The sequence below is a fragment of the Falco peregrinus genome, chromosome 16 (genome assembly GCF_023634155.1).
Source record: "Falco peregrinus isolate bFalPer1 chromosome 16, bFalPer1.pri, whole genome shotgun sequence".
NCBI classification, from domain to species: Eukaryota; Metazoa; Chordata; class Aves; order Falconiformes; family Falconidae; genus Falco; species Falco peregrinus.
Genome location: NC_073736.1, coordinates 3,909,206 through 4,048,553, shown reverse-complemented (window position 1 = coordinate 4,048,553; position 139,348 = coordinate 3,909,206). Strand labels below are relative to the sequence as shown.

Sequence of the window (139,348 nt, the reverse complement as noted above, 5' to 3'; positions counted from 1 at the left end):
CTGAAAAGGCCTCACCAACAGAAATCCCATCTGCGCTGGTCTCTGGTGCTAGCAATTGCCATTTCATCACCAAGGCAGGAACAAAGGACAAGTTGTTTACGGGTACACATGTAAATTTGGTTGGGTACCTGAACAGCCCACCAACAATCTCCTCCAGATCAACACAGAGGCCTGATGAGGAGAACAGATTGCAAATACAATTTCAGGACCGTAACATACCACGATTCCCAAAGATGTATCTGCCCACAGACAGAAGACATGGAGGGCAAGAGCATTATCCCCTTGCATAATGTAAATTCAACAGGGAATGCTGACCCATGACTGGCTTGAGCAGACAACCCCTGTGAAGACTGCTTGGAGAGCAGGCAGATGAGCTCTCAAGGTGCTTCCCAGACCCCTAGTTCAGATTTTGCACTATTACTAGAAGAAAAAGACAATACGGAGGGTAGCTCCCCTACCGCAGAGTGCTTTTTGTTTACACTGGTGTTAAGACATCAACAATGTTAGATCCTGAACTGATGGTTCTGACTGAAGGCTTGGTGATGCCCAGCTGGAAATAAAGCAAGTCCTTCCTTCACGTGTCGGAGCTGCTGCTTGCCGTGTTCCAATAACCCCATTGATTTCTATCAGGAAGGGTGACACCACAAGGAGTGATAGTTTTCTAGTTTCTGATGGCTTTGGTTTCTGGCTGCCAGAAATCGGAGAGAACCAGCACATGGGAATTTGTGTACTGCTCTGTTTTCAAAGGAGTGTGTTCAGTTAAGGTGGGGCCCCCCAAGTTATTTTTAGCTCAGTACAAATAACGGAGCAGAAGGCTTTGACGTTTTTCCTGAACGAGTCCCAGGACCAAATTAAAAAATCTAGGCGATTTAAGCTCCGATCAGAAATTTTTATAACCTTTCACCTTGATTTGTGCTGGCTTTGGTGAGTTTGAGCACAGGCCGGTGATAGCAGTGGGAGGATCAGCAGGAAGAAATGCACGGGGTACGGTTGAGGTGAGCTACACCAATTGAGACCTCATTTTTATGTCCAAAATATGGGCTTTGTTCCTTCTCAGATCTGCTCTGCAAAGTTGCTGAACAGTAACTCTTGACTTCAAGGAAGTATTCCAATGCCTCAAAGGGCTGAGGGCTCGCTGTTGCCAAATTAGAGTAAACAAGCCAATTTCCACGTCCCTCGGAACTGCAAGCACGCTGATAATCACTCGGGAGAAAGTTTAAGTGGAGCTGGGCCTCAGCAGTAACAAAGCCAGGGCACGTTCTAGTTGGCACACCCAGATGGATGTTTACACTCACACCCACAGAGGCGCCAACCCCAATCTCCTTCCATTGCAATGACAGGCCCGACTTTGCAGGGCTTCCAAAGGCGTAACACCTCCTGCCCTGCAGAGGAATTTTACTCCCAGAAGGCTGAGAAGGTTTTCCGTAGGAATCTGCAGTTGAGAAAGGCGCTGTTTTCCATGTTTCAAATACGCAAAGTGAGACATCATTTACTGCTCACGTTCCATAAGCCACACACCATCTCTGTCAAAAGCTGGAAGAAAGGTACTGACTTGAGTGGACTTCTTATGGACTCACCAGGGTTGCTCGTCAGCGAGACAAGGGGTAGCTTTCCAGTTCCTCTTATTATATATTTCCAGGGTCTCTCATTTAAACCTCTTCTATGCCTCTCTACCATCAACCCAGCGAAACAAAGTACCTTCCTCCAGGGACAGCTCAGCTGACTGCACAGCCAAAGGTAAAGCTACTGTGGACATTAAGAAGCCTCCACGCTACCCCCCGTCTGAGCTCAAATCTCAAAAAAGCCAAAAATCTCCAGCTCAAACTAATAGACACATCTGCCAACAACTTCTTTTAATTTTTTGGAACTACTCTATAGATTATTTCATTGCCAAGAAAAAGAAGAGATATTTATGATGGTGACTGAAAAGCCTTGAAATTCCAATCAGATCCTCAGTGGTGTAAACTGGAGCTGCTCCAGTGAGTCAAGGGGACACTGCCAATTTACACAGGTTGAATCGGCTCTCTAGTTTTATCTGCCTGGCTCTCTAGCACACATGGACGTTTAAAGGTAGCTTATTGAGGTACTATATGAGTATCTGCCACTCTGTCCTCTGGAGTCATCCAGTTGGAAGAGAAATATAAGGGCGCAAATGCAGAAATAAACCCAGACATTTGTTCCTACCTTGAACTTAGAGGTAGCTGGTGTTGCAGCTTTGGCATGAAAGTGGGAATTGAAAGCTGGCCAGAGAGAGAACACCTGATGACACAGTGCCAGGCAGTTTCCTTGAAGGCACTGGGTCTGTCCTATAAACCAGGCATGGGCAGGAATCTTTAGTTTGTGACAGAGTGGTGAGTATTAAAAACAGGTACCACAGGGAGGTGTTTCAATAGGAGCACGGGGGAGTTCTAGAGGTATAAAACACATGTGCTTAACATTCAGCAGGTGCTTAGGTATATATAAAGTGCAGCTCAATGGATTTCCTAACTTCCCTGTCCTGAGGTTCTTCATGAATACAGTTTCCCCAGGTGGGTCTCATTGAGAATCAGGGCCTTATTTAACATCAGGGAGGTTCTTTTGATCTGTTAAGTCTCCTGGTTTCCATTATAACCGAGACATCTTTTTGAGAAGGTTAAGGAAATGTGTATTAAATAATAATGGCCTTTATTCTTACTCTTTGGAATTAAAAAAAGAAGTATACAGTCAACAGAAAAATATAGGTACATTATAGTAGCATGCAACTGAGGACCTTCCTGAAGGTCCAGAAGACTGTGGTATTAGCAACTACACACATCAGTAACTTTACTCATGGCAATAGTCTCCATTATCTTAAACTACTCACACTGGTAAAGTGACTCCATGATTGAAAGTGCTGCAGGATTGGGCCCAGTGTACTCAACAGCGCATTTTAAAAAATTTAAATGTATCTAATCCCTTAAAAAAAAAAAAGTAAACCAATTGTGACCTCCTGGCATCCTGTGAATTTAATGGGGAGTTTTGTCAGCACAAGGAACGATTCCTTTGTTAGATCAGAACATGCTGAATTTAATCTCAGAATGAATTTTTATGGCCAAGACATAACCCACCCTTGAAAAGAAAGAGAGTTTATAATGGGAAGGCTGACACAATCTGAATTATAGAGCTATAAATGACAGCACTTTAATCATTCGATTAAAGTGACCAATCACTTCCAACAAAGAGGTGCTTGAGCCAAAGCTATTGTAGCAGGTGGAAGGATCCTCCATTGACTTCAGAGGTCTTTGGATCAGGCCCAGATAATTTATGGATTTCAACTATTTTATATTCATTTCAATCCTTATTCCCCTAAATATTTAAACATGTGTTAAATAGTTATTGTTTGTGCAACCTGGAACTAATCTCAAGTTTCAGACTAGGCCTGGGTGTAACTATTTTGCCAACTGGTACTCAGATGAGCTAGATTAAAAAGGCTCTTACTTGAATTTGGTATTATATTTTACTTAGCTTTTTGATTTACCCCAATTGATTTAATGCATTTGTCACCTTTTGTTAAAGCACATATTGACACTGCAGTGCAGTGGTTTTAATTGTGTGGGTTTAAAAACCCCACAACTACCCTCTCCAGTTATTTGGGGTTTCATTTTCATTTTTTTTCATGTTTGGGGAAGAAGAAAAGACACAGGGAAGAAAAAAAAAAAGAGAAAATGGAAGGTTGAAAATGATTGGGTTTCAGGAAAAAAAATATTTTTGGCAATGAAATCAGGAAAAGAAGCAGGGGTTTTGAATAGTGAAGCTCACCAGCTAAGCCTGGGAAAAAAACTGAACTGAGCTCTGAAACTTTACCTTCCTTTAATTATACAGGTGACATTTCAGACATTTAGTCTGATTTTTTTGCATCTGCATATTGAAAACACGCTTTTAAAAATACTTTAAAAAATAGCTGCTACAGAACATTTATTTAGTGAAAAGTAAATCTTATAAAAATTCAATTGCAAAGTAGTTAAGGTATTTGAATTTTTTTTAAAGAAGAAGAATCCCAAGAAAGAAAGTATTTGATGGCTAATAATCTCATTTCAATATAATAGGACCTTTCTTTTGCAAAGAGCAAGACAGGTTAAAAGATATAATTATGACTTTGCAAACTCTCCCAAGTGCTACGAGATCATCTGACAGTTCTGATCCCGGGCTCAGCTCTCAAAGGGGAAAAGTCTTTGTCTAGTTAGAGAGTTAAAGAGACAGGATCCCTATTCCACCCTCTGCCTACATTGCAATTTAACTGTCAAAAAAATCCAAGCTGCAAAATTGTCTTATTCCAACACAGCGCAGGAAAAGAGAGAGAGGTTTGAAACTGACCTGTCAAAAGCACCCTGTTTAAAAATGTATAATATATTTTAAACATTTTTTTCCAGAGGTACTTAAAGGTTAAAGATGTGCCAAAGAAGTAGGATGGATTTTTTTCCCCCCTTCACTAAAGCTTTTTAAAACAATTAAAATAAAAAAAAAATCATTTCAAAATTAGGGATCATCAGTGTAAAAAATCCCCTGAAGATCAAAAGGAACACATTAGAATCACATTAATTCCGATTAAAAAAAAAAAAAGGAGAATAAATCCCCTTTTTCAATGGAAAGAGAAACTTCGAGGACATTTAAATAGTGTTTTCATTGTCAGAATTTACAAGAAGGTGGAGCAGAGTGTCTGGAAGAGACGAAGACCGAGGCAAGCACTGAGCCGTGAGGAAAGATAGAGGCTGCTGTTGACAGTCCGTCCTGGATATTCTTGGGCTGTTTAAAGCTTTGCTTTTTTTAATGTTTCAAAATAGTGAAAGAAGGAGGGGAAAATATTTTTCCCAAGTAACCAAACAAAAGAAGCCATTTCTTAAGGGGGGGTTTCCAAGGAGCCACAAACAAACAATTCCAAACCATTTTTTTACCAAATATAGATGGCAGACGGCTGGACACGACCAAAGGCTTTTACATAGTCCACCCGCTTGGCATTGTGCAGTACCACGAGCGCGTGACATTGCACCAAAGCAGATCCCATCTGTCAAGATTACAGCAGCAGTTCCCTCGCCCAAGAGCGCTTCAACAGGATCAGGCCCCGAAGCGTGTCAGCAAACGCCAGTGGGAGCCTGGAGGCTGCAGGAAGGTCAGGCTGGGATCTGTACACGAGCTGTGTGTTTATCTCTTAGAGCATGCGATGCATTCCCCTAAGCAGGGACCAGGGGCCAAATTTCCCTATTATCCATCATACTGCAAATCGGGAGTGAGCCCTGCATAAATCAGGAGTCAGTTCCTCCGAGACAACAGTTCCCCCATCTGATAGAAACCAAGTGAGAGTGTGTTCAGGTCTGTTCATCCAGCCCCAGCAAACACTACAACAAATTGGAGCAACTGTGAGGACTCTCGCACGAGCAGCCTCTTTGTAGCCTTCATTTGCTGCAGGGGGGCTTGTCATCCAAGGAGCCAGTTGGGGTTTCCTCCCTCCTAATCAGCAAATTGTAACCTGCTCCTTCCCAGATGTGGCTTGACTAATGGTCCTGCCGTATGTCTGGCGGGGGCACAGGCCAAGCTGTTTCACACACGTGATTGCACGGAGAGCCGAGGGACAGGCAGAGCCGTGGGTGAGAGATTTGTAGCTTTTGGACAGAAAAGTTGCAAGATAATGTCCTTCCCTATCCCTCTTTGGCATTTTAGATCTTTCCCATAAATGAGTCCTCTCCCAGATGCTTAGGTCCCAAACCCACCAAGAAAAATGGGACTCCCGTTTGGGCTCTGCCACTGGTCCTTCTAACCGAAGGCTGACAGGGAGGACTACCAGACTCTCTTGTCCTCCAAGTCACAAGCTAAAATCTTTCTAGGACTGAGAGCCAAAGGACGCTACCTCAAGGAGTTCCCCAAGTCACAGGAGGAGATCAAACCAGCCCTAACAGAATAGCACTTACAGACAGCCGGCATTGCATTGCCAGCACGGGGGCCATGCCGCTGGGCTGATGCCATAAAGTGCTTTGAAACATACATTTATTTAGATTTATACAAACACCAGGGCCATAGGCTCCAGGCATCCTTGGCCTACCAAATAAATACACCCAAAACGTTATCAGGACAGTCCAAGATAACATGGCACCAGCAAGATGAGTGGCATAAAAATCAACCTATCCCCCTCTACTCCCCCTGCCAAATTTCTTCCCTTTCCAGCCCTCTTCAACCTGTCATTTCCAGGTGGGTGAGAAAATAGATGAGCTTTGCGACAGCACTGAACATCACCGTCAGACACAAGGAATTTTGGAAGAGGGGTAAAGCAGCAGTTGTGTATTGGTACTTACCTTCAGTATTTTAATATAGATAAAGAAACTCTAGTAAATCAAACAAACAAAAAAGGGGATGGGGGACCTCCATTAAAGCATCCTTGCAAGCTGATTTGCATACCTCCTGCTGCATTAGAAGGTGTGTCAACACAGCCCTGTGTTTCCACAGGACCTGCAGGGTGACCAGGCTTTAAGTATTACTTGCTAAAAATTAAAGCCAAACTGGACTCCTGCCCTAGGAAACTCGCCAGATTTCTGCTCTTAAAGGAACGATAAGCCTTTGGGATGCTGCTTTACTGATTGTGCAAAAATCAGGGTCAAGTCTGGGATAAGAGCTCCTTATTAAATAGCTTCGATCCTGCTTCCCTTAAATCTGGAGGGAAGTCTTCCTTGAAGAGCAGGACCAGAACCCTGGTGTGCTCCTGACAGCCCAGACGGATTATATTAGGGCAAAGGGCTCTGCAGAAAGTGTTCCTTTCATCATGTTGCTCATCAGATGACAAGAAAGCCTTCCCCAGCCTTTCTATTAAGCTCTCTGGACCCAAATTCTCATCAGTTTGCCTCAGTGTTTCAAGAGATGAGGTGGTGCTGAGGTTTTCCTGGTGCAACCAAGAGTAGGATCTAGGTCTCCCTGGGAAATATCGTATGCTAAAGCTGGCTGCCTCACGCCAGTGGAAAGCTGCCATGATTCTGCCCATGTACGAACCAAAACTCATCTGCTTTGCATGTCTTCCTCTTAACCCAACCTGTCCTCCAGCTCATCTTTTCTAATTTGTGCTCAGTTGGGAAGGATTTGTGCCTTTGTGCCAGGGACAGTCTAGCTGCTTGCTTATAACAGCACCAAGAGGGCTGCAGGTGTCAAAAGGGAATTCCTGCAGTGAAAATCATGGAGGTAGCTCTGAGGAGACATGGACAGTGGAGAGTAAGACAGTGCAAGTGTCACCTGGTGAGAAAACAGTAGAGTGTGGCAAAGAGCCATGGAGCACAGATTCAACATGTATTAAGGCTGTAGCTACACGCAAAAGGGGAGAAGTGAGCAGGTGTAACCCCATGAAATTACCCAAGACCCATGCTTGGGTTTAGCATTTTCACCTCGTCACTTCCCTTCCTTCCCGTCGCTGCAGAAACCACCCACATCTGAACATCCCCAATGACCTATGCCAGCCGGCACCCTCTTACCAGGCAATTCAAACCAAAGGCCATGGTTAATACTAACAGCTTTGCCATTCCTCAAATAACGGAAATTTGCAAGTGGGTGCAGCTAGTGATGCTGGCTTTACACAGCAGAGCGTGACCCTACGGAAGCAGAGTACCTGTCCTCAGAGCAATGTCTCTCCATCAAACGATGATTTCAGCTGAGCTGCGAGCTGAGCTGCCTTCAGGCTGGGACAGGCTCAGGCGACGTCCCCACTCTGCAGTTGGTCCCCCCTCAGCGCACAGCACACGTTTCGGTTTGATTGATTTTGTAATTGCTCGTTTAATTGAACAGTTACAGCAACACTATCAGGAAAAGGTTTCAGGGCTGGGAAGGGAGGTGGGAGGGTGAGGGGGTGGAAGGGGAATTGGAGCTGGGGAAAGAGCAAAATGGGTTTTTCCCTTTCTCTTAAGATGAAAACAGAGAGAAGAAGAGGCAAGGAGATGAGTTCCCTTTAGCAGGCACTGAGGAGGAGGAGAGCCGAAAACAATAAATTACAAAAAGAGAAGAAGAAAAATGAGAAGTGGGTTGAAAAGTGTGGCAGGGCCGGAGGGTCCCAGGGACTGCTTAGCCTCTAACTGACATCCCCTTCCTGCGAGCTGTGAATGCTGCTGGCATGAGGAAAATGGGCCACAGAGAAGGAAAGCTGTGGGAGCTGGAAGGAGGCGAACAAGCAGGAGAAGGTGCCTGTGTGCCTAAATAAAAGGTGCAGGAGCAAGGTGGAGAGACAGGGAAAGATATACCTGTGTCAGAGAAACTGCAAAGACCTGAGAGCGTATGAAACCCAAACGGATGTGTACAGGGAAGTCTGCATTTCAAGCACAAGTAAGGGTGGTGTGTGTAACACACCGCTGAATGAGAGGTAAACCTCCAGGGAACGGGAAAATGGACAAGCAGGTATACACGGAAAAGCTGGAATATGCGAGTGTGAAGGGAGGGTGCACATATATGAGAGAGAAGTGAGAAAAATAGTGAGAGAGATGGATGGACACCTCCACAAAAGGAGATGAGTGCAAGAGAAGTTGGGAGACACGCTGGCTGGGTTTATTAGCAAGCCTGCTATTTATTGGGTATGCTCCGCCGTCATGCTGTGGTACGAGGTTGCCACTTCTTTGCAGATCTGGTGCCACACTGTTTTTCATGTCTGGAGCTGCGTGGGCACTACTTCCATGTCTCTCTGAACTTTCTGGAGCATTTTTACCTCCAGTCTGCATACACTGCCTAGGTGGGTTTCCCAAAGGGGTGAGCAGTCTCTAGTTCTTGGCACGGTGGGTGTTTACATCACTTTTCACAGCACATTTGTCTATACCTGTCTGAAGGGGTGGGCACAGGTATGTGTGTAAATCCACTGCACGCCCATCTGTGAGGTGGGCATAGCGCACCTCTGCCTCTGCTTTCGCAGGTCCAGATGTGGCAGCATCACTGTGTGCCCCTCCGTGGTATGCGTGTGTCAAAGGAGCATGTGCTTGTTGGGTGTGTGTCAGGAAAAGGACAGGAGAATCCAGACAGGGTCAGGGGGGAAGGTGCACACAGAGGCCATGGTGCAGCTCCACAGCAAAGCAGATCAGGTTTCAGGAGAGCCTGGAGCTGGGGCTGGAGGGGGACAGGAGGTGGGCTTTGCTGCCTGCATTCCCTGGCAGGCAGCACAAGGCAGGTTTAAAGAATATCCTTCCATTTAGGAGTTTGTTTATTATTCTTAACTAAGCAGCTCAGACAGGCAAGCCGGCAGCGCCATATCCACGCTGACTTCCCAGGAAGGCAGGGAAGGGAGGGACAGGAAGGCAGATTTCCAGACTAGGGGACAAAGGCATTTATGTACCGCTGGGCTAGGGAAGGGGCAAAGCCACTTTGCCAGCTATTTAGAGAGTGTGGAAGACACTCAGCTTTGGGATGTCAGAGTGGAGTCTGGGTGGGGTGCAACTGGAGTATGGCAAACAACATCATAGCTGACTCGCTGCTCCAAACCCCAGCAGCACCTTGGAGTTGGCTGCCCCTCTTACACTTGAGAACTCAGACTTTTGTCTGAAATTCCTCACAACTAGGAGCAGAGACTCAGCTGCGTGTTTTCTAGGGTGGAGGGAGAAGTGATCTCTTTGTCTCCTCTTAAAATCAGTTTACTCCATCAGGAGTCACAGGGTACCAGGGTATTTGTGGTAATAGAAATTCCCTTACCTTGCAAGGTCCAGGTGAGTCAACGCACACCTCCCAGCTCTGTGTTTTGGGCTGTCTGGCCCATCTAGCAAGTTTTCAGCTACTGGAGCAGTGACCAAGTACACAGTAACCTAGATAGAAAGGAGGGAAAATATTGGTGTGTCACAGGGACAGACCGCATAGGCCTGTGGGCTCCCCTGAAGCATAGGTGATGGAGAAGGGAAGAGTTCTGCACATTTACACATGGAGTGAAACGCGTGGGAGTATTTTCCTGCATACTGCTTGTGCATGCATGCCAGCTCAGCTAGACACTGTCCATATGTGCAAGGATACAACAGATGAGCATTTTTCAGCCAGCACCTTCCACATCTCTGGGCCCTAGTACGCAAAGGAGTGCTGCAAATCTAGGTGATGGGTCACGCATCTGCAGCAGGTGAGCACACACCAAACCGACCCCACGTATTGAACAGGAGAGTCAGCATCCTTGCGGCTCAGAGAGCAGGACTGCAAGGGAGGGACTATCTTTGCCATTCGCTGAGTGCCCATGTGTGTGCTCACACTGTCATGAAAATGAGGTCAAAGAAGGTCATTCAGTTCAACAGTATAAATCAAGGAGGAAAGTAGAGTGGAAGCCTGTGAACACTCGGGAGATCTCACCAGTGGGGGGTGGCCGGGGGAGCGGAGGAAGGGCTAATGAGACCGAGAATGCCACACACGGGTGAAGCAGAAAATAACGGTGAATGAAAGCAGCCAAACGGTGGCAGCCCAAACAGCAGGCAGGAAAGCCCAGCCTCGGGTCCTTTATCCTGCACTATAACCAACGCTTCGTGTTAACTCACAGGATTATTCTGCCAGAGCAGGCAGAAGGGCTCCACACCCTCCAGTCCCAACCTGCTGACAGGAAACCTTTCACTGGAAACTTGCTTGCATTCAGTGCAAAATGTCTCACTTCTGTTAGCAATTTGTTCCCCATCACAAGCATTCCTGGGGAAAATTTGGTGGGGGTAGGAAACGGGCCAGGAGGGCTGCATGCGGGGTGCTTCCACCTGGCGACCTGGTTAATAACACAATGGAGCAGACAGCCAGCCTTTCACCACCTCTCGCTCTCCTCCATGTCCCTCATTCTGCCTTTCACCACTTCCCCCTCCATTTCTCTCCTCTCTCCTCCCTTTTGCCAGCCTCCTCGTTCCCCTTCTCCGCTTTCCCTCTTCTTTCATCCCTTTATTTTTCCGCTGCTATGTGCTCTTGGACCTCATGCTCACTCCCCTGTGTGCAGGCCTCCCAAACTCATCACACCTGCACCCCACCACGCTCTTGGGTATGGCAGAGCTCAGCACTTTCTCCCTGCGCTTGATCTGAGCCTCCAAAATGCTTTTTGTGATCGGTCTTTCCCCAGCACACTCTGGACAGAAGTCTCCCTCTTCCCTTCCCCCCTCTCTTTCTCTCTCTCACATAATATTTTCCATATGAAGAAGCCTTCCCGAAGCCGCACACTGCCCTCTTGGCGAGTCTTAGGCGGGTTAGAGGAGACCCTGGGAGCCTTTAATCCTCTCTCTCTCACTTGCTTTCATCCTCAGCCACAGCTGGACGCCCCATTGATGTGGAACAGACCAAACACCAGGCCTCTCGCTAAGCTGCTGCTGTGGGGCCTCTTCTCCTTTAGAGCCGAGCTGAGCCCATGGCCCATGTCTTGCTTCCAGAGTGCCTGTCCCGTGCACCCAGCAGCTCCTGCACGCACGTGGTCGGTGCCCCTGGCCCCGGTTCTGCCTGCCTGCCTCCCCGCCATGCTTCTGCTCTCTCTGCTCACTAAAGCTGCTGTTGCCCTGAGCCATCGTCTACCACCTTATTCTAAGGGAAGCCCCCACCTTCTCCCTTACCCCAGCATGCCCCCTTCATCAGGATTATATAGCATCAGTTTCCCACTGCCTTGCATCCCTGCAGAGCATCAGGCCCACGAGGGTGAAGGACTGGTTTGTGGGGCTACGCTGAAGAAGCAACTGGTGGCGATGCCCCCAGGAAGGGCCTGGCAGGCTCCATCACCTGACAGATAAGGTCTTAAGGCTGCAGCCCACCTGCAGTTTTGAGAAATGGCTTTGGCTGCCTGTTCGAGATCTCTCTTCGGCCGCACTGCAGGGTGAGGCAAGGGTATACAGCTTCTCTAAAAACTTCGCAGCACGCGCAAGACAAGGCTCAGGTGGGCACCTGCCTCCCGGAGCCAGGGGAGACAGACAAATTGCCACGCCTGGGCGCCTGCCTGCAGCCGGTGGCGTGATGCCCTGGGTTTCGGTCACTGCGCAGCCCGCCAGCTGAGCGGAGCATCTCTTCTTCACGCAAAAGATGGGCAATATCGCGGAAGCACTGCGCAGGCCAGCCCGTCACTCGGTGCCGAGCTCCATCCAGGCAGCTCAGCGGCAGAGACGGGCCTTGGCTGCCGGAGCCCCCGGCTGCCCGCGAAGCCGCCCCCGCCGCCCCCGCCCCCCATTCCTGATCTTCCTCCGCCCTCTAGCGGCCGCGCGCCCCAGCCCTGCCCTGCGCACCCCACGGAGCAGCCCCGCCAGGTCCTCCCGTACCGCTCGGCAAGGGCCAAGCTGGTAAACCTAAAGCAGGGAAGTCTCTGTAAGGCCACTGACACTGCGAGAAGTGCCTAATCCGAAGAGGCTTCTGCGGGTTCCTCGGCAATGAGAGTAAATCCACGGGAAACAAGAATTTCTACGGAAGGCAACGGAGAAGCGCGCGGTTTCAGCCTCGACTGGATGCAAAGCTCCTAAGAAACTTCAGGAGGCTTTGGGGGCTCCGAGTAGAGAGGCAGAGAAGTGGTGGATTGATGAGAGAGTTCAGAGAAGGGGTGGTGGTGGTGGTGTGATCCAAGCTGTCAGAAACACAACCTAGGAGGGAAAATTAAAAGACATGGGGGTGGTTAGTCTGGAGTGGAAGACTGAAGGGAGGCATGGCAGGCGGCGTTGCATGCAAAGCAAGAGAAAGGGAATAATCTGTTCTCTGAATTCACAGTGGGTACAAAAGGGAGCAAGGTGCTTAAGTACCAGGGAGAGTCAGGTGTTAGAAGCAGCTTTCAAATAAGGATGCTGCAGCACTGGAATGGGTTACCAGGAGAATGCTGCAACCTAAACTAGTTAAACAGGGATCTTTAGAAATTACATTGAAAGAGCCGATCCTACTGTGTGTCACTGGGCTAGATTAAGCGATCTCCTGAGATAACATTAATCTTATTTTCTGTGATACTATAATTAAAAGCCATATTGATCCTCTGTCAGAGATGCAGCAAAAAGACCAACTTCATTACTTCCTTGCTGCTCCTTAGTGACCAATATGCTAGGTTCTGGACAGACATCTCTTCATGACGCGTCCTGCCCCAAAGAGCTTCTTTCCTCAAAGACAGGACCTCCAACGGACACGGCAAACACAGATGCTGTGGGAAAGGATAAGGCATTGCAACGCAGCACAGTTCGTGGTTCGGTTTGTAGGCAACCAGTTGCAGAAACTGAACTAATTGCAGACTCTTGGGATTTGTTCATAAGAGAACGAGTGCATTCCCCCTTCTTGTTACTGAGCATCAAGTGCCTGATGAGAGAGGGATTTGGGGACAAGACAATGCGAAGATATCTAGCACAAAATGATTAGCCAGAATGTATTGTTAATAAGCTCCTTATTCATATAATTGGAAATTATTTGCAGCCAGGGTGTCAGTACAGTCTTTCTGCACTGCTCTGATGGAGCGAGGCAGGTAGGTACTGGCCCAGGGGAGACCACTGCGAGAACATCTGCTGGCAGAGAGGAGGCAGAGGAATTTACTGCCATAATACTTCCTTACTGTCACTGCCTTGAAGGGCAGAGAAGGGCACAGGGATTTCAAGGGGAGGCAGAAGGGAATCTGCCAAGCCCCACTGACTACAGGCATGTTTCCCAGTCTGGCAAGCACAAGGTGTCTGGGGAACAGAGTGGAAGGACAGGCCTGCTCCCGTATCCTTAGAACGGCTAGAATGAAAGTAAGACCATGAAAGCACAGAGTCAAGGCAAATAAGACCTGCCACTGCTTACACTTCCCAAAGCAGCTGTTTGCAGTAGAGCCGGGTGTGCAAGATTCAAGAGTCCAACCCAGTGCTGCGGCAGCATCACTAAAGGGAGACTTTGGTTGTGGTTATGATGCACACATTGTAGCTTGATAATTGAATTGCAGGTTTCCACAGGTGGCTTTGCTCACCTTGAGGAGAACTGGCTTTACCCTGATTTGCAGGAGGCAAAGTTCCTCAGAGGCCGAGAGAAAGGAGGAGAAAAGCTACAGAAGCCATTCCCCATTCCCTCTGTGAGCTCTGCCCAGCAAGTGCACACATACAGGGATGTGGCATTGCACCACCCCATGTCTTTCTCCTCCCCTCCACTGTGGTTGAACCCAGGCCTGCAAAGCACCTGGGATCAGAATCAGTCACACTGAAGTTTATGTACCTCCAAAACCTGAATTTTCCCTCATTTCTTTGAGACCAAGGGCTGGCTGAATTTAATTATGATGCTAGTGCCAAGTGTCAAAGCGTCTTGAAGGAACAACACTGAAAGTGTGGCAAGATGAAGACTTAGGAAGAAGCTCCTGTTGATGCAACGGGGAGAAGAAAGCTTATCCTTGAATTCTGCATAATGCATCTGTGTCTTCCGAGCTGGCCAAGCTCTATCGATACAGACAATTCAATTATTTAAGTGCGAATTTAGATGTAAAACAGCCGCAAAGGATTTCTGTGCCAAGCCAAATGGTAAGCCACTAAGCTCAGCCACTTCCCAGGATAGAAGGGTACAGAGAGAACACATCTACGAACCCTCTGATCTGCCTTAGTGTTGCTCTTTCTCTTGGCCCAACACAGACATGGAGCATGTTTCCTGTTTCTGCTCTTCTGTTTTTCAGGGAAGAGAAGGGGTGAGGTGGTACAAGAGGCAAAGGGAGCTCAAGTACAGTGTTTCTCTTGCATTTTGCCTGAGGTCCTCTACAATGCATGATACTCCAGCACTCGGAAAAGAATCTTCTGAAAGTTTGTAGCACCAAAGCAAGTTTCTTTTCAGACAGAGAAATTCTCTGCACTGCTACAAAAGGAGATGGGCCAGCTCCAGTTCTTATTACCTGCAGATTCTGGCTTCTCCAGGTCCATAAGCCAAGTCATTTTGGGCACAGTTTCCTCTTCAAAAATGGGTGTGTGTCATGCAGACAACATGTCCCTTGGCATTGCCTGGTCTAGCTCCACCACTCCCTGAAAAGACCATGTGGTCACAGGCTCGAGGGACAACTGTCCTGGCCGCGATTCCTTCTCTGCATGTGTAATATTTAATAGAAATCACAGCTACTTAAGGACAGGCTAAATCTGTGTGAATCAAATAGGAAGGCCTTAAAGCATTTGTTTCATGGCTGTTAAATTCCTCTTAGGAGTGGATTATTAAGATGCAGAACGCCAGGTGCTGAGGCACACCAGGCTAAGTGCACAGAGCACCGCACCTTTGACACAGCACAAAAAGCAACTCTGAAGGGAAGGATTCCTCTGAAAGCTTCTGTCAAGGAAAAGGAGAGTCTTTGGGAGGCAGCAAGGAAGCAAACGTACATAAAAAGAGTTGCTAATAATTTTGGAACTGGGATCATCCAAATGACAGTAGCATAATACCACTTCAGCAGCCCCCAGGAATGACTAGCACAGATTTACTATCACACACGACTGACATCGTCTTCTGTTTCCTTACAAAACCTTTTATATCCTCAGTCTTTTGAAGCCTCTGCAGAGCCAGCTCAGGCCTGTTAACTATTCCATAGAGGGAATATAATTCCATATATATTTGTGCTCACTGTATCTCTAGACACAAAGCTTGCATAGCTATGAAAAGATCTGTCCCTGAGCACAGTACTAAGCTGTAACCAAAGCTGGAGAATCTCCTGATCTTTTGATGACCACAGTTTCCTGCCTGATCCCTCCCTTTCTCCTGAACACGCACACTGAACCCACCAGCCATCACAAGGACTTGTGCAGAACTACAGGGGAGCTGGCAGCAAGGCTCACACCACAATTTCTTCATTTTTTAAGGGACCGTTTCTGACTCATGCTCCAGCAGGTCAGACTAAAACCAGCGAATCCCCCAACACTACAATACAAAGAACAGTTTCTACAGCAGATCTTCACAGACAGTCAGCAACCTTTGGTTAAAAAAACCCTACATTTTAGTGCAAATTTGTGACTTTTAACCCAAAAATATATTTGCTTTCTGTGAAAGATCAATTTTTTTTAAAAAACTAAGTTTGTGTTATCCTTTACAATACAGTAAAAAATTAATTTGGAATAAGGAAAAGCCCCCATTTTCCTATTAGCAAAGCTGAGGGATGCCGAGATATAACATTTTTTCTCTCACACACTCCGAGACCAAGAATTCAAACAAAACGCTACTAAAATTTGTCACACTAGTTTCCTTTTTCTCCATTGTTGTAAAAAAAAGGACACGTTATTTTAAGGCTTACTTCAATTTTATGTTCTTTCCAATATTTTTGCAAGAGGCTTACCTTCCCCTCAAACCACAACCTGAGATAAGGCAGCCTAAGAATTTACTCAGCAACTCCTACCTTGCTAGATTCTTCCATGGAGTCTGAATAAGAGAACAACTGCCTCTACCAGAGGTTTTATATGAACTCATTTGATAATGGGCTGAGGCTGCTCAGCTGTGAACACTGATGAGTTTCTCCCAGCTTGTTGTGATGGTGGTAACAGGAAAGGAGAGATGGAGTGCTTCTATCTTAAAATTGCTACTCCACCTAAATCCAGCAGCTTCTTTGTGTCAGAATTTGGGACATTGTGGGAAAATAAGTTGCTATGCAAGAGGCAGAGAGAGAGCAGCCGGTGTGTGAGGTACACAGGACTGATGTCCCAGCTGAAGCCAGGGTCTGGATTTCAGCTGTGAAGACTATCCCATAGTAGATATGTCATTCATGGAAGATGTGTCATTGTGGCTCTTAGCTGGGATTTATACTGCTGTTCTTACGTCCTGCAGTGGTCTAATACCACTCTCCTATGGAGCTGAAAAGTATTCCTGTTTTATGTCCCTATAATATCCAGAACTACAATGCTACGAGGAAAGCCTGGTGCTGAAGGAAATATAAAGATAAATGTGGTATCTTGGGTCAGCACCGATTACCACCTATCAGTGTATCAAAACAAGGTTTATTCTGAGAAAAGCACTCCATGTGATGACATCCAGAAGGGAACAATTACTGTCACGACGCAGAAGCTGCAAGCTGAAGACTTAGGAGTGTACTGGTGTGCACACTGTAAATCTTCTCATTTTTTCCCAAATAATTGAGATTAAGCTGTCTGTTTCCAAGAATGAGTATTTCTTTCTAAGGAACATGTCGGGTATTTTGTAGATTTCTTCCTCCCTTTCTCTGCTTACCTTTTCAGTGTCTTGTTCTCAGGTTACTGAGGAATAGCCATAGTAGGTCAGACCAAAGGTCTCCAACACTGGCTGAAGGACATAATTAGGAAGGAGCATAAACCCAAGAGGAGCACGTAGAAACAGCTCTCCTGAATACTCTCCCAGCCTCCAGTGAATTTCTGGAGAATTATTTTTGTTATAATAGCAATGGCTAAATTCTTTTTTCTCTTGAGTTCATCTACTCATTCTGCTGACACATAAAAACTTTTGGTATTTGAACATCCTGTGGCAGTGAACTCCACACTTGATGCATGCATGGAGAATTTCCTTTTCTCCTAACTAGTGACTTCCTTCTTAGAGTAGAAAGTGAATTGTTGCTCCCGTTCTCTCTCCCCCTGCTATTCCTGATTTTATAGATGTTTTTAATATCACCCCTGTCACCTCCTTTCCAGGAAAAAAGTTGGTTTAGTAATTTCTTGTACATAAGGTGCCTCAGATCTTTCTCTGTCTTGGCTATTTTTCTCTGATTTCCAACTCAGCTGATGAATTCAGAGCAAAGTTTCCTGATGTTTCTGTTACAATAAGCTTTGCTTTGTTTGGGGATATGATTATATTATTCTAAACTTGCTTTAGGAAAGAATATTTTGGACATTATTTAGCATCCCAGTTCAATTCGACCTTCCTGTAGCTAAAATGCTTGTGAATTGGACTACGATATTGTGCTTATTCTAATGGTGGAAAACGGATGTAATTGGACATTTTGCCTGGGCCATACTAACCAGTGTGACCTTTTCCAGAAACCCAAGGATATGTAGCTAGGGAGATGCAGTCTCTGCTGAGTGCCCATATAACATGCAAGATTACAAGGCTGCGTGGAAAGCCTGGTGCAAAAAGACAGTTGGAAAAGAGTGTGCTGTCTTGGTCAGTACAGAAAAGATGAGCGATCAGTATGAGACTATAACACTCAGAGGAAGATACACTGCACCCAGAGCGGTGTTCTCAGCATCACCATGGAGAAGCTCACAGTTCAAGACACTGGGGAGTACTGGTGTGTTCTTTATCATGCCTCTCGCTTCTTCCAAATAAAGGAAATTAAGTTGTCTGTTTTCATAAGTGACTGGATTTTTTTTTTTTTTTAATTGGAGAAACTCCTTCCTCATTTTCCTTGCAGAGCAATTAACTTCCCAGGCTTGCTGCCTCACCTGCTCCACCTGTTCTCTGCTCTCTATACTCTGCAGTTCCTGTTACCTACTAGGCTGCTCCTGACTCCTAGTTCCCTCACCCTACCATCTCCCATTCCTGAATCGTATGGGGGAACCAAAAGGACATGCAGAGCCAGGAAGCTGTGTTTAGCTGTCCATTTTCACAGTAAGCCAAGATTCAGTCGTGTCAGGAGCTGCTTTGAATGGATTATTCCAATATTTGCATTGTTTCCCCTGTACTTAAAATCTCTTCAGTCATGTGGAGACATTACTGTGTAATGTGCAAAAGCCAAATGGTTCTGGTTTGATTTCTCCAGCTGGGCACTCTGGGGGTAGCCACTCTGTGCACGGCAGAGCACAGGGCGCAAGGGGACTGGCTGGGGTGGTGGTGGAGATGAGGGATCCCAAATGGCACAGCCCATGGGACAGTCCATGCAGACACAGCCCTGGGCTTATTGCCGCACTGACTTTGAGGTGACTTTTCAGCAAGGGCCTGGGCAGAGAATGCCTTGGGAGCCCAAAGAGAAGGGCTGGGCCAGGGCAAATGACCTGTTCCATCTCCCATGGCTCAGGACTGCCAAGCGAGTGCCCCAGTGCCACCCATCTGAGGGCAGAGCATAACGTGGCCAGGCGAGAGCAGCAAAGGGCCTTTGCCATCAGGATGGGGTGGGCCCTGCTCTCAGCCACTTCCCCAAATGCACTCTGAAATTATCTTAATTCAGTCTTGTAACAAAATGTAGTGAAGGATTTCCTCTTGAAGCAAGACGTTAGGCACTTCCTCTGGCAGTGCCACTGTGATGCAGAACTGTACACAAGGAAGATGCTTTTGCACAGGACACATAGAGCAGCCTCCAGCAATGCCCCTTCCCTGGGCCTGAGGACAGCCATGGAGCTGAGAGTCCTCCTGCTGCTGCTGCTCTGCTTCCCAGGTAAGAGAACGGCTGGGTATGCCTCAGGCTTCCCACACACTCAGGGGGAGGGGGACACCCTTCCCCACCTCCTGCCGCTTGGAGAGCTCCATAGCAGGGGGGAATCCCACACCAGCAGGACTCTTGAGCTGGGCAACTCGCTGCAGGGGTGGGAAGGGGCAGCCTGAATTCCCGCTACTGCACGTCTGGCTCCTCCATGCTCCCAGGACGTACCACCCCGGGAGCACAGAGCTGCAGCCTCTAAAGCAGCCTCGGTGCCTCCCCCAGTCAGCATTTCCCATCGTGCTGCCTGGTGCCACTTGGCTCCTCTGATCGAAGTCCTGGCTGAGGACAGAGTTGTCTGAGGGCACCTGCCTGCCTCCCCTGCCATCCCAGCAGAAAGCACAAAGCTTTCAGCATGTGGTATGTTGGGGAATCAAGGCAGCCCTGCACTTAGCACAGCCTCACACCTGTGAGTTGCTGGGCATCCTCCGAGGATACGGCATGGAGGAGCTGCAGGCTGCTGAAGGCGAGTTCAATCCCAGCCGTGGGTCGAGCATTTCATCCCCAGCACACACACTGCCCCGGGTCCTGCCCTCTGCCCCATCCCGCCAGCCGGTACAGGTGGTACCCGGCCTGAGGGGCACTGTGTGGGGAGGGGTTGGTCCCCATTTTGCCTGCAGTGAGGAGCAGTTACAATGGGGCTGGGCTGCTGGGACAGCTCCAAAGACCGCATCATGCACGGCTCCATTTAGGCTTGAAGGTCCAACACCTCTAGTACCTGCATGTTTGTGAGATTTAAAGCAAAGATACTGGATTTTAAATCACGGTCCTAGCTCAGATCTCAACACTGCACACCAGAAATCAACCTTCCCGTTTTCAAGCAGGAGAATTTAACAGGGAGAATGGTTCTTGGTTTTTGTAGTTCCCCCAGCCACGAGTGCCCATGGGGGAAGGTCAGAGGCAGAGCTTCCCTGCGTCCGTCGGGACACTGTGGGCAGCCCTGCGTCAGCCCCCCTCTCCCTCACACTACATCTGATATTTGCAGGTCTCCAAGCCCAAACACCTGATTCTGAGGAGAGGCGATGGGAGGGAAGCACTCTGTATATCCGATGTCCTTACACAGCAGGGGCTAACTACCAGCAGAAGAAAGTCTGGTGCCGTATGAGAGATGACATATGTGAGCCCTTAGTGGAGACGAATCACCCGTACCAAAAGGAGGTCACAAAGGGGAAGGTTAGAATAGAGGACAACCCCACGCACAAGACTGTGTCCATCACCATGACTAACCTCCAGGCAGAGGACTCAGGCATATACTCCTGTGCTTCTCGTTCCCGCAGTCACAATTACCTTCCACTAAAGACGATCTCACTGAGTGTTTTCAAGGGTGAGTACCTTTTTCCCCACACAAACCCACGTATTGTCAGAAAGCACCATCATTCCTTCCCCTGCTTTGTCCCCCCTCTCCCGCACAGCCGGGCAGCTCCCCCCGATCCCCACGGTCTCCCACCCTTCCCAGCTTCGCTCGCTGCCTTCCACGCTCATGCAGGCACAGTGTGCAGGAGCCCCACAGACCCGGCTGCCCCTGCAGACTCTCAGCTCTCTCTTGTCCTGCCCTAACCTCACCCCGGCCCTGAGGTGGATGCCCCTGTGGCCACTGCTTGTGCGTCAGTGACCACATTTGCTGTTTTGCAGAGTTGCACAGGTGGGAATTGGACAGTCTCTCTCTGCAGTGCTCCTACAGGACCTTTGGGTACAGCTTGGGGACAACAGTTTGGTGTCGTAAGGAAGGTCAGACTGGCTGTAAAGACCTGGTGAGGACAGATTCAACAGAGCATAACAGCAGAGCTCTGCAAGACAGAATATTGATCCAGGATGACACCCGCAAAAGGTCTGTCACCATCACCATGAAGAAGCTGCAGGCCCAGGACACTGGTGTGTACTGGTGTGCATTTGCCAGAGGCACTCATCTCACCCGGATAATGGAGGTCATGCTCCTTGTGTCCAAGAGTGAGTACCTGCTGGCAGCCAAGTGTGGATTTCGGCAGATTTCACCCCCACCTTCCCTGCTTGTTGTCCTTCCCATCCTGTGCCACACCATGGAGAAGGCCTGTGCTGCCACTGCACAGCTGACACCCATCTCTCCCTGTCTGTCTGGTGGACACGCTGGTGGCTGCCCAAGAGGTCTGTGGAGCCAAAGCTCAGGCCGGGCCCTGCGTGCTCTGCTCACAGCAGAGACTCAGGGGAGGTTCCCATGAGCTCCCACAAATGGGGCCGCTCGTCGCAACTGCTTCCCACAGGGCTGATCCAGCGGCGCCAGGAGCAGCTTCCCCAGCTCAGTGTTCGGCTCGCCCATGCTGGGCGCTGCCGCCGACCTCCCCGCTGCCACGCATTGCTTTTGCTCTGACACCGCAGCTGCCAGCCCTGCCCTGTCCTTGCCTCCCAGACCCTACGGGTTGAACACCTGGGAGCATGCGGCCCCTGGGGGAACCGAAGGAAGTGGACAGGACCTACCCAATTTCGCGACTCACCATCTGGGTCTAGTCCCCTTCTGCTCCTCATATCTGGAGGTAGAAGGACATCCAGGGAGCGTTCAGCCCACAGCAAGTATTCCAGTGATGGGGAAAGGGTGCCATCGTGCCTGCACTGGGATCTCACCAAATATGCTGGGTGTTTTCCAGGGACCCAACAATACACAGCCATGGAGTCAGGCAATATCTCTGTCCAGTGCCTGTACAGTGCCCCAGTCTACCGGGCTGTGAGCAAAGCCTGGTGCAAAGAGGGAGCGAGGACAGCATGTATCGTACTGGTGAACAGCTACGTTAAGCCCACAGGGTACCGCAGATTACTCCAGAAAGGCAGAGTCACGATCCAGGACGACAGCCAGCAGGGGATTGTCACCATTACCATGGAGAAGCTGCAGGCACAGGACTCCGGCATGTACTGGTGTGCACTTTATGAACCCAACGGTCTTTTCCGAATGGCAGAGGTTACGCTCAGTATTTCTGAGGGTGAGTACTGACCTGTAGAAAAACATGGTTAGTTGTAGGTTGCAGACTCACTTTCCTACTCTCTCCCTCTAGTCTCTGCACTGCCCAGCTTACACCACCTCCCACGTTACATCTGTGTTTGCCTGCCCAAACCCCACATCACTCTACCTTCTCACACTAACCGTGCTATGGAATAGCAGCAGGGATCAGAACTGAACCACGTGTGTGCGCCGTGTGGCTTCTCTTTTACCTGAGAGCAGCTTCAGTCATTTTTGTGGAGGTGTTTCTGTCACTAATTCTCATAATACAAGTTCTTCCCCTTTACAGCAACTCATCCCTTGGCTTTTAAAGACATTAAGATCTTCACGTGTGGTCGCCTTCACCTTTATACCCATATTTTAAAGATTTGTGACTTCTAGGTTTTATTTCAGCATAGTGTTTTAACAATATGTGATAACATTTAGGCACTGATTGTGGCAGACCAACACCACGCTGTAGCTTGTCTTTCAGGGGTGTGGCAGAGCAGCACCGAATGGATATGGCATTCCAGAAGATGACAGGGGACGGCATAATTCCCTAGGAGGAACTCCTATCGCATGGGACTGAATGCAGTCTCTAAGCGAGCAGGTTTCTGCACGCATAACCTCCTCTGGGTACTGAAACAGCCCCGGAAGCAATTTTTACAGCCAAGTCTTTCACAGGCAACGCTGTATGCTTAGTTCTCGCAAGCTTCGGTCTGCTTAAGCACAGAGTCATTAAGTACTTCATTGCTGCCTGAAGATCTTTGCCATAGCACATACCTGCTTGCACTTAGAGCACTTCCTTCTGCCATGCTTTGGGATGGGAACACACAGAGAGGGGGTCCTGCTGAGCTCCTTGCCCCTCCCTGCCAGGTTTTGATCCTTACATTGCTTTGCCTGGTGGCAGCAAGTCTTGATGGCACAGGTTACAGCCTGGGCAGCTTGCCTGTGCCAGGTGTCACAGCGGGTGTGGATTTATATCCATGGTAGCAATGGCCGGGAAGTTTCGCTGGTAAATGCAAAGCAGCCCAGTAGTGATTATTCTTGTCTTCATGTTTGTGATTGCAGTATTGGCTGGAACAACTTTGTCAGGTACTGCAGGCAGAAGTGAAACAACCCCTTCTGTCAACACCCCAGCATCAAGGTAAGCCCTAAGGAAAGTCTCTGATCTTGAACACAGACAAGAGTTTGCAATGTCTCGTCCACAAAACACCTGTCTCCCTGGCTGGGCATTCTGAAGACTCCTGCTTACAGAGGAATTAGATATGACAGGTGTCCTTGCCAAAGATGGCCTTTCCTCTTCCAGCTCCTGCTCAGGGTGTAATTACAAGCAGAAGCAGACTGGTAAAATCAAGCCACAGCTTTCTGGAATGTAGATGCCTATCTACTTTTTTTATCCTTATCTCTTTGGGCTGTGCTCTTTGCAGTAATAGAAACTCCCAGATACTGCCCCTAAGCCTTTCTGTCTCAATTTTGCTCACCCCTGCCCATGAATATTTAACAATGAAATAGTCCTTGGCTGCTATTTTATCCTTCTATTTCCATGCTGTTAAATGTAAAGGCTTTTCTTCCCCTTTGGACATCTGCTGTCATCAACACTACAGCAGCACTTTAAGAGTGCAATCATACATCAGCCCCAGTGTGCTAGGTGCAGCAAAACATGGGAGGAAAAGGCAGTACCTGCTCCAGCGAGCCTGGAATTGTGCTCTGAACTTTGAACAGTGGCTTGTTTTTAAAGCCTGAAGAGCGATTTAGGAAAAGCTCAGAAGGCACAGCCAGCTAGAAAAATCAAGACAGCATTGCTGCAGGAGAATCAGACCCTCCTTCCAAGTGCATAAAAGCTATTCCTGTTCCCTTTTTTTGGTCACTGTTTGTTTGGTAATGGGCTGTGCCAGCATCATGCAGTGCTACCCTATAACACTAGTAACTCCTTCGCTTTCCCGGCTTCAGCACAAATGAAAACACCTTCATTGTACTCTCTGGGATCCTGAGCATCCTGTTCATCCTGGCAGTCATCAGCTTGATAATACTGTGCATCAGGCGGCGCAAGCAGCTGAAGAAAAGAGGTATGTGGAGACTGGTGATGCTTCATGTTCCACTCTATACTAAACAGGGCCTTCTCTGGCCATCACTTTTCCACTCCAGGTGAGCTTATTCCCAGTTTACAGTGCCCTGGAGAAGACAAGGCAGGTGCAGCCTGGGAAGCCTCATGTCAGGCTCCTTGCTGTAATCTCCTCTCACAATAAGTCAAACCCATGTTCCTCCAGACTCTGCACAGGACACCTGCTCACATGTTAGAGAAGTAAAATGAGAGCAACGTGTTCACCACATTCAGAGTAGATGGGTCCCACTGGCACACACATTGCTTCTAGCACTGGGCAATACCACAGCCTTCCCCAAAACTCCTGAACCATAGGTAATGCCCAGGCATTTCATGGACTTCTCTACTTCTAAAACCTCTGATTTTGGCTCGTTCCAAAGGTAACAGGCAAGCAGAGGACACCTATGACAAACAAGAGGACACAGCACAGGTAAGGAAAACATTTTACTTCCCGTACAGTAACGAATTCCTTACCAATAGTCTGTGAGGAGCTGGCTGATCCCCCTGATGTGGACCTTGGTGCTCATTTTTGCTTGTGAGCAGGAGGGGAAACGGTATTTAATGTCACCGGAGAGAAGCTGGAGTTCCTAGCTGGAGAGAGAGAAGGGTCATTAATGTAAGGAAACTCCAGTAGGAAAAAACCACAGTGGAGCAAATTGGGGTGATCTCTTAGAATTTACTCAAAGACTAGAAAGCAAGGTTAGATGATGAGGTTGTAACCTGTATCAAGAAGAGGTGATGAAGGAAAAACTTTTCTGTTCTTTCACCTCTGTCACGACCGAAGGTCAGTTTTTACATGGCTTCTCCTTTCCTCCTGGGAAAGTCTTGTTCTTTTGATAACAGCTGTGGCCTGGCACTGAATCATGCTAACAAGTGTTTTCCCTTTCTTTTCATAGCCTGACAGCACGGAAAGAATGGAAAGTCCCAAGGATGACAGCAAAGACCTAAAATATGTTGCTATGAACTTTAGATCCCGACTCAACCCTGGGGATCCTCTCTACTGTAATGTTGAACCAAGTCAGGCTCACAGGAAACCCAAAGATGAAAATGTGGAATATGCTACCATTGCGTTCAAGTAGTTACCAATGAATGACAAAGGATGAAGCACAAAATCCCCAAACAATCCAGAAATGGGAGAAAAGAACTGGAAGACAAAGTGGGAATAGGGAATAGAAGCTGTGTGGATGGACACTGGGGAAAGATCTAAGTCTTTGCTGCTTTGTCTATGTTGCCTATGCATTTTAAGACCACCCTCCTATTAGAAGCCAGTAGAGAATTTTGCCACAAGTGTGCAGATTCTCTCAGGTCAGACAGAGGTGTTGCGTAATTCTCAGGATGCCTTGCACATTTGCTTTCTTCGATTCCATTAAAATGAAGACATTTGGAGAGGCAGGTGTGGAGGACTGACCATTTGGAAAAGAGCAGCATTTGTCTGAACATGGATGGGTTTGGTATTTCAACTATGTTCACTGGTAGAAACTTTATTCCACTCCTAAAGGTTCAGCTACTATGGCCAAGCAAACTCATTCCAGTGCTGGAGGGATAAAACTCTAACCTTGCCGTGACCAGGTTCATTTGCCAGGTAACGGTTGGGGGAAATGAGCACTGGGTTGTAAAAATAAGCAGAACCAGCACCTACGTGAAGGTAAATAGCTTGAGGGTCTATTGCAACATGATGATACGCTGGATTGCAAACTTTGTAAACTGAGATTGTGCTGGATGAATCTGAGCACCAGAAGGTCTTGTAGCTACGAAACAACAACAGTGCATATAAGTAATATGTACACATTTTGAGACTTAAAGCAAATTCCCTTATAACCTAAATTTATCAGGCTGCTTAGGCAAGGAGTAAGATGGCAAGAGGCTTTCAAACTAAAGCGAAATGTTTAGCTTTAGATCAAGAAACAGAGCGTGCATGCTGGTGTTTGGGGGTAAGAGGCAATGAGAGTGATGACACTGCTGAGTGCGTGTATAAGTATCCTTTTAAGAAGTGCAGAGGGTTGTGGGATGCATTCAGTGCAGCTGCTGTGGATTACGCTGGTGACGGTCTCCAGCACTGTATCCTCTAGACAATTATTTCCAAGCTTGAGGGCTGAATTTGCTCTCAGGGTCATCCACATCTTCAGCATATTTATGCAGTCTTTGAGGCCTGTACATTAAAAACCAGTATGAGGCAGCAGCTACGGGCATGGCTTCCCATGTGTAGCTTGTGCAGACTGCCCCATTCTTTCACGACCTCCGAATCAAAGACCCTTACTTTGTTCAACAGCTTCTGGCTGGCCTGTTGTCTTGCTCCCTCTGTTCCCCAAGAACACACAAACCAGCTGCTTAAACCAAGGCAGTGTGGAACCAAGACAAGTAGGAAGAACCAAAAATGGGTATTTCTGGAGAAAGGAAAGAAGGGTACAACATGTGGTGTTGCATTAGAGGAGTGGACAGAGCACTGGGACATTTTTGGACAAAATGTGCCTTGCTATGCTAGCTGCAAGGATGAGCCCTGAGACAGACGTGAGGAAAGTCTGTACAGACAGTGGCACAGAGCAAGAAACTGGTAGGCTGTGTGAAGAAGTTGCAGGAAGTATGACACACATAACAGAGGAAGAAGTATAAAGTTAGAGAGTTGGTCTCAGCATCAGATGATATAACAGAAGGGACACTATTGTAGTTAAGAGTGGATTATTTACGGATGTAAATGTCCGAGTAAGTCAGACATGCTTACTCATGTCAAACATATAAATACATTTATAGATCTCTAGTGCAGCTCTGATGCAGGTTGGCAATTTCCAAGAGCTGCCCCAGAAACACTAGACTGGCTGGGACCTCATCAAACCCTGCTATCCTGAATAATCACACCATAAACTACCAAACATGTTTTTCCAGTGCACTTGGTCACCTTCATTGTTATGAGGCATCTTTGCATCTCTGCAGGAATCACTATCCGGCCAGTCTCAGATGTAGCTCTGTTCCTTTGCAGCACTGTGTTGTACTTTTAGCAGCTCTTCCCAGCCTATTCGCACGTGCAGGTGGTTCTTTGTAAACTCTTTGGGAGACCAGTACAAACCAGCATGCCTACTTCCAGCACCTTTTTTTTTTTTTTTTGGCTACAACATAGAATCATAGAATCTTTTAGGTTTGAAAAGGCCTTTACAATCATCAAGTCTAACTGTTAACCCAGCACTACCAAGCCTACCACTAAACCGTGTCCCCAAGTGCCACATCTACATGCCTTTTAAATACCCCCAGGGATGGTGACTCCACCGCTTCCCTGAGCAGCCTGTTCCAATGGCTGACAACCCTTTCGGTGAAGAAATTTTTCCTAATATCCAGTCTAAACCTCCCCTGGCACAACCTGAGGCTGTTCCTCTCACCCTATCGCTTGTTACTGGGGAGAAGAGACCGAGACCCACCTCGCTACAACCTCCTTTCAGGGAGCTGTAGAGAGCGATAAGGTCTCCCCTGAGCCTCCTTTTCTCCAAGCTAAACAACCCCAGTTCCCTCAGCTGCTCCTCATAAGACTTGTGCTCTACACCCTTCATCATAGGATGCAGGCTTCTGTGGCTGCTTCTGAAGCCATAGACCAGAAACGCGTGTGCAGTTTCATGGGAGAGCTTACCAGAGCCTTGGAAAGTGATACCATTACTTCCATCTCTCTGCTGGAAATACTCCAAATGACATGCCTGCCACCTTCATTTAGCAGTCATGTGGCCACCAATATGAAATGAGTTTGCTGGGGCTCAGCTCAGTTTCTCCAAAAGACCAGAGACCCTGGCACTTTATTTAGCTGCGCCAAGCTCTGCAAACAAGTGGCAAATTAAAAAGGCCTGAACCACTCCTTATTCACAAGCCGGTCGCATCCAGTAGGTTTCTCTTCCTATGGCTGCAGCAGGGAAGCTGATGTGTTCTTTGAAATTTTCAGACTTGACATGTTTCGCTTGAAATGACAGAGAGAAAACAAAAATGGTTCATTCAGCTCAAGATTCCCCTAACTATTTACTATTCATTCAGTAAGTTACACTGGGTCAAACAGTGGAAGAGTAATAGTATAACACAATTGAGTGGAAGAGAGACACTTTCAGGGAGGCAGTTGCTTCTGATCAAAGAGAATTCAAATTTGTGCTCACTGGAGCAAGAATGAACAAAACCTGCAATCAGTAAGCCTCACACAGAATTTTTGGATACTGTAAGGTACCATTTTCTTAAACACTAATTACAGGAAAGAAAAAGAAGGCACATTTATGAATGGTTAGACCTGCAGGTTTATCCACCTGTTAAGAAGCAGATAAGCACACAAGTTAAGAAGCCGGGGTCTATTTGTACTTGCCTGGAAGGCTCTGGGTAAATAAATTCAAAAAAGAAAAAACAGCAACCCATCCACAGCCTGCCAGTTTGCTAATGCTGCAGTCCTAAACTGCTATTGAACTGATGAGGAACTACTGCATCAGTATGGCACTGATCGGCTCTAAATCAGTGCCCCCATCCCTTGATTTTATGTCCTTTCTGCTAGGTACCAAATAAAGATGTCTTTTTTTCTCATTTAAAGCACCTCACCGCTTCACTCAACACAGTGCTCTTGTCTTCCTGACTTCACGGACGGGAACGCTTCATGCAGAGGCTCTTCTAAATCTTCTTTCCCCTGAAAATAGCCCACAGGATTATGTCCTTACGCTCCTTTCACCCTCGTGATGCTGACTGAGCTACCTGCAGAGTCTTAATGAGAGCCGCCCTCTCCCTTTTGGCTTTCCAAAAATTCACCCCCTGCGAAGCCTGCTCTGGTGGACAGGCACCATAGCTGAGCTGAGAGGACTCCAGTACCACGGCTTCAGGCCATCACATGATGCTCTCTTTCAGGCTGTCTAGACTAAATTGTTGCTGTGAGTGGGCAATGCTGATGCCTGAATTTTCAGCCCACGAGAGAAATGCCTGTCCCTGGCGAATTGCTCAATATGCAGGACAAAAAAGATGCCAAGTTCCTGTGCTCATTCCTTCCGGCAGAGCAAGGAGGGGGGGGAAAGCAAGCTGCTCTTGGGCAAGAGCTCTTTTTACTTTTCTCCAGACTCCTCTCTTGTCCCTTTCTCTGCTCAACTGACATGGAGAAGCTCATGCACCTCATCTTCATGGTCTTCTTGTCAGGTAAGAAAGCGTACGTGACCTTGGGTTTCAGTTAACCGATAGGGTAAAGGATTGGTGCAGAGCTTGCTCTCTATCTGCACCTGTTAGGAGATCAGCGACAATGCCACAGGAAAAGACTGCATGGGTCTTGAAACCCAGTAGCTTTTTCTGGATGTAAAGGTATCTTTGATGTAGCATGCTATTCTTTGGAAGACCAATATAATACAAACACTTACTATGGATACTCTTACTGCCTGTCTGTACACTGTAAAGTCCATGCAGTGCAAGCAGAAGGAACCTGGAGCACTGCAGTCTGTTTGACACTCTATTCTTCCTCCCGAATTATATTGCAGGGATGTCAGACTCCTTCCTCAGAGTTTGCTCTTTTCCCCTTAATTAAACAAAGGGCCAGTGGTGATCCAAGCTCACAAAACAGTGGCGACAGAAGTCTTGTGTGCCTTTTCAGAGTGAAACGTGAAATTTCAAAATCCTATTTGTTTGCATTTGTAGGTCTTTGAATGTAAATCACAGCAGCTAGGGTTCAAGAGGAGAAAAATAGAACTCAGTGAAGGGGACACCTCTGAAATATTGGGCAATTAACTATTTTCAGCTTGAAAAGCAAAGTTCATCTGAAATGAGAAACAAGGCACAGGACCCAGCTGGTACTCCCAGCTGGCAGCCTTCTCTCTCCAGACACACTTTGCAGATCCCAGATAATTGCAGCAGTGCACAGAAAGGCAAGAGATTCAGGCTTTGGGCGCACAGAAACCTGTCTCAAAGATCTGAATGAGCCTGGAAAAAAAGTCTGCTATACTGTTTTCAGTAGCACACAACAAGGGAGGAGGAACACAAATAGTGTGATCTGTCAGCAGAATTAGTTGAAAAGATAATGACACAAGGTTTTCCACAGGGGCATCAGCAAATCTTTAAATGCCCCGATTCTGACCAAGAGATTTTTCACAATGCTGCTACTATTTAAAACAAAACTAAAAAACAAACCCCTGGGCCCATTCCAGGAACTCAACATGCAGAATGGGAGGCAAGGGGTGGTCCACAAGAGAAATAGGAGAGGGAGTTAAAATGTTCGGAGGGATTGCATAGGCAGGACTGGACTGGACATTCAGCGAGGTAAGCTTGACTGGAGCAACATATCAGGATAAGGACTTGTAGGTGGTGGGTTGGTGGGTACTTGGAGAGCATAGATCCATTTTTATGTCCTCTTCTAGTCAAGCTGAAAGATCTTCAGATTTTTTAGTTTGCAATTCGCTTAGAATGGTAGGAATTGTTTTTAAAAGTGTTATTTAGAGGCTCAGCCAGCACAAAGTCCTCACAACAGCCTATTTTTAAATTTATTTCTGTTTTGTAATTACTTATGGTTTCACTGAAGGCACCAGCCTCAGATTTTTTTCACTAGAAATAGAGATTTCCACAAATACCACACTGCACTTCTCTCTGGAAGTATTATTAGTTCACTGTCCCCTCTGCATTTGCCTGTCATACAGAGGAATGGAAATTAGAAATAAGGAACTAAGGCAAGAAAAAGGCCAAGCAGCCAAAGACCAGTTGTCAACATGATTAAAATTAGTAGGCTATTAAAAGATAGGGTAAAAAAAAAAAAAAGCTGAAACCCTGGGCTTTGAAATCAGGCATAGGATTAAGAAATAACCTCCTAAACAGCTAGCTGGACACTGGTTTGTAGATGTCACTGTGATTCTAGCACTTTCCAGGGCTGTGTTGCTTCTCTCTGGCTGTGTAAAGATCCTTAAAATGGGAATAAAGTTTATGGGCATTTACTGCAAATGATCTTTTCCACAGCAGAGGGTATTCCAGAGCCAAATCTGCATCTATGGACATATGTGGAAGTGTTGAGCTCAAGGCCAAACCCTGAGGCAAGCTGCCTTGCTGCAGCTGTATGCAAGTCAGCAGGCTGGACGTTGCAAAGCAGGGATGTTACAGCAAGGCTGGTCTAAGCAGAGTTACACAGAAACAATTTGTCATTATTGGGTCAAGCTATGTTTTTATGAGCTGCCTTGTAAAAAAAGCTTTTAAAAACCAAGCCAGCTTGCCTGATGCCAACTCAATCTACCTGAATGCCCAGCTTCGTGCCCCTCAGGACCAGAGGAAAATGCAAGTTTCTATTTAATTCCCTAATTATGCTGACAAACTGCTTCCCCTTACTGGGCAGGAGCCCAATGATTACAGAAAGTGTGATGAGGTCGATTTCCAGACTGCAATCCAGAGCAGCCACCATGGGGCCAGATGGGAAGGCAAGGACCAAAATTTCCTGAGCGTCAGAAAATCTGCAAATATTAATGAAGCTGACACCTCTTCCTTTCCTCAGTGACCCCCACAAGAACAGCTACCTGGCAAAAGCTGAGTAACACACCAGTCAGAGGGATCACTACAGATGTATTTCAAGAAAGTCTGAATCCAGACTCTGAATCTGAGCACACCGTGTCTTTCCTGGGGGAAGTGGGCAGGTGACAGCCCTACAATTGACAGCAGCCATCACTAGAATTGTAAAAGATGAAAATGACATTTAGCATAAACATAGTGGGAACGGACAGATATAAAAGAGACTTGGCTCACTGCTTTCTCCTCCTCTCCTAGCATCATGTGCTGTAGAGAACGTCACTGTGGTGTACGGAATGGAGGGGGGCACCATTTCTGTCAACTGCACCTATAACCCCTGGCAGCAACGGTGGAGAGAAAAGAGCTGGTGCAAGATGATCGATGAGACCGAGTGCCAACATGTGGTGAGTGCCCGACGCTTCTGGCTGCCATTCCTAAAGAACAGGAATGGCAACACCTCCATCAGTGACAATGTCCGTGAAGGGGTCCTGACGGTGACCATGAAGCGACTCAAGAAGCAGGATGCTGGGTTGTACCAGTGCAAAACTGAGTACCTGGGGGAAACAAACAGCTTAAGGAAGGTCCAAGTGGAAGTGTTGACAGGTATGTCTTGGGGCTGTGTGTTTTCATGAGTTTCTGAGTTCCTACTTAAATTTCACATGTGTCTGCAGATGCCAAGGCCTCACTTCAGTAAAAAATGACTTTTGTCTTACTCTGAGGAGGTACTGGGTTTCATTGCCTCTTTTTAGTTCCTGATTTACAGCAACATGACCTCACTGTTAACAGGACATCTAACATATGTCATCCCTTTATTGCTACCCAGATTAATTTTCTAGCATACAACCCAGTGCCCAATCTCATTTTGGTTATCTATGCCTAGCTGGGGCACTGGCGCTGGTGATACCAGTGAATATCACCCAGAAACATCTGCAGACTAAACTGTTCTGTTTCTATCAACAGCTGTCCCGGAGACCCAAATGCCAGAGGAGCCTCGTGCTGTGCAGAGCATCTCTGGGTAAGCCATAAAACTCCTCATACTGTGATCTTTAGTCTTCCTAGGACAAAGGCAGATTAGCACCAGCAAGCCCATTAGAAGTGGAGAGGAATACCACCACAGGCATATTCTCTACCTCCTCCTCATTTATGACAATTCCTAGAACTGCCGTGTGGTTTCTAAAGAGCAGCTTTCTCCTAATCCAGAAAACGCGGTGCTTCGGTGCCAAGCAAAACAACTCCTGCAGGTCATAATTTATCTGTATGTGAGATAACTTATTAGAGTTGTTCTAACCTCCCAGGCTCTGTTGTGCACAGGCAGGGACCGCCTGTTGCAGATGTTACCGTCTCCAACACAGTGTGCTACAAGAGTTTTATTAAGGGTTGAACGGTCCCCCTCACTGTTATATTTATGGTTCCCCACAGCGTCCCTCCTGAAGCTGATTTCACTGTCCTCTATATCATTGTGGGATTCCTGGTTACTAAGTTCATGGTGGCCGTGCTGATCTTTATCATTGGCAACAGTAGGAAGAACGGAGAAACCGAGCAGAAGAACCCACGCTTGAATGAGCAGCAGGTCCTCCCTTTCACCGGTCACTTTGCACATGATGGAATCAGCCCCTCCTGGGAGAGCACTGCTTAGAGCCAAACCAAAGGGAATCCACAGAGAAATGAACATCAAGCATTTGTGGGCAAAGCTTTGCCAGCTGCCATAAGAAAAGGATCACCTATTAAACACAGGTATCGATTAACCTGTCACTCCAGAGAAGGAATGTTACCATCTACAGCTTCTTCTCATTGGCACTGACCGACTTTTTCCAACACAACTGAACTGAAAAGATGCTGCCAGTAACACCTGAACCTAATGGAAGAGGATGGGATCGATGGCCAGAGGGAAAGGAGGAATATGAAGTCTTTCTGTCAAGAGATCCAGCACAAACTTATCTCTGTGCAGAGATGCTTCCCTAGGCATGGTACAGGTGAGAGCTCTGCTCAGTTTCCCCCTAGCTCGTTGCTAGGCCACAAAAAACTTTGCTGCTCTATACAGCTACTGGCAAATGCCTTGTTATAAAAAAAAACTACCGATAAAATGGTGGACATAAATAGAAGTTCAGGTAACACATTTCAACAACCATGTGTTGAGCAACTTACAAACACATCCGCATAATGTAAAAAAGACAGGGTTCTGTCTCAAATCTCCAAGAAACTTCTGATTCATTGAAGATCAGTGTTAAAGAACTAATAGCTTTTTCCAAGGTGTCCTACACATCGCTACAAAACACTCAAATGCTTCCCTCAAAAGCATGAGATCAGAACTAGACGGTTTGTATTGAAAGCTAATATTATTGGTCTAGAAATCAGCTTTTTAACTGAGATTCTGCTGTCAAAAGTCTGAAGTTTCTGACAGGTTTTTGGCAATGCAGTGCTCTGCTATCGTCTCCGGACACTGCCAGTAGCTGCATCATATCACCAGGCAGAGTTATTCCAGATACTCATCCCCGTATCGTTCCACCAGGCTCTGAACTGAGACACATCAACTTCGTGTCATCTCAGAGCAGTGCCAGGTGAGAGATTCTGTCTTTCCAATGTAATGAAGACTAGCTCCTAAAAACTGCCTTGGACAGGGCGGATCTTCAGTGAACAGCCACTGTGGGAAGGCATAAGGAATTGCAGAACATAACAGAAAGGGATGTGAAGTCTACATGCAGCTGTGAGCCTGCTTCCTCATATCTCAAATGACTTTGCAACAAAGAACGAATGTTTTCTCTGTATTTCTCCCTGTATTTTTTTCCACTCTCTCCAGGGGATGTTACCAACATGTGATCATTGCTCAGCACTCCCCGAAGTAAAAAGCTGCTTTTAGCTCTCCCAGGAAGACCCCAAATCCAAGGGCATTGACACTTCTTTCCCCAGCACCGCCTGCAAAGCTAAATAAAATCAAACTGGTTATCTGACTTGGTGTGGATTCATGATAAAGAGCTGCAGTACTCCAGATCACATCACTCAAGGAAGAGGTAACACCTGGAACATGCTGGTGCGTTTATAATGTAGAGAAATGCTCTGAGCCAGCTGGGCAGGTTGGCACATTCCGCCAGCTCCGCTTAGTACCGTGCAGAAACAGCAGCTCACATCCTGACACCGGATCAGGCCAGCCGTGGTTGTGCTCTATCTAAACTCATTTTCTCTGTTTCCAGAGGGTAAATTAGCCCATACGCAGTCACGCACCAGTGCAGCTGTATTAACACAAACCTAGCTTCAGTATTCCTGGACCGTACTGTGGTGCCCAGCTAGATGTGCTAAAAAACAAGGGAATCACAGCTTTAACCCGGAGATCTGGGTCCTAGTTCCAGTTTCAACTTGTTGAGAGACCTCAGGCAGGGCCATCCACTGCCTCTGCGATGGCACGGTGACGGCTCTCCACCACTACACAAGGGCTTAGGGGAACCAGAGATATAAAACTTGCATGTAAGCGCAAAGCAGCAGTCAGGATGAATACATCCAACTGAAAGCTGCTCTGTAATACATCAAGGTAGCACTAGAGACCAAAACCACCTACTTCTTTCCCAGCCACACAATCTGATTGCTAAATACGGCTATCTAGACAACAATATATTTAAAACAAAAAAGTAGACAGTAAACATTGTGCAGTCTTCCCACCCATGAATTAACATTAAGGTTGTGGTTAAAAGATGTTCTCAGCAGTTCCAGACTGGCATCATTCTAGGCAGCAGACCACTGCAAGTGACAGAGCAAGTTAGCTTCCTCTGCAACAGAGAATTCTCAGTGATAAAGCAGCTCTGGGATACATTTTTTTCCTCTAGGCCCTAAAAAACCTTCTTACTACAGGATGGGGAGCCTTCCAGCCCTGCTGCTCTTGCTGGCACTTCCAGGTATGGCTTAGACTCTTCTTTTCTCCTAGGAAAAGGGTGCGCCCTGCACTGTTACACGCATTGCACGCTAACTTGCTTGAGCACTTTTTATTTGGGCCATCTAAAGCCTGGCACAGAATGAGATTCCCTGAAGTCAATGAGGGGAGGAAATGTTCAGCCTGAAATTTCCCTATTTATATCAGCTGATGGGTTCTCATTTTGGTTTATAGTAGTTCTGTATTTGGTCCAGAAACTGAACTTCATGGTGGGACATTTGGCAATCATTGCCCTTCTGAGCGAGACCTTTCTCTCCTGCTATTGTGAAGTTCCCAGTCTGAAACCACCCAGCATATGGAGAAGAAAATCTGTTTCTTGCTCTCTCCTGATACATTATGGATCAGGCATTGCCGTAAGACAGGCTAGCTACTGTTTGCCTTCCTACTGCAAATAAATACTGAGTCCACAGAGAAGAACAATAGGAATAAAAATGAAAAAAGGGTAGTGGCACAAAGGCTAAGCATAGATGTTTATTTAGGCAAACCTGCAGGGTTAAATTACTCTTCTCAGAGTCCCAGCGGTATAATACTATGCTGTGACTAGTTGCAGCATCATTTTCTTCTTTCTTTGGAAGAATAATGCATGGCACGAGAGGACATGCAAGTGTTCCTGCATACAGAGGGAGACTCCTCCAGAGCTAACTGCTCATATGACATGCACAAGAATTTATGTGAGAAGACATTTTGGTGCAAGGAGCTGTCAGAAAAGTCTTGTCCAGTCTTAGCCTTGAGTTCCCCTTTAAAAGAAAGGATCAACCTTAACCATGCACCGCATCACTCAGTTGACCTGATAGACTTTGGACGTAGTAGGTTTTCTGTGATCATGACAGCACACCGAAGGTAGAACTCTGGCACGTATCCGTGTAGGGTGTGGGGTGATCTGAAGAATATTGTGCTGCAAAGGATACAGGTGATGGTTTCATTTGAGGGCGAGCTATGAGATCAACAGTGCACCAGGTGGGAGACAGCCAAAATAAATCAAGAATGACGTGTCATTTCCATTTTTGTTTCACAGCAAAAGATGGTAGCTAGAGATAGAGATCCCACTAGAGGTTATCAAAGACAGAGTAAAACTCTTGTTATATAGTTCAACATAGAACCACAATATGTATCTAGAGCTAGAAGTGGCCAGGAAGTTATTTTTGCCATATGAAATAAAAAAGTTTCAAAGGAAAAAAAAAATTGTATGGATTACCATAAAAAATTAACACAATTTTGTATGATTGTATCAATTAAAAAAAAATGGTTTTGGGACAGAAATATTCAAAGTCAGCTGATGAAATCCAAAAAACAAAACTTGCTTTTGCACAAAATTTTCCATTTTGTTAAAAGTGTTTTACAGTCACAGAAACCTTTCACAGAGCAAAGCTTTGATAATTCATGTAGAAGACCGGCGAGACAGTGCAACATCATCTTAAACTTGAACGTATGTACGAGGCATAAGAAATATGCTGAGGTAGCTTCATGTCCCAGCACCTGGGGAATTTGACAGCAATAACAACCCTGGAACCTGAGACAGCCCACGTTTGGGAAGGGCAGCAGGAATCCAAATTTCCCATTTGGCACCCCAGCTTCATCTCTAGTGACCACTCTCATCAGACTGGGGCTGCTTATTTCCTTGTCTTCTGCAAGTTCTCTTTGTGCTGATGTTAGCTTTGCTCCTTCGTTGGGTGAGATGTACCCCACCATGGGGACTGGTTTTTCCTGTCTTCTCCCTCTAATGAGTCACCACTCCGTTTTCTTCAGAGTTTGTAAGGCTATTTGCAAAAAAAGGGAACAACTTGTCCCTCCATTGCTCCTATTCTGTGATAGCCAACATCAGGAAATTTCCAACATTTTATTTGGTGCAAAATGGTGTCCTGAATTAGATGTCAACCTATTATCAGAGGTAACTCTGATCAAAGTATCATTAAAGTAGGAAGGACTGAAATGATGAATGACTTCTCGTGGAAAATGATTAGTGTGTGGCTGAAAAAGCTCCAACTTAATGACTCAGGAGAATATAATCTTGAGAGCCATATCCAGGGGAGAAACAAACTACTGAATAGGATCATGCTGGAAGTTTTGGGTGAGTTAATCAAAGAATTAATGATCTTCTAAAAGTCAGCAATTTCTTACTGCTCGACAAGAAAGATTACAGGTCAATGTTAAAGAGCTCTCTTCTAAGCCTGGAAATTTCCTGAGACACAGATAATTCCTGAATTTCTTTTTATTAAACAGATTTTTGATACACACTAATGGCATAAATAAATTGCAGCCAGTTGGTGGGGGAAGTCTGTCTTGGTTTCATTGACTAACAAATTTTTATATTTACATCAGCAGATGAAACAGACCTCAAGCAATCTGAATCATTCCCTGAATTTCTACCTGAGTTCCTCTTTTTGCCACAGCTCATTAGTAAACTTCTGCATTTGTTTTAACACTTTACTTCCTTTTCTGCTTTTTGCCAGCACAGGAGGCAGAAAACCAGAAGATAGTGAAAGCTATTCTTTCATTTTTATGACATGACTGAAAAATGTTTATGGGAAGTACATGACATCTTTCTTCTAAGATGCTTCCTTTCCAACAGCATTCAAGTGCCCAAATAAGCAATTCAGTTTTCATATCATTCTCTAAAATGGTACGAATTTTTATGGCTGACCTATACCTTCTACAACACTCGACTCCTGCAGGAGCTGTTCTTTCCCTTGGATCTGTTACAGGACCCAAACTTGTAAGGAAAGCAGAAACCAAATCTCATTTGCCCCTCTGCACATGATATTTGTGCAGAGTACATTGCACATTGTACATTGAGTAAGTAGATTTTCCAAGGCATCATGCAATCAAGTATCAAATAGTTTGCAAGAATGAAAACAGCACCAGAGGACCACAACCCAAAGGGAACAAAACGGGAATCACAGTATGTCTGTTCTTGCCCTACTAGCTACTTACTAGAACTCTTTGCCCGGGCCTACATTCAATGTTTTCGTTGAGATACCCTGATACCAGGTACTATCCAACAACCCCAAAAAACCTCCTAGCTCTTACCTGAGGAACTGGTTGATCCTATTCCTGTGATTCAGCTGCATTAACTAACTTTCTTTTACTCGTAAACAGCACAGGATTAATTTTCTTGTGCAACTTCACAATTTCATAGCTAACAAGCAAGCAGTAACTGGACCGTTCTACAAACTGGCAAAGCAGAATTTTTCAGCATGATAAGAAGTCACCAGGGATGGACTGATGTGGGAAAATCACCTGCTCTTGGTTTTGTTTTTTTTCAAGGGGAAAATTGGAAATGGGATGCAGATTTACACACCATTTCACTTCCCACTGAGAAGGGGGACGTTGCCAACCCCACAGATGACAGCAATAAGGATCAGAGGTAAAAACCAAAGACTCCCAGACTCTAAGCACAGCATTCTGGATGCACTGCAGGATTTGAGGTGTGGTGTGACAACTGAAGCATGTGCACACACACCCATACACACACAAAGAGGCTGCCCCTTCTCCCCTGCAGGGTTTGGTCCAACCTCCCCACCTCCCATGAAAGGGTAGCTGTAGAAGGTCCCTATTAGTTTCGGGAGCACTAAGTGAGGCTTCTACTGAAGATGCTCAGTTTGACCGTGTTCTTGACTTTCTACCCGGTTAAAAAAGGGACAACTATATGGGCCACGCAATGCTACAACGACTCTGCCTGTTGTACAAGCAGACCGGTGTAAGACCAATCCCAGCTAAACAACATAGCGTGTCAGATGAGAGTGATTACCAGACCTCATCAAAGACAGATCACGAGAAGGGCTACTGCATCCTGATGAGGGATGCCTTTGAACTCTGGTAGCGCTGCAAATGACTGCAGGAAGAGAATTCAAGCTCCTGAGTATTCCCCAGGCTTGCCAAGTGCCAAAGAAATATGCGGCTGGGATGGATCCTCTGTGGCTGTAGATGAGTACTGACCTCATGGAACCATGCTTGTTTAGAGACAGCAAGGGTAATATTCACGTGCTAAATTTTTATCCTGGAACCATAAGCCATTTTCAAACACATAAAATCCCCTCCCAAATTAACCTAGCCAACTTCTGGTGCTGTAAATAGTAATGGAGATATCATGCTTTTCCCTGCAGGACTCTCTATGGTCTCATAGTGCTGAGCTCCTTCCTGCCTACAACTGCTCTGATTGCTACTGTTATACTCCTTGTCACCATTTACATCAGAAGGAAAAGGGCAGGTAAAGCTCCCTAATCCTCTTGTCTAGTTTTCCTGCCCCTACAGCTTGCTGTCCCACCACACTGAATCTAAGGAAGGTCTGTTCGTAGTAATCATCGTCCAGGGAGGCAATGCAGCTGAGCTGAGAGTGAAATGCAAGATGCAAGTTAAATCGCAGGGATGGGGTAGTGGGGGGTAGTCATCTTTAAAATGAAAAGGTAAAGGTGTAGTTTTACACTCAAAGGAGATTCTGTCCACAGCAGGAAAAGGGACGGACTTTGGCGGACATCCTTCTTTCAGACAAGCAGCACTGCAGGTAAGACATCATCAGAAATCCAACATTCCTGCTGCTTTTTTTGATCTCTGTCATGCAGAGACTCTCACTCTGTGTTCACCTCTCAGAGGGATTATGAAGCACACAGTAGCATCCACTCCAGCCAGCACACCGAAGCTAGCTGTCTGTATTTGTTGATTGTCTGACATCTTGTTGCAAAGCAGACCCTAACTTGTTCAACTCATAGCCCTTCTGCATATTTTTGTTTATAGTACTCAGAAAAATAAATATAATAACAAATATATAATTTTAATAATTAACTGGCCTTGAATCTTCAGTACCACCGCCAAAGTTCCTGATCAAAGGAAATCTTTGGTAGTTGCAATTGCTCTAAATATTTAGTGTGTAACAGTTGCTGCACCTTTCTACCCAGTCCCTTAAATCCTAGGAAGCAGACTTTTGAGCAAGAGAAGTTTTCTGAACTTCTCTGAGCACACGTGCCCTTTTCCCATGTATCCCTCCCCTTTTTCCCAGTTTTATAATAGGAGAAAATATTTGTGGTTATAAATGAACTAAGACTAATATTCCGAAGCAAAAAATGCTGAATTTCTTTTTAACTTCTCATTCTTCATTGTTCCTCAGAGCCACAGAAGAAACAAAGCAAGCAGAATGCTAGAAGGGGAACTGAATGATGCTACAATATACGCTGTCATAAGGCACCAACCTCAGCCAAAGCCTGAAGACGTTATATATGTCAACATGCAGCCTTCACCACAAGTTTTCTTCCACGTTCAAGAACCACCAGGCAATTCAGTCTCCCCAGGGCCTGTGGAATATGCTACTGTTATCTTCAGAGCCACAACTCCACATTCTGGAACTGAAAAAAACAGGCCCACCTAAACAACGCAGTATGAAGCCTCGGGCTTATTCATAGAATTTTGCTGAACTGCACTTAGAAACAATTCATTTGTAACCAATTACTGAAGTTGGATGCATAGGGGGTGTGAGGCAGGAAGCAACTGAAAGGATGAGGCGCACGGATGCACAAACCTTCCCTGAAAAAAATAACTGCGCTTTTCCAATAGTACAGCAGCACAATTTAGCTATTGGTAAGCAAATCTAGTAGAAAGCTATGGTACATTTGCTTTTTCCAAATTGCTCTATTTTTAAACGACAGGCAACTATAAACCCAAATGCAGGAAACTAGTTCTCTCTGGTAGCAACTGATACAGTGCAAGTCAACAAAGGGCTGTGAGATATGGGAACATGATGCTTCCTTTCAGACTTTCTTCAACAGCTCGCTTAAATACTCATATATAAAATGTTAATTATTGCCCACTCTGATAAGATCCAAATCAGCAACGTGGTAAAGAATCTGCTTTAAACATATGAGTTGCTTCATGGACTTCAGAGAGACAAGTAATGCACTTGGCATGTTTTAGTAAACAAGGGTCTTGTTGAAAAATATTTGTCTACCTTATAGTATAAACCATCTTCAGCTTGAACACATGGGTATAGAATTTACACCCAAAGTTATTTATTTATACAAAAAAATAACTTTGTCTTTCACTGCCTTTGGTGCTTGTTGTTTCTTAATGCCACACAATACAGTACAAATCTAACATGACTTTATTTGAAATTACACACATTTTGATCAAACAACTGAATCCTGTTATCATGGTGATATGCACAAACACCCCATTATGGATCATGGATAAATCCCAGAGTTCATCTGACTGAGATTTTTGTCTTAATTCCGTGAGTTAGAGCCCAAGGATGCCTAATCTGATATAAAAATGGGTTTAGCTTTTTGGTATTAAGATTGCAAGAAGACTCCCCAACCTAGGAGCTGGGTGGCATGGGAGGAAAGGAATGCGAAAAGGCGGAGAATACACCCATCAACCTTATAAACTCCCTCCGCCTGTGAGTGCTTTTACAATTCTGAAGCATGGGGAATAGAGACAGATGGGAGAGAAGAAGGAAATTCTGTTGTCTGCTCTGATGTGGCTACATAATAGCAGACTTTTTGCCATTATATCTGAGATTATTTTGTCCCTCTATCACAAATTATTTAAAAACAAAGCTAGAAAACCCCCATAATAATAGCTAAAGAAATCAATTTCTGTCTTCCCAAACAGGTTTGCATGACTGTATTATTCACTTCCTGTCCCAGCTTCCCACTTCTGTTCTTGCATACTGTTATTTCCTTTTTTTCTCTCTTTTTTTTTTTCTTTTTTTCTTTTTTTTTTTCTCTCATTATTACTGCATTGACCACGTCTGGAAAGAATTAGTGACTGACACCCTTGTGCTTTGGGTCATTTTTGAGATGTCAAAGGCATTGGTGTGGAGACCATACACAACCAGAAAGGTTAACATAAGCCTCAATATACAAATGCAACACCTTATTTAGCCTGTTTGACTCTTTGAAAACACCTATTTGCATGCATAAATTCCTCATCTGGGTGGAACGGCATACACAGTGAAAGGTCTGGGGGCCTCAGATCCTAAAGTAATAGAAGTTAAATAACTAGCTTGATAGAGACACTGGGATACACTTCTGTCTGCCTACAAAGCTAAAGATAATCTGCTATCATATGATGAATTTGAGAGTGTTTCCAGGGATGTTTCTATGGATGGCATCAGTCCTCTGTCGTAAAAATGTAACTGCCTGATTTAAAATAAAAGACACAATAAACATTCTCAAATCTTTCTAAATTTGTAACATCTTACAGGTATTGTCCTCTATGCAAATGATGGAGATTTGCTAGTAACCCCAGCTGGCTACAACGGAAGAAGAATTATCATAAAACACAGTTTAGATTGGCACGTTTGATAGTTAAGTTTGGAAAGCATCAGCAGCCCATCCAATCTATTTCTGTTATGCTCAGCTGTGGAACCACATTCAGGAGTGGTCTAACTTACACGAGCGGCCTCTGGACATCTGGGACGTGACAAACCTGGCCATGTCTTCAGATAAGCCTGACAGACAGCTAGTTAGTGACCTAGTTCTATATTGGCTGTTGAATAGTGCTGTAGACCTGTATCTGGCTAATGTCTCACACATCCTCCCAGCTTATCTTTCATTTGATGGCAGCAGGAAACAAAGTTGTGGCATTTTAGGAACTGGGCATATCAGATTGGCAGGGCACAGCTGACACAATGTAAGAGGACAGGAGCATTTTCTAAGACTGAGGCTATTAGTCAATACATTCCATTCCAGTGCCTCCAGACATCTCCTCTGTCCTTCTACGGGATGTCTAGTTAAAAACTCACTCCGTATCTAAATATTCTTTGCAGCCTATGCTGAAATAGTTGTTTCTTCTTTGTCTCACTTCAAAAGCAGTAAACGCTAAAAGGACCGTTTCCATCTCTAATAAGGAGTAAATGAATATCCACACAACTAATGGCTGGGCACCTTCATCTGTTACCTGCTGTTCACTGCGAAACACTCTTGCCCTAAGGGCACTGTAAGAACAGAAAAAAATCATATAATAAATTATACTCTGAAGATTCTGCTAAAGTCATCATAGTACTATGCCACCTAAGTGCCTTCCGGTAGCAGTTTTGCAAACTGGGTAAAATTTGCCATATGCCTAAGCAGCCAGGGAGATTTGAGCAAAAGGCAGAGATGAAAAGGACAACGTCTTATTAGCCACTGTGGAAACCATCCAGTTCTGCTCCATGTCTTGAAACACCCACAAAAAGCGAAATGGGAAAGTCAACTGAATTTTGGATATACTGCAACTACAGAGACCAAGGCATCTTCTGCTAGACAAAATGAAGTTGACTCACTCGTACCTTCCCTCTTCCTCTGGAAGTCACTGAAACATGAGAATGTTTTTGGAACAAATGATTGTATCTAACCCCTCCAAGTACAAAGAATTAGCAAAGTGTTTCATGAAGAACCTGAAGAAAAAGAAAACTCAGCTTTCCAACCCTATTCACTTCACATTAGTAGTACATAATTTTATTAATTCTATTCACTTTAGAACATTTGTTCAATTGTTCTCAACTTCCTGCCTAGCAATTGCAAAATACTGATTACCACATAGGAAAACCAAGCAGTATGCGACAAGATCCTGGCAACTGTGACTAGCACAAGATTAGCAGATCAACTTCTCTCCGAAGTGAAGGATTACTTTAAATCAGTCTGCTCCTGTTCTTGTTAGGGAACTGAAAAGAATTTCAAATTAAGAATAAAGCAAAAAGCTGTAAAAAGCAGTATCTGAGTAGCTCTGTAATCAGGTAACTTACTATGGGCCCAAGGGCATTCCGTCTGGGCCCACAATGCCTGCTTACTCCCTTGGACCACTGCCCTTCATGCTCTTCTGCGTTCCTGAATCTTCAGCTGCGAGGTCCTCAAGGATTTATTCTGCTCTATTTGCCAAGAATCACACTTCCAGCATATCTGCATTTCACCACGATTGCAGAGCTGCCAGCAACGCAGTGACAGAAAACCAGGCCAGCTTTCTTCAGGACCCACGCTGACTGCCAGCCTGTGGCGGCTTCGCAGCACACAACGGAGCCCGAGCTAGGAGGCCAGATCCTGTACGTGTGGCGGGGGGGAAAGGGCATCTTCAGAAGGTATTTCCAAACAGCAGGATGTGACTGGATGCTCTGAACTGCCTGCTGGAGAAACTTGTATGTCACCTGTGGGGACACCATCCTATCCCGATTTTGACACTTAACACTGGCAGTATGGCGATGGCCCGTTATAAAGGGCATTAGAAGTACGCACCAATTTCCCATTAGAGCTCTGAGACCACCTCAGTGTAGCTAAATACAAACTCACCCAGTATTTCCAAGCGATTTTACAGCCAGTGTAAAGATGTCACTCGCAGCTGGCTCACTTAGAAAACACTATGAAGGGGTCTATTGCAGGAGAAAGAACGCAATAGTGTTTGGAGTAAAACTTGCCTTTTTTGTTCTGTTTGTTGGGAGCTAGTGACATCCATGTCTGTTTTCAAGCACTGCTAGCGGAGAGATGCTTTTGCATCAGCGAGGGCAAAACGAGACCCCCTGACCTGCAGTGTTCTTTCAAGAACATAGCATATAGCTACAAACGTGTGCAGTTCAGTGTGCCCCTGCTAAGAGTGCCTACCCCAGGAACACAGGAAAAAAAAAAAAAAAAATAGGCAGAACTTAGTATCTTGCTTTTTGATATGGCTGCTTTTAACCCAAAGAGCTTTGCAAACTGTAAACACACACAGGAACTGTTTCAACAATACTGTACATACAACTACCTGATACCATACAAAAGATTGCTGAACAGTGTAGAACCTCAGCCTTGATAAAAGTATTTACATTATTGTAGTGAATGTTTAAGTTACAATACTGCTGAGAGATCCCGAGCAGCACACGTGGAAGAAACAGCATGCCTGCGAGGGATTAGCAGGCAGACATGGAAACTGGCTCTCCCTTAAACCTTTCAAAGCCTGCCCAATCCTCTTAAGAGGAATACTCCCTTTTGTGCCAAAACACAAGGAATAAAGCTCTTTCTAAGGGTGTCCATTCAGTCATATTTGGCCAAAAAAAGATAACATGATACTTGGGAATCTGGGGACAAGAAAGATTCACCATCCTGGAAGGTAACCAAAAATATAAAGGAATGAATGTCTTACAAAGAAGAGAATTTGAGTGATGTGAAGTTGGATCTCTTAAACTTACGCAACTCTGGACAGATTCCATCGCTGCATCCATAGGGCACTCCCTGTGCTCCAGAGCAGCTTCTGCATCAGCACTGGATTCTTTTGCATGGCCCTTCCGGGCTAATTATTCAATTCAACAAATCCTGCAGCAAGCACGCAGAGACTGAAATGTCACCGAAGGATGCCGAGCATTATGCCGACAGATATCCAGAAGCTGGCTAGGCATGGATGGGACACAGTGCAACTACCAGGCGTGTTTCTCTTCATTATTAGAATGGTAAGTTTTTCTTTCAAGCGGTAACTGCAGTGCATCCTCTTTCCTCCCAGCCCAGACTTGCTGCACATTTTCCCCACACTCGAAGAACACACAGAAGCAATGCTGGCCAGCTTGGAGCAACTCTCCTTCCCTCCCCAGCTCAGTGAGGCCATCTCCCAACTTCAAGCGGGTCACAGCAGCTCCCCTGGACTCAGGGCTGAGAGGAAAGTCCTTCTTCCATCCTTCCTGCAGCCCCTCCTCAGGGCCCAAGCCAAAGCTGCTTCTCGGTTTATAATTTTTTATTAGCTGGATAGTGTACACAGTACTTACAATTGCATCTATTAAAGACCAAAATACACTTGAAAAAATGCATCATATAAAAAAAATTATAAACTTTTAACTATATACAAACTTTGCCTTAACGTTAATCTCAGTACCCTCCCACACCCATTCACAAATAAATGATTTTCTCCCCCCACTCCCCCCTTTTTAACATGCAAGGCCTTAAAGCCATTTAGCATCATTTGAGGACCATTTTCCACATCCCATTCTTTACACTCATATAAAACTGGTTTTTGATCGGTTCACCACTCCAGTGCTCTCTGGATCAATTGACCACATTTCTCCCCGAGCTGCTTCTTTTATCCTCATACACTCTTTCATGCACTCCTGAAGTGGAGTTTTTGCTCAAGTGTAGCCAATCCACAAAGAATTCTCATTTAATTACTAGAGAGGTTTGAACATGATGACATCTCCAATTTAACAAATTTACCCAGGAAAAGAAAGCAGACTTTTTTGGTAACATGTTGTTGACCGGTAACTCCAATCTCACCAAGCAAACACTACTTTTAGAAGTGATACACATAACCCAAAGCAAATGAAAAATATGACAGTAGCACTCAGGCTTTCACATCACTAAAGTATTAACGATAAAACTTCCTATATAACACAAATCCATAGGTCTTAATACACATTCTACAACAACAGATCAGAGAACCTATATATGAAGGGCTTATTGGGAGAAAAGTTCTAGCTGCTTTGAAGAAGTTTACAAGTTCTTTAAGAAAAGGATTACTCATTAAAAATAAAAACAACCAACCAAACCAAAAAACTATGTCAGAGCAATAATCTTGCTTCCCCAAGTTCCAGCTCTCAAGAGGGGGTTCTCCAGGACAGAGATTAGCTGTCAGTTGAAGACCAGAAATGGTATGGAGAGGCTGTCTTACTCCAGCACAGAAATATTCCTCCAGCCCATGAATACTCCACCGACAAAACGTACAGATGCTCTAAAAAAATATTTACAATAACGCTGCAAATTCTTTGTTATTCCTTCACTAAAAGAGAGCTACCTATTTCCTGAAATGGGTGACCTCACAAGAAATGCTAGATGAGAATTTCGTAGTCGCCAACTGAAGAAGTTAAGCACCGTGCTCTAACTGGCCAAGTATTTTAAGGCAGAAGCGACCAAAGGCACCAAAGATGCCATCAATGCAATGGAGGTAAACAAATGCCTTTTAAATCACTAGACTAAAAATCCTAATGTAAGATATACGAGCAGAGCGCTAGATTACTGATATAATTCAAAACAAAACTGAAAGAAAGATTTATTTGCATGTCAAGAACTAGGCCACCTCCTCCCATCACTGGTGTGTCAGTTTCCATCTCAGCTTCAGTTCACTACATCAGCTGTGGTAAAGGTAAGAACAAGGAACTAAAATTCAGAAAAATGAACCGAACTAAATTTAGAAAATCCAGCTGCCTAACTACAAATACCAAATCTGCATTTCTTCACTGTTCTTTAACAGGCTATGTTCCTCCACAGGTGGCTGACCTAAACATTGTCATCCTTAGTATCTGGACAAGCATACTCTTCCTCCAAGATTGCCTGCTGGAAACGTAGAATTTAATGTTTCTCCACATTTCTGCCCCCTCTTCTTGCATTCCTTCCCATCTTCTCATACTCTTAGGTCTAGTATTTTTCTTTTATGCAAAGTAAATAGTATATTCAAGGCTCTGCCCTTTTGTATCTTCCCGGTCTTCTACAACTTGCTAATTTGTCCTCCATTTTGTATTTAGTCATAATTGTGACTTAGTCACAGTGAACGGGAAAAACATAGAGGGGAGATAATATGGGTTGTATTTTTCAAGTTGCATTTACTTTTTTTTTTGTCACTTGAAAACAGAGTTCACTGAATTTAAACCAGTCTCGCCTGTCCTTGGCTGCTTTCCTCAAGAACATCTCACCCTCTGCAACTTCACCTATTCAGGTCCGTAATCACCTCCCTCAATGACAATGCCTGGCAGTTATTTCCAATCTCATGCTTAACTGCCACGATGCAGTTCTGGGTTTCAACTACAGAACACAAAAATTGGAGGAGAGAGGACTACAGCACACAGGTGATACACAGAGCATCTGTAAAACTCATTCAAGATGGCAGGAGACAGGCATGGAGAGATGCAAGTATCATCTGTTAAAATGCTTATGAACTACACCTTCCATCGCCAAATTTCAAATTAGTACAAACGGATCAAGCTTAAACTCTGTAATGAGCTACGGAATTATAGATAAAGATATGTTTTGTTGAGATACTCAGCCAGAAGTCATGAAAAAAATCCTTTTTTAAAAATGTAAGTACTCCTCCTTCATTAAGTACCACTTTTTTTTTTATTTAAAGAGGATAATCTATAAAAAGCCTCAAAGGTTCATCAGTATCTGCCTTCATTTGTTTAACAGTCCTTCAGTTACATCAGGATGAGCCGAGTTGAGTTGCCCTATGCTTCTGCTGTCATGAAACAATCCCTCACTGTGCAGAATGAGAGAATTGTAGAACTGATTTAGACCAGACATCAAGAAAAACCGTCACAGAGGCGGTCAAGTGCTATCACTATGAGATTGCAGATTTTGTGTGTCTTTTGGAGGAACCATGCACTGGACTGGCAGGTTAGAAGGAAGAGTAAAAAGAAAAAATCTCCTTTGGAAGAGATTCACTTACGTCTTAATCCCTTTTATACTAGCAACAACTCCTCTTCCAAAGCAACAACCACTGGCAATAAACAGACCAAAAAACACCCAGAGATTGCTTTTACTAATTAGATCCTTATCCCCACACATCACCCTCTCCCACCTTAATTCTTGGAACAGATACACAATATATCAAGTCCTGTAATAATCTTGAAATATTTCTATCATTGTCACTGGATGGCTGAACTTTTCCCAGAGAAGAGCTTGCTGTTTACATATTTTACAAGGTGGAACTTAAAAGAATCTCCCTTCAGTTTCTGCCAGTTCTGCCAGAAGTGCAGATGCAACAACAGGGAACAGTTCAGTTGATAATAAAATCCAAAGGTGTAAGGAATGGATGTAAATAACAAGTCTCTGCTGGGAAAACAAAGCACTGTCGCGTAGCCACGTCAGTGCTGGTCGCTATAAACTGGATTATGTCTCTGTAGAGAAGGGCCGTAACTCCAAGATGTCTTTGCTGGCCCTGCTTCAGCCTGCCAGAGTTATTGCTGATCACTGAGTCAGTGGCACACTCTCAGCCATGGCCAATCTTAATGCAAGAGGTGTTTAAAAGAAGAAAAAAAAAGGCATGAGCAGTCAGACTCTGAAATCCCTGTGCTGTATCAGAAGAGTGTACCGAGAAAGTCGTTAAGTCTCTATTTGTTGACTCAACTTCAGTTAAAATCTTGACCACACACTGAAAATGTGGTGCTTGTTCTGTAGAAAAGGATAGGCTGTGATATGGCGATTGTCCCACTGAAAGACTCACTTGATACACTGGAAAGGTAAGACAGACTTGCAGAAGGGACGGGAATTTTTTTCAGTTATTTTGATTTTCTTCAAGCAGTGGTTAGGAAACTCTGATCATCTGTGTCATTGCTTCTTCGTTGGCCTGAGTTGGATCCTACGGATACAAAATACGTACCATGTTGTAATTCAGCATTTTCCCGTAACAGCAGAGAGAATCACAGACACACAAGACTATCAAGAGGAGACACTCCTGCCACCTCCTTTGATGTCTAAACATGTCATATTTTTCCGGGGTTTTACAGGCCAGTGAAAGAGAATGGGATATATAGATCTTACTAGTTCCTAGTAATGAGTTGTTTCTGGTAATAGGGGAGACCAAGCACTGGTCTACTATTTGGGAAGGATTCTACTTCTGAGTAAGAAACAGTCTTTTGCTAAAGCCACAGGAATGCTTTAAAGCACTAATCAACAGCAGAATTTGCTAATTCTACTCTATTGTGTCCCTTCCTTTGAAAACCTGTCTTGCACTTTTTATGTAAATCAATATGCAGCTAAGAATCAGATAGCCACATTTTTTAATTTTCCATCAGATCTAAGATAAGGTGTATCTACTTTTAATTCATGTCCTTAAAAAATACTTCTGGTATGCAACCAGAAAGGCTGCAAAGACTGTATTTCTTAGGACAAATAAATACAAGCATTCTTTGTAAAACAATGTGAATATACTTCTATCAATATCACTATAATTACTCAAGGCAAATAGACACTTGCTTTCTACAAGAAGAGAGACAGAAGTTTTCTTTACAATGCCTGAAACAAATTCAAAGGAAGAAAATGACAAAGGTCAGCAGCCTAGCTCAAAAAGGAACAAATAAACAGGTACAAAGACACCTCTGAAGAACTGGAAGTGGCAGCTGTCCAAAGAACAGACAAAATTCTACTTACCTGCATATGAGGACTGTCTTTTTCCTTTGGTGAGAAGAAACGTCCACCTTCTCCCCGCTTCCTGGCCATGGCATGGCGATGCCGAGATTCATGCAAATATTTCTGCAACAATATGAAGGAAGTAATGAGAGACCAGCTTACTATTTCTAGTTCAGTATTTTCAGTAAGGCAAATTCCTGACCGCTAGAAAAGCCTACCCAGTCCCTATCCTTCCCTGAAGATAAATTGTTTACAGTAAATGCTCATTTGCAACACTGCTACACAGCTGTTCAACAATTAAGAGCACACAAAGGAAGCATGACTGCCACTAAGGGGCTTAAAAAAAATAATTCTGATGGGGCTTATGAACAACAATGATGACAACAAAAATAAATTAAAAAAACCTGAAGAACACTAGGATCCTAGTCCTCGTTTTCCAGCACAAGTGGTTTTTCTATGCCTTTCTCATAAAGCAACCCAGTATTAATCAGAGTTATTTTCTCACCCTTCTCTCTTTGGGAATTTTTCCCTCTGCTTCAAGCTTAGCACGTGCCTGCCTCCTCTTAAGGATCCGGTGATACTGCTTGGCGTTTACATAGAGGGGCTCTTCTTCCAGCATCTCTGCTCCAGGCAAAGGTATTCTCTGGATAGCCGGTACTGATCCAGCTCCAGGTACCATCTGTACAGAGAATACGTTTTTAGTACTTGTAGCTCAAAACACAAAGTGAATGCAAAAAAGTAATTAAAAAAAAAAAAAGAAAAGTTAAAATGGAAATTGTTTGGGTTTTTTCAGATAATGCACCCACTTAAATTAAAAGGAGTAATAAAGTTCTCAAACTGCAGAACAAATTTAAACAAATCAATTACTTATCAGTCGTGCTTGGGTTTTTTCCCCGATAATGGTAAAATTTCAATACAACATACGGTTCTACAACCATGTTACTGCTTCTTGTAAAATTAAGCATACAGGACATGCCCATTGCTTCCCTTTCTTTTTTGTTATCACTTATTTAATTTATATGATAATTTCAGAGCATTTCTTAAGCAAATATTACTTGTAGAGCTGCTGACATCTAGTGGGGACGAACAATGAAATACAAGTTAAAAGGCCTCACTACAAAGAAATCAGAATCGGCAGAAAAAGGCCTCTTATGAATCACAGAAACAAATACTAAGGGATCCTCAAGAAAAGCAACAGTTAATTCAATCCTTTTAAACCTCTGCTTATCAGTTAACAGCTTATTTTGAATTTCAGTTTCTAGATTTTTGAACTCGGTCTGCTGTGGTAGCAAGTACAGAATATATAGATCACAATAAGACACAGGCCATTAAAACTGAAAACTTACTGCGTTTAAACTAATGGTCAGTCTTCCCAGTAGCTACCATATTAAGGTGACATGAATCTCAGAGAACAGTCTGCGTACAGACATCTTAAACCTCAATCTTTAGAAATATCAATGGAAAGTTAAACATACCATAACCATTCCACCTGAATTGACAACATTTCCAGCAACCGGCAGCGTCACTGTGACAGTCCCTTGTCCACTACTAGTTGTATTGGTGTTGGCTCCTGTTTGGACAATTTGTGCTCCAGCCAAACTGGCTGCTGGAATGGTGATCATGCCTGTAACAGGGACTGTAACTTTAAGAAAATAAAACACAAAAGAACACACACACACACAAAAAACCAAAAAAACCAAAAACAAAACAAAAACACGCACACAAAAAGAAGGGAACACCATTAGTCCCACTTCTGTTTTTTATTCATTCATCCTTCCATAACAGGCAAAAAGATTCAGAAAAGCATTGCAAGTTATTAACTCCACCACCTGGTCCTCATACTTCCTATTTTTTGCATTTGTATCTGCACAGTAAACCTAGTGTCAGATAAGAGATCACGTACTCTCAGGTGCAAAAGCAAACATAAGCGTTTCTATTCTAACACAGAAATATTCTATTTCTATTCTTCTTGCCAAAGAAAAGAGCCATTTTTTAGTTTTCTGGGGCATGAACTGCAGACCAAATTCCTGTATAACAACATAAACATCTCTTCTTCCATTCACTATGCCAACAACTCGTATCACAGCACTCACAGCAGTACTAGCATTGCAACTCAATGTTTGACAATAATTACAAGATACAATACTATCAAAGATATTGAGAAGTTTTGACTCTTCACGCCAAAGCTCATACCTTGTTGGAGAATGGTTCCATCAGCGTTAACTGGCTGATAGACTATGGTCTGGCCTTCAGCTGCTTGTGCCACTTGCTGTCCTTGAACTGCTATTTGTTGCTGGGTCTAAACAAAAAAAAAAAAAAAAAAAAAAAAGAACACAGTAACTTTACAAATTGCTTATTTTTCAAAGTTTACAATTCCTGAATTAACACATGGCGCTTAAAGTGTTTCAGGCATCTATTTCTTTTGCTTTATTACCAGCATCAAGAAATAGGATGGAGCACAAACCAACTGTAGACAAAATACCTAAAGCACATAGAACATACTTTTTCTAACAGTGTAGTATTTAATACTGAAAGAAACAAGTTCTAGCTTTCCTGTCTCACTATGAACATGTTAAAGGAACAACTATTCTGCTTAGAAATTTGATTTTGGTCCTAAACAAAAACATCAGCAGAAAACCCAGGTATGACTAGACTACATCACAAGATGGCGCAAGTATGAAATTAGCAATACTTCATGTTTTCAACTTTCAACAAATAGACAAAAACAACCATGAACCAATAAAATACAGAAACACAATGGATAAAAAAACATGCAATCTATTTATTCTGCCCCAGAGTTATGTACAAAAACACTACAAAACCGTGAAATTTATTCTCAAGTTCTCCTCAATATTAATAATTCCTCTTTTTTTTTTTTTTTCTCCCCCTTTTTTACTTAACCGCATCTTAAGTCATTTGTTTCTCTTCCTGTTCCTCTCAAGAAAACCCTTTCATGCTGGTGCAGTTACCTGTGTCTGGCCAGCAGTAACTGCAGTCTGTGGCTGCTGTATAATGATCTGCTGGGTCTGGCCCTGCTGCCCCTGTACCTGCACAGCCTGCCCACCTTGAATCTGAATCTGACCTGGCTGGACCAACTGAATCTGTGGAAGAAAGAGTCAGAAAGGAACATTAACTATGCCTCTTATTTCTCCCTCCTTGGCCTCAGCATTACCAAATCATCTCTGAGGATGATTTACTGTTGCAAAGAAAAAGAAAGCACTGATTCTTCTCTTTTTCCATTTTAAAACGAAGATTTTAATCTTTTCCTCCCTGTGACACAGCAGTCACAACCATACAGAATAAACATAACATGCTGGTGTCATTATGCCCTAACAGTTCTCCACTGCTTACACAATAAAATGGTCAGAAGAAATAAATTTCTCACATCAAACTAAAATAGTAATACTCAGGTGAAAGAAAAATAAAAGAGGACTAAGATTTAAGATATCTGTAGAGTGTTAATTATCCAGCATACAGAGGTACTCCTGGATATATAAAAGTTGTCTTCAGCTTCGCAGAGAAGTCTTTCCACCAATATGGAACATTTGTTAGATTAAAAAAAGAGGAACTGGAATATGGTTTGAAGCTGGTTTTTAACCCAGTTACGGATTTTCCTCCAACAACCAGACTGTAAAGAACCTAACACAAAATATACTGGTTTTCTACAAAATAAATTTAAAAAAAAAAAACACTAAATAAACCTCTCAAAACACTGAAACATCACATGCCTTCCTGGACTGTGCTCAACCTGACCCCTAAATCCCATTCTCAAATCACTACAACACTTCCATTATGCCACTGTTAGAGTTTTTCCCTGTGCTTTTGAGGAACACACTTTGAGCACCTGTTTAAATTTTAAAACTGTCTTTTAGACAAATATTTCAAAATAATTACTTCTAACAGAATGCATCTTCTATACCTTCTACAGTATTACCTTCTGTGCAATGGACATGTTTAAATTCACCTTCACCCATCACATATTAGATGAACTCAAGCACAAGAGTTATTTTCAAGAAGCTTTCTTAAATAAATAAAATCCTCTTTCTGAGCCATAAATTGAGTAGGCACCAGATAACCAACTATACTGCAAGGGCCAGTTAAAATAAAAAATAAACAAACACAAAACCCCAAACCAACTCCAGCTGTATTTTAATGGACTTAATTTAAAAGGTTTGCCCCATCCCATAAAATACAAAAATCAGATACACAAACAAATTTCACTGCAAATTTCACGCAGCTCACTGCCAGATCCATTGCTGGAGAATGACCATCTCTGGCCAGTTTATTTTAAGAACACTGAGGCAAATGCACTATCTGACAAGGCGAAAACATCACAGTTCATTCTCTGCAATTTATCTTAAATAAAATGAGGGTTATCTCACCTGCTGCAATCCCTGTGTTCCAGAAACCGGGACTTGCATGATTGTCTGGCCCTGACCCCCAGGCACAGCCTGCACCATGATTGGCTGGCCAGTTGATGTGATCAGTTGACCTCCGCTTACTTGTACCATTAGTGGTTGACCCTGCACCTAGGAAATGGGAGAAAAAACCAAAAAGAACAATGAAAAAGTCTGGTGACATGAAGCCAGAAAGTGAAGTGGCCACCACATGAGGCTAAGTGCTTACCTATTTTAACGCAGTGACCAGAGAAACTGAGCAACAGTCACTAACCTGGGTTCATAATCAACATCAAATACCTTTAGTTTCTAAAACTTTCCATTATTAGCTACTGCACTTAGTATAAGGATCTTTTTCTGTTGCAGTCCAACCAAAATTTCCACGGCTAATTGCAGCAGAGTATGAAAAGCATGGCTAAACTTTCCAGACATAGTAACTACCTTTATGCACAGCCCAAGAGCAAAGCGTAATAAGAGAAACTTCATTATCCACACAATTATTCCTAATTTTTAACTGATGTTCCTAATGAGAAAGCTCTAAATAAGCTAATTCTGACTAAGAGATTCTGAGGTAGCTTCAACTCTCTCCAATTAAATGCTTTGAACATTTCCATTTCCTAACTGATATGTAGCATGTGACATTCTTATAGTGCCACTTAACCGTGAAAAGGTTCTCTGAATGTAACAACACAAAATGTAGTTCAGTAAGGAAGAGCGAAATAGAATGAGCAGCAGCTCCCTCTTGGCCCAACAAGGCTTACAGCAGACTTATAAATCTGGCATAAGAGTCTCGGTGCTCTTGAACCAGGTATGTCTCTGTCACTAGGAAAAAGGCCAATGAAAAGAAAATCAAGGGGGAAACCTCTCTGTTTTAACACTCTTACCCACTAAGCCCCCAAACTCCCCAAAATATATTTTTCAAAATACCACCATACCTCCATGGCTTAAATGTGAAATGAGTCTGATGAACTAGGTCATCACTTTACCACGCTCTAAGTTAGTTAGAAACAAGAGCAACACGTGATAAAAAAAATCACCAACTTCTTGGGGTTTTTTACTTCTACATTTCAAGACTACGCGCTAGCAAACGCTGACTCTTCAAGAACTGTAGAATACCAGGCTAAATATCAGTACAGATTTTCAGCACATACTGAACTACCTACAAAAACCTTCACTTTGCATAGTTCAAATTATAAGTTAGTGAATTATATGCTAACACATCCACAGAAACAACCACAGCTGCACCTCAGTGATCAACGCCCTGCATAGAATGTTATGACTCTACAGGTCACCCAACATCCTTGCAACACTGTGCTGTTCCTCAGCCTTGTAACTATCAAGTACAAAACCCTAACAAAAATGAGTAAGTACTTGTTTTGTATTACCACAGGGAGAGAGAGGGGGGGGTAAGCATGCTCATGTCAGCCACCGAGAAGCACAGTCAGCAGTACAATACCCAATTAGCAGAAAGAAAAATGATACATTCCAGGATTCTTGTTAATGCACTAGAACAAGCCAAAAAAAAAAAAAAGGGGGGGGGGGGGGCGGGGGATGGGGGGGACACGACACGCATATAATGATGACCAGGAGGCCACAGTGACCCAAGCAATTCAAGTCAGCCAGCTTTTCATATTTTAACTCTGAACATAAAAAATGCTGTGTTCAACTTGACACCTGGGCAAGACCATCCCAGCCTTTTAGAAAACCTCCTCCTCCGAAGACTTAAAAAACAAAGAAAACTAAAATACTGAGTGAAAAATGCACAACTAAGCTGCTGCAGCTATCCAGGATTTATTGACTCCTTTAAAAGCCTCCTATGTGAGCTAATGAAATTAAGTTTGCAAGACAGAAAATACTTCACATTGAAACAAATCAGCAAAAAACTTGCATTTCTTTCCAGTTTGTGATGCATTTACTGTTAGAGTACATACTTCTCCTGGGTTTCCCTGTGTTGTTCACATGTAAATAAGAGGCCAATATTGCCCTCTGGCGCCCCTTTTAATCACAGATGAAAAAGTTTCACTCTTCAAGCTCATGGGTCATCCACCACCTTTCTGTCTTTCATGTAGTGAAGACACAGAACTACTCACAGGATATAAGAAGTCTAATCTCCTTGAAACTAGAAGAAATCTCTGGATTGTATCGCTTGACTGTCACTTCCTCGTCTTGGTGGTTTTTTCCTTTTAAATCCCATTCCAACCTCTATTCACTTTCAGAATTACAGCAGCATGAATTCATGAATGCATCAGGGTGTCTGCCGTGCAGCTGAGTTCCAATGAAAAGCTATAATCCCCAGCACTTCACTGGAAACCCGACCGCTAGCGTAAAGCACAGCTACTACTGCTAACAAATTTTCCTGTTCCTATTTCAAACCCTGGAAAAAACACAGCATTAGATATGTGGCGATGGTGAGAGTCATGCAGTGCTCACAAACACAATTAGAGAGATCACCACTACCTGGAGGGTCTGGACTTGCTGGCCTGAGGCGGATGCCACCTGGGCCTCAGTCTGCAGCTGGACAGCAGTGACACCACCCTGCTGCTGGGAATAGGAACAGGAATAGCTTGAAACATGGAAATGCACAGCTCTGACAAGAGACGACGACACTTTGCTGGAAGAGGGTGAATTTAAATTTCATACACACTGCTCTTGGAACGTAAGGCACGTGAATACGTTTAGCAAACCTGAGAATGGAATACCAACAAAACTGCATGTGATACTGACAGGCTGCAATATCCTGAACAAAAATCGCTTACAAAGCACATGAAAGATTATTTCCTAGAATTTAAAATCTCATCTTCAGTGGTTTTGGACTGCTATCTTTCTGCTTAACATTTCCTTTCACTGCCCAGGTTTCTTACTGTGAAGAGGTTCCAGATTTTTGTCAGACTTACTAATTACAATAAAGGCTATAAATTCCTTTCTGCACAGAACAGCAGCACAGATGACTACAGTCTAAGCTTCATCTATGTCACCCCTGCATCAATGTCTTCCCACCACTGACCTTGAAGGACAATCTTGAGAGGTTGCAAGAGCAGTTAAATCTAGAAGCCTTTTCTATCTTTAGCCTCTTTAGTAAGAGTCCAAAAATAATCTGTGTTAGCATTTGGGAGATGAAGGACATCTCTCTACTAAAAGCTGTACTACAACAAGCCTGTTTAAAAAAAATATTTTACAAAAACATGTCATGTCAAATACATCAAGGCTTTAAGAGTGTGTACTAAAAAGGAAGCCAGTATGTTTTTACCTCCCTTTTACCTACAAAGTGTCAATAAACCCAAACGTATCTTTGGTTATCTGCTAGAAGCAGCTATTTTTGATAATTCTTAATATGTAATTTTTAAACCTCAAGAACAATCTTGTTCTGACTGAAAAAGTCAACTTTAGCTAAGTTCAATGGAAGAAGCTGGTCCCCACTATCACTCAAACAGGCTGATGACAAACCAAAGTATCTCTCACTGAAAATATAATCCAGTGGCTCGTTCATTTGCATGACAAAACTAAGAAACTCCTCTTGCCTTGAACTAGAACAAACATAAGATGCAACAAAAACTCAGCAGCAGCACAGCTCATCTGAAAATGCATTACTGTATCTGAATGTGTAAAGCTTAACAACAGAAAAATCTGTAAGCCCTTAAAAAAATGCAGCCCTACGCATCTGCATATTATAACATGAAGTAGAAACTTTCTGGAATGGATCAATTCATTCAAGGCTACACGTTTTGTTGCAAATCCTGTACTGTGTGTTTGTTTTGATGTACCTGTATTTCTAAAACAAATTATCTCAATAAATATTTCTTCTGAGAAAGCCGGAGAAAGCCTCTAGGGGCTTGAACAAAACCTATTTCAATTTGGGGAAGGAATCTACGTTGTTTCTTGTGGACAACTGACTATTTCTATTAATAGTCTGTTTCCTCCATTTTCAGAGAGGATTTTTTACCTTACTCATCTCACTACCAGTTTGCAAACTCCCTACTACACTGAAATTCGGTAACTTGTAGATCTGCATTTTTATTCATATTATAAAAAGTGTTTTTTTTAAAAAAAAACATATTTACTCTTGACTTCAAGTCAAGTCAGATCACTGATCTGGTGACAAAAGTCAGGTAAACACATACCCAGACAGTATCATGAAGCATCTTGCTGGTTCCATGAAACTCTGACAAGTACAGAAAGATTTGTAACTCGGCACTGGCAATGCAAGCTCACCCGTTATCACTTCCCATACCTGCTGCTGAATCTGTCCAGCCTGCACAACGATCTGCTCTGTGGAACTGTTACTATTCGCTGTGTACTGCTCCATAGTGCTTCAGTTCCAACACGGTAAAAGGCACACCTCAGTCTGTGTATCTGGCAAGGCAAGTTAAAAAGGCACATGATTATAGTCCTAAGGTTTGAAATTTGTATTATCTTACAGTAGCTGAAAAGCAAACCATCTGCTGACATTGAGGACAGAGCCACAGAGTAAGAGCCAGTTTAATCAAGGACATACCTCTTTCATAATGTTGAGTAACAAAACTAGAATTGTAATTTCAAGAACACCTAACGTGACTGAGAAACAAAAAGTATCTCAACCTCAATTCTGTCATTATCTTCAGTGAATCAAACAGTAGCCGTGAGCCTGTCTCTCTTGCTATTTTACCCCTGGAGTTTGCATAGTCTGGGCTACAGACAGTTGCCTACACCGCGTATTGGTGGAGGAGAGGGGTGTTATTGCTAAAAAACTTGACAAAATACAAAGTTTAGGTGTAAAACCAAACTATATTTCAAGAATTCAACACGGCTAAATGAAACTCTCTCTCCTTCCCCAACTACACAGCACCCCCTCCTCATAGCTCTTTCTCCTCTTACTTTCATATATTTTGAAAATAGCCAGCAGACTTCTTGCTGCCTCCACCCTTTAACTGCCTCTCATTCCTTGGACCCTTGCCTACACATACGAAGAACACACTGTTGAAATAAAGTACTCGGTTCCATTACCTCCTTTCTCCCTCACATTTCTCCTCGGTTGATCAACAAGGGAAGAACTCTTACTATTACTTTGAATGAAGTATTTCATTTACGCTATAATTGAACAAATACCTACTACGTTAGTGCAAAAGCAGCCTGTAACTTTAATAAAAGAAGTCTGAAGCAACAAAAAAACAGGATCCTTCAGTTTTCAAAGAAACACACAAAACATTTCGTCAAAAGCTTAACTGTAACAGTTGCTGTAGTTACTACTGTAATGACACCTCTCACACTTCCTGCTCTTTAAAACATTATTTGTACTTCAGTGTCTGGCATTTATCCTAAGAACACTTCAGTTTTTCAACTTACTCCTCACTGTGGCCTAAGAAGACATACAATCATTTCACATTTTGTTACTTTCTTGCTTGTTAATGCTAAATGTCACTTACCTGCAAACCCACCCAATTAACCAGTATGTATCACAACAGTCCAGAAGCATGTTCGTTACAGGGGACGTAATACTCAGCCGCAATAATGTAAGAACTTTCTCTGTCCCTATCAGATCTTTTGTTCAGAATAAGGACCTATGTGGTGATGCTAACCCTGGAGATCACAAAGATAATCTCAGCCACAGCACCGAAAGGCACTACACCTTACTGCATTTTTAACTCTATCCTTGGCTCACTTAGGAACAGTTTTTCACAGCCTGACAGACTAAAAGAAGATAAACATTCTTTCTGAAGATGATGCTGCCTTCCAAGGTTCCCATTTCGATTTTGCACTGTATGGTTTCTGCCCCAAATGCCTGGGGACCTGTCAGAAAACAGCTCCCACATTTCACTCTTCAGGGAAGTTATTTCAATAGCAAGCACAGGATGCCAGTAAACCAGTTGCCAGAAGTTCTCCAGCTTCCTTAACACCACAACCAATAATCAAGCACAGGCGTACCTCTACTAGGGAATGCTTCTTTACAGACCCCCACATCAGGCCCCTGTCTTGTTTATTTAAACTATTAACAGCATTGTGATCTTAACAATCTGCACCAGCTGTGGCTAGCCAAAGTTAGAAAAATTTACACCGGCTTGATCATGGTCCTCCAAGGGATTATTTCATTCCCTTCATTAAAACACAGCGCACTGGCGTTACTGTACCAAAGTTAAATTTTAAAGACCGGTGATCTGCTTTGATGGTATGCTCCTCCCATAGCTGATCTCACCAGCCAGCTCCGCCTCACTAGGCCCGTCTGGGCTGAAAATGACTTCATGTTCTAGTTCTGTCAGCATATATTCATATACGTACACACACACACACATATATATATGAGGCTATAGAAGCTATATCGAAAACCGTTCCCTCAGCAGATGAGCTATGCCGAGAACAACGTAGCGTGACAAACCGTGCTAGGACTTGAGCTAGCTCAAAAGCCTCATTATTAAATGTGTTGCATCCTGAAGCAACGTTACTAAACGGGCAGAAGTTTCTAGGGCAGACCCTGTCCACCTACCCGTGCGATCGCTGTCCTCTAAGGACACCAGCAGAGGACAGACACGCAGACGAAGCCAAAGACAGGATTTAACTAAAGAGCAGCACGGGCAGGCCACGCTCTTATCTCCCACTGCTGAGCAGAGTAAAACATCTGGTTCCCAGATTTTGTTTTCCAACCTCCTTATAACACATGCATGTCAGGGAGTTCACCCAGGGACGCTTTTATTTTGCTGCGGCAAGCCAGCCTCAAAGCTGGTCATTTTCTCGGCGGGCTGAGCAGGTGGAGCCCTGCCAGGAGGGAGGGGAAGGCCTGGCAGCCCCCCGCCCCGCAAAGGGCACTTTGTCCTGGCGGAGCAGCACGTGGCCGGCGACATTCGGCGCCCAGGTGCGCTGAGAGGAGGCGGGAGCGCCCCCCGCACCCCCGGGTGAGGGGAAGGGGGGGGCAGCGGCCTGCCCCACCTCCCACGGGCAAGGCGGGGGGGGGGGGGAAGGAGGAGGAGGAGGAGGAGCAGCCCGGGCTGCCCGCGGCCCATCTGTCAGCTGGGCCGGCGGGGAGGCTCACCCGCTCCGCTCCCCCCGCCCGGCCGGTGGAGGGCGGGGCCCTGCCGGCTCCCGTCCCAGCGGCCCCGCACGGGAGGCCTGTCCCCGCCGCGGAGGCCGGGCCCGCCGCGCGCCTCCCCTCCGCGGCCCAGGCCGCGCCCGCGCCTTCTCCTCCATCGCAGCCGCCCTCGGCCCCGCGCCAGCACCTCCCGGTACACCCCACCCGCCCCGGGCCCTCTCCTCCCGCGGTGCGGAGCCCCCGAGCCCTCTCCCCCCGGCCAGCCCCCCGCCCCCGGAGCGGCCGGGCCCCGTCCCCTCGCCTCCCCCAGTGCCCGGCCGGCCGGCCCCGGCCCTGCGAGCGGCCTCCTGACTGGTCACTCGGCCCCGCCAATCCCGGCGCTGGGGCCGGCGCTCGGGGGCTCCATATTGGCTGCTCGCACTCACCGTGCCTCGCTCCCCCGGTTCGGGTCCCGCGCTGATTGGCTCCGCTACCGGTCCCCGAAACCCAATCAGCGCCTCCACTCAGCCGCCGCGCAAAATGGCGCCCAACCCCGAACAAAGGCGAGAGAGGGGGCGGGCACGGGCGGCGCAGGCGCATGGCGGCGCCCGCCCCGGATGGCTCCGCCTCCCTCGCCGCGGCCCTCAGCGTCAGGCCCCGCCTACTTGCGGTTACTGCGCCTGCGCTTGGGGCCGGCGCCGCCAGCAACGCGCATGTGCAGGATGTGACCCCGCCCCTTTCTCCTCCTAATTCAGGCTCCGCCCCCCTCGTCCTACGCATGCGCCGGGGGGCTGCCCTGCGGAATGTTCTGGGCGAGTATCATAGAGAGGCCGTTCCTCCCGCCTGCCTAGAGAGGCGACCCAGGGCGGCCATTTTGCTGTGACGAGGAGGCCGCGGCGGCGGACCGGAGCGGGGCGTGGGTTGGCTGATGTGGGGAGCGCTGGGGAGGTTCTTCGTGGCGCAAGCCCAGGCCCAGCGGATCGTTCTTCGCACCGCGCCCGCGGGTGTGGCCGGCTGAGGGGTTTCCTGACGGGGCAGGGGTGATTTGGAGAAGGATGGAGGGCCTGTGGGTGCCGGTTGAGTGGTGACCCTGCTCTGGGGCCTCCTTGCGCCTGGCGGGCTGGAGCTGTGGGGCTGAAGTGGGAAAGCTTGTGCCATGCTGTTCAGGCGTTTGGGCCTCCTCCTTTGATGTTTTCAAGGGGTGTCTTGGCCATCCCAGCAGTCCCACAGAAAAAGCAGGTTTAGCTGTGCACCATGTGGCACGCTAGCTTCTTGCCTAGTTTGGGGTTCCTAATAACTCTGTTTTTCTCTCATCTTTCCAGCTGCAGGAGTCTTCACCATAGCCCACGTTACCATGGCCACCCACTTGTCCAAGGATCACGAGGAGAGAGTGCGTAGAAAATGCATTATGTCGGTTACCGCTGTGATGCATGTCTCTGTAAAGAGGCCCAATTACCTGACAGTTGGCCGTATACCATGTAGCTTTTTGGAGGAAAGTAGGTGATATTGCTAAGTTCTTGTGCTTTTGTGCTTATGTCAGTGATGGAGATGCTGCACAACAGCACAGAGCTTACCCGCTTAACTAAATGAGGATATCCAGCACTGACACGCTCTAGTATGCTGAAGGTGTGCGCTAATCCCGTTGTACTCTATGACAAAATTTTCCTTTTTAAGCATTGATTTTGTAAAAGTAACTACTGAGCTGCCGTGGGATACTCATAACTGATCTTGTAGGAAAGATTGTTAGCTGTATATTGGGTTGGTAATTCATGCCAGCTTGTGCAGTTGTGAGCTGAATCTTAATGCGTTACACTTCAGTGTACAGGCTTGTCAGATTCCCTGTTCTTTGAGTCTGCACTCTTAGCTCCGTTTTACTTACCCTTCTGTTTGTGTTGCTTTCCAGATCAAATGTGTTAAGGGGGACCTTTTCTCATGCCCCCAGACGGACGCATTGGCTCATTGCATCAGTGAGGACTGTCGCATGGGTGCAGGCATAGCTGTTCTTTTTAAGAAAAAGTTTGGAGGCGTACAAGAGCTGTTGGATCAACGTGAGTGATACACGTGGGGTGGACATGCAGGAGCTGAAGGGAAAACCTTGATTTCCAGCAGTAAGGGTATTCCAAGCTACTTGGGGTGCAGGGGGCATTATGCAGTGGAGTGTAGCTGTTTTAAAAATACCTTAATTTCTTCACTTCAGAAAAGAAGACTGGGGAGGTGGCAGTTCTCCGAAGAGACGACCGATACATTTACTACCTGGTAAGAGTGGGACATCACTCAGGCACTTCCTTGTAACTAAACTATATTAGATAGGATGAAGGGGGGTTTAATAGCCCTGGTTTTTCAGGGTATGTCCTTCTAAATAAGGGATGTGAGATGTATTACTCAAATATTGCTAGTTGAGGAGAAGCCAAGCTGTCTTGGGTATATATGTTTAAACTTTAAATGGGAAGAACTATGTGCTAAATTACACTATTTTAAGCTGTGAAACATACTTCTTTCCCCAAGGCGTCTTGTCTTCATGGTGGCAAGCCTGGGTGTGGAGTTTCAGAGCATAGTGGAATATGTTTTTTAAAAAAGAATGTGGTTTGCAGTGATCATGCTGGAGGCACAGCTGACCTTTTACATGTAACATGTATACTTAGATTACGAAGAAGAAAGTTTCTCACAAACCAACATATGAGACTATGCGAAAGAGTTTAGAAGCCATGAAAGCTCACTGTCTGAACAATGGAGTTACTGACATTTCCATGCCTAGGTAAGAAAACTAGTTACTGCAGTGTAAATACTGAGAGATGATCCCCTGCTGTGAAATAAGAGTTCCAAATATCCACTTCTATTCAACTCTTCTGTTCAATTGTGCAAATGAAATTTGCATTTCCCAATGCGTTTAAATGATAGCAAAACACAGGCTTGGTTGCTTCCTTATTTTAACTGCATTACGTTGGTTTATGGTGAGCTGAGTTAGTGCTACATAGAATTGTAGCTGCTTCAAGGGCTGGTTCATAGCATGCTCCAAAAGAGGCCATTACAGTTGTTTTGATGTCTTATTTTCCAGGATTGGATGTGGACTTGACCGCCTGGAATGGGATAAAGTTTCAGCAATACTTGGGGAAGTGTTTGAAGACACAGATATAAAGATCACAGTTTACACGCTGTGAGCGAAAGAGTTTAAAGAGAGCCCCATTTCCCTTTCTTTCAGGAGTGGAAACCTGTTAAAATGATTAGGGGGGAAACTGCATGCTGAGCACATTCTTTGTCTGAGCATAGCTCACTCTCGTATCGTCACTGGCAGTGGCTTTTATCAACAACAACAAAAAAGCTCCAGAGCAGCTAATTTGGGAGGTGGTGCTCAGGGAGGCTGCGAAGAGGGCAGGCAGTTGGTGGTGTGCTAACCCTACAGCAGTTCCCAGTCTACCCCCACAAGCCACCAGATGTCACTGGTCCTCCACAGAGCACCTGCCTGTGCTGGAGCTTCTACTTAGAGCTGACAGTTCCTGTGCAGAGTGAAATTGGAGCTGTCTGTTGCTTAGGTATTTGTTGGTTTGTAGTTATGGTTGATAATGATGAGCTGTGGAGCCCTGTCGCTTTTTTTTTTTTAAGTTTTGGAATGTTTATATCTGGCATACAGTTCACAGGATAATTGTTACAGGATTAAAAACTTAATTTCTACCTTCTGGCCATAAATACAATTTTCTGTTAGGAGATTGTACTCACTTAAGAATTAGGCTGTCAACATTAAATAAATTGCTCTTCAGTAATCTGCTGTCGGATCAGAGCACAGTCCTTTTGGAAAACATACCGATGTCTGTCTGTGTTGTGGCTATGTGCTAGAGGGGAAGCCACATTTTGAAGGCAAACACTCAAAAAAAACACCTTTTGGGTGCATTTTCTACTGTGTAATTGCTGTGGTTTTCAGAACTCAGTTTTCTGAGAATCCGCATGTTTGAATCCACACTGTCAAAAGTCTTAGCATGGAGTTTAAGGTTGATTTTTTCCTATTTCTTTTTTTAACTGCATTTGTAATTTAGCTGTTATACGTAGGTTGCTGTTTGATGTCACCAACAGCAGAAGCAAATCAGTAATATGGTTTATCAGATCGTTGGTAAACACTTGATTTTGGAAAGTTTGGTTCTGGTACCAAAGAAGTACTGTGTACTCTGCATTTCCTTTATGTTTGGTTTTTCCCACCCTCCCAAAGTAACAGATCTTTCGGACTTTGCGTACTGGATGGCCAGAAGAATGCCAGATGTACTGAATAAACCTAAAAGATGGGACATAACAGTTGAGAAATTTGTAGTATACCATAGGGTTCCTAATTGGTTTTCACTATTAATTGAATGGTAGAGTGTTTTCTGTTCTTAGCATTGTGGTTAGTCTGTATTGTGTGGTTTCTTTGCTGATGCAGCTCTGCAAATCCTGTTTGTGTCTTTAAGAGCTTCATATTATTTCCCTGTTTGTTGATCATCTTTTGTAAACTTGGTTTTGGTGGATAATTACTGTAGCTAAATACGCAACTGGAAAAAAAAATAAACTCGGTAAGATACACAGGAACATGGATTATTGAGCTAATCAGGAGTGGGCATCAAGACTGCTCAGTGATTTAGTCCTTACACTTTTTTTTTTTTTTTAATGTAGTGACAAAGAGATGAAACCCATAGTGGCTTCACAAAGGTGTTCTCACTGCTGCACGTTTTTTCAGCCTTGAAAATTTATGCCAAGAGTTTAGTGCAGTTGACTGAGGTAAGAGATGGGTGCAGTCAGCAGTTTTACATGTCTGCGTCTAGCATCCTTCCAGCTTGTGACAGTGCAGGAGAATCATAGGATCACCACAGATCGGGTTGAAAGGGACCTTAAAGATACGTAGTTCCCACCCCCTGCCACGGGCAGGGACATCTTTCACTAGACCATGTTTCTCCAAGCCCCATCCAGCTTGACCTTGAATGCTTCCAGGGATGGGGCACCCACAGCTTCTATGGGTGACCTGTTCCCAGTGCCTCGCCACCCTCATGATAAAGTATCTAACCTAAATCTACCCTCTTTCAGTTTAAAACAGTTACCCCTTGTCTTAACACTTCAGGCCCTATTAAAAAGTGTATCCCCATTTTTCTTACAAGCCCCATTTAAGCACTGGAAGGCTGGTAAAGGTTTCCTGGAGCCTTCTCCAAGCTGAACAACCCCAACCCTCAGCCCGTCCTTATAGGAGAGGTGCTCCAGCCCTCTGACCTTCTTCATGGCCTCTGGGGTTTCTCCGTCAGGTCCAGGAGAAACCAAGGAAGAACCGGTTGGAAGAACAAACCCTATCTGACTCAGTTTCTTAGCCAGTGTGTGTCCCCCATGACCCCTTACTTGGTCTGTGCCTAGTTTTAGGTGGAAAGTGATAGGCCCATATTTTCGTGTCTCCCACGCTTGTATGTACTCTTGAAATTTTTTTGGCATGTAGTAATTCTCTCTTCTCGTTATGCTGCGCTTTGCCTAGGAAATATTTCATATATGGCTGTCCCAGGATGTCTCACTTGTCAGATTAAATTTAGGACCTCTTGCAAGTAGAGGGGAAGGAGTAAACAGTGCTTGAGCTTTTGCAGTGACTTCCAATTTTATTTCACTTTGCCTTTCCCAATTTTATTATCACAAACATCATTGAACAAGGGAAGAAGGTATTTGATGTGTTTGAAATCAAGTACTTGGGGCTCTGTCATAATTCGGCATAGACCAGTTACCCCTAGTTTAATTCACAGCTCTGAGGACGACAAGAGGAAGAAGACTTTTTTTTTTTTTCTTATCTTAAATCCCTCTCTTCTTAATATTTATGAAGAATGTACTTTCTAAATGCATTTATCTAATTGCCAGCTTTGTTCTAAGGTATTTTCTGATAGAGGCATCCCAGTACTTGAGGCCTACAGTCTTCCTGTAGGTCCACTGCAATCCATTTCGTTCAAGACTTTAACCACACCGTACGTTGCTTTCTTTTTTTCGTATCGGCAGAGGCAGCATGGGTTTGTTTGGGGTGGGGGCCAGCGTAGGGGGAGGAATAAAACAAACCAAAAAAAATCCCAATCACCAAAGATCTGTTTTGTACGTGTATTTGTAGTCCATCAGGGCCTGGTGTTCCAGAAGTTGGTACTCCATCCTGCTGGAATCAAAGCTTGGAAAGTGGGAGTGTCCTAGATGTCCAAGTCTGTTGCATCTCTCTTCATAATCTTTTCTGAATTGGTCCTGGGGGAGGTAAAAGAGAGATGTGTTAGAACCTTTAAATGCTTTCATGTTTTATGGCTTAAATAGGTGACTTTTGTACTCCTTAAAAAATCAAAAAGGCAATTCTGCAATGATAACTGATTTCCTTTAGTGGTTGGTTGTTTTGGTTTTTTTTTCTAGAGGGCTAGACTTTGTGGGGTGGGGGAATCCCCTTTTCTCCACCTTCCTCTCACTGTTTCCGTGTGTGTTACAAATAACCATGCATGTGGGGAGCAATGATTGTTGCACCTAGTGACCCTGCTACCATTTTATTATTTATTCCTGGAGATGTTTACTTAGAGGAGAAAAAAACCCCAACTCTAAATCCCTTAATGTGTTTGCTGTGGAGGAGCCCACTGTAGCGTTATTACCCTTAAAGGGTAAGTTACTGCCAGGGGTTATTGTCTGTATTTGGGTACAGGCAAACCCTGCCAGGTACATAGGAGTGTAACAATAACTGAAGTTGGCTCTGGGTTACATCTTTAAGAACCTGAGGAAAAAAAAGAGGAGTCTGTAATACTAGTACAAGGAGGTACGTGACCAAGTGGAAATCCTCACTCACGTGAGCTTCAGTGTAAAATCTCGGCCAGCTTTTCCTCGTAATACTGGAAGTTCTCTTGAATGTCCTCCCATGGCACGAAAGCCTTTGCTTCCTCTCCTTCCTCCTGTTCCACAAAGTTCTGCCAGACATACTCAAAGTCTTGAGGCTTCATAATCCTCAGCTTGCAGCCAACTGACTTCATTTTTTTCAGGGCAGCCTGCATTTCTGGCTCTTCCCACATGAAGAGGCGCCCTACCATGATTGTCAGATGCAGGTTCTTGTTCTTCTTTAGGGTCTCGGTTATCCGATCAGCACAGGTCACACAGGGACTGGAGGAGACGTACCAAGTGATGTTGTAGCGGAGGCTTGATTCAAACTTTGGTAAAATTGTGTTAAAGAAAGCCATTTCTGCATGGGCGGCAGCGTGCTCATCTTCCAGGTAACCCCGAGAAGTCACTGACTCTTTGCCTTGGGTCTCGACAACATAACACAGGAAGGTTTTGTTCCTGCCTGAGCTGTATTCCACATTCCTGAACTGGAATTTGAAAAACATGGCTGGGAGGCGCTCCCTATAGAAAGTGGAGAGGAGAGAAGCATCTCAGAGGCTGACAATAAAGGGTTATAGCATTTGTTTAGTTCCTGCGTGTGATCTTGGACATCGTTGCATCTACGAAGGCTGCATTTCTCCATGTATTAAAAGGAGATGCCTTTTAACAGAAGGATAAGAATACATTAAAAATTCTAAGTTACTCAGCTAGTTTTGCTGTGTAGTGAGGCTTACAGGCCCGTTCTTACTACCTAGTCTTTTTCACTTCATTTTAACAAACTTGTACTGGGAATTTCAGGTATTGGCATTGAGGTATTTGAAGAGGAGCTTGCTTCTGAAACGTATTTGTTGAGACTATGATACTTGCTGTTGTTAAGGAGGGACAGCACCTGGCATTTTCCCAGTCTTAATGCACCTATAGCCTGAACTGTTCTGTTTTCTAGGCCATTAACATAGTTCTCTCAGGGTGGTGGTGCAATATTAATCTGCAGGACCTGTTGCCCTAAATTGTTAGGATGATGTCTAGCATCGCTAACTAATGTTTTACCCCCAGTGCTTTTGCAGTCTGGATTTCCTCTGAGTAGAGGCAAGCGTGACTGTCTAGTTGCAGTTTTCACGTGTTCTAGTTTTACTCTTCCAGTATCAGTTGAATACAAATATTCAGTAGGATTATGTTGTGATTTTAGTTTAATAAAATACCTGAGATCAAATCTAACTTTGCTATGAAAAAGTGTATTTCCTACTGAAGTTTGATAGCTGTCTCATAGATACTACTGATAAACTTCAGATATTTTTTAAAAAAAATTGTATCGCACTTCTTCCATTCTGGGTTTCTATAGAAGCATAATCCAAAGTGAATCATCACAGTGAGTAATGTGTTTGCAGTCCTCTTTTCACCCAGACAAGGTAGTCTGCTGTTATTTAGGGAAATTAATAGCAGTCCCTTAAAATACCATGTATAGCTTTTACGCATTGTTGAGTGAAGAGGTCAAAAAGGAAAGCTGTGTTGTCTCATAGTACCTGCTCCTTTCTTAGGAGTACCAGGCTTTCCTGATTGCCCCTTTAGCATCTAACTGTGGAGTACATCAGTACAAGGACTAGTACTTGAAGGATGTTAGGTGGAACGATGAAAAAGATACTGCTGACATCATGCCTTGTGACCCATGAAGTGCTACAAAGGACAGGAGTGAAGACTGCACAAAGCAGTCAAAGTGAAATAATGAACAGCAGTAGGACAGTATTTCATTTATTACACACTCGTAATCTTCTGGCATGTTGTACTCCTCTCATCTGAGCTTTAGGTGGACCTATAACCTTGATATTCCCAGTGAGGCAGTAATGAATCTTTGTAAAACAGTAAGTGTCTTATTCATCCCTGTCTCATCTATAGTCGGATTGTAATGTCAGGCCTCTCCAGGGGGTACACTGAGCAAAGGTCAGGAGAGATTCTCAGACTCTTGGAAAATTTAATTGGGGAGAGCAAAGAGGCTGCAGAAGTAAGTGGCAAAGCATCGTTCTGCTGAAAGGAAAGAACAATTTGTGATGCAACATCTCACAAGATGTCTCCGGAGGTGGTGGAAGTGAACAGTATGGGAAAGAGTGAAAAGAATCAAGATCAGTATATTATGCTTGTGTAGTAATGTGGGAACTACGAATGAAGGTGCTGTCAGATCACTAGTGGGAAATGCTAGTATGGGACACTGGAAGTGTGGGATGCTTGCAGGTCGGGGGCAGGGACTGTTGATGAAGAGCTGGATCTGATGTTTTTTAAAATTAGTGGAAGTGCAAAGGGTAAGGCTTTGCTAAGTCTGCAAGAAAAGCCCCAAACAGCATGATATTCTGTACAAATTGGAGGGATTGGAATGGGAATGTGAGCAGAAAGACCAGGAAATAGGCATTTAAGAGTTCTGCATGAAATACCTGGCTGCAAATACGTTATGTTCTGTAAGCAAATGGCTTTTTGCTTAGAAACAAATTGGAAATGGTGTGCTGTCTAGATACGTAACTCGGAGTAAATTACAGTGATCATCAGGCTGCTTTAGCTGTGTTATTTTATGGAAAATTGTATTTAAACATTTGAATGTTTAATTCTACTTACAAAGTTTCAGAAATTCCTCTCTGGTACGTGTGTTCCATACTTCATGCAGCCAGGAATTTTCTTGCTGCCAAAGTCCTGTGGCACTTCTGGCTTTTGAGAAAGCGAAAACAAAAGAACACCCTCTCTATTTAATTTTTTATGATACTGCTGTAGTATCTGGGGTGCATTTGGGCCTGCTACACAGATTGGCAGTAAAAGGACTGGAGTTACAGTTCCCACTTCTGTTTTGGATTTCCCAGCGCGTGATTTTACAGATGAACGACTTCACTTGGAATATCAGTGTACTGTACCAGCCAAGTGGTGTGAGAGTTGATGTGGTTGGGTTGGCACAGTTGTACTTTGTACTGCGAGAGGAAGTTCATTAGTCTTCTAAATGCAACAAGATGTATGAGTCAAAACAATTTTGTTCACAGAATTGCATCTGCCCTGGGAATATCTACTGTTGCTGTCAGTCAAGGACCACCGTAATTCTTTTCACATATCATTGATCCGTGACAGTGGAAGTTGAGAGTGCTAGTTCAGCTGTAGAAATTTTACTAGAAGCAGGTGTTGAGCTGCTTCTTAAACGATATAATTAAAGCCTTGTATTGTTCCATTCTACGTAGATGGGATCTGCACAAGAAGGGATTTAAACAACAGAAAAGCCCGTTTGGGAGCCTTCCATGCTATTAATGTTTTAGCTTGCGGTGTATTAATGAGGGATGAGAAGCAGTAGTGTGGATGCAGACTTTTATTTTGATTAATGAGCAAATGATTCATGGTGTTTGGGTATGATTTGGTCTGTGGTTCCCTAGTTTGCATTGAGAGTTAGCACAAGCCTAGGTAAGGGAAACTTGCACTGGCTTGCACAATTTCTAAACTACCTGGAAAGACTATTTCAGCTTCCTTTTCTTAGCATTTTGACTGCTGTTCCTTTACAGTAGATGACTTAAAGTTTTGTTAGAGCGAGTCTTATTTTATTTGAGATTAATTGTAAGGCTTTCACTGATTTTATTAAAGAGCATTATCAGATTCTAATTTAGCACGGTGCCGCTTATTCCCTGAACTCCTTTCTCTTGGTCTTTGAGACAAAAAATTTCACATGCTTCTGAGAACAGCGATTTTCCTGCTTTATATCCTAGATAATGAATGGTTCTTTGCTAATGATTTAATGATTCTTTAATTAACAATTTCTCTGAAGTCCAGCTACGTTGGGTCTGACATAAGCCACCCGTTGCCTCGTTTCAGAGCTAAGTTTGTAAGGCTACAATAAGTTGTTTTAAAATAACATCATATATTTAAATGTGGCACATCAGAGTCACATGGAAGTTCATTCCTGATTTAACTCTCCTGACCGCAGAGTGGTTACATCAGTGGTGGGATTGAGTCTGTTATGTTTTGATGAACTGTTTAAACAGCAGCAATCTGTTCCAGGATGCTTTGACTCAGAGGTTATTTAGACAGGCCTTCTAGATGGGTTTTATTGCTTATCATCTCAGCGTCTAAGATTATCTGGGATGTTCACCTAAATCTATCCTCCTAGCAACATGGCATATCCATCAGCTTAATAAGTTTCAGGTAAAGAATGTAAACAAAGCTAAGGGCATTTCCCAAGTCTGTAAGTAGCTGGCTGAGAGCTTGGAAAATTGGCTGATCGTGGATACACAGGCAAGCAATGGGCTGTGTGTGCTAGTTAGCAAGAATCTGCTTAATCCCATGTAAACCAGAGCAGGGAGGACGCTTTGGCACAAGTGTGAATTGTAAACTTCTGGCCTGACAGGGCTTAGCTGAGTCCTTGCTATGTGACTTCCCAGCAGTAGGGACCTGGGGAAGGTCTCTCTGGTCCTGCAAGTAACTGGAAAGCCCTGTAGCAAGTGGTTCAGTGGGGAGAGAGTGGGCAAGAACAAACCACGTGTACCTTAAGGGTGCATATATATTTAATTGCCGTATGCTGCATAATTTCACCTTTTGAATTACAGCGTGATTGGCAGATGACCCTCATAACTTATTGCAAAGTGAAGTATCAAAATTGTATGGTTTATTTGGGTAGATTAAAACTCTTTGCAAACAATTGAGCATCAAAATACATCCCTGAAACAGCTGTGTCATTAAGCCAACTTCTTTGGAAACTCAAGTTTAGCTTTGAATAGACTGTTTCTGAGTAAATGACTAATTCTTGGCAAGCCCATTTTCCCATGTTTGAATGACAGGTGGTGTACAAATGTTAATATTATCTCTATTTTACCCTTTATTTTTGTTCCAACATTAAGGAGAGATAATGCAAACAAAATGTGCCTAGGAGATGTGAGTTCTGTTCTTGTATTTTCTTGTAGTGGAAGCTTTACTGCTGTAACTTCTAAACATAAAAATTGTGTCATCTTGCCTGTGACTTTGCAATCTATTAAAATATGCAAATATCAGATATTTCAGTGACTAGGCTAATTACTTTTCTGTTGTTGTTTTTTCGTTGCAGTTAGTGAAGTTGGCTTGCTATTTCCCTCTCCAGTGAAGGCATTACAGTCATTGTAAGACTTGCAGATAAGTTTTATGTATATAGAAAGTTTAAAAATTGTTTACAGGCACTGAACTGTCATAATATTCTTAATAATCACCTGTTCCCGCAATGGGATGCAGGTGGTCGCATAGCTCACGGTGTATGGGGAAGGTGAAAGTTGAAATCCTCATCCTCCTCCTTCTCTGAAGGTCATCGTTAAAGGGTGATCTGTAGGGATTTTCTAAATGCCTCAAACCTAATTTATCGAAGGGCTTACCCTGGGGAGCAAAGTGTTTTGTCATCCATTAGGTCACATGGAGATGAAAAAGATAGAAACTTTGAGACAGAAACCTCAATCTGTAAGAATGGTACTGGACTGAGCAGAAGGTTTTGCTGAAATAGGGTAGGCTGGAGGAACAGAGCAGCTGCCCAGTGTGACACTGGCAGTATTGCATGTCAGGTAGGAGAAGAGAGTGAGAACTTCTAATGAGAGAATAAAACTACAGGATTATCTAAAAGATGCTGTAAACAAGTAGGACATAATCTTTAGATTTCAATATTTGTTCAGTGACTAATTTACTATGGTCTTAGGTGGTTTAAAGTGATAAAACACTGTCCTTTGACTTGCTCTTTGACAGCTATTCACAGATAAACGCATGCTGGGCTCATTGATTATAGAAAGCCTGTAACGATCAACTGTAACAGGAACCAAGGATTTGTCACTGCCAGAAGGAGCCTCATTTACACTCTGGGGAAAGTGTAAATAAATGTGTCTGCTTAATTGTCATGAAATGTACACAGATGGGGCTTATATTTATCCAGGATTGTGAGCCAAATGTTGACAAAAAAAGGGGTTAATATTCTTAAACAGAGTAATTACATTCCCAGTATTTTTCTTGTAAGCCAGACTCCCCAGAGCTATAAGGAACAGCTTGAAAACTTGGCTGTGTCATAAGATGCCCCTAATCCAAGGGCTAAAACTGAAATGCAATGTAATTGGATTTAAGTGCTTCCACAGTTGCAGTTATGTGTTTTCTCATAATTCACATAACTGACTTTATTGGCTGAAAATTTGTAAATAATTAGAAAAATTCTAACAGTGATCATAGTAGGTCAAGGCACAGTCTAAACTCACAGCGTACTTAATGAAAGTAAAAATTGCTGGATTTTTCTGTACCTCTTTCAGGGTCCTTTAGGATTTCTGCTTTACTTCCTCATTCTCACCTTAGCCAGCGTATTAGTAATAAACTAATAATCAGAGGAGACTTGGTCCCAGTTCCTACAGGAATTCACCAGATATTTATAAGCGTTTTCCAAATAATATTGTGATGGGGGTGGTATACTCGCATACCAGCAGCTCTGTCATCTCTCATCAGGTGTCTGAGTACTTTCATTTCAAAACCTTAGAACTCTTGTCTTGCTTGGAATCGGGGTATAGAACGTGAAAACCAGCTGGTACCAACTTAACATATGTAGATGCCATATCACAGACATTAACTTGTCCCCGCAAAAGCGTTACCCGAGGCTTCCTTGCATCACTTGCTGCTCTTACTTTAGTCCCTCTGCCCTGGTGCAGTTCCAGCTGTGCAGCTCACTCCTGAATCTCAGCAGGTTAACTTTTCCCGGTTTTACTCCTTTCTGTAAGCACGTCTTCCCTCGTGTTCTTGTTGTTGCCTTTCCGGAGCGGAAAGTCCTGTCAAATTCTGCAATGCCCATGTAATTTCAGCAAATAATTTAATTGCAGGATGACACTAAGAAATTATTTTTCATCCATGATTAGCATACCAATTCCTATCCAGGTTGAGTTTGGCTTAGCAAGGAAGTTTGAAGGTACTGCCCAATTCCTTAGCATTTCTAATTGCAAAGTTGAGTGCTGCAAGGCTGAAAAATCTAACTTCTTCATGGAGATTCATTTTAGTACATCTTAATTGTCTAGAAATTGTCACCGTATGTGTCATTGGTCCAGTGGCTTGTATAAACAATTTTTGGTGTCTTAGCTCCCTTCCTAGCAGAGGGATGTGCTTTTCTTAAAAAGATTTCTTAATTTTTTAATGTCTTGATTTCTTAATCAAGAAATCAATTAATTTCTTGATTTCTTAAAAGTCACTGCTTTAGCAGACGTGTATTATTTCCATGTTTGTGTATGACAGAGACCAAAGGCTGAGAACAGCCCCCTCCTCAAGAAGTTATTTTTTTCAGAGCAGACACGTTTTAAGGAGAAAATGTTTTTTTTTTCACCCCTGCACAGGAATGTAACCCAATTGTGTGAGATCAGACGTAGGTGCTGTCCTGCCTCATGCACTGTTTTCAGAAATGCCAGCCAAATTGTATTTCCAGAATCTTTCTTCCCAGTGACCGTGTCACAGGCAGATGGATTCCAAGTGGGATTTTAGGGTGTGTGGCCTGAGCTTTACATTTGAGCAGCTGGAAGAAACCGTAGTTTTGGTTTACACACTGGGAACACTGCCTCGGTGGCTGCTAAGGGAGACCAGAGGGAAGCATGACACAGGGCATCTTGCTGCTACTACTACTACTACAACAAACATTTTGAAATGTGTAGAGATAGGAGATTACAGAGGTTTTTTCCTAGTTGCAGCTGTCAGTTACGCCTGACAGTTCACCTTCCTAGTAGATCTCTGTTACATCTGCCTTTTGCAAAGGCCAGACTCGCTGGAAGAAAGGAGCTGCTTGCTGCTTTGCTGTCTTGAAAACTGCCTGTTGTTTTGGTGCCTTTCTGTGAGTTAGGCTTTTTTGGAAGTCAGGCTCCAGCTGTGGGTGTGGAGTGCTTGAAAATGTGGAATTTTAGCTCTCTTGAAAAATCTGTCCCTTAGGTCCATAAAGCAAATCAGCCATAGCAGGAGTATTTTTTCCTAATCCACAGACAGAGAAACTTTCAGACAAGAGCCATTGATCATCCCAAGAAATCAATATTCAGCGCTCATCAAGGGCCAGTACCTACCATCCCGATATCATCAGGCAAGTGATCCCTTTGCAGTCAGTGGGACTGCTCCCACTGTAAGGGAATCAGTCAACACTAAAGAAACAGACCTGCTTGTATAAAACAAAGATTTTTCTGCCTGGCTGGTGTGAATCCATCCTCCGTAAAGCTCATTGAAACTTCTAACAAAACTCCACAATAACAAAATCCGTACTTACACCATTTAAAAATATTCAGAAGTGCACTGGCTGAAGATGCCGTCTTTGATTACCCAACATAAGAGCTGAGACAGAGACCTTTGAACATCCCCACTTCACTCTCTTGCACCCTCGTATTTATATCCCAACCTCTTACCCTGTCACAATTTCAAATGGCGGCAGGTCTTCCCGCTTCAACTTCTTCTTCTTTTTTTCCTCGCCTTCTTCTGCATTGTCAGGCTCTCCATTCTGGGTGTTGCTGGGCTCCTCCTGCTTTTCTGCCATCTTCTTGAGTATGGGAGTATTAAGTTATGGCCACTGGGAAAAAGAAAGAGCGATTTCTGAGAGCTCTCGGGGAGAGGAGACAGCAGAGGGAGGAGGGAAAAACAGAGCTGGGAGTTCCTGCACTAGGCACAGTTGTCAGGAGCTAAATACGGAACAAAGCAGCAATGATAGAGGCTGGATGGGGTAGGATGACCCAGGGCTCTCAGATGTCGCCTCCTTCCCTTGCTTTCTCTAAGTCTTTTTAACAGTCCCTCTTGCTCCCCTTTTAATTTAAATCTGACAACTTCACTGTGGGCGGGTTAAGCGATAGATGGAAAATCTTGGAAGCATAGTACCTATTTATCCATTAGTGTGACAGCTGGCAAGATGCAGAGCTGGCAGCTTTTCCATTTATCTTCTTTTGCCAGTTTATTACATTGCTGACCTTGAAGGACCATTGTTTTGGCTTGGGCAAGGGGGGAAAGGGATAATCCCCATTTGGTTTGCTGAGAAATCCCCATTGTTGGTGGATTTGGCCTCATGTTGCATGCCAGCAGGAGTGCTCGGAGGAGCAGGAGACCTGCCTTTCCTTCCACCCTGCTCATCCGTGCAGGGACACAAAACGGGAGCTGAACAGGGTGAAATCTTGCTTGTTGAAGTTGCTGACAGAGTGTACTGGTGTAAAGGCAAGCCAGAACCTGCTCCCACATATTTTAAAGTCAGCTGTATAATTCACAGTGGGACACTGTTTCTGGTGCAGGGCAATTCCGAGTGCACGTACTGAGCATCTACCTGTTGTTCTGTTTTTGTTTTTTTTTTTCTTCTTTTTTTCACTGTTGCCTGAACGTTTGAAAGATGCCCAGCATACCAGGAGCGGTAACATGGCTAGGTAAGGGTAACCAGTTGAAAACTGCTGGGCTTAGTGATTCTTGCCGTATTTCTTAGTTTCTTTCATCTTTGCCACTGCAGAGGATGCAGATGTTGAATGAGTGATTGTGCTGGAGCCAAATAATCAGGCAGATGAGAGCCCGTGGTGGAGGTGTGATGAGAAGTGAAGTGTGTGGTTATGCTGGTTATAACTGGGACTGGTGTCAGCAGCGTGCTGAGGACAGGCTACTGGAGGCATTCTGCTAAGGTACTTATTGGGGTTTGCCTGGACTAGTGTGGGTGTGGAGTCTTTCATACAAAGAGAAGTGAGAAGGACTATAAAGATTTTATTGACACAAGTTTGGGATGTTTGGTTTGCTCGGCACTGTATCAACCAGATTTCTGAAAGAGGCTCTGCTATCTCAGAAGGATACTCGGGGGTAATGTAGCTTTCACATGAGCTCTTTTTAGAGTTTTATATGTTTGGGCTGGGGGAGTTCTCTTTTCCTTTTTTCTTTCAGGATTATGTGAAATTCTTCCAGTTGCTCACTGAATTTAAATGATGTAAAGTCTGTGTAAATCCCATGTGAGCCAAGCCTAATGAAAACCTGAGTATGATTTTTCTTGGAGACTAATCCTGCTATGCGATGAGGGCGAAAGTAAATGGAAAATGTGTAGCTGTGCAGAACTCATGTTTTAGCCAACGCATATTGGAAATCAAATCTCCAGTATCTTGGGGTCTGCACTTAGTTCACAACCCCGCATCATCAAGATTTGGATAAATATGAAATACTAAGCTAGATTTGATTGAGTGCTCAGTCTGTACTTAGTGGAAAGCCTGCTCCTAGTTTGGGGAGGATAAACCACATTCCATAGAAATCAAATAGGTGTGAATACCTGCTTTCAGGCCAAACTCAGTCTTTGTGATGTTGTTGTAGTCAGCTCTTTAGAGACTCTAGAGGGGTCTGCATTATCACAAAGTGAAATAAATTTTTGCCATGGGGCAGATAATTTATTATCATAGGCAATAAATAATATGTTATCATAGATAATTCATTCTGGCTACTCTCAAGCCCCCTTGTTAAGAGCAGCCTGCCTTTCTGTGCTACAGTATCTTTTGTAGCTTTTCATTAGTAACATCACTGAAATGCAGTTGTTCTGGGGACAGAGCATCCCACCCCCCACTTTACTCCCACACTGTTTGCTAGCGATGAGAAGTTGTTTATTTGATGACTGACACTGCTGGCATGGAGAGTATTGTGACAACAGCGGAATCAAGGATTTGACAAGTTCCAAGACATCCTATCCATGGAACACGGATCTTTCATTTTCATGATGCAGAATTTTATTTATCTTTAAGCTCAAAATACTTTTCCTGGAGGGCAGGTGTAGTGTTTTTCCTCTCGCATGGCAACTGTGCTCAAATTCCAAGTCCCCTGTCCAATTACTCTCACCTTTGACATTTCAGCCAGTATTTTTGGGGATGGGAATCCTCTCTTAATGAGTGACAGCTTGTTTCCTTCTTACCCTTACACTTAAAAGAAGCATTTCAGTCCCTCTGACCCACTTTTCTTTATTTTTGGAAGCTCTTGATGGCTAGGGTCCCATCCTTCTTGCAGCCTTTAGCTTTCACTGGCCTGGCCCCTCTGCAGGGTTCAGGGCTGAGCTCTAATCTAATCTCGGGAATGTGGCACTGAGACTCTACCTCAATCCAGCCCTCCCCCAGCTGCTTCGCCGCTCCATCTAGGGCAGTGCACTAAATAGTCATGATCCACCCTGTCGCAGCATCTGCCTGTGCCAAAAATATAAAAGGACACCACCGAGTCGCTGTCAATCTGACATTTTGCGTTAGAGCCATAGGAATGAAAGCTTTGATCAGTTTTGTTTGGTTGGTTTTTAGTGACCCGAGTTTCCCCCGAGGTGCGCACGTGTGTACAAGAGCTTGGTGCGTGGGCCTGATGACTGAAGCCAGTGACGGAAATTTTTTTTCCGTCAGCTAGTTCAGAGAAGGAGCTGGGACACGGGTGCTGAGAGGTGCCAGGGATGCGGTTAGCCTCTTGTGAGGACCTTCCAGTGGCACTTAGGTTAACTGAAGTCATTGCACTTGCCAACCAGCGTTTTTATCGAGGTTCCCCTCTCCCCACTGATTGGATGGCTTATTTAGTTGACTCTGAATTTCATGCTGCTCGGAGTGCCCTGCACGCTGGAATCGCTGTTCAGCTGCTGATGGGGCACAAGAGGTCCCCACGCATGTTGGGTCTTGCGCAGGGAGAATGTGACTCAGTCCGTTGTCTCTTCTTGTTCGCTCCCCCATGGCAAGAGCCAAACCTTCCAGCAGCACCTCGTGGCGTCTCCCCGCACCCAGCAGGCTGGACGCAGCCGGTAGCTGCAGACTTTTCCCTCGTAGGTAAAATTCTTCAGCAGCTGCACCTCGTGTGTGGGGAAACCTCCGAGGTGACCACAGCCCTGCACTGCAGCCACAGGATCGGCCATTGAGCCAATGCCATCTCAGTGGTGCAAGCCCAAGCTGTGGTGTCCTGCCCTGAGCCTGTTCTCCATCCTGTGGCAGATGTGTCCTGCAACATCTGGCGGTCTGTCTGTCTCTGTTTTAAAAGATCTGGCCTCACTGTGTCAGGGTATGGAGGGCAGAACGCCTGAGCAGACCTCGGTGAAGTGATGGGGAAGAGCAGTCCTCGGGGACGCCGAGTCGCAGTAAGATTTGAAGAGCTGTCTGCGTGGGAGCACCGCCAGCGAAGGCGGCTGCTAGCAAGGCAAGGCTGGGCTGACAACCTGTTCTGGGAGCAGCTTTCTAGCTTTGCTGAAGTATTCGATATTAAGATGTGATCCTGCATCCATCCGAGTCCGGAATAGTTTCTCTGCTGACTTTAGAGGCATCTCTGAACAATATGATGACTTTTTCACCCCATCCTAAATCGGTATCTCACAGAGAGAGTACCGTATTGCCTTCACCTGTCTCCCAGGCAGGTTGTCTGCTGTTCCTCTAATTGTCGCAGGAGTTACTTTCCTGAAGTTAAAATGGTTGGTTTCCTCTCCTCATCACACAGGGGCAGTAGAAGAGACCTGGCTGCGACAGTGCTTGCCAGGAAAAGGAGGCTTTTACTGCATTCTCGGGCTAAAGGAACATTTTTTGGATAGATGCAAGAGTGAAATAAGACACTGGCTGTGTGAGTCATGGCTCAGACGTGCTCTCTATTCCAAAGGGACAGCTGGTGGCACTAACAAAACATCTCCCTAGATACATTGTCTGGCAGCAATCCCCCTCCTGCTTTTTCCAGTTGTAACTACCGTTACGTGATAAATAAATAAACACACTGACAGTGATGTGCAGAGGCAGCTTTCCTTTTCTTGGCCCCTGTGGGTTCTCACCTGTCCCTCTCCTCCTGCTGCAGGACCATGCTGCCAAGATTTAAAAGAAGGGGCAGGAAACACTGGTGCAGACACTGCGGCGTCCCATGGGCTCGACCTGGCCAGTGCTCGCGTCCCTCTGGGCAGGGTGGTGGCTCCCCATGGAAGGCACTCCACCAGACCCGAAGCCAGCTGTGGTACCAGCAGAGATAAGCGATGCTCTCACCTCCTTGTCTGCCTTATCTTCACAGCTACAGCCTGGGCCTCCCTGGCTCCTGATCCCCAAGCTTCACACACCCATCACCATGTTGCTGTAGAGCTGGGAAAGAGTCTGTTTTGTTGGCAGTGTCCAATTAATTCAAAGCCCAACTGGAAGTTAATGACACCTCCAAGCAGCACAACCTCTTTCCTGCTGGGCTTCTGCTGCAGCTTTACTGGGAGCAGTTCAAGGGGAAGGTCAGCCCCAGCCATGCCGCAGGTGCTCAAAGTCACAAGAATTTATATTCTGCACCACCCCGTGCTAACGACGGGGCAGTGGGGTTAGCTGCTGGCCCATACTCGGCTCTCTGAAGTTTACATGCACACAGCAGCAAATCCTCTCTAGCATTAGACTGTATTTTAACATAGCTCCAGACATCAGCAAATCAATTAAAGTTCCTTACTGCTGAAGCCAAAGCGTTTTCTGGAACAGCTGGTAAATTATTGAATGAGACAAGGCTTAGGAAAAGACCGGACTGAAAGGCAGCGAGATTTTGTTTATGCACAAATATTGCGTATGCAGCAGCCGTGGATGTGCCCTTTGGGCTAAGATCAAGTGTAACGATCAGTTTAATTTCAAATAGGTCTTTCTGGAAAGACTGGCTGAAGTTTGAAGAGAGGGATCATAGTCAGACGTGGTGATCTGAGAGGTGGCCCTTCTCTAAATGCCACGACCCCATGAAAGCTGTCATGAATGCACAGCCTTTGTCTGAGTCACTGCTTGAATCACGTAGACCGCGACATGTCCTGTCGTGGGTTATGAATGTTCATGATGCTGGGTGGGACGTGGTATCCATTCCACAAGCTAATTTAGCTTTGGATTTCTAGCATCTCTTTGCTTTGGTTTTTTTTCCTCTTCCCTTTGCAACTCGGGGATGGATCCAGGCAAGGGCTGCATGGCCACGTGCTTCTTCCAGCCATCGTGTGACCGGGAGCACAAGCCCCGTTAGCCATCACTGATGGGAAACCAGGACCCCTCCAGCTCCACAAAGGCAGAGCCTGATTTTGGTCTGCACTGCACAGTATAACTAATACATTTTCTAGATGACTGACTTTGAAATGTCATTAAAGTTACTGTTGCGCAAGGGGGTTTAGTGTATCTGTTTAAATAGCAAATACACTAAATGATGCTTTAAATATTAATACAAGAGGGTGCTTTGCAGAATTTAACTTCGTCAATTGATTTCAAGCTATTATGTATATCATATGTAGGAACATCTGTTTTTGCTGCCTGCAAGAAAATGCAAGTAGCAAAGATAAGCTATTGGTGCACTTGTAGGTGGACTGGAAGGAAGAGGAACTGAAATGTAGACAAAAACATGTCAGCTAGTCACATCGGTTGGGAAAATGGGGAGGGCAAACATGAAAAGATCAAAAAATTACTCTTAATACCAGATTTTCCTTTAACTGAACAAAAAAAAAATGGAAGGAGGGGAAAGCCGACTAATTTACGAAAGCTGAGCAAATGTGCATCCATATCTTTAATTTAGACATGTTATTAAAACGTTGCAGGTTTGAACCAGATCTAGAGTCACTTGCCAACTTAAATGTGATTGAAGTAATACTTTTCCCCTTTCCAAAAGGCAGAGCTCACTGTAAAGGCTTGTTCCATCCCTCCTGGCTGCACTAGGTGGCTCTGCTCATCTCTGTTCCTGGTGGCTTTGCTGTGCTGACTTGGAAAGGACAGGCGTAATGATGTTCAGGTGCCCTAAATCATTCTTAAGTCCACTGAATTGAATCTGCAGCCCAGATATTAGCTTCTTTTTAGGAAGAAATAATTTATGTCTTCCTGTCCTTTAGCATGTGGCTTTCTAGAAGACACAGACGAGGCACCGCTGTAAATAAGCTCCGTGGTAACATACAGTTACATAAAGCCCTGAAATATATAGGATTTTTTTTTTATTTTTTTATTTTTGTTAAAGTAGCTTATGATTTTTCTAGTGCTGCTTGCAGTGCTCATGCTTTATAGTCCTGCTCCTGCTTACAGCCACGTCTATTCAATGGCCTGTTCTTATGCAGCTTTTACTCGGGAGATTATAGCAATATGCTTGCAGCAGCAGTCCTGCATAAAGGTGTCCTGTAGCTAGAAGGGAAAAATAATGAATGGGATCAAAATGACAGCACAAGATATATGACCAAATTTTCGAAAAGCACTACAAATTTCACCTGCTCTCAGCTACTGGTATTGGTTTCTCCTGGTCCCAGCTTTCAGTCACGCTGAGCACCCAGCTCTGCCATTGACGTGAGTTGGACCTGAGAATATTCAGCATCTCTAAAAACCGGGCTGGATGTGACTCAGGAGGGACCCCAAACCCAAGAATTAGCTTCCTTACCTTGAAGCTGTGGGTGAGGTATAAGGGAGGAGCCTGTCATGGGGATGCATCCCCAAACGAGCGTGTCTCTGCTCTGAAGGAACCTCTGGGATCTTTAGGCTCAAAACCCACACAGCCCATTTACTCCTAATGTGCAGCCAGGCACGAGTCTGGCTGTAAATCCCCTGCCCTCTGGAGCCAGAGCACAAGCCATGGACTCCAGAGCAGGTCCCTTGAGCTTTTGGGAAACCAAGTGCCAAACCAGTAAAACAAGAATAACTTGGATTTATTTATTCTCCAAACAAAAGTGGCTTGGTTTTATTAAAAGCAAATGCAATTTATGTTACAACCCCAGCTAAGCCCTCCTACCCCCAACCTTTGCAAGTGTACCCACGCACCTTAATCGACAGTCAGCTGCCAGAAAGAAGATCCACTTACCACTTTTCTTGACATATATTGCTTCTATCGATTAAAAATAATAGTAAGTATTCTTTGTGGAGAGCAGCATCTAAGGTTCAGATCTATCTAAGGCAGTGGCCAGAAAAAAGGATGGACAGGGGCTATCCATGCACCTCTTGTGTCTGGTTCTGTCTTGGCTTGGTCCCGTTTCTCTGGAACTACTTAATAATACTTAATATCTGCTTAATAATATTCAGGAATGAAAAGAGTCTGGGATGAGTTACCCATACTGCACCTGACAGACCTGGCATGGGGTTTTTTGCCAGTCATGTAATTACAACCTTCAAAGCAGTGTGAGCAAGCTCTTGAATTTTACAAAGGCTCTTGTGTTTCTGTACTTAAGAAAACATTTTAAGTGTTTTCTTCAAAGGCACTGTGTTAGTTTTTCTTTTCTGCTGAGGAATAGCACACAGAAGTGGAAAAGAGAAATTTCATCTTGGGAAAAGCATTTGCATTCTAATCATTGCTGCTTTATCTTGGAGCATGAAACTCAAGAAGTGTGATACTCCACAAATAGAAGTCAAAGTGCCCGGTCTCCTTTCACTAGCAGAACAAGACAGATTACTGCTTGCTCAGTAGCTGACAGATAAAAAGTTAATGGTATAAAGCACAAACCAGGTGATACATGAAAATGAAGCTACAGCACAAATAGCAAAAAATCAAGTAAGTTCTTAAAAATTGGTGTGCATGAGTGAAGGGCATTTTTGTTTGGTCCCAGAAGAGGTGATGGGACTTACCACATGTGTGAACAAGTTCTGCTCTCTGGGGGAATGGTAATAACAGTTTCGAGGGGTGTCCAGGATTGCTACTCTGAATTATGCTGCTGTCATGAGATCCTAATTTGGCTAATGGAATTTGACCTGATAGCATCAAGGTCACCATACAGCTGTAGCCCCCAAACCTCAGCAGTGCTGGAGAAAATGGTTCCCAGGTTAAGGATGGACGGTTACTTTAAAGGAGCACGTGGGTGTGTGATGCAAACCTTTCCTTTACACAGCTGCGATGAAGGTGGGAACAGGAGGCATGTTCTGATGCCTGTCCCAAAACCGAATCCCCCAAATCATCAGATCTTGGTTCACATCAGCATAGGTTAGCTTCACAAAATGCCTTCGTTTCTGTCCCGCTCTTATTCACTCTTTCCTGCTTTTTGCTCAGGGTTGTCCTTCCAGATGCGGATTGTGAGGCAGGTCGCCATGGCCAGCCAGCCCAGGTAAGGCACCATCAGCAGTGCTGCTATCTTGTTAATGCGGTACCAGGAGCACGTCGTGCCTATCGCCAGGACGTCCAAGCACAGGATGTCGATCAGTGCCTGGAGCAGAGAGAAGACGACTCAGGAGCTCACTCCTGGGAACGTGCAGCAGTCTTCCCCACACACAGCTAGAAACCATCCTACTAAAGGTGGTGAGATGGGATAGGAACGGGGCAGGTTTAGCACTGACAAGTTACCTTGAGTGGTCCTAAACCCCACGACCGTGGCTCCGAACTCTAATCAGCGAGATCTGAATGTATCACGCCAGCAGCCAAGACTAACGTTAATATTTTTTTGTTCATTATTGAGTTTTGCACATTAATACACTGTTTATGACGATCAGTGCCCCCTTCTGCTGCTGATGCCTATGCAGGCAGATCACAAACGTGCTTGTCTTAATATTGGTGACTATTATCACTTCACAAACTTTGTAAATGTACCTTTCATCCACAGGGTGACAAAATTCGGATGGAAGCATATATCCTGCTCTGTGCTTCCATCACCTGTGGGCCTTGGCACCTGAGGTAAGTGCTTTTTGAATATAGCACCAATTCAGCTGTGCCTCACCTTCCCGCATATCCTCCTTGTGGGCTCTGCCATCCACAGGGCGTTGTATTTGCTCGATAAGCCCCTCACCGCACCCCCCACCAGGGATGCTAGCTTTGCTGCTTGCTGGCGCCGGGTGTGACTCCCAGAGGGACTTATCTCTAACCCCAAATCCTTAACTAGGAGCTGCAGCAGCTGGGCTATTGACTCACTGATCTCCCACCCTGCGCTGGCGGGGCTGGCTATCTGCATGGCAAGAGCAGGGTGAGGGGTGGAAGGGACTGATACCATTGTCTAGACCAGGTGCAGCGTGTACCTGAGCAAAAGCTCTTCTTGCAGCTCTCTTTGCAATTGCACAATGCTAGTTAGAAAATCTCCAAGGAACCCCAAAACCCCTGTGGCAGGGACACCAGCAAACAAGATGAATGGATGGCCAGATACGTTACCATCTTCAGGTTATGTGCGCTGAAGAAGAGGGGAGGCCAAGCCCAGTTCAAGACCAGCTGAGCCCCGTAGAGGCCAAGCGGGACGAGGGCTTTGCTGCTGCAGCCACCCAGGTCATTCCATATCAGGTAGGAGGCATAGCTGTGAAGAGGGAAAGACATTAGTGTTTTGCAGTGAGTAAATCCCTAATACAGACAAAGTCTTTTCATGTGAGATTGTTTTGCAACAGGGATTTGCAGGACAGTCGCATTTGCACGACGGTTGCATCTGTCGCGTACCTGGGTGGCTTGTACGACCTCCCCAGGACATGGCTGGTTTTGGTACGTGGTTACAAAGCTGAGCACAGGCTGTGTCCCTGGCCAAAAGCATCGCCTGCAGTGGGAATCTGAGGCACTCGGCCCAGAGCATGGCTCGGGCTGTACTGCATCGGGTAGGAATAAGCGTACCTGGTGTGCCCTGCAGGTTCGGGTACGAGGGATATCCCAAAAGCAAATGAAAGAGTTTGCAACGACTGCTCTTCTGAGTGTCAGAAATGGCAAGGTGAGAGAGGGAGTAATATGCAAAACTTACCCCATGCCGGTGTACAGGACAGTCCAAGCAACAGGGAATATTTTGCGGGGTGGACACCATGAAGGCTTTTTCAGCTTCTCATACCAAACAGGTATTTCTTTTCGATTAATGAACCAGCCAAGGAAACCTCCAATGTGAGGCAGGACAGTAAAACCAGCAGTATAAGCCCACATCCTTCCTTGGTGGCTTGAAGTAGCCTTTTGCCTGCTGCGAGTTAAAAAATAATAATTGATTATCATTTTAAAAAGACATTTTTTCCTACTTTGATCTTTCAAGCTTTTTCTCTGATTGTCCATATTCCACTTCAGTCTCTAAAGCGAAATCTAAGTATTTAGCGTTGCATTCAGCTCTGCAGCTGGCTGCCCTCTGCCCATCTCCCAATCTCTGAAATAAAGGTAATTATTTCTATCACAGGTACATTTTTCCTGATCCACCCAGCAAAGTAGCTCCTCCCTGGTATTTCATGGCTTTTCATTTCAGTTTGTATTTCAGTATTTGTGTGGCAGGGTTCAGCTAAGGTGGTTGTATTCGTAGAAGACAAGACTGCAGTTACTTTTATCATTCCTCCCCCAAATGCCTAAGCCAGACAGCACACAAACTGTAACATACGTTCACGGAGGCTGTGCATCTCAGCAGAGCTGTTCTCTCCCCTCTGCATGCTATTCTCAATATGAAAACCCAGACAGATCATCCCGGGAAAACCCCATCCATTCTGACTCTGTCTAATTTTTCACCATGCCTTTATATTTTAAATGAGTCTACAACAAGACAGCATCCTTACAGCAGATTTTAATGAACCTTGTTGAACCCTCCCTGCAGCCCCAGCAGGCGGAGGTGGATTCTCACCTCTGCAAACAGGTAAGCTGAGGCACAACAGTAGCGTCTTAATTTCCTCATGGTCTTCCTCTTGCGTAAAAGGAAGGAACTTTCACTTTAATAATTACGTTATGCTTCCGCACAAGACAGCTGTGTTCAGGGTAACAGCTAGCATTTCATTCTCTGTCCCCTCTCTTCCCCTGCCGTTATTCTCTGTAGGGCTCGGAACCTGCCTGTCGTTTGTCCTCCTTCCTTTGGTCTCTATGTTTGCCTTCCCTGTTGATCCATTAAGGAATTAAACCCAAATTAGCATTCACCAGGGATAACGCAGAGGATTCACCAGGGGCACGGCAGTTTTGTGCTGTCAGCAGAAGTGCGCAGTGCACTTGGGCGAATGCGCTTGGCAAGGACTGGCTTTTAGCAGTGCAGGAAGAGAAGAGCAGGCACAGAACATTTCCTCGCCTCGGGAATGGCCCTGGCACTCCGAGCGCTGTTCAGAGACAGGGAGCACGAGGAAGGGACTGATCTGCACAGGCATCTCTGTTCGGGATTTTAATTCACAATTAACGCTTTGCTATATCCTATGCTAATTGTTATTATTATCATCGTGCTATGAAGCATTCATCTTTAGAAACGCATGGCAGCAGTACAAGCCAATTTACACGTCACTGAGGAACAAATACGGCAGACACCGTCTCTAACAATTCCTTTACCAGACAATTTATAGTGCTATTAAAGTGTCTACAGAACCAGAAAATCAACCGAACACTGAGCAAAAAATTAAAGCTGTTAGCCCTTGCTTTTAAAGTCTAAATAAAACAGCACCAGCTGAGTTCAGGTTCCTCTATAGTACTTTGGAAAAGTAATATGGGAAAAGTAGATTTTTCCCTCCTCCCAACCCCTTTGTAGTTGCCAGATTAACCTGATTGACTGCGGAAGCAACTGAGGGTTGAAAATAACACAACACTGTTATAAAACCTTATTTCTTCTTGCAGCTGTTAAGAACTTAACGGGGTAGGAGCTGTAAAGAACCTTACCGTCTCTTACTGCCTTCCTCTCCCTCGCAAAGGAAAAGGGTTGGACATCCAAGGCCAGCTTCTGCCTGCAGTGCGGGTGCTGCTATACAATGAAGAAATTGTTGGCTCAGTTTTACCTAAATAGCAGAAAAAAAAAAGGGTGTGTGTGCATGCCGGTGGCTGGATGAGATTACACAAGAGAGCCCACGCTGGGCGAGGATTTCAGGGGCTTTGGCGGTGGTTGAGCAAGGGGCGGAGGGCAGGACCCGCTTCTGGTCCAGGCACCGTCGAGATGGGACATCTGAGGCTCTTGGCTGGGGTTGAGGACCAGCATCTTGCGGAGGGTGGCAGAGGAGCACCCTTTCACCCGCCTGCGAGTGCTTTGGGCAGGCAAAAGTAAAAAATAAAGCGTGTTGCGGACAAATGAACAGGGTCATTTCTCACATGGACATCCCCGTTGCATAAGGGATCAGGTCCATAACAGCAGGATTTCCGTGCGTGTTCCATGGATGCAAGCTCTGCTGCTCTACCCCATGCGAGGATCTATCCCAGAGCGTGTCGGTGGCTGTGAGCAGGGCAGGAGGAGCCTGCTGGATGTGCGAGGGTATCCCTGCCGTGCCAGTCCCCCATGCGCTGTTTTACACAACAGTGATTAACCAGATGCTTTCGGTGGTCGCCCGCGCACTAGCCTTTTGGCTAAAATTCACTGGAAAACACTTGAATCTAAAATAAAGACGTTGCACAAGCATGTTCAATGAAAAAGAAAAAAGCTAGAAATCAATTTCCATCAGTAAGCTGTCTGCAAGGGATGGGAAATGAAACACTAATTTACTTCATTTATGGGTCATTACCTGAATTTCATGGCCAGAAGCAGAATTTCTGGCTCCTAGCAGAATGCAATATAACTGTTATAACACAGAATCAATGAGATCTTCTGTTTTATTGGGCTCAGAAGGAAATTATTTTTTGTGGGAGGAGGAAAGAAAGTAAAAAACGATGTAAAGGGACAGATTTTCAGCTAGCATAAATCAATGCACTGCTATTGCAGTGGTGTGTTTATACAGTGTAATTGCCACTTTGAAATAACAGATGCAGCACTCATTAATCAAGCTGTAGCCATCCGCGTATTCCTTCAGAGTCCGTTGCTATTTGCGATCGGAAACTTCTGTCGTGCAACGATGCGGCTACTATATGTGACTGGATGGTTTCCGTTGCAGTTGGCCACTTCTCGGCTGAAGCGGTCGTGGTGCAGATCGCTGGGTAGCAAAACCTTCCCCAGGCTTAGGCAACTTGGTCAGGAAGCAAACAATTCCACATTTTTTAGCTGGTAAGTATTTCTCTCCCCAGGCTTGAGCACAAACCCACGATTACCAGTTTGCTTGACATGTAGCAGTTGTATTCCCAGGCTGGTCTAGGGTGTAATAATGCTGGAAGAATTAAAAACTAAAGGACAAATCACGCGGATCTCGGTGAATCTGTGAAGCTGGGATGCTGCTGCGTGACTGGGGAATAGCAGGTGCAAAGAAGAAAAAAATAGCAGAGGTGATTACAGGCCTAAAAGTCAGGTATCGGTCCTAGACGAGCTTTAGAGCAAAGAAAGGGGTAAAAGTATGAAGGTTATGAAGGATGTGAAAGGATATGGAGGCGTGTGGATATAAGGGGATATGGAGATGTGTGGAAAAATGGGATAATACATAACAAATTTGCCCAAAGTGGATGACAGCAGGTGGACGCCATTGCCTGGGCAGGTGTCTGTGCCCTGGGCAAGAAGATACGGTCCCCCTGGCTTGTCTGAAGGCCAGAAGAGGCCCTGCTACGGGGTTCAGTAGGTGGTCATTGAGCTGAAGATGCTGGCAGATGGCAGCAGGGCTGCTGGGCAGCGGGAGGGGGGCAGAAAGGCAAGGACCAGGTCTGGGAAGTCTTGTGGCACCAGCCAGGGATCAGTACTGGGAGCCAGGGTGGTTTCAGATCTACTACAAGGACGTGCGTGGACACGGTGACAGAGCCAGGCGTGTGTGCGTGCCCCATCCTGCGTGTGAGCACACGCCGTGGGCTGGGGGGGGGCGAGTCCTGCAAGAATCCGGAAAGAGTTTCTCTATCACAATATTGGTTTTCCTCTGTTACCTCAGATTTATGTCTCAATATTTCTGGTTTGAATCATTTTACAGTAATACAAGATGAGGTAATACTACCTCTTGGTAAAATGTTTTCGATCCTGTGTCTTGGTATGCTTCGGATTATTCAAGTAATATTACTGCTGGGTTTTCGGACGGCTGCCATATCGCTGCAATGTGTTTTTGTGAAAAAAAAAAAAAAAAAAAGACATGGGGGAACTGAGTTACACAACTGTTTGTTTTCTTCTTCTTAGCAACCTTTGCACGTTGTCCCAAGAGGTTCTCAGTCTATGCAAGATTAATTGCCCAAATATAAAAGCCCTGTTAACCTGAATATATTATTGAAAAACAGCATATTTCAATCTGCCCTAGTTTTGAAAATAGAGATGCCGGGTCAGCTCCTGGCATAAATCTGCAGTGCTCCTCGGAAGCCAGCGGAGCTTCTCTGATTTACATAGGCAATAAACTCGTCCTGTGGCACTGAGGAGAGCGTGAGCATGCCCGCCGTGTGCCACAAAGGACACGGCCGTGGCCGAGGAGGAGCCTCCGTGGCCGTCACCTTCTCCTGAGCAACTCCAACGTGCCAGCCTCGACACTGCAGAATAAAACATTGCATTTCTCTCTCTGAAAAGCCATTTTTCAAAGATTAAAAATCCCCTAGTTTTATTTCTAATGAATAAAAGCTTGTCTTTTAAAAGTTTTCAGTTATGTTGAAATAAAAAATCTGGGTAATATGAAATGCTGTAGGAATTTCCAGCTGGTCAATTGGTTTTTTTCTGCCTGGGCTGAAGTGGCCCTGGGCTGGCCAGTGGCTCCCAGTCCCTCAGAACTTGGATGTGGATGGCTGAGTTGAACTTGAATTCAACTTGAAATTCAACCGCTTGAATTTCCACAATCTGTCCGCTAGAGGGGATTTTAAAACAGATCTTTTTGGGGAGTAAAGTCCAGTTTCCAGTGTGTTACCGGGTGCTGCCCGCAGGACACCGCTGCGTCTGGATGCGCCGGGGCACTGGCTCCGCTGTAAGGCGCAAGATGCTGTCTCGGTGCTGGCTGATGACAGCTAATTGCAGGAATAAATTCGGTTGGGAGGTGAAGAGCAGAAAAAAAACTCCTTAATTTTTTAGGGCTCAGCCTTTGATTTCCCTCTGCCCGCGGGGAGGACCGGGTGCACCCCAGCTGTGGGGCTCGCCTGGCTCCCCCGGGGCTGGGGTCTCTGCATCCCAGTGGTCAAGCTGGAAGCTCCGGCTGAGTTTTGAGGGAAATGTTGGATGTTGGACCTTGCCGTGGGGCTGGTTGGTTGTCAGCAGCAGGGCCGGTGAGGGCTGGCGTGCGGAACTGCCTGCAGGCGATAACCGCCGGGGGGAATGCTTTGCTCTTATCTGCACGCAGAAGTTGCACCTCAGTAGCCAAAAGAATAAATTTTAACGGACACGGTTCAACGCCTTCTTTCATGTTAGGAGTAGCTTAGTGTGGGGACAGGCAGATGATTGCAAGCAATTAGGTTATGCAGCTTAACAAATTACCGCTCTCTAGCTGAGCCTTTTTAATTAACCACATGCACAGACCCAGCCCAGCACTAACGTGACATAAAATATTTTGCCTTCAACTGCCGTGACCAGTCATACCAGCTTTACCGGAGTCCTTGTTAGCACTAATTGTGACCTGCAGCAGACTAAGCTGCGAGAGCATGAAATTCTGGTACCCCTGACCATGCCGTGCTGTGTCGTCCACTGGTACTGCCTGGTGCACGTAGGATGCTGGGCTGCTGGCACGGCCAGGATGCTACCTGGGGATGCCAAGGGCTGGATTTTTGTCTCAGGACTTAGCCCTTGCCTCAGCCAAAAAAAACCCAAAACCAAAACAACAAACCAAGCTGCAGAAATGACACAAAGCCACTGGCAGGGTGCTGTATTGCAGTGGGTGAAGTGTTATCACAACTCGGCTGCTTAGTTCTGTGGTTGCATGATCACAACCCTTGTATTAATGTCAGGCGGGGGGATCAGGTTTAAAGTGAGCCAGAAAAATAGTGTTCACAAAGGATTTTCTAATGCCTTAATATAGAAGTTTAAAATGCTTTTCAAGGTCTTTCCACCATGCAGAGTTAATTGAGAAAAGCTATTGCAGTGTCAAATGATGCTCTCACTTAAGTCAAGTTCACTTTCATGTGCTGATGTGCCCTAAATTACCCTGGTGCAGTTTTCCAGCCAGGCAAGGCTTTGTAGTGAGGGCATGACGCTCACCAGTTATGAAAAAATTGAGGAGAGGGTTTTCCTGCTGGGACTTTCAGAGGAAAACCAGAAACTGAGGGGCAGCGCTTACCACCCTGAGGTCTTAAAAAAGCAGCAGGTGACCTCTGGACCCTTAACTGTGCTTTCTGTGACCATAAGAAAAACTTGGGGATGTTTCCCCACCCAGGTGGTTCAGGCAGTGAACTGGGAAAAGAAGGCAAGCGCTGGTCACGGGCAGTGGATGGTGAACTTTAGGAGACTGGATGCCTCTTATTCCTGGAGTGGGATGGCACAGCCCTTTCCTGCAGATGCCTCCCAAGGGATTTATAAGCACTGCTGAGCCAGCAGCGGGAGGAGGTCAGGGTCTTTCCCACGGGCTTTTCCAGGTTTGGGGAATCTGTCAAGCCCTTGGCTTGCCCAGAGCTCAGGAAGCACAAAAACTAGAAACAACCTTTGTTCCAGGTATTAGGGAAAGCACCGGTTCAGCCTGCGAGGTTATTGCTGGTGATTATGAAGAAAGGGACCAGCTGTCTTGGATTTTCAGTGGAAGGAGTTTTCTGCACTAATTTGTTAATTCAAGGCCTCCACAAGAGCTGCACCGTTCCCTCTAAAGCTGCATTTCTTAGACAGTTCAGCCTAAGATGAGATCGGCCAAGAAACTTCTATCAGAGTATTTTTGTTGTTCTTTTAAGGGACTTGCCCTTTTTACTAGGAGGGAGGACATCCGTGACTGCTTCTTTTTGGTCTAAATGTTTTTGCTGATCATTTTGAATCTGCCAAAATGCATCAAAACAAGTGCTTTGAGAAGGTTTTGTTAGGAGAAAACCTATGTTTTTCTTGTGTGTTTCTTCAGTCTTAGCAGAAATAGAAAGTGAAAAGGTGAATGAACACAGGGACCAGCAGGAATTCCTAGAAGAGGGAAAATAAAGATAGAGATTCTGCAGAAAACCAAGGTTTTCATTAAAGGAAGAGAAACGACAACATTTGGAAGATATGACAAATGTTGGGTTTTTTTCATTTATTTGTTTTGAAGTGCACATCATTTTCTTGAGTTAATAGCTCTCACCTTGGTGTTATTCTTATGCAGGACCTCCTTTTTTGTTGTTGTTTTGTTAGTGAGTCATAACAAGCCCATTTTTTTTTTTTTATTTTTTTCCCCAGATGTAGAGGCATGTGAGCAAGGTGACTCTTGCCTCTTGCAGCACCTTCTCCTGAAGGCTGCAGCCGGTTGTGAGGGACAGCAGATGCTTCACATCTGAGCATCTTCCAGGTAGGGAATCACAGGAGAAATGCAGTACCCATTCCTGATGGCCTTCTCTGGGGGCTCGGAAGGTCGGTTCCTCAGCATCTGAGACGGTTCTTGATTGTGGTGGCTTCGCCCTTGGCAGCGATGGTCCCCACAAACCTGCCACAGAAAAGCCTTCTGCAGGAGCATCAACATCACCGTTTAGCATCAGAAGAGTTGCCAGCTGTAGGGGATGAAGCACAGCGCTTCTGCTGGGAATGATGCTCGGTTGCATTTTCCCCTGACATCATCTGCATCAGGGAATAACAAAGACGGGGGTGCAGCAGGAGCAGCACTGCTGGCACATAAACCCGAGCATCTATGAATTGCTTTAAAGACAAGGCTCAAAGTCTGAACAAGCTGTCGGGTGCCAGATTTTTGCTGTCTTTGTGGGTCAGCCTTTCCCTCACTCACATGTCCCCGCTGCTACATGATGCATTTCTTCTTAAGAAAGTGTCCTGCTGCCTCAGCAAAGCCTTGGTGCCTTCATGGTAGGATTGCTTTATTTTTGAGGAAGCTCAGCTGAGCCGTGGCCATTACACAGGTTGTCAGCGTTTAGCTGCAGATACTTGCAAGAAGATTGCAAGGAAAAAAGGATTGTGAAACATCCCGTGCCAATTGAGTGCTGCTGTGGAGTTCACAGAGGGTGTCACCCGAGCCATGCGGACCTCATCCAGTTTCAGCTTTCTGACCTTTGGTGCAGGTTCTGCAGAGTCAGTGTAGAACAACCCCACCTAAAATCCCAGGTGTAAATCCCCCCGGATGAGCACACCCAGCACATGGTAAATGCCAGGGAGCTTCCCCTGGCTATTCTGGTGAACAGGTTGATGGGCAGAGGCATGGTTCTAGCAAATGTGAGGGCGTTTTTGGAGAGAGGGAGTTTGGAATTAGAAATGCTACTTGTATAAAGACAGGGTTATGGTTTGGTCTCCTTCAAGGACTGGTGTAAGTGGAAAACTGTATTTCTTGCTTGCTTTGTGCTGAATCAAGTCTTCTAACTGCAATGGAAGAGGTTGCTCCTTTACAACACAGATCTATCCAAGGGCATTGCATTACTGCAGTATTCCCCACAGCCATCTGATGATAAGGATACGTCTAAACGGTATATTGAGCGCAGACATGAAATTGCTGTGTCAGAGCTCTTGCTATGTGGCCAGCCTCCAGCTTTGATCCAGAAAGCTGTATGACTGCCAGGAAAGCAGAGCAGAGCCCAGCTTCATCCATGGATAACGGTTGGACTTGATCTCAAAGGTCTTTTCCAACCTAAACGATTCCGTGATTCTGTGTCAGGGCGGTCGTGTCTGCTGGAACAAGCTCATCTTGCTCCGCTTGCTCACTGATAGATGGACCTCCAGGACTGAATTTGCCCAGACCACCATGATGCATGGAGATTGTTCAGGGAATGTCAGGGAGATCTGGGAATAAGGAATAAATTGGAGAAGGCTGCATCTCTGGCTGCCAGTTCTCAGGATGGAAAAACCCGCTGGCTTAGCGACCTGTTTGCTGCGAGCCCCAAAGGCGCTCGCGCTGTCGGAGGTGCCAGTGTCGGTTCACGTCAATCAAGGGGTTTCACGGCTGCACGCGTTCCCCTTTCAGCTGGGAGATCAAAGCCTGTTTCCTTCACTTCGTTTGTGGCGATGCAGCCAGGTCCCATGTGGAATCCCAGATAGCAGTGGCAGAAATGATGCGTGAGATGAATGGATGTGACCAAGCCCCCGAGAGCGAGCGTGTCCCTGACACGGCAATGACAGCGTGCTGAATCGTAGCCAGGGGCTGAGAATCCTCAAACACATGCCAAATGAAGGAAACCTGCCTGGGAGTCAAGGATTTTTGTTTCAAATACGAAGATAATAAAAACAAGCATGATTTCCCAGCTCCTGCCCACTCTCATTTCATATCCTGGAAGTTAACTAGAAAAACTTTTATTTCTGCAGGACTCAGGGTGGGTCAGAGTTTGACCCAGTTTGAGACATAAGGTCACTTGTCTCAAGTACCAGATCTAGATCTAGATCGCTCCCAGATCTTGGATTCTGGTTTAGGGTCAATTCTATTTGAATGGCCAAAGGCAAATACTTCAATAATATTGTGGCCTTAATATTATTTTTTTTTTTGGTAATTTAATTAGGAGCTTGATCTGGTTTTGGGGCAGGACACAAAGTGGATTACAGGAGCAGCTGGCTCTTTAATTAGGGCCGTTTATCTTCTGTTAAAGTTTAACCTTTACTTGCACGGAGAGGCAGGGACAGCAAGGGCCGGAGCTTTGGCAGTGTTTTTGTGTGCAGAGCATCGGGTCAGCCGGGTACGTGCAAGATTGCGTGACTGGGAATACTCTCATCTTGCTCCAATCTCACTGCGATGGTCCCAAAGTACCAACTGGCAACTGTGGTGTACAGCTATTTATAGAGACCAGGAACGAGCCGGTAAATATTTATTCAGATTCCGATGCTTAATCTGCTGCTGGCTGATTGCGTGGAAAGCCTGAGCCCCTGCTGCTTCTACAGCAATTTATAACCAGAGCCTTCAGCTCCTCTCCTTCTCCCAACACTCCCATACACATTCCCCAGGATTAATTCCGCAGAAAACGGGCATGGCCTGAGTTCAGGCCCTTGGGCACCTGCTGGTCCCAGGCCACCCCAGCAGGCATCCTGCTCTCTGAATCTCCTCCCTTGGCATTCAGAGGTAGAAATTGCAAACCCAGGCGCCGAGGGAGCATGAAGGGCAATGGCACGAAGCTGTCATTGCTCCCTTGGATAGACAGACTCATTTGCAATGACGTGGGATGGGACAGAGCAGCGGCCGGGAGCTGTGGAGTCACTTGGATTCATCGCTAAGCTGGCTGAACGCTGACAGCTGCGCTGCTCTGCATGCTGACAAGGCAGAGCCACCCCTGGTACACCGCAGCGTCCTGCGGGTCCCATCCGTCCTGCCACCGCCCACTCTGCTCCTTCTCCCCACCAGAACAGATCCTTATTGAGGGGGGACAGGGAAACTGGAAGGATGCTCCGTGTTCATCAGCAAGGACTGATGGAGACAGCATCTCCCCTGACTGGTCACCGGGGCTGCCCTGGGCTCGTTGCCCCCACCACAGTGACCAAGAGGCTGGGGCTCCACTGGGGGGTTCATCCCAGCCCCAAAATAGTGACAGAAGGTGGGAAGGCATCAGCAGAAGTGGCTGCAGGTGGGCGGGGGGGGGGGGGGGGGGGGGGGGGCTGTTAGCACAGGGAGTGTGTGTCTGTGCTTATTAGTGAGGAGCGTGCTCATTAAGAAGACACATGGTCCCAGCTGCCAGACACTACCCAGTGGTGTTAAAGCCTCCTGTTCCCCTAATTACAACTCCCTGATGGAGCTCTGCAGTGCTGGTAGGAATGGTTGGTGGATACCGGCACCCAGACTGGTCCTGCAAAGGGCTGAGAAGTCAGGCAAGCAGCAAGGTTTGGAGCAGAGTGAAGGAGAGCAGTGCAAGGAAGGGAGGGAGGGCAGCTTGGTATGAGCTCGTGCCCGATCCTGGGATGTGGGAAGAGAGCAGCTGGAAGTGGCCTTGGACCTGGGCTGGTGGTTGCGGAAGGCAGCCCAGGGCAGTGACTGGTGCAGAAGCACCAGCTTCCCAGCTTCGTGCCAGCCCCGGTCCCAGTTAGCAGCGTGAGTTCTCCATGCGCTCAGCTGGAGCTGTTAGCAGGAGGCATGGCTCCATCCCCACCCAGGGCAGCGGCAGCACCTCCCCATCTTCTACCTCTTGGGCTTTTCTGGTAAGAACACGCGTGTCCCTTTCCCTTGGCGCAGTGTTTTATGGCAGATGACAACCCTGCCATACTCCTCCGTAAAGGATTTTTCCCTTTGCCATTTCCTATCCTTATTGTTTCCTGCTGGGCAGGTGTGGACACAGCGGAGAGTAGATCCTTAACTCCTAGGTGGGTCCAGCAGCTGCTCAGAGAGCAGGTTACTACAGTGTAACCTGCACCTCTCACCCCTGCAGCATCTACTGGGTTCTCTACATTATCTACATCTGTTTCTCAGGGATGGCAAAGCAAGCTCCAGCGGCAGGTTTCTCTCCCTGTCTAGGTCTCCAACTACAAAAAGTGTAAGAAGGGCCGGTATCCTTAAACTAATGGGGCAACTGAGATTAAATACCTTGTACAAATTTGTGCAGGGGGATCTATAATGCACCCAAGAGCCACCCAGAGCATCCCACGGAGCACGGCTTCTGGAAGAAAACCCTCAGCACAGCCAGGAAAAGTTTGCACTGCATGTACCATTTTTATTTTCACATATAATATATATATATTATATCATTTAAAAACAGAATATTTGTGAAAGAAATGTCGTTTGGGTTTGTTTTTATTTTTTTTTTTTCAGGTAAAAGCAACCCGCAGTGTTTCACACAGCCCCTCTGCCTGCCATTTCAAATGACCTGCCCTGGGGAAAGGCTGGTCTGCAGGCAGAGCTTGTTCCCCATCTCCCTGCTGCTGCGGGGACAGCCTGCGGTCTTCCTCTCCTCCCCACCCCCTGGAAAGAAAAGGTCTTTACCAGTCATCTCCCCCTCCTCCAGAGTCAGTGCAAAGCATCTTTATTGCTTCATCATATACCCCGTCCCCTTCCTGCAGTGCTGGGAGAGACCTGGGGCTTCCTGGAGGGGTGGAGAGAGGAGCTGGGGAAGGAGCTGTGTGAAATACATACTTTTCGATACTGTGAAAAAGGCAAGGAAGAACCAGAATTTCTAGTGTGGTTTCAAGTATATGTGTAAAACCCATCGCACAGAGCAGGCTGCTACCAGTCCAGACTGTGAAGGGACCAGTTCCTCTGGGGCAGCGCTGGCCCCTGCCACCCCCCAGCACCCGACGTTCAGCTGGGATGGCTCGGGGCTGGGTCCCAGGGAGAGGTGGTTCTGACAGCGCAATAACTCGGGCAGGTTCCTCCATCCAGAAGGAACAGGCTCAGTAAAGGAGATTTTCCTTCAGGCTCTCACCCCTTTTCAACGCACCCGTTATAACCTCCCGGATTAATTTCTCCTGCCGACCCTCCCGAACACAGATGCTTCTGCTTGAACCAAGTTTTCTGTCTGGACAATTCCCTGCGCTGTGCTCCCTTAGCACCTCTCCTGGGGCAGCCTCTTGCACCACGAGATCCTCACCAAATGTACCTGTCCCTTCCCGCACCCCTTGCCACGCCGGGGGAGGAACCACGGTGCCCCCCCAGAGGCTGTGACCGCCTGCCCTGCCGTGTATCCATGCACGGTTCCTCCAGCCCTGCGGACTGGACAGCCTGCACCCCACTTTGCTGCTTCTGGGGTGTACCTCAGCCTTCTCTGGGCACCGTGATGCTGAAGCCATCGCGGGGCTGGGTGGAGAAAGGAAATGGCAGAAATTTTTCTTTGGTCCCTCTTCCTTTCCACTCTAGGAGCGGACCAGGCAGGCACTGGTACCCGTGGGTGTGCTAAGCTGTAGGCATCGGAGAGCCAGTCCTTTCCCAGTTGCAGCCCCAGCTTGGGTCTCTGATACTGGGAAAACAACCAGCTTGCCCAGCAGCCACCCACCAAACCCTGCAGTGATTTAGGTAGCCTTGCTTTGAGTGGGGGTGAGACTTCCCTTCTAACCCAAATGATTCCGTGAACAATCCTCTCCATGGGAACAGCCATAGCGGAAACTTCTCCTCATCTTCCACCTTCAATTTCCAGTTGAGGGCTTCCCACCTGTTTCCCTTGCTCGCCAGGGGAAGAAGCTAAAGCCCCTGGCACATGGTGCCCGAGTAGCATCACGGTAGTGAGGAAGGTGGCAGCAGGGAGAGCCTGCTATCCAGTGCATCACAAGGGCTTGCTTTCATACGAGGCACAATATGTGACTGGGATGGGGGTTAAATGACATTTACACTGGTTAAAAATATTGTAGTCACGCAGGGCTTTATCCCTGCAGAGTCAAGTGGCTGATTCAGCCCCGTAAGGGAAGCCTGGGCTGATTCTAAGATTGTAGTTTTATTCAGAGCTCTTGCTTCTATAGCAAAAACGTACTTTTTTTTCTTTTTTTTTTTTTGTAGAAATGGCTTCTGGCACTGCCAGTCCCAGAGCAACAGCCTTATGCACACGGCCAGGGTAGCCCGTGGTACCCTGTCCGCCCCCTGCCCAAGCTCTGCCAAGTGGGGCTTCGAGGTAGATACCGGCTGCGGCTCCCCCGAGGGCCCACCGACCCTGCCGAGAGCACCAGCTTCTGGGGAGGGCCAAGCCTTCTCCTCTTGGGTCTGCCTCTTCTTGCTGCTCTAAAGCACTCCCCGACAGCACTCCAGTACAAACCAGTGATGCCTGCCTTTGCTATAGGGCAGGCACGGTGCGCACCCATCACTCCGGGTGCGCGGACCACAGCTGATGGATGGATAGCGAGGTCACCCGGCCAAAGAGGGGGATGGGGAAGGGGATTTGTGTCCCCTTGGGTGGGAGCTCAGCCCCTCTCTGCCCTCGGAGCCAGCACCCCGGTGGCTGTGCCCGCAGTGCTGTTGCCATCCAGTGACAGGACACAGTACTACAGACCAGTCACCCATTCACAGTCCCAGTTCAAGCCTTTTTCCACTTGGTCACCATCATCAGGAAGGCTGGGAGAGGTGAGAGCAGGGGGAGACAATATACTGATATCCTGAGATGATCCTCCCTGCAAATCCCCTGAGAAAACGGATAAAATGGAAACTTTCCTTTGCTACAGCACCTATTTTTAAAAGTTCTCTTCTCTGTCCTGGTATCACAGACTTTGCTAAGGCTTGAGCATCTACCCTAAAGCTGAAAAATGTTCTTTAAAGTCTGCTGGCCTTACGGCTGGATTTGGATTGCAAGGTGAAACGCTTTATCTGGAAGATGAGAATAAATTACAAACAGCATGGCTTTTTGTACAAGCAAAAGTTCTCTCCAATCTGTTAGAGTTCTTGGAGTCTGTCGGTAAAGTAGTGGATAAAAGCTGATCTATTGTTTTCTTTCCAAGGTCCTCTGAAAAAGTCCTGCTGGAGACACAGCCAAACCAGAGAACCAGCTTAGAGGACGGTGAGGTGCCAATAATGTGGCTGATTAAAAGAAAAGAAGAACAATTAACAGTTCATTTTCATCGTGGCAAAAAGGCTCCATCTGGTGGTGTTTTCACCCAGAAAAGAAGGTAAGGAGTGGGGATGGGCCACTGCAGATGATGCTAAGGTGGCTAAACTGGTGCTCACACCAGAGAAGAGTCTTGAGATCTTGAGGGAATCTCAAGATCTGCTCAAGATGGGTAAACAGGTGATGGTCAATGAAGTTGTGTGTGGATAAATGCCAAGAAATACATTTGCAAGGGGACAAATGAGCTAGGCAGGCGTTCAGCTGCTCCGAGAGAGTCAGCACAGCCGCAAAACCTGAGCACAGACAATCCACGGGAGGTTTGTGCTGCTCAGAACAGCTACAACAAATAAAGCAACCAAACCAGAGCTATATAGAAGAGGAATATTACAGCAAATATTTTAATGCCTTTCTATTAAGCACAGGCCAGGGCACTCCACCAGGGAAAGGGATGCTGCAGAAACAGGCAGGGTCAAAATGCTAAGCACAGAGAGACCACGATATGGGAACAGGCTGAAAAGTTTGCTATTCTTACGTTAAAAGCAGCAGGAACAGGAGGGACGTTAAGTGTTACTAAATTATGGCTGGTCCTGCTAAGCCTCTGCAGCTGCGAGGAGAAAGGATGCAAGGATGCAAGGATGCAAGGTGTCCTGTCCCTGTGCCTCGCACAGGACGTGCAGGAACAACCCTAAACTGCAGCAAGGGACGGGCATTGAGGAGAAGAAAAAAAAAAATCCATCTGAAGGTAAAGATCAAGGTAGGAACGAGCGATACGGGGAGGCAATACTGGAGGGTTTTAAAAACAGGTTAGACAGCTGTCTGTCAGGAATGCCTCTGTTACAGGGGGCGGAGGGGCTGCCCTGGAGATCTCTCTGACCCTCCCCCCGGGCTCTCAGGGTGACACCAGGCAGGGTGGCTCTGTCCCCCTTTGGCCACCCCCGTGCCATAGAGGAGCGGGAGCACCGTCTGTCGCGGTGGCTCAGCCCGTCCTGCGATAGCGATGCCGGCAAGTTCTCTGCTCCAGCCACGGTGGGAAGGCTCCGGAGGGCTCAGGGCTACGGAGCTGCGACTCCCATGGTGCTGGTCTCCAGCCCAGGAGGGCTGTCTGCATTAGGAGAGGAGCCCAGACATGGAACCACCGCTCATTTCTTATCCCCGAGGTCCCTCTGGTCCCCTCCCCCAGCTGGCTGACCTGCTCTAGGAGCCGGGTGATGCTGGAATAGGGCAAGTTTGGCTCAGACAGGGCCAGTCACAGTTTCAAGCCTTACAGAGTCACCTGGAGTTAAGAAGAACGGAGCTAAACTGTGCGGTCCACGCCGAGATGCTCTCCCTATTTTGCAAAAGCCAGAAAGATGGGAGAGTGGAGCCTGCTTCCCTCCCTCCCCCCAAAATCATGCTCAAGCGTTAATTGTGAACGGAACAAGGTCAAGTCACGTCCCAAAGACACTGTGCCCAGAAGAGGCTGGGTCCTGCTGTCCCGGCAGCGGTCAAACACTGCACCCCTGAGCTCAGCCAGGGCATGCCTGCACCATCCTGCCCAGCTGAGCTCAGAGGACAAAGAGCTGATGCAGGGATGGGATGCGACTCCAGTGCCTCCCCCTAAGAGCAAGGGAGACCAACTGGTCACAACTGGGCTGCTCGCTTGCCAGCATCCAGGTCTACTGAATGGAAGCCCCCAGCAGAACCGGAGGGAGGGCAGGCAGGCTGCCTACACCCACCGTTAGTCACCCCAAAACTTTTTAGTGTTTGGCAACCTGCTGGTGCTTCCTAGGTCTCTTGGGGGGGGGGGGCGGGGCTGGGAGGCTGCAGCCCAGCACCTGCATCAGCCACGGGAGAGCTGCAGGTCTCCAGGCTTGGGCTGTGGCAGGGCAAACCAGCGCTGCCAGGGGGCCCATCGATTGTCAGAGGACAGGTAGTTGGCGTGTTTCTTTAAAAAGGGGAAGGGATGCTTGTTAAAAGGAAAGAGAGGGCTCACGTACTTGGGCTCAGGAAGAGAGGGAAGGTGAAAGCAAGCCCCACACGGGCTAATTAATGCTGGCTTGCCCCTCCAGTGACGTACAGACAACGATTGCAGCAACCAAGGCTGCAATCCCTCTCCAAATGCAGGCATGGGCTGGGCTGGAGCTGTCGGCACGTGGGAGCTGTGCACCAGCCCCGAGGAACGGACAAGCCCCACGCGCTTGCACACGCACACACAGGCGTATGTTACCACAATGTCCTTGTTCCCCCAGAGTCTTGACTCCAGAGGAGCCCGTTCTGCCTTGCTCCTGCATGCCAGGAGTCACAGCGATGCTCTGTCCTCGGCAGCCAGCAAGGCATAAAACAGACAACAAAGTTGAACCTTCCCCCTCCCCCCCCCCGCTTCTCTCCATAGCTCCCGGTGGTGTCAGTGTAGATGGCAGAGACCCTGGGCTTTGCGGTGGGAGGGTCGCAGGTCCAAGCCGCTCTCTCTCTCAGAGGTTCCTTGAATCCCCCTTCTCTCAGGAGACGTCAATGCAGAGCAGAGATGTGAGAGCGAGCTTGGCCGGACCCCCCCCAGCCTCTGCCCCCACCTTAGTTAGGGCCTGAAGAAGCGTCGTACCACTAAATGCCCCACCATGACCAGGGCCACCACCACCAGCATGTACTTCATGTAAACATTGTCCAGCTCGAGTGCAGCCACCTAATGGGAAACGGAGAATAACCACAGCGTGTTAGATCTGCCTGGGCCAGGTCGCTGCTCTGCCTGCACCCGGGTAACCCCACCGACCTCCGCAGTGCCACAGCCCCCCCTCAGCCCCGGACCCCCCGGGACAGCCCCACACTCCCGCTGGCTCACCCATCCTCCCTGCTGGGCGATCCACTGGGCGATGCGGTTCCGGAGCATGAACTCCACCACGTAGCGGGCGATCCGGCGGAGGAAACCCGTTATGCCTTGCTGGTAGACATGGATGGCCATGCGGTAGCCGAAACCCAGCAGCGCGATCACCCGGCCCCAGTTAATGCCGCTCTCAAACAAGCTGCAACGAAGCCGATTGACTCACTGAACGACCGCCCTGCCTCAGACCTCCCCATTCCCCGCATCCCTGTGTTGCCCAGGCTGCGGGTTCCTGAGCAGGGCTGGGGATGCTGCACTAGTCATCCAGGCGCATCCCAGCGGCACAGACAGCGCAGTGATTTTTGTGCCTAGATGACACGTGGCTCCCCATCACCAGGACGGGCTTTCAGAGCAGAACAAACGTGGCCTCAGTCGCAACCACCGTTTGCCTCAGCCAGGGATGTCCTAGGGAAAAGGAGCTTCCAAATCCTGCCTACAGCCTCTGAACTGCTGGAGGGGAGGCTTTGCGATGCCTGTTGCTGACCTGCCAGCATTCCTGCCTTTCCCACAGGTCTCCATCCAAATGCAGGGATCGTCAGCTGCCCGCAGGTCCTGTGTTTGCATGGGCAAGGGCACCAAACGAGGTGCGCTGGAACTGGTGCTACACAAGCAGCCAGCAGCAGGAACAACCACCCACCTCTCCCAAACCATCCCTTGCTTCTCTGGTCATACCCGCAGGTCAGGAAGTTTAAGGATATCTAAGGACGAAACATGTTAGAACAGAATTTTCCCGCATAGACAAACCCCTCCGAGCCCCAAATCTTGGCTTTTCCTTAGACTGATGTTCCCAAGGGCTGGGGGGGCTCTGAAATGCACCTACTCGACGCCTACTGCTCCCGATTTACGTTTCAGATGCACAAACTGTATCGCTGTGGGCAGCTTTGGCACCGATTGATCTATACCGGCTTTTGAAGATATTTTTCCTGGTTCCCAGCACAGCAAGCAAGAAGGAAAAGAAAATTAAAAAAGAGTAGACTCAGGCCCTGTGTTTTGACCTGGTGCCCTGTCCTGCTGGTCCCTGTCTGCACAGCCGAAGGGAATGGTCTTCTCGGCGGAGCCTTGGTGTGGAGCTGCCACCGAGCAGGTCGCAGAGGGACGTTAGAGGGAACAAGAGAGAAACAGGCAGCACAAAGAGAGGGACAGAGGTTAATTTACCTGTTTGCGGTGCGTTTACCGCCTCAGGCTGGCAAAGCGGTGAAAACAGCGCAGCGTGGCTTCCCAAGGACAGGGGAGCAGGAAAAGGACAGAAGAGAGGCAGTTAGACAGCGAACACCGAGCGGAGGGTGCGCAGGGATGGGGCCGCAGCGGAGCCAGGCGCGCTCGGAGGAGCGGTGGGAGCCTGGGAGCCCAGAGACCCCGGCTTCTCCTCTGGTTGTGCCAGAGGTCTTCTGCATGCCCCTGGGCAAACCGTTTTAGGTGCATAGTGCCTTGGGTTCCCTACAGACAGAGCGGAGGGAGGACTGAACCCCTGGACGGCCACCTCAATCCCCGCCTGTGCCTCAGGCAAGCAGGGCAGTACGTTATCCAGGTGCTCGCCCTTCGGTCTTCACCCTGTCGCTGTGCTTTGGGTGGGCGAGCTGGGTGTGCATCACCCGCAGGCTCTGCAAGCCTGTGGAGCATCCCCCATCCTTAGCCTGATCCCGTTCCGCGTGGACCATGTGCCAAGGGCAGCGGGTACCTGCCCGTCCCCACAGCCTGCAGCTTTGCTTTGTGCCTCTGAAAGCCCGAGCCATCGGGACTTGCCAGCTAGCCAGCAAGCCCCAGTGGGACCAGCAGCACATCTGCCTTGGTCCAGGGCTGCTTATAGCCCTAACGGGGAGCTGGGGTGGTTTTTTGGCTACTGATGCATGGGCCACACTTCCCAGGCATGCCCCCCAAACCTTCTGAGCCTGGCCAGCGTGCGCAAGGACTGTGAGATGACTGTCAGGTGAAGACCACCCGAACAGCGTGCAGGAGGAAGAGCAGACAGGCAGAAAACACAGGACCCATCACGGTGATGGTGAGCTCAGCCCGGGGGTGGTGGGTGAAACTTTTGAAGGGACGGGGTCTGTGTGCTGGGGCACAGCCGGGGAGGCAGCTGCTCCGGGGTGGGGGCAAGGGTTGAACCGACTGCATTGCATCCCGTCAGATCTTCCCTTCCCTGGGTTTCTGCAGGAGAAGGTGCCCAGCCCACGCCGAGGGAGCCGGTGGCCTTACCTGGAGGCTATTCTGGTGAAGTACTCGTAGGCGTTCTCCTTGGTGGGCTGCAAGGATTTCAGCATGTAGCGAAACTCCGCGTCGTACCGCTCGTTGATGTCATCACCGATGATGGCCAGGCGCCTTCCCACCAGGCTCCCGGTGCTGCCCAGGGGGAAGATGATGTTATGGACAGGTCAGCAAGGCCAGTAAGCAGGACTGAGGGGTGTCTGTACTGCAGCCTGGCTCGGGATGGGGTTGAGGGATGTGCATGCGGTTGGTAACAGTGTTACCTGCCCAGCTCCTGCTGGATCTCCACAATCTCTGGGTCCATGGGCACCTCCTCCCCTCTCTCCTCCCTCTCCTGTTGGTAGCGGTAGAAGGCATAGCTCCGAAACACCTCCTCCGTCTCCTCCGCCACTCGGTCTTCTGAGGGTGACAAGAGGAAGAAAAGTCAAGGGAGAAGTTCATCTCCCCGCTTTCCCAAGCTGGAAAGAGGCCATTCCCTCATTTTCAGCCTAAATTTGTGCTGTTTGCACTAAACCGAAAAGAATCCAACATCAATTAGTTCTCAGAAAACTAATTTTGAAGCCAGCCTTTGTTATTAAGGGCACAGACCCACCTTTTGAACCCGCTTTTGGCAAGAGACAGCTACAGGACTGTCACAACACAAACCAGATGCTTGAGTGCTTGCACTTGGCAGCTCTTCGTTACCTCTTGATAAGGGCATCGCTCAGCACAAGCAAGTTCAGGCATCTCAGATCCAAACCCAAACTGGAGGCAAAGCTCCGTCCAGTGCTGCCCACCAACCCTCTGCAAGCCACCTTGTTTTCCAGCGCCACCAACGATCGTGCCCTCAGGTGGCATCAGCGATGACGCGGTGAGCACAAGTTAAATGGGTCATTTTTAGTATAATTCCTTGCCGATTCCATCACGCATCGCTGGTCTTACATACACCCAGCAGCAGCGACGCCAGGGTGGGGTTTGCAACCTCTGCGTGGGCTGCTGGCAGGAACAGAAAGGAAAGGAATAACCCAGAAACTGTAGCCCAGGGAGGTGGGTCCCCATCCTGGGCTTGAAAGCAGAAAATAAAAACGGAAAAAATATATTTTCACAGCCAGGCGATCAGCATGAACCGAATGCCTGCTCCTGCTCCAGCACACCCGTTGCCACCGTGCCACAGCAGACACCTCAACCCCCTGCTCTGCTAACCCGTGGAAGCAATAAGCCCGTTGCACAGCGAGCGTGAGGCTGCGGTGGGCAGGGGGGGTCGTGCTGTGGGGGCGAGCTGAGGCTGGTTTTGGGTGCCACAGCGTCCCTCCCCTGCTCTTGTAAACAAGCAGGGCTCGGCACGCCAGGTATTCGGGGTTCAGCGGGGGGAATGCACCCGTGCAGCCACATCACCCAGCCCCGCCAGCGCGCCGAAACCCACCCGGCTCCGCGCAATGAATGAAACAACCAGCGTCAACAAGCACGCGCCTGTCTGCAAACGGCTCAAGCTCCAGACCCGCACGCGTGTCCCCCGTGCCCACGCTGCTCGGGGAAGAGCGAGGGTCTGGAGGTGGCCAGGACCTGCCCCTTCCAGAGCAGGGAGCCCCCAGCAAGGCGCCTGGGTCCCGCAGGTACCATGGTGACCGATACCTTATCACACACGCTACACTGCTCCCGGGGAAAGTCCCCGCTCTGTCACGGGTTGTCTTTGATTAGAGCTCGGTTTCGGGTGACTTGAGAAGCAATCTGGTCTGAGGCACAACAGCCCAGTCACCCCGCAGGGTTGGGGGATGCTGGCCTTAAGGTCCCAGTAACACAGCTCTTCCCAGTTTCTTTCCTAAGATGCAAAATTTAGAGGGGATAGAAATGGAATGGACGGAGCAGAGCCCCACTCCCTTGCCACAGCATCACCATTCAGGGTGGAGGTTCACAGACGCTACACCGAGGTGCAAAGCCCAGATAAATGAGCCACTTGGAGGAACCTTTAGGTGATCCTCCTGCAAGGCTGGTGACACGCAGCAGCACATCTGCACCGGCAATGCTGTCTAGCAGCAGCGCAGCTCACTGCAGCCAACCCAGCTAAACCCCTGTCCTGCCCTCCCAGTATATCCACCCGCCAGACTGGCCGTGCAGTTCTCCGGCTGCTGGAAACTGCATTTCCAATACAGAGATGCTCCTGCCCCAGCAGTGTCCCAGGGTTGGGATACGAAGACCTGGACTGATGGACGCAGCTTTCCTGGCAACAATGCCCTGTAATCCCTGTATCCAAGTCTCCAAAACATGCCACACAGCTCGTCACGGAGTTTTTCCGGCTGGTCACACCTACGTGCCCCATGTGTGACTCTGGGGAGATGGACCCAGCCCTGGATGGGGCGTGGGGAAGGGAGAGGACCTGTCCTGCAGAGACTCAGGTTACACTGAGTTTAGGGTGGGTAAATAAAGGTGAAGGGAAATGACAAGCCCCGGTTGCTGTGTTTTCAGGGGATCGTTTTTTCTTTCGCAGGAACAGGTTTATTTGGTGGTAAATAAATCCCACCTTACGGAGGAGCCAGTGACCGCTCCAGCGAGAGCCTGAAAACGAAACCGACTGACTCACAGTTTCAGTGAGAGGCAGGGTAAACACGCTGCTGTGAGAAGAAAAGAGGAAATAAGTGTACCAAAAAAAAATCCCTGGCTTTAATTACCCCAGGTGCTATTTTTAGTAACACATGGACAGGAGAACACACGTCTTTTTCTCCCCCTTGCAGCACCCACTGGGTCTCTCCCACCCAAAGGAAGACTGTCCAGATCAAGATTTGGCTTGTGGACCCCCAGTACCATCAGCGGAGAGGGGGGAGACTGGTTTGGAGCTCCTCTGGGGTCTTTGGGCTCCCTGTGGGATCCTCGGGGCCGCGTCAGGCAGCTCAGGAGCTGCTGTGAACCCCCCACACACACTGCAAGGGAGGACCCCCTCTGCTTTGGCTTCACGGAGCTGTGACCCCTTCGTCCTTGGTCCCCAGCTCACTCTCAGCATCCAGACCAGACCTACCCCAACAGCCTCTCGCCTGGATGTGCACTGCAGACAGCACTGACCAGAGCCCAGCCAGCCTCAGACATGCAACATCTGCCTTTCTGGGCAAGATCCTTTATTTCTCACAGTTCCCGTCTCCTGGAGAGCAGCTGCACTACAGGAAAAACTGGCAGGTCCCACCAAAGTTATCCGTCAGACCTCGTTACAACTAAACAGCCCTGCTAAAGACGGCAGTAATGACAGATGCAACCTGGCAGCATCCCCTTTCGAGGGCAGGAGATGGGCAGTATCTACACCCAGAGGTGCATCTGGTTGCACAGAGGGAGATACCCAGCCTGGAAAGAGCAACAGGCTCTGAAGGGAGAAGACAGCCCTGAGGAACCAAGAACGTGTCTCTGGAGATTTCTGCCTCCAGGGGAAGCTCAGTTCCACCTCATGGTAGTTGCAATTCAAGTGTGGGGTGAGTAGCATCTGCGTTAATGGATTTGGTTAAGCTTCCACCGGGCAAGGCAGCCACTTGTGAAACGTACTGCTGGCCAAGAGCAATGCCACCCAGGATCAAAGGCTGCTCCACCTGGCACTGCATCACACCGGCACAATCCTGCACCCAAAAGCAGGGCTTCTAGACAGGGAAATGGAAAACTGCCGTCCCCAGAACCATCGGCACAGCACAAAGCCCTGCCCCTTATCCTGCTGTATCCCCAAAGAGCAGCAATATTCTCCAACAGCCTCCTGGCAGAGCTAATGGTTTTAAGAGAAATTTATCTGTCAAATAAGGGAGATTCTCTGATCCAGGTTCTGGACTGGACTCAAGAAACCTGGTTTAATTCTTCTCTTCCGTGGTGTCCCACCAACACACCCAGAGTTACAGGCTTGGGGCTGGGGGCTGCAGCAAGGTTTTGCTCTGGTACTTTGCCGCCCAAGCTGAGCCCTGTCCCATATCTGCAAAGCTACTGAACTGGGAAGGGAGGCTGGGCCCAGTGCCCAGTGGGATGCCCGAGGCTGGTGGGCATCTCAGCTTTGGCGGTGTATCTCCCCCTACCCATCACGTTTTTCATAAAAGATTTTGGGGGGCATCCTTTGCAGGGCAGAACAAAGGAGTCACGAGGCAGTTCCACAGCAGAGTTATTTCCCAGTGCAGCCATCAGAAGGATGACTTTTTTTTTTTTTTTTTTTTTTTTCTTTTAAGAATGGAAACCACATGTTGATGGGAGATGCAGTTCCATGGGAAGTCCAGTACTCTGTGTCTGTGCTGGAGATAGGAACTGCATGGGCACCAAACAAGACAAAAATATCTTTAAATGGGTTTGGATGCTCTACAGAATGTATGAGAACCCGGGCTTAAACAGGCAGCTCACATTTTTCCTGTTCATTTTGCAGTTGGCCTGGGCAATGAAGGCATGGAGATGCTCACAGATGCATGACTAACATCCCTAAGCAACTGTTCATCAGTTCATGACTTGCTTCACATGCAACATCAGGTCCAGGGCTGAGACAAACAACCAAGGAGCAAATCTTACACCTCTCTAGGCATGTTACGTGAGTATTAAACACAGACAGGTGAGAAAGCCCGAGTAACCCGAGGAAGAGCACGGTTGCCAGTCGGACACTGCAAACTGGTGTCGGGGTGGCTGGGCTTCCCATGCGCAACCCTGGCACCTCGGGCATCCCTGCAGAGACTGGCATCAAATCTCCCTCTATTTCCACAGCAGTAACAAGTGGATATAGTGATACATCACCTTGCTCAACAGAGTGCTTTGGGGTTCTGGCTGACGTGGTCCACGCAGGCGCTTACGCCCACATAAGTGGTATTTTCACCACGTGGGCTAGCCCCTCTGCGGTGGAGGGGGCTGAGCTGCCTTTGGGTGGTTACCTGCAAGTGTGAGGACATGTCCATGGCTGGTGCCATAGATCTAAGCCTCCATGGAATGATCCAAACCATTCCTGTAGCGGTGTGCATACCCTGGCTGCACGTCCGAACAGGCACGACAGCCACCCCCTCGTTACAGATGAGAACCAAGGTCACTTTTCTGCAGTATGAGCCCCGCTTCCTGAGCTCAGCTCAGCACCGTTGGTGCTGGGCCTCCTACAGCCTCCTTCTGCAATGTTTGCTCCCCTTTGCATGACTATCAATGAGCTCACTTGCTCCTCCTCTTCACCACATACTGCCAGGAGCATGAAGCTCCTGCCTTTGTCTACAATGCCCTGAAAACACCAGAAGTGCAACTTGGGCACCCAGCCTAGACAGAACCAGCAGCATCTTGCCCATGCCCTAAGCAACAGCTGGCGGAACCAGGGCTCAGCATCTTGCCCATGCCCTAAGCAACAGCTGGCGGAACCAGGGCTCAGCACCTTGCCCATGCCCTGAGCAACGGCTGGTGGAACCAGAGCTCAGAAGGATGTTCAAGCAGATCCTTGTGCAGCAGGTAAATCTCTTCACTCCCTACTGCATCCAAAGATAAACAAACAGAGCAAGCAAGCCCTAAATGAAAGCCAGGCTTAATACCTGTTGACAAAAGCCTTCCGCCCCGTAATGGTGGAAGCTGCACGTTTCTGCCTGCACTGGAGTCCATGAGGCTTTTGCCCAAGAGGCATGCAGAGATCCCACCTCCAAATTCCAGATGGACTGCCCCCCCCCGCCCCCCCCGAGTTTTGGGAAGCGGAGGGATACCAGTACTGCCAGTAAGTGTTTGCAAGTGTACAGGAAGCGTGACTGTACAACAGTGTGGTTTGAGCTTGGGGCCTGATCCTTTCACTGGTTTTCACATCAGCATCTCAATGGCCTCAACAGGAAATCAGCATACGTAAACAACTGCTCTTATTTATTTTCATACCTTGTAGACTTTGGTAAGGGAAGGACAGGGTGCTTTTTTCTTCTAGTGTATTCACGCAGGATCTAGCACAAACGGTACTCCGAGATGGAGAGGAGTCCAGGCAATACGAGAGTATAAATAACATTATCAGGCCAATAAACCAGCTCTGAGCTGGATCTGAGCTCAAATACATAAACAGGTAGGTATAGCTTCTAATCTGCATTATTGACAGAACTGCAGTGACTCAGCCTTATTTACAAATCCACCTGCAGAACAGGTTAAGAAGTCACCTGTGTTCAACAGCTCCCTGTGCAGCGGCATTTTATCATTTGGGGATGAAACGGGAGCTGAGGATTTTCCCAGCTTCCTTTCAGCCCCTTTCCCAGTTTTGCCCATTAGTAACAGTCTGCTGGGCTTGGCACGCACGAGAAACGGACTGAACTGCTCCTGCACGTTGGTAAGCCGTAACTTTGCATTGCTGCTCTGCCAAGGCACACCGGACACCCCAGCTCATCCAGCAGCTGATGCAGCAAGGCTGAAAGCAACTGCCCGACACCCGGCGCTGCTCGGCCAGGCGCGTTTTTCTCTGTGTTTTAAGCATCGAGCATCTTTTGCTCAGGGAAGGGAAAGTAAATGACACCAGGCACCAGCCAGACATCTCGCAGCCAGCCCCATGTCCCAACCCCCGTGCCCTCTGGCACCCCACTGCCCACCTCAGCGTGCCTGCACGGAGCTGCGAGCGTACCCCACTCCGGCAGCTCCCTGCACACTTATTTTCTCCGTGCCTTTCAAGCCCCCCCTTGCTGCCCACCGCGCTAATCCAACGCCACGCATCTCCCCAAAGCATTGCGCACGCGCTGCTCTCCCAGTTCAGTTCAGCACAGCTTTATGGAGTTGGTTTGTTACCCCAGTCTTGCCAAGGGCCCTGGAGGTATGAAGAAACCACCCTTCCCAAGGAACAGAGCAGGGAGGGGAAAAAAAAAAAAAAAGAAAAAAAAAAAAGAAAGAAAAAGAGTTGAAAATGCTTCCTCCCCTGAATATCACAGCAACCTTTTTACCTGAGTTGAGCTCTTGCGACCTGCGCCTGTGGCTTTCCCGACGCCCGTGGGCCCCCAGTGGGTCACCGTCGTTCCCTGAAGCCATTGCAGAGAGATGCTGGGGAGTATCAGCGTTACCTGGAACGACCAGAGACAATATGTGAGCGAGGTTATGAGCAGCCAGCAGGGTCACGGGAGCCTTGCTCCCCCCTTGCTCCCCCACACCAGCCTTAGGAAGCCCCTTTGGCTGAGCCAAGTGCTTGGAGGAGCAATGCTGCCTGCTTTTATCTCTGCAGGTGACCTGGCTGCTCCCTTTGCAGCACTGCTCCCCAATTCCAATCCACACCAAGCCCCTTGGCTGGATTTCTCCTCTCCTGACTCATCTAACGTTGCAGGTGGTCACATGCCACAAAAGGTAGTCACTCAGCTCCGCACTTGACCTCAGGACCTGCGCATCCTCACCGGGAACCTGCAAGCAACTCGCTGACCAACCCACTCAGCAAGTGCCCGGGGCTGCACCGGCTCTTAGCCCAGACACCAGCACTCGCAGCAGCTCTGCGCCGGGCTGAAAGCCAAAAATCACAGCGCAAGAGGGCTCTGTGACTTCCTGGCAGCACCCAGAGAACGTGCCTGGGAGCTGAGTCGTGGGGCTCTGCTGCTGCCCCGAACGCTGCTACCCTGACCTGCTGGCACGGCAAGAGCAAACCCACCGCGGCTCCCGCGCAGAGCCGGAGCGATGGCGCCGATTCCTCTTGGCAAGCACCTCCAACTTGATTTCCAAAACTCCTGCAAGAGACGAGTTCCCTCTTCTCCAAAATCCAGAAGCTAGAATTCCCCCTGTTCTGCACAGTTCTTACTCTGAGCCGCTCCCAGAACAAGAAAACGAAATGAGAACCAAATGCACGGCTCCTGTCGCCCCTGAACTTCACAGGTGGCCTAAAGCCAGACCTGTGGCTTAGGGCTGTCGCAGCTCCTTTATCTCTCTGCTCGTTGCACTGACCTCACCCCCAGTTTTTGCAGAGAAGGAAGCGAGTCGATGCAGTTACCACCAGGGTTAGTGAGAGAGCACGGCAGCTCCCAGCCCGCCTGGCATGCCAGTACATGTTCTCGGGGCTTCTACAGGGCTCAGCTGGTGGGGGTTGTGATTTGCACCAGGTCTAAATTACTAAAGACACACCGACACCCAGAAATGTAACTTGTATCCTGGGCAAAAATAATAATAATAAAAAAAGCACTGGTTATGGATAAATAACCACCTGTGTCAGGATGAGAAGGGCAACACACGGTCCGAGCATATAACCTCACGCTGAAGATTATGCAGAATTAAAACTTAAATTGAGGGTGCTGTGAAGTAAGTGTGAAGTACAGTTTGCAGTCGAGGTGGGGACGGGGGTCTGGAAATGCAAAGCTTATCAGCCCGGCTTAGAAAGCCACTGCGTGTTTGCAGAGCTGCAGTCAGGGAGCCCCGGCCGCGGTGACACGCAGATGGAGATGCTGTTTTTTCCTCTGTGCCCCCGAGGACAGGATTTCCCTTTTCCTCCCCAACCTTAAACATCCCCATCCAAGGAAAAGCTGGAAACACGATGAGGATCAGCAGTTGGGATGGAGAGTAAAGCCGGGAGGAGAGCTGGCTCCCACTTGCCCAGATCAGAGACCCAGGCTCCAGAGCTGCTCCTCTCCTTGCTCTTCGCTGCTCTGGGAAGTGGTGGAGAGAGCTCAGGGAGTCCTTGGAGCGGATGCACGTGCCCCCGTCCCCTCCTCCACAGAGGAAACCCTCCCGTCCTTCCTCCGCTGCCATCCCCAGCGCCTCCTGGGGTGCTCAGCAAGGCTCCAGCTGCAGCCCACCTCGCAGGGAAGGGCCTCAGCACCCTTCAAGGGGAAGCCAGCCCGGACCCAGAGCAGCTCTCTGGCGTTCGTGCTAACCAAAGCACTACGAATTTCCACTGTATTCCACGCTGCTGCGACCCGAGGCTGCCCTGGATGCTGGGGAGGGTAAGGATGCATTCGGCCAAAGAGTCCAGCTGCCCCTGGAGCCTTTACAGCTGGGTCTGTAGGTGCATCTGGCTGCGTTTGACATCACCCCACTGCCTCTGTCCCAGACCTCCGCTGCGATTAGCAGGGAATTTCTGATGCAGACCTGACTGCCCAGCATGAAGGGTGGCCTGCGAGCGCAGGAGGCTGGAGAGAAGCAGCTGACTCGTGATTTTTCACGCTTGCCGTCTGGCAAACCCTGAGGAAGGCTGCGACTGTGGCCGCCCATGTAAGAGGCACTTTCATTTTCAGTTTCCTTCTCAATATAGTTTCATGCAGCGCTTTCTTCTCCTGCAACATGGGCCACCGCAGCCCCTTTTGCACACATGCGCAGCTGGGACTGGCAGCTATGCTGGCTCCTGACCCGCTCCCCGGGGAGCACCCCAAACTCCCACTCCTGCAAACTAAGTGAACACCCAAGACAGCTCACTGCCCGTCCTGCTGGGGGTCCAGGTGCCTGGGACCATCCTATCCCATACCAAGGGTGCTGCTGCCCACATTCCTCCCGCTTCCCAGCCCGGTGCCCCTTTGCTTTGCCCCGTTCTCCGTTAGGAGAATCCACGCTGGAAGATAAGGGGAAGGGTGTGAGGGTGGATGGGAAGGGTGTGAGGATGCGCATCACGCCCATACACTTCAGAACAGCCCAAGGCTGCAGAAAACGAGGGCTCTCCAGGATCCGAGACAGGGCTCCAGCCAGGGTTTGGGGGAAGCTGCAGGCTGCTGGGGGGGTGGGTGGTTAACACTCAGCAGCTGCTGAAGGATTCAGCTTCACCCTTTTTGCTCTTGTAGGAGGCCACAAAGGGTTAAAAGCTGCAGACAGCACCTAGGATGTGGATTTAGCAACACCTCCGAGGTGGCACAGGATTCTTATCTTTATTAATGAGCACATGCCATGCAGAGAATCAGCCTTCCTGGAACCCCTCAGGCTTCCCTAATAAAAAAAGACCTTTGCCTCAACTGTTTCTCATTTCACCCTCATCTCCTGTTCTTCAAGAACAGCTCTCTGACACATTGCCCGTGTGCTCTCATGACACACTCACTACTTCTCCCAACTTTTCTCAGAAGGAAAGTGCCTGGGTGCGGGAAAGCTGGTGGGATGGACCCAGAGAGGGAGGCAGATCTGCAGGAGCAGCCATAATCCCCAGAAATAAGCCCAGCTCTGGGGCTCTGAAGTCACCTCCCGACATGTTATGAAGATCCTGTTCCAGGAAATGTGTGGAGCATCCTCTGGGACGAGCATTTTGTAGGTCTGGCCCCGAGCCCGGGCATGGGAGCGATTCCATCCTGCAGCGTGCAGGTCAGCTAACCCTCTCCTGGGGGGAGATCCCGCAGGACCCCCATGCCCTGCTGCCAGCCCTGCACGGGCAGTGCAGAATCAGGCCCGCTCCTCCCAGCCTGGCTTCGAAGAGCAAACAGGTGAGTTCGCCCAGTTTACCCAGTATGGCACCAGTGTCCTGCTGGCCCACGAGCCCCAGCAGATGCAGACGTCGTGGCCGGGGTGTCCCCCCCCTGCCGCGTGCCCCCATCCCGGTGGTCCCCGCTGCTGGGTGCAAAGCCACATGTGCCGTGCCATGCCAGTCGCCAGAGGTCACAGCCCGGAGCGGGGCGAGCCAGATGTCACCCTCAGCGTGGCCACAGCTCTTCCCACCCACGGCTCGGACAGCCCCGGCCTCCCTCTGCCCCCGACCCCGGGCGCTGGCACCGGGATGCTGGGTGCGACTGTCACCGCCGCGGCCTCGCAAGGGGGAAAACCCGGCAGCTGGAGAAAATATGATGAAAAGAGGCGACAATTCCTCCGGGGGGCACCGACCCGCTTGTTGAGGGGCGGCGGGACCCCCACCCCGGCCCTGCTACCGCCCGCACCGCCGTGCTGCTCTGCCAGGTACCACCGCGTACTTTACCCTCGCTCCCGGGGCGGTGCAGGATGAGGCCCTGCGGCTCTGCCCCCTCCCCCCGCTCCAGCTTTGCTGCCCCCCCCCCTCCCCCCCCCCCCCCGCCAGCCCCAGCCCCCCGGGGCTCCCGGTGCATCCCCCGATTCCCGGCACCGCCCGGCCGGGCCCGGTTAATAAAGATACCCCATCCCGGGGGAGGCTGGGGGTGGGGGGTCCCCCGGTACTCACCGCGTCCCGGCGGGGACCAGGCGGGCCGGGGGGTCCCGGGGAGCTAACGCATCCCGGCGGGGGGCTGCTCCATCCCCGCCGCCTCCCTTCCTGCCTCCTCCCCGGAGCGCGGCGCGGGGGAAGGAAGCGAGCAGAGCCGGGGAGGAGGGAAAAGAAGAAGAGGAAAAAAAAAAAAAAAAAAAAAAAAAAAAAAAGAAACCCAACCCCAGACCATAGATGCAGGCGCGCAGCCGGGCAGGGCTCAGCTCCCTCTAGAGGCGCCTTGCCCGGCCCCAGCGTGGGAAAGCGGCGGCGGGGCCGGGGGCAGCGGGGGGCTGGGGGGGCCGGGGTGGAGCTGGGGCATCGCCTGGCTGCGGGGCGCGGGGCAGCGCGGGGGGGCTGCTACCTAGTGCTGTGGGGATGGCGCATCCCGCCCCAGCGCATCCCATCTCACCCCAGCGCATCCCACCCCACGGCATCCCGCAGCATCCCACTGTGTCCCATCCCACTCCATCCAATCGCGTCCCATTCCACCGCATCCCACCCCATCCCACTGCATCGCATCCCACCCCATCCCATCCTCTCCCCTCCCACCCCACCCCACCGCATCCCATCCCACCGCACCCCGCCCCACCACATCCCACAGCATCCCACTGTGTTCCATCCCACCCCATCCAATCGCACCGCATCCCATCCCATCCCACGCAGCGCATCCCATCCCCTCCCACCCCACCCCACAGCATCCCCTCCCACCCCATCCCACCGCATCCCACCCCAGCGCATCCCACCACACCCCACCCCAGCACCCTCCTTGCATGATTCCCCAGAGTCTTTGGCTTCTCCCCGGGTTCCAGTGATGTTTTGCCCCTTTTTTAGGGCTGCGGCTCCTCAGCACCACCAGGTTGCCCTCGGTCAGGCATCGTTAAAGCACTCCTGGTTTCCAGTAGGAAACTTCTGCGTTGATTCACCAGATCCACCAGCAAAAGCTGCTGGTGGCAGAGGGGGTTCACACCGAGTGGCTTAGGAAATTAGAAATCCACTGAGGTTGGGACGGATCACAGTGGCTGGGGGAAAGGGTGCATGTGGATAACCCTAGGGAACAAGACGGCTTTTTCCCTGGAGGTGGCTCTTTGCCTCAGGAAGCTGCCCCAGATGCTTTTCCTCTCCTTGCTCCTGGGGGACCTGCCAGGGGCTTCGTGTTGGTGCTGAAACAGGCCACGTAAGCAAAGGTTTGGGGCTCGTATAAATGCCTGACTGCTAATTATCAAACGACCTGGCTGTCCAATGGTAGGAGCATTTTCCATGCCCTGGGACGGCATGCCCTGTGGGATGCTCCCTGTCCCAGAGCTGAAAAAAACCAGAGATTTTTGAATTCTTGATTTACTTGGCTGAGCTTTCCCTGCGGAAAATGGGCCCCTGGCCCCAGAGATGCCCTGGCCCCAGAGATGCCCTAGCCCCTCGGAGCTCGGCAGACCTTTCCGAGGGCGGTAGCTACATTGACACCAGTGAGAAGCAGGTTGTGGAGGGTGAAGCGAGGGATGCCTGCAGTAACTGTGGGGGCCAGGGGCCAAGAGAGCTGTGTCCGGGCCACAGATGGCTTTCAGGACTAATCATGGAGCAGAGGAGGGTGAGGAATCACCTAACAGGGAGCACCCCATCAGCCTGGTAGCAAGGGGTCTGCCTTCCTCCCAGCATGCAGAGAAACTCCTGGTTCTGGGGGGGCTCAAGGTCCCACCACCAACCTTACTTCTGCACTGATCCTTGGGGCGGGTTTTGGTGGTGAATGTAGCAGCGGTGGCTGGCTGGGGCCCTCTGGGTTATCCCAGCATCCCTGCTGGTCTGTGCTGGTGGTGGCTGGTCTTGTACACAGCCGGTGTGATGTGCAGCCAGGTCTGAAGCTGAATTCTAGTGCAGTGGGATGTGCTGCCTGGTGCAGGATGAATCCTGTGCTTCATCAATCTGGGCTGTTCCTGAGTCCCACCACCGCTTCAGATTTAGCATCCCTTAGTATTACCTCACTAGGCAACAGCGTTGGTAAGAACTTTTGCAAAAACAAATCTAATCTAAAAATTCTTCTTCCTTTTTGCAAACCACTTCTACCTCAGATACATTGCATAACACCTCTGTGGCACAACTGTATGCTTGGGAAAGGGGTACGGGGCGAGCATCAGGTGTATGATATTCATAGCTGCTTCTAATCACGTTGAGCAGCAAAAGGTATGGAAAATAAGCTGTGCAGGAGGGTTGAACAACTCCTCTGTGTCCATGGAAAGTGCAGCAAGGAGCTTGTGGGGACCGAGTTGTGGGTGGGCAGCAGGGACTCGTACCGCGACGTGTCTGCAAAGTGGCTACTGGAGAGTGTCAAAGAGCAGGACGATGTCTGGGATAAAGGGAAATGAGTCTGAAAGCACCAGCTGTGCTGTGGGAATGGCCACTATGGACATCAAGAAATGATGGTGGCAAGCAAGAATTTAGGAGATCATTTGGTGAGTGGTCTAAACCCTGCGTGTGGCTCTGCTGGTGCAGGGACAGCCTGCTTTGTTGTTGCAGTGGCTTTAAGATGTTGAGGCAATAGGGAAGAAATTCCCAGCTGGCTCTGCCGCGCTGGCTTTGCGATCGCTGCTGCTGATGTGAGATGTTCCCTGCTTCCACCAGCAGCTCCTTTGGCTGGTGTAAACAAAGAGATATATTTGCTGGTGCAAATAGGAGATGCACGGCAGCTGCAGAGAAGGAGCCCCTGGCTTCGGGATTCATGTGGGATTTTAGGCTGTGGTTTCACCACTTGGTTGGCGTAGTCTAAATCTGTGCTGGTGCTGGGAAAGGGGGCTGCGCTCAGCCGTGCATCCCCAGCCCTCTTGTGCCAGGAAGAGCAAGGGGCTGATGTGGAAACACACTTTTTGCAGCGAGGAGGGCTGCGGTCTGTGCTTTGCAGGAGCTGTGCCCTGCACCGGCTGCCCAAGCCCAGCGATGACAGAGGAAAGGAAGCAGGAGGGTGCAGCTAGAGGATGGGAGAATCTCCGTTTCAACCAGTCATGATGACATGGCAGTTTTAGATGAGTTTTTCTGAGGGGGAAAAAAGACCAAACCCACCCTTCTTGCGGCTAGCTGAGCCAAGGATGAGCAAGCACCGGCAGAAACTCGTAGTGCAGAAGCAAAGCTGAACCCCAAGCAGCGTGCCTCCGCGAGGGACACGCTACAGCAGCCAGGGCAGCTTTGTGCCAGCGTCACTGCGGCTCCAGCATGGCTCTGTTGAGCACAGGAATATTGTAGGGAAAATCATCCCCTGCCTGAGGCTGTGGTCCCAGGAAAATACCTGGTGCCAGGGTGGCCGAGGGAGAAACAGGTCCTTGAGTTTGCTGCTCTTTCAGTTCCTGCTCTTATTGCCATAAACATATCGCATTGCAATGGTGAGCGCAGACACTTTAAAAAGCCGTTTGCTCCGTCGCTGCCTGCAGAAGTAGTTAATTTTTCATCTTTCTCTCTTTGGCCATGGTACTGCACTGCTGCAGGAGTTCCTGTGTGTTTCCATGAGCCTTCTCCCTTCCTCCCACCCTCCCTCGCTGGTGTGACATCTCAGGGCTAGGCCAGGCTGTAGCAGAGGTGCGAATGCTGCAAGAACCAGTTGCTGGGGGTAGAAGGGGGACTTCACCTTTTGGGACCCCCCTTCTCCCCCAGCTCTGGGCTGTGCTTGGTCTCTATCCGCCTCCCAGCCCTGGGTTGTGTATCCTTTGCCCCCCCCCCCCCGAGTGGCATCTTGCCCCGTCCCCAGCCTTGTTTCAGACCCCTGTCACTGTCTCGGTGTGGCAGCTCTGGGTTCGGGGCCATTTGGGACCATTTAATCCAAACCCAGGTCTGAGCTGCTGAGCCACCAGCACTGGGCACCGAAGGATGCTCCAGCGGCCGCCCAGGCTCCCGGCCATCCTACCCTGCTCCAGCTCCTCCGAGGTCTCTTTGAGATCCCATGGAGCATGCAGGGCACATGGGAGCCCAGGGCGCAGGGGCAAGCGCTGGGTGCTGTTGGGGGCTGCAGCAGCTGAGGGGAACTGGCAGGCCAGCAGCACTCAAGCTGGGAGCACTGGGAGCACTGGGAGGGTGCTGAGGAGAGAGCACAGAGGAGCTGGAGAAGCTCAGCCTCGCCACCTGCCTGGGGAGCAGCAGGAGCAGGAGCTGCCTGATGTTGAGCACCAGCAGCAGGGAGCTGGTGGCCGGGGATGCAGGGGATGCTCCTGCCGGCAGCCCAGCCTGGCAGCGTGCAGGCAGTGGGGTGGCCAGCAAGGAGGGGACAGCCACGCCAGAAGCTTTTGGTGACAAAGCTCTGGAGACGTAAGCGGTGGGTGGGTGGGTGACATGGGGCCAAAAGCCCCACTTGCTTCAGTGTCCCTGTTGAGGGAGCAAGTCCTCTAGACACGGATGCCCTGGAGGGACAGGGAGCAGCTCCCCTGGCTGTGTCAGCCTTGTCACATCCTGAGCAGCCGGTGTTCAGCAGAAGGCTGCTCATTTGGACTTTATAAACAGCTACTCGTTTGGATTTTATAAAACCCAATTTTCCCACAACTTCCTTAAAAGACCGAAATGAGCCCAGTGTTTCCAGTAAGGCTGCAACTGGCTCCCAGAACCAGTACGGCTTCGGGACATGCTGCATGCACAGCAGGCAGGCTCCGCTGCCACCGCTGCCTGTGCTGCCCTTACCTCCCCAAAGGTCCCCAGGCAGCTCCTGCAGGCTGTGGCACCCTTCAGACACCTGAGTTACAGCCCTTTGCAGCCTTTGGCTTCTCCAGGCTGCTGACAAAGGATGCAACCAGATCCAGCTGTGCTAGTGCTGCTGCTAGAGGGTCAGAAATTGCAACGCTGGTCCTGCTGGCCTTCGGTTGAACGCATCTAACTGTGCTTTGCCTCCAGGGACAGGGTCCCTCAAGGTTTGTGTGCTGATGGTGATGATGTTATCTGTGGTGCAAGCCCCGAGCCAATTATTTCTTTGGACTTTGATGTTGAAGGGGAGAAAGAGCAGCTCCTGCAAGGTGAGAGGATGGCTCAGAGGGAAAGGAAATCCCCCTCCTCATCCTCAAGAAATTGTGGGCTGCCTGGTTGTTGGCGGGAGAAGTCCTGAGGAATGACTGGTAGCCCTTCTCCCGGTGTGTATGTTGCTTTTTGGAGAGGAGCTTTGGGTGACAGGAGCTTTGGATATGAGCTTTTTGGATATGTGCTGCATGCTGTTTGCTGGCTAAATGTTGGCATCCAAGCCACTCGTTGGAGAAGATCGAGCAGGGGGATTGGGGGGGGCGGTCAGAGCACTGCAGGGAGCACCCAAGGGCCAGGGCAGAGAGCACTGGAATTTCCCAGGGGATTCGAGGGGCTGCGGCACTTCAGCCAGTTGCTCGCTGAATTCAAAGCCCAGTGTGCCTGGTGGTAAATCCTTCTGCTTTGCTCTACTAGAGGATCTGGACCTGGCATGGTGTCCTCTTTCAGACGCTCTACTGCATGTTCAATTGCTGTGCCAAGGAGCATGTGCAGGGAGGTGACAGCTTTGGGGTGTCACTGTTTTCTTTGGGCTTGTTTTAAACAGGAGGAGAGGATGCAGGATCCCCGAAAACAGGGCTGTTCCAGAGGACCAGGCTCTTCCACATGAACAGACATCAACGGACTTCACCTGAGGTTGGTGAAAGGACATGGGACATGGGGCTAAGGCGGTGATCACTCCTGAGAAGGATCTACGTGCACACAGATCTTAATGCCCTCAGGCTGCAGAAAAAGGATAGGGATAGAGCAACATGGGGGATGCTAAAAAATGACCCCTGGCACTGCCAAGGCACGGCCGTGTCAGAGGCTGTGGGCTTTCAGGGGTGTCTCTGAAGTTCTTCTGTACCTCCCTGGTCCTGTCCAGCTGAGCAGGGAATGGTCTCAGGATGCTGCTGCTGGTCACTGACGGGCAGTGCATGGTATTGGGATGTTTGCTGAAGTGGGATGGATGGGACTGAAATAGGGATAAGTGGCAAGAGCCAAGCCTTTGGGGTTCCCTTCCTGGTCTTAAAGACCCCCACTGTGACCATGGGTGTTTAACTGGGTATCTTGTTACCCACCAGCCATGAAACAAGCTGGATCTGCAAATTTATCTTGCCATCCCTGACAGACCTGTTGTCATAAACCACATCGATCCACAATGGGACAAGAGATGCCCCTGCAGCCTAGGTCTTCATCAGAGATGAGCTCAGGGGTGCTGGTCATTTCCCCACGTATCCACAGGACAGCTTGAGCAAGCCAGGAGGCCACGGGTGGAGCAGGATGGGTGCCACCAATCCAGACAATACAAACAGGGCAGATTTGCAGCAGAAAACCAAATGCACAGCGGAGCCGAGACTCCAACCGCTCGGTCAGGGCTGAAAAAGGCGCAGGACTTGGTAAGAGCTGCAGGAAGTAGCTGGGGTGGCAGATGGATTAGTGGTTTAATAAAGCTGCTCAGCCGGAGCGTGGGTGTGGGGAGGGGATGGTGCAGCACAGAGGTGCAAGGCAAATTAGCCCCCCTCACTGCGGGATGGTGCAGCGCGTTAAATCAGCTCTTTGAGAAACGGTCAGCGTTTTGTTCCAGGCAGCAAAGAGGGACGCCAGGGCAGCGTTTTACCAGTAGGCTTGGGGAGCTGCCTGAAGCTGTTAAAAAGTTGGGGTTTTTTGATAGATTTCCTTTGTATATGGCACAATTGTGCTACAGATCCTGCTGCTGCCTGGTGAAATGGGGGAGACGGGAGCTAAGGAACAGTTAGGGTGGGGGAAGCTGAGGAGCAGATGTCTGCAGGGTTTTGTTGCTGGCTCCCTATGTGACCCCAGGCCAGCTTTCCCCCCTGCTTGCCTCAGTTTCCCTCCTGCGCCAGGAGACATCTGCTCGAGTGCATGAGGCGCTCTGAGCTCTCCGGATGATAAATTGGCATGGCCAGGGTGGTGAGGGGAGGAGAGGTAGAGTTTTTTTCAAGATCAGCTGCCGGAATTAGCATTACATCAGAATCAAGCCGTTTTACACAGATATTTTGTCAATGCTGACATCAACTTTTATTTTTTTCTCTCTCATTTTTTTCCCTGCTGCAGCCTCATGCCCTGGGAAGCTCGGTGGAGCTGGAAGGCAAGGAGGAGCTGATTCTGAATGCAGCAGCTGATACACCTGCAACTCCACTTGTCACCCTCCTGCCTGCAAACCCCCCCCCCCCCCGCTGCGGTCCTGGCCGGGAGGTGAGCCCCCCGCACCCTCCTGCCAAGGCTGGGAGCAGAGCCCCTGCGCTGGGTCCCCCCAGACCCTCAGCTGAGCTGCGAGAACCTGCTTGGGGAAGAGAAATCTCCTCGTAGCACCAGATGGCACTCTCCGACTTCCAACCGAGCTGAACCAAGCCGGTCTAACCCAGCTGGGTGACACAGACACCCGTGGGTGGCTGCGGGGCCACCCTGGCTCCTTGCCCCGTGCCCGGGTCCAGGCTGCGGGGAGCAGGGGACACTGGGGACAGGAGGATGGGGGGCATCAAGGGACCATCTCTGCACAGGCCAAGGAGGTTTTGGAGGTTTTCCATCAACCTACAGGTTCTGGTCACCCCACGCAGCACGGGTGGCAGGCTCACCTCTTGCAAACCCTTGGCAAAGCCAGGATTCCAGGTTTGTGCGGTCCAGCCATGAGCCCCGGACGCGGTGCCGGCAGCGTGTGCATGCCACCCACGGCTCAGTCGGGCTCGCCGCAGCCTCGCTGAACTGTCTGGAGGATGTGACTAAGGGAAAGTTATTCTCTGCTGCCCTGCTGCTGCCCTTCGTGCTGTGGTGCAGGGCTGCCTGCTGCTCCCAGGCAGGAGGGAGAGCTGGTCCAGCTCGCCCGGCACCGCAGCACCCAGCTCAGCACGGGGTGATGGCTCTCCAGGGATGCTGCGGTACGGAGAACGCTGCAGAAAGGAACAGCAAACCTGTTGTTTGTCAGGTTTTAGCCACAATTCCTTCCCAGTTCCCTCTGGGATTGCTGGGAGGATGCAGACGGTGGCAGTGCCAAGTGCCTGGGGGCCAAGGTCGGAGCTGTGATCCCCAGCCCCCCGCAGAGCCCAGCCACCGTGCCCAGATCATGGGTGTCTCCACACCAAGTTTATCATGACTGTGCTGTCTTTGGGCTCTGGATGGAAGGAGAATGTGGGCTTCAGGGAAAGTGCTTCTCACACACCCCAGATTTATCAAATTGATTAAAAAAAAACCCAACAGATCCAGGCCTTATTCCTATAATAGCTATTGGAGCGCGTTGGATGTTAATCAAACTGTCTGTTCGCTGTGTCCAGAGAAACCAGCATAAGCCAGCTTGTGTTTTTCAGGCATTGGAAGAGCTGTCAAGCTATAATCTGTTTAGGACCAAGCAACTTATAAATATACTTTCTGATAATCTGTTGTATAAATATGGGAAGAGAGGGGGTGTTCTGTGACTGTGTGTATCGATCAGATGGCTGATAAATCTGGGGTGGGGTGTGTGTGTGTGCTGAGTGTAGGGGCTCCCAGCAAGAAGGGAGGGACCCTTCCTCCTTTCCACCTTTGTCCCCGGCACAGAATCGTTCTGTCCAGACTGTTCCCTCCAGCTTTGCCCACTGGGTTTGAAATATTGCAAATAACAGAGCCCCCCTCTCTGGGATGCATCTCTGGGATGCAGACGGTGGTCGAGCGCTGATCCGTCACGTCCTGGTGTGAGCCCTGCAGCACCCGGCACCTGCGAGCACCCTGGGGAGACTCTCAGATCCTTGGTGTGCCAGCGCAGAGGGTGCTCAAGCATGGCAGCAGAGCTCTCTGCAGGCAAGAAGCTTGGGACAACCTGCTCCCAAGGTCCCACAGGTCTGTGCTGATGTGGCCAAGCGCCTGGGGTCGGCTCCCGGCTGAGAGGACACGTTGAGAGGGTTATCCAATTTGCCGAAGTACTCGAGGTGTCTGTCTCTGACATATTTCTTTCTCTGACCAAGGTTTTCGGAAGATGGCAGGAGAAACCATTGGCAGCTTTGGGAGAAGCTGGGCACAGCTGGGAGCATGTGGAGCAGGAGCTCCTGGAAAAGGCTGAGGTCAGTCTGGAAGAGGACGCCGTCGGTGTGCCGGCGTGGGATGTGTGCCACCACGTGCGCCGTGGCCACAGCTGTATTTCTGCCTCCTCCACCAAGCCATTGTGGGACCATGGGCAAGGCACTTGGGCCAATACGCTTTCAATTGCGGAGTGACAGGTCCATAAATCCATTTTAGAAAAGCTGGTGGCTTCTGTAGGAAAAAACAAAACAAAACAAAACCAACCCCCCCAGCACGTTTCAGCAGAGGCTGTTTATTAAACGAGCCTAGGTTTAAGTCTCCCCTTTGAGAAGGCTGGCTGTGCGCTCCCTGCCTCAGCTTCCCCTTTCACACAAGGGGTTGCGTACCACCTCCTCCCCTCCAAAGCACCTTATGGATCAGTGCCAAATTTCTAAATGCCTCTGAAATCAGGGCTGACAAGGGCTCTGGGCAGTACCAGGCAACTGGCTCCGGAAACCCTCCGTCTCCCCGTGGGGAATTTCCAAGCCTGGCTCTGAGAAGGCAGATCCACGCGCCGGTTATCGCTCCTCGCTGGTGTGAACCGAGGGCAGCCGAACACCAGCACGCCCCTCCTGAAGGCAGGGACAGCCCGGGAGAGAGGAAAAAGTGACTTCCTTCGCTTCATGCACAGGAAAAGCATGTCTGGGAGGTGGGGAGGGGGGTTCTGGGGGGGGCTGCTCGCCCTTGCTGTCTGCCGGGCACGTGTGCATGGGGGTCACTTCACAGCATCCCATCTTCTCCCTCGTGCAAAGACCAGATGTGTTGTCTTGTCTTCAGGAGCTGCAAAAGGGGGATGGGAAACTTCCAAACAGCGTTGGAAAATGGAGCGTGGAGGCGGTTTCTTTGTCTCACGCCGCGCGGGCCAGGAGTTACACTGGGTTGTTTGCTTGGTTAATTATTTTTTTTTTTCCCTCCATGCTCAGCTTTCTCCGCAGCCACCTCATCCTGCAGTGTGGGGGCAGGCGCAGACTTTGAGCATTTAGGAAAGCACTCAGAGTTTAATGGGGATGCTTCTCTGTTTGAACCCATCTGCCATGAGCTCCGGAGCGCGGGTCTGATCCCAGAGCCCGCACAGTAGCTCCTTTCAGCCTCTGAGGGGGTGTCTGCAAACAGATGCCGATTCATAAGCACAGTCTTCGCAGGCAGATAAAGGCAAGGGCACGCCTGGCATGGCTCCCGGAGCCGCAGTCACTGGGAATTGCTGGTGTCCAGCTTCTCTGAGGCAGTAAATGGAGCTGGAGGCCAGAGGGGTGCAAGCAGCTGGGCGTCAGTGGGGTGTCACGTCAACCTTGCTTCACGCTAACGGTTGTGACGCGGCAGCGTGGGTCCAGCTCTCGTAGCCAGGGATGCTGGAGGTGCCCAGGGCTCCGTGCTGCCCAGCAGCTGCAGGTAACGGGAGGGAAGAGCACTGGGCAGCACCGGCAGGCGGAGGGAGTGGGCCGCAGGGCTGGTGGGAGGCAGTGCCAGTGTGTTGGCTGCTTTGGTCCTGAGGTGCATCCTTCCCTCCCTAGATCCCACTCCTGGGAGAGGTGGGATGCAGCTCTGGATGGACCACCCCACATCGGCAGCCCTTCTGGAAGAGATCCATGCTGCTTCTTTGCTCCCCACCCTGGTACCGGCCAGGCTTAGGCTTGTCCCAAAGAGCTCCTCAGCTCCAGCTTTTTCCTCTTCGTTCCCCTATGTTTCTCTTTAATGAACATACCACATTTCCCTTTTTGCTTTCTCCTGTCCTGTTCCTGGGGAAGGTTCTGTGAGTCTCACGCCCCTGGCTGGCATGGCCTGGGTTTGGGTTGGATTTATTATATATATATATTTAGATCAAGCATTTAGTGTAAGTAAATTGTTCTCACTTCTCCCTCTGATTATTCACTTTCCCTTATTAATCAGTTCTGTGTTGCATTACTTTTTCTCCTTTCCCAACCCTTCCACCCTCTAGCTTTTTCGTGTTCCCCACATTAGTTATTCCCTGTGGCTTTTAGCATTTTTATTTATTAATTTCAGGGTAAGAAGAGACAGGTTCTGCCTCTGCTCCCTACCCACTGCAAAAGGAGCAGTGAGATTGGTTTGGCTGGTGATGATCTCCATCCCCTGGGTCTACAGCCAACCTCTTGTAGAGGTATCAGGGAGGGGTCAGGGGGGTGGTCCTGGCCCTGGGGTTGGAGAAGTAGCCCCCTGCCCCTTCATTTTCCCTTGGGTGCATGGGAGGTGTCCCGTCCCTGCATCCTCACCTCATCCCAATCCCCTGCCTCTGCCCTGAGCCACTTGAACCACTGACCTCGGCAGCGGTTCCCAGCCCCAAGCGGCTCATTCACGGCCAGGCAGGAGGAGCTGCTGGCAGCCGGGCTCCTGCTAATCTGGGAATTGTATGCCAGGAAGCACACACCCAGCCGAGCTGCCCCAGACAAAGCCAGCAGTGTACGCACCAGCTCTCCCCAGGCGTTGCTCTGCGCGGCTCAGGGCTATTTCTGAGCCGTCCCCAGCGCGTGAGGCCTCGGTGGTTCCTTCCCTGGACTTGCCCGAGGGTTGGGCACCTGCGATGGCTGCAGTGCCAGAGCTCGGTCCTCCTACGAGGGCTCCCAGCCTGGCACCTGGTGCTCCTGCCTTTCTCCGGGGCGAATCATAAAACAGGGCTGTAGCATCTAAACTGTGCTGGCTAACGGGAAACCATGGCTGTGAAAGGGATGAACTCCCTGATTATCTCTGGGGTGTTTACTCTGGAGCCTAACAACAGCAAATTAACCACAGCCATCATTACTTTCGAGCTAGAGTGGTTTAGCCCATCTGTCCTGGCAGTCCCTTCCCACCTGGGTACCAAAACTCTGTCCTTGACACATCCCTGGAAGCCTTGAGCTCCAAATAGACTTGACTTCTGTGTAAAACCGTCTGAGATTTCCCGAAGAGAAGTGCTATATAAAATGTAGGTATTATTAGCATTCTCCCACTGCCAGGTCATATGTCAAACACCAGCCCAAGGTGTTAGGAGGAAGGGTTTGCCTTGGCTGAGTCATTTCGTAGCAGCTCGTTTCAGGGTTATGCGCACCTCTTTGGGAAGCAGCTGGTGTCATCTGCTAAATTAGGTCTGGCAGAGGCAGCAAGTCATTTCCACAGCATCCGAGCATCCCTGGTCAGCACAGTCCTTGTCCCTGTGCTGTTCCCGCTGCGTAGGTGGGAAGCGGAGACGCCTACACCGAGCTGTCCTTGGCGATGTTCAGGGCAGGCTGATGGAAATTTGCTCGGTGACTTATTCTGCTCTACCCTTTTGAGGGCACATCGCCTTGACAAGAAGCTGCACGTTCACGTGATGCTCCCACATCCTGCTCGATGTATTTTAAGGTTGTTTACAAACACTGATGTGGTGCTAGAGCAAGCGAGGCTGCTCACAAACTGCGTGAGCTAGAAAAGCCTCTACAAACCTCGTCGTCTTCCCATGCGCTGATAGAAGATGATGATCCAGCGCTGGAGTGCAGCTCTAACTGGAGATGGATGGGCTGGTGGGACTGCTCTGGCGCTGGGAGGCTCAATCCAATTCCCTGCATCGTCCTGCACTTCGCTGCAGCCTTGCATGGAGACCCATGGCCTTGCTCTGCTTATTCTGCGTCTTCAGTAGCGCCACGAAGCCCCGGTGATGGGCTCCTTTGTGCAAGATGCTGCACAAATGCGGAGTAAAATAGATGGCCGGTGCCTGAAATAATGTCCAGTCTGAGACTTCCAGGTCTCACAAAGCTGTTGTAAAGTTGCATTACAAATGTGAGACGCTCAGATATTACGATGATATGAGCCAACATAATAGAATATTTTAAATTAAATATTTATCTGGATCCTCAGCCTGTGAAAGGGGTAGAGCTCTGCTGGCTTCTGTGGACTCACACTAATTTATTTTTTATTATGACCCATTTGTATTATGATGGTGGCGGGGAGGTTCTAGGAGATCGCCTCCAGCTTAAGACCCCATTATTTCAGGTGTTCTAAAAGCACAGAACAGCTCGACGATCTGTGCCCCAAATTTGAAACCGCTAAGGATGTAGCCTGGTAATTTTGTAAAAACCAAACTTGTTCTCTAACGTACACACAGTGCTTCCTCTGCACAGGCATGGACCCTTCCCCGGCGATGCAGACGGGCTGCAGAAGCCCCCTCTCCCTGCCGATGGTACCGCACTGGCTGAGAAAGGGATTGCCATTGCATCAACAAAGAGCCCTTGCAGCCCCAGCCCAGACAGGAGAAATATTTGCCACACAAAGACTCTATTTTCAAGGAAATCCTCCGACTTCGGCGTCAAATGAGAGAAATGATTCAAACTCTGGAGGCAAGCGGCGGAGACAGCCGTGGGTAGGAAATTCTCATGGCATGGGCTGAGCGATTCGCCTGCCTTGTCCACAACGGGAGCAAGGGCTGCTTTTACGAGCAGATATAATTCCTGCTTTACATTCAGGAATTATTTGAATCCCTTTGCAGATGCAGGCTGCAGCTAAACCTGTTTTCTATTTGCACCCACCCATAGCCCTCCTAGAGGGATGCTTGGGGCTTGTGCAATGGGGTGAAGCAGCAGGGATCCAGGGGAACCCCAGCATGGGGCTGGCAGAGCCCTGGAGATGCTTCTGTCTGGGATGAGGAACAGCAACCGATGGCCCGAGCTCACCGGAGAAATCCTGTGCGGGGCTGGGGCCAGCCACTGCGGAGCAGCTACGTGCTGCTCACCACCTTCCTCCCAGCAGCGTCAGGACGTTTTGCTCACCAGAGCCATGATTTTGATCAAAGGAAACGTTAGTCATTGGAGACTTGAGCTTTTGGTGTTAAAATTAAATGTTAGCTGTTAAGCTGGCACCCATGATAAAGAAAACTCTGCTTCACCAGCACGAACACGCTTCGTGCCTGAGTTTAAAAGGCCAACGGGGCAACTGCATCCTCTGCGGGCTGGGGGTAGCTCCTGGGACCCACGTTGCTCCTGGGACAGCCTGGATGGGTTTTCAAGCCATCAGCTGCCTTTCCACAGCCCCGGCCGAGGTGCTGATGCCTTCAGAAATGACAGGCCAGCTGCCGCTCTGAATCAGGCAGGAAGGAGCCGCGTCTGCCGCAGCATATAAAAGAGCTGTTGGGTCTGTTGGTGATATATAAAATGCGATATAATGTTACCTATAATTTTTAAAGCTAGTTCCAGTCCTGCAAATAAAATACCTCTATGTTTCCTTTTTTTTTTTTTTTTTTTCTTTTCTTTAACAGCGATAAACTCTGCCTGACTATTCCTCTTCCCTCTCAGCTTGTGACTGTCTCAGTTTATGGCATCGTCACAACCTCCTGATTGATTTACATGTAAAGTCAGTAAACAATCGCTCCCACCCTCTCCAGTCCCTTATCCCACGGGCTCTGTGGCTGCTGGGTGACTCAGCACCATGGAGCACATGCATGACTAATTCTTCCCTCTCCAACAAACAGGGAGTTTGGGTCTTTGTTCAATGCATTCCTCTGCTGGTGGAAGCTGCCGAATGAGCCGCCCTGGCACAGCAGCATGACTCATCCCAAGGAGGTGCGTGCTGAGCTCCGGACGCGAGGATGTCCGGGTCCTCCAGCACCGCTTCTACCCGTATCCTGCTGCAGGAGCTGGGGCTGGACCGATGCACGTGGCCGTGCCAGGCTAGCAGCAGGCAGAGCAGCCAACATTCCGCCCTTGCCAAGCCCGGTGCTCCCTCCAGCACACCCAGCGTGTTTTATTCTCAGAACTGGATGTGGCCAGTCCCTCGGAATCAGATCTCAGGCTGGTTATTATCAGTCCTCCCGGTGCTGTTTGGGCTGTTTCCTCCCCAGCAGCTTTTGGACCCCTTGGGGGGGTTTGGCCACCGCAAAGCTGGTCGCTGCTGGGGTTCACATCCAGCCTCTTGCACGATGAGGTGGGCTTGGGAGCGCGAACACCCCTCACCTGGGACATCATCACTGTGAGGGTGGAAACATGTCCAATGGGGCACTGTTACCGCACGTGCCATCTTCCTTTTCTCTCTTTGCCAAGCAAATTTTGAGCAGGAAGAAGCTGAGAGCTCAGTTCTTTAGTCCACAACACCTAAGTGCCTGCAGCCAGGTGAGCCCCCCTGGTCCTTTAATTGCAGCGGTGGGTGGGAGCCTTTAGAAGGGAGGGAGGGGGGATTCCTCCTGGCAGCCTGGGCCGATGCAGCTGTGGGGCTGGTGGGGCCTGTGGTGCCTGACCACGATGGAGCCTGCACCGTGAGTACTCACACTGGGGGCCGGGGGTGTCTTTGGTAGGCAGCTGGTGCAGTGGGGGTTTGCAGCACTGGGGTGCACGCAAAAGGGTTGCGAGCTGGAAAGCTGCTCCCCCTGTGCCAGCCTTGCCTGAGAGCAGAGGGGGCGCAGAGCTCCGGGGAGATGAAGGCACAAATGTGTTTTGCAGCCTGGGGTAGTAACTGGTGTGTGGGCTGCCCCTGGGGGTGCCCCGTATGCCCAGCCCTGGGACTCCGTCCTGTCCCGTGCTCCTGCTGCAGGTTTTAGAGCGGTTTGGGTTGGAAGGGACCTTAAAGATCATCCAGTTCCCCCCCCCCCCCCCCCCCCCCCGACCCCGCCATGGGCAGGGACACCTTCCACCAGCCCAGGTTGCTCCAAGCCCCGTCCAACCTGGCCTTGAACCTTTCCAGGGATGGGGCACCCACAGCTGCTGTGGGCAACCCGCACCAGTGTCTCGCCACCCTCCAGTAAAGAATTTCTTCCTAATCTCTAATCTAAATCGACCCTCTTTTCAGTGTAAAGCCACCCCGCCTTGTCCCATCGCTACATTGCTGCCCTGGGCTGGGTTCAGCTGGGGCTGTGTGGCAGCCTCCCGGCCAGGGCACAGGCAGAGCCCCGCTCCCTGCACTTGCCTCCCCACACAGCACCCATGGCCCCATCCTGAAGGGTACAGGGTCTTGTGTGGGACCTCACTGTATCGAGCACCTGTGCCCCCGCATCTCCCCTGCGATGGGGGTGCTGGGAGCGGAGCCCCTCTGACCCCAGCAAGGACCTCACCAGCTGCACAGGGACCCCCCACGTGCAGGTCCAGCCCTTGCTGTGCTGCACGCACAGCAGCTCCCCCAGCACCCTGCACTGAAGCTGGTCCCCAGTTTGAGGTGACAGCAGGCTGTGCCAGGTGGGCACACCTCGCTCGCGGTGCTGGGACGGGGGTACAGCACGACGTGGGATCCCCACTGCGGGGTGCGCAGCTGCAAGTGCTGCGGCATCACCCTGCTCGCCCCGAGCATCTCCTTTGATCTCGGGGCTGTGACGCCCGTGCAGCAGCCCGGCCGTGCTCGCAGAGTGTTTCCTTTCATTGTCGCATGAAGGGAGCCCATAAAACTGACTGCAAGCGCGGGCTGCGGCAGTGAAGCTCCTGCAGGCAATGCTGCCCGCTGCTCCCATTCTCAGCACACCCTCACCGGAGGGGAACAGTGTGTCCCCCCCATCCCTTGGGGATGTCACCAGTGTGCTGAAGGCGGTGGCCTGGCCCAGACAGGGAGGCAGCTGGTCCTGGCCCTGAGCCACATGGTAACCCAGCCTGTCATTCAGCAGGAAAGCATGTGGTTATCTCAGCTGAGACTGTAATTACGCTGATTGGCACTAACTTGTCTCAAAAAGCTGGGGAGGAGGGAAGAACCTCACATCAGCCATTTTATATGAAACTTTACAGGGAGAAATGGAGGCCAGGGCAGGACAAGTTTGTAGTGGGATCCTCTGCACTCTGCCCCTTCTCCTGTCCATGACGTTCCCACGCGTCCCTGCACCCTTCAGACCAGCCCCACGCCAAGAGGAGCTGGGCTGGGTGCCCCCTGTTTAAAACCAGCCCAGCATCCCCATCCCCAGCTTGCAGGCGGCAGGATGGAGCTGGAGCCCATCCTGCATCCCGGCAGCGCGCGGAGGTGGGCACCGTGCCCGTCCCGGGCTGTAGCTGGAGAGCATTTCCCATCCGCTCTCCGATAAGATGTTGTTCATTCATCGCTGCGTGTTGACAGCAAGCCAGGCAAGAGGGCCTGCGTGGCCCACTTGGAGGCAGAGGAAATGCTGCTTGGCGTGGTAATCCATCTCCAAAAGAGCTATTGAAAGAAGAGGCTGTGCTGCTGGCTCCTCCACGCTGGAGCGTGGTTTGCAGCGGATCCCTCCGGATTTCTTCAGGGACTGAGACACATGCTGGTGTGATCCGATTCCAGCAGCACTCAGGCTCAGTCTGGAGCTGCTGGCCGCTCTGGAAAATCTGCCCATCGATGGGGACCGTGTGAGGCAGCTGAGTTTGAGTCCCTGCCCTGATGTGCAGGAGCGAGGAGGGCTTGGGGAAGTAACAGGAGACTCTGCCCAGGATGTAAATTAGTGTGTGCCCTTGGAGATGAGCCAGCAAAGCCGTTAGTGATGCTCTCACATGGGCATGACTGTAGTGGGCAATAAATCAGCTGATTTGGAGCAAAACAGTTGTGCAACTTGTGGAGGAGTTTGCATGGCGGCTGCACACAGGCAATGAGCAAGGTACAGGGCAGCGGATGGCCAGCTGAGCCAGGGAGGGTTGGGCAATGCAAAATCTCTTGGGCAATGCAAAAATCTCTTGGGCAATGCACCAGAAGGGATGGGAGATGGAGAACGGGGCTCTTCCTCGCCCATTCTGTCCCTGCTGCTGGCTGCCATTCTGGCCCATGGCGAGGGTACAGCTGACGGCTCCAGCCCCTACTCCACCCCACAATTAACCTGTGTTTGCTTATTAGGGAAGCCACAAGCCTGTGCAAACACTTCCATTTGCTTTTGATAAACTAAAGGTAGAAGAAAATCATGCCCATGAGGTGCGGCCAGTCCTGGCAAGCTGCTCGTGCAGGTCTGGGTCACGCTGGATGGGTCCTGAGGGCCATCTGCCAAGGGCCGAGCATCCCTCCCTGCCCCGTGTCACCCGGCCAATTCCCATGTCACCCGGCCATGCCAGTGGCTGTTCCCAGCCCTGCTGTTCTCCAGAAAACCACGGTGTTTGTCCCAAACTTGGCCTGGTGTCGCTAACGGCAACTGCTAATTGTACTCTCGTTCTGTACTATATTTAATTCCCCACTATTATTTTTTCCCCTCTTAATCATAAAAAGCCTAAATTTCCCTCGGGGAAGGTTATTGGCTCAAGTGTGGAAATATACCTGCAACTTGCACAGAGCTGAGCCACCGGGGCATTGGCTGTATTTTTAAATCCAAGTACAAAGTGTCTTCGATGCGAGCGTCGCTTAACCCGTCTCTGGGAGGGGGGGTGGGAGTGTGGGGGGGGGTCCTTCCCCTCTTCTCAGCTCCCACTGCTCACCCTGCCCATCCTCAGGGTGGGATGCAGCCACCCGTGGGCTTGGATGTGTGGATGGGAGGGTGGATAAGGAGCAAGTGTGGGACTGGAGGAATTGCTCTGTTCTGCCCTATTTTCCTGCTGCATCCTCCTCCCTGCCTCGCCGGGGTGAGGGCAGCGTGCGGGCATCCTCCTGCGCACGGGGAGGGTCAGTCAGCAGGACGGCGAGTGCCTCAGCATCCTCTCCTTCCCAGGCCATCTCCCGCCACCCCTGCAGGGACAGAGGCTCAGGTTCTCCGAGGTAACCTGGAGCCTCCATACCTTTGAGGATGTGGGCCAAAGTCATCCAGTCTGAGAGCTATTTTGGGAGCGCGTGGCTGCTCCCGTGAGGCCGTTGGCACAGCCAAGCCGGAGACGGCCAGGCGCGAGCAGAGGCACAGATGGGACGTGCAGGAGGGAACTGGCCCTCGTCTCCACCAGTTAATGAAGTCACCCAAGGGGGTTTCAGCCCTGTGCTGGGCAGACCTTGGGTCACCTCTCAAACAACTGCTGAGGGGCAGGTTTGGGTTTGCAGCTCAAGCAGAGCAGATTTGGGGTCTAACCCTCACCACTGCAAATGCTCGTAGCATCTTCTGCACCAAAGGAGCAATTATTTTTTTTTTTTTTAGTGGTAGTTACTTTGGGCTCTGAAATCCTCACCCAGAAGGAGACACAAGGTTGAAACAACCCTTTATTATTTGATAGCTGTAGCCTACAGTCAGTCCTGGCCTGCTGCTGCTGCTCTCTCTGGGGTGGCTGGGGTGGGAGGACAGCGTAGCAGCGTGAAAGGCGCCATACAGAGCCCAGACAGCCTTTGTGTCACATCTGCAGGCAGCAGCGGGGTCAGGGCACACCCAGAGCCAGCAAGCCGAGGGGGCAAGCTCGCCTCCTGGCCAAAGAATCCCCCTCTTATGTGCATCTGTCAGCAGAACCTTCCTGCTCCCCGCTCTGCTCGTGCACAAGGGACCGAGTGTCTCCCTTCCTCCTCTTCGAACAAAGGAGGCTACAGTTATTTTTTGCTTCCTTCTTCCAAGTGGCTTCACCCTTGAGTTCCCGGCCTCAATTTGGGATGTCCAAGGAGACCCGTGCAAAAGTCAGAGGGGGACCAGGCAGGGCACTGGGATGCTCCTTGGGTACCACTAACCCATCTGCCTCCTCAGCCAGCATCCCTCCTTGCCATCCTCTCTCTCCATCAGAGACATATTTGCTCCCAAAGCATGTGGACAAACTTAAGCTCCAGTTGGGCTCCTGTCCAGCCCTGGGGGGCTACAGCCCTGGCTGATCTGGTGGAGGGTTGTGGCTTGTTGGGAAGGCAACCCCATCCCACGTTTGGGAGTGGTCACTGCCAAGGGCCATTGTGGGCAAGGCATGCAGGTAGAGGGGAACTTTGGCCAAAGGAGCATCCTGTGGACAGTGCTGGGGGGCTTGGGGGAGGGAGGTAGCCCTGCGTTTTGAGCAGTTGCCTGCAAAGGAGCAATTTCAGCATGTGAAAGGAATGTGGCTCAGACTCTGCCAGAGATGGAGGCTATGCCTTAGGGATGGGGAGGACTGCTGCTGGACTGACTCACCGGCTGCCTCTGCAGCTGCTTCCTCTCCAGGAGGCAGAAACTCCCAGTTTTTATTTATCATGTGGCTTCAAGTAGGGGGTAAGAAAGGAAATGCCCTTATTTTTAACTTGTCTGTCTCCCCAGGGCCGGGGGGAGCAAGCGTGGGCACAGAGAGGTGGCCACCCTGCTGCGTGTGCCCATGAGCATCCCCACGGCCAGGGCTGCTCGCTCACCTGGGGGCTGCAGGCTGTTTGCAGCCCTCCACAGTATTTTGGGGTCTGAGCCCATGCAAAAACTGTCCCTGCATGTTGGGAGCTGCCCAGACACCCTGTGTGGAGTGGGGACACGCAGGGTGGGCACCGTGATAGCTCAGCGTGGGCATAGCTAAGTGGAGGGCAGCTGCGAGCAACTTAGCCACAGGAGAAATGCACTTTTTTTGGGTTTTTTCCCTTCTGGAAGCCACCAGTCTGTGCTGCTGCCTGTGTGTTGGCAGGTTTTGGGTGGCACATGCTGGGGGGTCCCTATTTGTCCCCACCACAGGGACAGAGCTGTCGAGTCCCAGCCACTTGGCTGGGGAGCTGGAGCTGCATGTTGCCCTCCCAGGGCTGGAGGATGGGGAGGGGTTTGTTTATCCCAGCTTCATCCAGGAAGGATTGGGAGATGTGGTGTCACCTCCCCAGAGTGACGGTAGGCCGGGGTGCACCCCTGAAACATTTTGGGTTCCTCATCCTTAACTGAGCTGAGCTGGGACATCCAGCCCTGAGCACAGGCTGGGCACGGTGTCCACCACCCTGGCATGGGGAGGGGGCTGCTTCCCGCCATGGGGTGGGAAGGAGACCTCGGGAGACCTCGTCTTGCTTGCACCCTGTTCTCCTGGGTGGGAGAAACTGTGCCAGACACCCGTTTGGTTAATGTTATGGAGGTTTTTTGTGCTTCCAGGTGATTTTTTGTCACCTGGTGCTCTGCAAACACAAGCCATCCCTGGGGTCGAGGGAGGATGGCTGCATGGGGAGCCCAGTTGGGGCCGGGCTGGGAGAGGTGATGTTTGGCCTGGCTGTGCCCAGCAATGCTGGTGGGACTGGTGTGGGCATGGGCATGCCGCAGTGCCCCTCAGCTGAGGTACCACTTGTGCCTTTGATTGAAGTGGCTGATCTGTACACAAAGTTTTGGTCTTTAACTCCTTGGGGGCTTTCTTTGAGCTCCTGTTGTGAAACCTTCATTTGCTTTTAACAGCTGCAAGGGGTTTTTTTTTTCTAATGATCTTCTCTTTTCCCCCTCTGTTGCCCTGAGATAAAGGCTTCTAAATTTGTCCTGTGCTGAAAACGCAGCTAATCCTGATGGACCTGAATTCGCATCTCCCCCTGGAGGAATTGCACTAATTTTTTTCCCTTTGTTCTGCCAGGGGACCTGTCCGTTTCCTAGTGGAAAAAAAAATTTTCACTATTTAGGGCAAGGTTTATATTCCTGAAACCTGTGTGTTTGTTTGTGAGAAAAGAGGACAGGAGGGAAATAA

General features: G+C 48.3%; 7 protein-coding genes and 3 long non-coding RNA genes across 30 annotated transcripts; 7 read left to right on the top strand and 3 right to left on the bottom strand.

Moving 5' to 3' along the window:
• Positions 1-18,958: 18,958 nt before the first annotated feature.
• On the top strand, positions 18,959-25,641 carry LOC101924739 (polymeric immunoglobulin receptor-like). The gene is made up of 8 exons (XM_013300938.3): positions 18,959-19,165; positions 20,193-20,531; positions 20,840-21,154; positions 21,826-22,155; positions 23,223-23,298; positions 24,105-24,220; positions 24,636-24,685; positions 25,152-25,641. Exons 1-8 carry the CDS (start codon positions 19,057-19,059, stop codon positions 25,332-25,334), a joined length of 1,518 nt encoding a protein of 505 aa, XP_013156392.2. The 5' UTR covers positions 18,959-19,056; the 3' UTR covers positions 25,335-25,641.
• A 145-nt stretch (positions 25,642-25,786) lies between these two features.
• On the top strand, positions 25,787-34,664 carry LOC101912813 (triggering receptor expressed on myeloid cells 2). 2 transcript variants are annotated; one of them, XR_003555476.2, is made up of 5 exons: positions 25,787-29,385; positions 31,975-32,319; positions 32,677-32,731; positions 33,136-33,689; positions 34,514-34,664. XR_003555476.2 is itself a non-coding variant. In XM_005239664.4 (4 exons), exons 1-4 carry the CDS (start codon positions 29,172-29,174, stop codon positions 33,350-33,352), a joined length of 831 nt encoding a protein of 276 aa, XP_005239721.2. In that variant the 5' UTR covers positions 25,787-29,171; the 3' UTR covers positions 33,353-34,664. The 2 variants fall into 2 exon arrangements, 1 of the variants encoding a protein (XP_005239721.2); XM_005239664.4 differs by having other exon boundaries at positions 33,136-34,664.
• A 709-nt stretch (positions 34,665-35,373) lies between these two features.
• Positions 35,374-42,799, top strand: LOC114012784 (uncharacterized). 2 transcript variants are annotated; one of them, XM_055819607.1, is made up of 5 exons: positions 35,374-35,600; positions 38,900-38,999; positions 39,739-39,842; positions 40,081-40,136; positions 40,737-42,799. In XM_055819607.1, exons 1-5 carry the CDS (start codon positions 35,558-35,560, stop codon positions 40,992-40,994), a joined length of 561 nt encoding a protein of 186 aa, XP_055675582.1. In that variant the 5' UTR covers positions 35,374-35,557; the 3' UTR covers positions 40,995-42,799. The 2 variants fall into 2 exon arrangements, with proteins under 2 accessions (XP_055675582.1, XP_027645734.2); XM_027789933.2 differs by lacking the exon at positions 35,374-35,600 and adding an exon at positions 35,611-37,703.
• A 3,480-nt stretch (positions 42,800-46,279) lies between these two features.
• Positions 46,280-62,661, bottom strand: NFYA (nuclear transcription factor Y subunit alpha). Of its 17 annotated transcripts, none has more exons than XM_055819595.1 (10): positions 62,490-62,661; positions 59,299-59,420; positions 57,525-57,611; positions 55,056-55,202; positions 53,643-53,774; positions 52,867-52,972; positions 52,149-52,309; positions 51,179-51,352; positions 50,695-50,796; positions 46,280-49,903 (listed from the first exon to the last, which is right to left on the bottom strand). In XM_055819595.1, the coding sequence occupies exons 2-10, from the start codon at positions 59,371-59,373 to the stop codon at positions 49,850-49,852; spliced, it is 1,038 nt and encodes a 345-aa protein (XP_055675570.1). In that variant the 5' UTR covers positions 59,374-59,420; positions 62,490-62,661; the 3' UTR covers positions 46,280-49,849. The 17 variants fall into 17 exon arrangements, with proteins under 17 accessions (XP_055675570.1, XP_055675566.1, XP_055675571.1 ...); XM_055819591.1 differs by having other exon boundaries at positions 52,149-52,315; positions 62,490-62,658; XM_055819596.1 differs by having other exon boundaries at positions 52,149-52,297; positions 62,490-62,658.
• Positions 62,045-66,588, top strand: OARD1 (O-acyl-ADP-ribose deacylase 1). Of its 3 annotated transcripts, none has more exons than XM_055819609.1 (6): positions 62,045-62,257; positions 63,366-63,433; positions 63,947-64,091; positions 64,241-64,299; positions 64,686-64,798; positions 65,099-66,588. In XM_055819609.1, the coding sequence occupies exons 2-6, from the start codon at positions 63,398-63,400 to the stop codon at positions 65,199-65,201; spliced, it is 456 nt and encodes a 151-aa protein (XP_055675584.1). In that variant the 5' UTR covers positions 62,045-62,257; positions 63,366-63,397; the 3' UTR covers positions 65,202-66,588. The 3 variants fall into 3 exon arrangements, with proteins under 3 accessions (XP_055675584.1, XP_027645569.2, XP_027645572.1); XM_027789768.2 differs by lacking the exon at positions 62,045-62,257 and adding an exon at positions 62,890-63,047; XM_027789771.2 differs by lacking the exon at positions 62,045-62,257 and having other exon boundaries at positions 63,431-63,539.
• A 1,306-nt stretch (positions 66,589-67,894) lies between these two features.
• On the bottom strand, positions 67,895-89,414 carry APOBEC2 (apolipoprotein B mRNA editing enzyme catalytic subunit 2). The gene is given in 6 exon segments (XM_005239657.4): positions 67,895-68,256; positions 68,837-69,384; positions 77,226-77,386; positions 86,836-86,974; positions 87,404-87,610; positions 89,257-89,414. Coding segments are annotated over 4 exon segments (1,014 nt in total). The 5' UTR covers positions 87,577-87,610; positions 89,257-89,414; the 3' UTR covers positions 67,895-68,256; positions 68,837-68,843.
• On the top strand, positions 85,910-86,886 carry LOC114012762 (uncharacterized). The gene is made up of 2 exons (XR_003555446.2): positions 85,910-86,367; positions 86,729-86,886. It is a non-coding gene; the product is annotated as an uncharacterized LOC114012762 (long non-coding RNA).
• Positions 89,415-90,008: 594 nt separating the features above from the next.
• On the top strand, positions 90,009-101,900 carry LOC129785746 (uncharacterized). The gene is made up of 3 exons (XR_008749943.1): positions 90,009-90,562; positions 94,739-94,847; positions 101,819-101,900. It is a non-coding gene; the product is annotated as an uncharacterized LOC129785746 (long non-coding RNA).
• On the bottom strand, positions 99,195-118,113 carry BAK1 (BCL2 antagonist/killer 1). Its single transcript, XM_055819608.1, has 6 exons — positions 117,957-118,113; positions 113,827-113,943; positions 107,248-107,383; positions 106,976-107,119; positions 104,741-104,921; positions 99,195-104,584 (listed from the first exon to the last, which is right to left on the bottom strand). The coding sequence occupies exons 2-6, from the start codon at positions 113,909-113,911 to the stop codon at positions 104,480-104,482; spliced, it is 651 nt and encodes a 216-aa protein (XP_055675583.1). The 5' UTR covers positions 113,912-113,943; positions 117,957-118,113; the 3' UTR covers positions 99,195-104,479.
• On the top strand, positions 106,537-132,133 carry LOC114012766 (uncharacterized). The gene is made up of 10 exons (XR_003555459.2): positions 106,537-106,778; positions 106,934-107,150; positions 108,072-108,576; positions 109,449-113,965; positions 114,102-115,797; positions 115,905-116,065; positions 116,626-117,252; positions 123,499-123,587; positions 124,063-124,330; positions 125,010-132,133. It is a non-coding gene; the product is annotated as an uncharacterized LOC114012766 (long non-coding RNA).
• The last annotated feature ends 7,215 nt before the right edge of the window (positions 132,134-139,348 follow it).

Coding starts and splice junctions, on each gene's coding strand:
- NFYA (XM_055819591.1), bottom strand. CDS start 59,373: ATGGAGCAGTACACAGCGAATAGTAACAGTTCCACAGAGCAGATCGTT. Junction 55,203..57,524: donor AAGTCCAGACCCTCCAGGTA/GTGGTGATCTCT, acceptor CCCATTTCCTAG/GTGCAGGGTCAACCACTAAT. Junction 52,973..53,642: donor TTACTGCTGGCCAGACACAG/GTAACTGCACCA, acceptor TTTTTTGTTTAG/ACCCAGCAACAAATAGCAGT.
- LOC101924739 (XM_013300938.3), top strand. CDS start 19,057: ATGCTTTTGCACAGGACACATAGAGCAGCCTCCAGCAATGCCCCTTCC. Junction 20,532..20,839: donor CTCACTGAGTGTTTTCAAGG/GTGAGTACCTTT, acceptor GCTGTTTTGCAG/AGTTGCACAGGTGGGAATTG. Junction 23,299..24,104: donor GTCAACACCCCAGCATCAAG/GTAAGCCCTAAG, acceptor TCCCGGCTTCAG/CACAAATGAAAACACCTTCA.
- LOC101912813 (XM_005239664.4), top strand. CDS start 29,172: ATGCCTGTCCCTGGCGAATTGCTCAATATGCAGGACAAAAAAGATGCC. Junction 29,386..31,974: donor CTTCATGGTCTTCTTGTCAG/GTAAGAAAGCGT, acceptor CTCCTCTCCTAG/CATCATGTGCTGTAGAGAAC. Junction 32,320..32,676: donor CCAAGTGGAAGTGTTGACAG/GTATGTCTTGGG, acceptor TTCTATCAACAG/CTGTCCCGGAGACCCAAATG.
- OARD1 (XM_027789768.2), top strand. CDS start 62,972: ATGTGGGGAGCGCTGGGGAGGTTCTTCGTGGCGCAAGCCCAGGCCCAG. Junction 64,300..64,685: donor ACCGATACATTTACTACCTG/GTAAGAGTGGGA, acceptor ATGTATACTTAG/ATTACGAAGAAGAAAGTTTC. Junction 64,799..65,098: donor ACTGACATTTCCATGCCTAG/GTAAGAAAACTA, acceptor CTTATTTTCCAG/GATTGGATGTGGACTTGACC.
- LOC114012784 (XM_027789933.2), top strand. CDS start 37,565: ATGATGAATGACTTCTCGTGGAAAATGATTAGTGTGTGGCTGAAAAAG. Junction 37,704..38,899: donor GATCATGCTGGAAGTTTTGG/GTGAGTTAATCA, acceptor TTTTTTTTCAAG/GGGAAAATTGGAAATGGGAT. Junction 40,137..40,736: donor TCAGACAAGCAGCACTGCAG/GTAAGACATCAT, acceptor ATTGTTCCTCAG/AGCCACAGAAGAAACAAAGC.
- BAK1 (XM_055819608.1), bottom strand. CDS start 113,911: ATGGCTTCAGGGAACGACGGTGACCCACTGGGGGCCCACGGGCGTCGG. Junction 107,384..113,826: donor GTCGCAAGAGCTCAACTCAG/GTAAAAAGGTTG, acceptor TGTCACCCTCAG/AAGACCGAGTGGCGGAGGAG. Junction 104,585..104,740: donor TCGCCCAGCAGGGAGGATGG/GTGAGCCAGCGG, acceptor GTTTCCCATTAG/GTGGCTGCACTCGAGCTGGA.